The 144,179-nt window shown below is 41.0% G+C and overlaps 1 protein-coding gene and 1 long non-coding RNA gene across 3 annotated transcripts; both read left to right on the plus strand.

Moving 5' to 3' along the window:
- Positions 1 to 21,624: 21,624 nt before the first annotated feature.
- HAS2 (hyaluronan synthase 2) lies at positions 21,625 to 55,783 on the plus strand. Of its 2 annotated transcripts, none has more exons than XM_082719426.1 (4): positions 21,625 to 22,712; positions 36,299 to 36,925; positions 50,645 to 50,746; positions 52,892 to 55,783. In XM_082719426.1, exons 2-4 carry the CDS (start codon positions 36,299 to 36,301, stop codon positions 53,819 to 53,821), a joined length of 1,659 nt encoding a protein of 552 aa, XP_082575552.1. In that variant the 5' UTR covers positions 21,625 to 22,712; the 3' UTR covers positions 53,822 to 55,783. The 2 variants fall into 2 exon arrangements, with proteins under 2 accessions (XP_082575552.1, XP_082575553.1); XM_082719427.1 differs by lacking the exon at positions 21,625 to 22,712 and adding an exon at positions 35,199 to 35,231.
- A 46,482-nt stretch (positions 55,784 to 102,265) lies between these two features.
- On the plus strand, positions 102,266 to 106,213 carry LOC309858153. Its single transcript, XR_014308066.1, has 3 exons — positions 102,266 to 102,344; positions 102,831 to 102,936; positions 106,118 to 106,213. It is a non-coding gene; the product is annotated as an uncharacterized lncRNA (long non-coding RNA).
- The last annotated feature ends 37,966 nt before the right edge of the window (positions 106,214 to 144,179 follow it).

Below are 144,179 nucleotides of genomic sequence, written 5' to 3' on the forward strand. Positions count from 1 at the left end.
CAGTACCACGTGCTCTCTAACAGAGTGCTTGAATGAACTACCCACACACGCACAGAGACTGAGCTCACTGTGTATTCTGTGCTGTGCTAAGCACCTTACTACATTTTCTCTTCATTTCTCACAGCGATCCTATAAGATGAGCGTTTTCAGTCAGCAGTACCTTTCCTGCAATTCCAAAATGAACTGAAAGTGTTTCATTAATCACTGGGTGACTCGACGTGAACTGCTTTAGAGGCAAAAATCTGACTTGAATTGACATAAAGCTATGAATAGGCTTTATTCTATTTAGTGTGAGCATGAGTATGATTCACTATAGAAATTTAATATTTTTTATAATGGAGTGCTGTCTCAACTCCCCTGAGGCTGTTAATATACATTATTAGGTTGTTAGATAATATATAGTGTTTGCACTGCATTACATTTTATTATTCAAAACTTCTAAATTGTATCTTTCTAGGATGATGGAAATGTGTTATAGCTGGATTGTGAGGACAGTTATACAATTCTGTCAACTTCCTTAAAAAATCATTGACTTGGGTACGCCTGGCTGGCTCAGTCAGTAGAGCATGCAACTACTGGTCTCGGGGTTTTAAATTTGAGCACAATGTTGGGTGTAGAGATTACTTAAAAATAAAAGCTGAAAAAAAATCATTGCATTGTGCACATAAAACAGACCAATGTATATAATATATAAATCATACCTTCATAAAGCTATGTTCACAAGGCCATTATGAAAAGAAAAACATGTATCGTTACTAGGAATAAGAAAGTTAATTAAGGAACACCTGTAACAGCTGACCTGGTGTTTGGGGTTTTAGACTGAAGCAGGATCTAGCTGCTAAAAAGTACTTGAGTGCTATTTACACAGGATTTAAATCTGTAATGACATGTGAGTGAATAGTGTAGCAGTTTTTGCTAAAGAGAAGGAAACCACACGCACATACAGAAAATGAACTTGAGTAGTACAACTAATTAATGAAAAGTTAATGAAATTGAAGAATAAGTCCAAATACAACCTCTTTTTATAAATTCTCTTGAATCACCACATTCCATCAGAATTCATTTTCTCCCTCTGAGCTTCCGGAGACTTTATGACTTTATAAGGAAACTTAATCATGCATTCTAGTCCATCTGCATTTGTTATACAGAATCCTAAACCCCTAGACAGCGAGGATAGTTTCATCCATTTTTGTATTACTCATGGTGCATAAAAAATGCTTAACTAGGAGTCTAATGAATATCTGAATTATATCGAACCACTTCCTCAATAAAAGTTTATACATAAAGGGGTGCCTGAGTGGCTCAGGCCGTCACGATCTCGGGGTCCTGGGATCTAGTCCCTGTAGGGGTTTCCTGCTCAGCAGGGAGAATGCTTCTCTCTCTCCCTCTCCTCCCCTTGCTTGTGCTCTCCCTCTCTCTCTGTCGAATAAATAAAATATTTTTAAAATAAGTTTATACATAAAAACTATATATTTTACTCCTAAATTCACAACTGATCCTGAGTTTTGGTTAAAAGATTATAATCCATTATCACCATATCAGTTTCACAAAAACAAAAGGTTGTTAATGTTAAGTTACTTGCCCAAGATGACACAGCTACATGGTGGAGCTGGTATTCCAATTTGTTTCTAGTAAACTTAGAACCCAAACCTTCATCTGCTTCTCTTGAAGAAATTTGTAACTGTGTGCACAAAGCTAACAAATAAGTAATCTCTTGATTTAAAAAAAAAAATCTCCTGTAATAAATCAGTCAATGTTATGGAGATCTAAAATTTTTCTAAGAGTTGAAGATTTTCTTAATTTTTTTGGTTAGAACAGTTTTCAACCTACTTTCTCCTTTTCAGAACCTACAGACTCTATTAGAATACTCAAAACTACTGAGTCTGTATTCTTTTCTTTGTCTACTGTCTTCAAACTGTGCTAACCTCAACAGCCAGAATTAAAGAAGGTAGTACAGAAAAAAAAAAAATTAGAAACATTTATCACCAATTGGGTTTTCTTTTTTTTATCCAACTCTTACACAAATTATCTCCCCAAGCCCATCTTCGCCTCATACAACTGGGTCCCTTACCATGATGTGAGGCCATAGGATGAACTGTCAGATTTGAAAAGCAATAAATACAGGACAGTCCAGTTTCCTGGGAAAGATCAAATGTTTTGAGTTTGACTTCCTTTCTATCCCTAAAAAACATTTCAGAAGGAAAATACTGATGGATTCCTCATTGGTCTTTTTCCTTTGTATGTTTTGTTAGATTTTTTTTTTTTTTAAGCCAAGCTGTGAAAAGTTGTTGTTCATTAATGAAACTCAGAAAGTAGTCAAGGCCCTTTGAAGTTTAAGACCGCATCTGTTCCACTGTCCAAAGAGTAGAAAAGTTAACATCTCCATCACATGGGTTTCAATGTAATTCAAGTTATTACCACCCAGAAGTTGCAGGTGCAAAAGGATATAGCTAGCTTTGTTTTATGAAGCATAGCCGTGTGTGTGCATGTGTGTGTGCATACGTGCATGTGTATGTGCACCCCTGTGCAACATAAGGACCACGTCTCATAAAAGGACTATTTTAAAAAGTAAATTACAGATACATTCATATTAAGTTAAAATTGCTCTTTGGGTGGATTTTTCTCAGTTACCTGTCAAAGCCATTTACCTTTCAGTCAAGAATGATCTAGGTCTCGTAGGACAAATCTAAATTTTCTAAGGGACAACTTCACTTTTTCAGTCCGGCTAACTGAAAGGGATATATTTGTGATAGCAACCTGTGGGACTATCATGTGAAGAGGAAATGTTTATGACAATTATAAAATGTGGAAGTTAAAGGGACACAAAATGGAGGTAAAGCTTTTACATTTTACTGATAAAATTTCAACACCAGTATTCTGTGATAAAATTACATATCACATATGTAATTATATATATATATAAATATAAATAAATTCCAGTATCTACAACAACCATATGAAGATATGAACCAGGGCACCTCAGTGGCTCAGTCGATTAAGTGTCTGCTTTCAGCTCAGGTCGTGATCCCCGGGTCCTGGGATCCAAGCCCCACATGGGGCTCCTTGCTCAGTGGAGTGTTGGCTTCTCCCTCTCCCTCTGACTGCGACACCTCCTGCTTGTGCTCTCTCTCTCTCAAATAAATAAATAAAATCCTTTTAAAAAAGATATAAACTAAAAGACTATAAATGAATCAAAACGGAATTTTAAAAAAATGTTTAAGCAACCCCATAGGAAGGAAAGGAAGATAGAAGTGAAAAATAGAACAGGAAGATAAAAAAATTTCAAATGGTGGACTTTTAGCTCCAACATATCAGTAATAACATTAAATGAAAATGGTTTAAATACATCAATTATAATATGCAAACAAGCAGAGTAGGTTAAAAAAACATGGTGCAAGTGTATGCACTGTATAAGAAACTTACTTCTAATATAATGATATGGGTAGGCTAAAATTAAATGGATGGAAAAAGATAAATCTTAAAAACAGTAAAAGAAAGCATGGGCACCTGGCTGGCTCAGATTGGTGGAGCATGCAACTCTGGATCTTGGCATTGTCTATGAGCCCCACACTGGGTAGAGATTACTTAAAAAAAAAAAATAAATCTTAAAAAAAATGGAAAGAAAGCAGAAATAGCTGTATAGATATCAACTGAAGTAGATTTCAAAGAAACAAAAATTACCATGTAGTAAGAGGTATATTATATAATGATAGGATCATAAAAGAAGAGAGGAAAAAATAAAACCAGATGAAATCAGAGAGGGAGACGAACCATAAGAGCCATGGGAAACAAATTCGGGTTGTTGGAGGGGAGATGCATGGGGGGATGGGGTATCCTGGTGACGGACATGAAGGAGGGCGTGTGATGCAATGAGCACTAGGTATTCTATAAGACTGATGAGTCACTGACATCTACCTCTGAAACCAATAGTACATTACATGTTAATTGCATGCAAATAAAAATAAATTTTTAATGATAATGATAAATAGATCAACCTACACAAAAAATTTAATTCTAAATGTGCATGCATCAAACAACAGAGCTTTCAAATCTGTGAAGGAAGAAATAATAGCATTGAAAGGAGAAACAGACAAGTTCACACAGAAACTTCCAATATTGCTCTCTCAACAACTGGGAGAACCAGACAGAAAGTCAGAGAAACAGTATAACGCAACATCACCATCAGCCGGCTCCATTCACACTCCATTCAGCAAGAGTGGAACGTATTTGAGCGTCTACAAGAAGTATTGCTAGGTGGATCATATCACGGGCCATTTAAAAGAAATGAAATCATACAGACTGTGTTTTTCTGCCACAGTAGAATCAAACTAGAAATTGATAACAGAAAGGGAAGAAAATCACCAAACATATGGAAACTAAACCACATACTTTTAAATAATCCATGGGTCAAAGAGGAACTTTCAAAGTAAATAAGAAAATATACCAAATGGAATGAAAATAAAAATACAGCACATCAAAGCATGTGGGGAGTAGTTAAAACAGTGTTGAGAGGGAAATTTATAGTTCTACATGCCTGCTTTAGAAAAGAAGAAATATCTAAATAAGTATGAGAGAAAATCTTGAAAAAAATTCTTACATATTAACTTAGATTCATTTGTATGTTCTTAAAATCCCACCAGTTGCTAATTTATTTTACTATTGCTACTGATTTACAAATTTGTATGACTAAGAGACAAAAAGGATATTGCTAATTGCCACAATAAATAACAAATGAAAAATATAGGAAATATAGAAGTAGCTACGATTTTACCACTAAATAGAATAAAGTAGCAACTGATATTGAATTGCTATTGTGGTGTGTATTATGTGGTGTGTATCATTTGGTGCATATTATCCATCATTTCCAAATTTCTATTAGTTTTCTTTCTGTCTTTTTTGGGTTGGCTTTTTTTGGTGTCACTGAAAATATGTCTGTTTCAGGAAAAAAGTGGTAGAGTTCTGTGTGTGTGTGTGTGTGTGTGTGTGTGTGATAGGCAAAATGGAAATCTGGCTTTTTATCCAAGTAAACCTAAAACATTTATGTGTATTATATTGCTATTATAATTGGACATTTAAAAATATAATTGGACTTATTTTTACCTCTGGTTTCATATGTTCTATTTGTCATACAATTTTATCTGTGAAAATAAAAGACCCATTTTTATAACACTGACTTTTTTTTTTAAGATTTTATTTATTTATTTGACAGATATTACAAGTAGGCAGAGAGGCAAGCAGAGAGAGAGGAGGAGGAAGCAGGCTCCCTGCGGAGCAGAAAGCCCAATGCGGGGCTCGATCCCAGGACCCTGGGATCATGACCTGAGCCAAAGGCAGAGGCTTTAACCCACTGAGCCACCCAGGTGGCTGACTTTTTAAAGAAGTTTTTACTGAATCCAGTTGATTTTTTTTTTAACCAAACTCTATGTCCACTATGAGGCTTGAACTCATGACTCCACGATCAAGAGCTGCAAGCTCTAGTGAGCCAGCCAGGTGCCCCAGAAAAATGACATTTTAGATCTGTGCGCTTTGCATGCTTCACACTGGTGGCTCTACATGGAATTCATCTATGATCGGAAGACCTGAACAAAGATCGGAGAACCTGAACAAAGGCCTGGTAGGTGAGTTATAGAGGGGAGATTAGATCTGAGAAATGTCTAGAAGGGAAATGTATGAAATGAAAATAACTTGAGTGTTCACTGAATGAGGGAAGTAGCAGAGAAAAAGATGACTTTGTAAACTCTAGCTAGGAGGACGTACCAGACAGGATCACTGGAGTATACTTGCACCAAACGTGCCATTCCTCTCCCTAGAGGTCCTGTCCTTTGGGAAGCCCCCTCCCTGTGGGAGAATTATACTTTCCATCCACCTGATGTCAGTTTTGTCCATGTGACTTGTCTAGACCAGTGAATTATGAGCAGAAGCTTCCAGAATCCAGCCTCCTCTGCCACCTTCTCTTTTTCCTTTGAATGACCCAGGCAGGAGTATTTCTCTCAGCCTAGACACCAAACTAAAAAGCCGAGCAGCAGAGCCTCAGTCAATCACACAAATACAGAGAGAAATAAACCTTGGTTTTCACAAGTTTCTTGTGATTTGGGGTCCTGTTTTGTACTGTACTATAACTTAGTCTCAGGGGACTGATATGTGCAAATGAGTTTCCTTATTGTCCTGTCAGAGCCCGTCATTTCTTTTTTTTTTTTTTTTAAATATTTTATTTATTTATTTGACAGAGAGAAATCACAAGTAAGCAGAGAGGCAGGCAGAGAGAGGAGGAAGCAGGCTCCCCACGGAGCAGAGAACCTGATGCGGGGCTCGATCCCAGGACCCTGGGATCATGACCTGAGCTGAAGGCAGAGGCTTTAACCCACTGAGCCACCCAGGGGTCCCGAGCCCGTCATTTCTATCAGCTGTAGGTACTGACACCACTTTTCTCCTAGACTCAAGACTTGCATGGACTATAGGTAAGTGAATCAAGGTTTAGAGTATTTGAAATGGGGACTGCCTAGTCAATTCTCCCTCTATGGTCAATTTAGTTAAAGAACATGGATATGTGTGTGGTTGGGTGTCGGAGGCAGGCCCCTGGCCAGGGCAGCCTCTGCCATTAAAAGATGGCGCCTGGCTAGTTGCCAGGTTAGGATTGCCTCGTGAGACTAAGCAGAACGCCCAAAGAGGAAGTAAACAGCATTGGTTGCTAGCGAAGTTGTTCGTTTAGGTGCACAGCCTGATTCGCTCCCTCCTGTAGCCTGCTCGCTGATTGGTCATGTAAGCGTATGTAAGTGTGTAGACTTGCGGAAATAGAGAGAGAGAGAAGAGAGAGAAGATGCATCCGAACCAGGGCGTCTTGTCGTCCTTGCGGGGCGAGGGCGATAAATGGCGCCGGCACCAGGGAACTAAATAAAGGAATCTTGCAAGGTAATCCGTAGGAAAGCGGGGAGTAAAGGTCCGCAGGTAAGCGGGGACATTAGCCACGTTCAAAAGTGGGAATTCCGTGGTAAAGCGGGGAGTAAAAATAGAAAAACCTTGCAAGGGAGAAGTCCGCAGGTAAGCAGGGTAAAACCACGACAAAGGTGGTGGGAAACTTGTACAAGACCACAACAAGAAGCAGGGCGGCCATAGAGCCGGGATTTTCTTATCGAAACCGCAGGTAAGCGGGGAAGGGACCATGATCAAAGTGGTGGGAATCTTGTACAAGTCTGCAATAAGAAGCGGGGTGGCCTTAGAGCCGGGATTTAGCGAGTCCGCAATAAGAAGCGGGGCGGCCTTAGAGCCGGAATTAAGCAGCGAGCCTTTAACGTCCGTGTCTGTTGTTTGTGTGTTCATAATGGGATCTGAAGTATCTAAAGTGCGGTTGGAAGGGTCTTTAAAAGACCTGCTGAAAGCCAATGGAACTCCACTAAAAGCAAAAACTGCTCGGGCCTTTTTGAATACAATGGAAAAGGCGGCTCCATGGTTCCTACATGAAGGCTTGCTAAACATACCTCAATGGGACCACTTAGGGGAGGATTTGAAGAAACAGGATGCTTTAACTCTTCGCCTCAAATTTAACATAACAAAAGCACAGGCACAGGACATAGTAGTCTCCTGCAGAAATTGTGTGATCTTACTACCTGCATCGTCCTTGGGGGTTAATCCTAAGGGTTTGTTACCTAATCATATATGGCATATGGATGTCACACATGTTTCAGAATTTGGAAAGTTAAGATATTGCTGCCTTTCCCAGTGCTGGAATGTCACGGCCTTCAAGCTGGCTGTGATTATGCGTATCCCTACCCATGTTCCTATCCCAGTTTCCATTCCAGAGGACAAGTTACCGGTGGTGCTATCCAGAAAGAAGAAAGATTTTGGTATCACAGCCACCGTTGTGACAGCATTGGCTATATCTACAGCAGCTGCCACGGCAGCAGCAGTCTCGCTTGCTGCAACTATACCCACTGCGGAAGCTGTGAATACCTTGCAGAAGGAACGGCGGCTGCCTTCAAACACAGACTCAGATCAATGCACATCTGCAAGCAGGAATCCTGATAGTCAACCAGAGAGTGGATTTGGTTCAAGAAGAAGTGGACATATGGGGGGCCCTACTGGGACTGGGATGTATAGTACCCTTCCCGGCAATTTGTGTAACTCCCATAGCCTATACTAATATGAGTGACTTACAGAATGTCTCCTGACAGCTCTCCCAATACTTGCAGGGGAATTAGTCCGCAGAATTCCAAAACTATACTCAGCACCTGGTACTAGGCATAACAAGGATAAATAACACCAGAGTTGAGCTTGCAACGCTCCCAGAGATAATCAAAACATTGCAAGATATGTTAACCTTAACGAAACAATGGGCTAGCATAATTGGTCTGATGATAATCCTCGTAGTGGGCCTGATTCTGCTAGTATTTGGAGGCGACAGCAACATAGGCAACAGCAAGCCATGGTGCAGGCCTTGTTAGCCATCGAGGCTGGAACATCCCCCCAAGTGTGGCTAAGTATGCTGGATCAGTAGTCAATGACGGGTAAGATTGGTGGGGGAAATATACCAACCTAAGACAGGACGCAGATCATTGATATCTGCCGTCTGATGATGGGTAAGGATATTCCCCGCCACTGACAACCTAAGACAGGCATGATCCCTGCCATAAAAGAAAAAAGGGGGAGATGTCGGAGGCAGGCCCCTGGCCAGGGCGACCTCCGCCATTAAAAGATGGCGCCTGGCTAGTTGCCAGGTTAGGATTGCCTCGTGAGACTAAGCGGAACGCCTAAAGAGGAAGTAAACAGTATTGGTTGCTAGCGAAGTTGTTCGTTTAGGTGCACAGCCTGATTCGCTCCCTCCTGTACCCTGTTCGCTGATTGGTCATGTAAGCGTATATAAGTGTGTAGACTTGCGGAAATAGAGAGAGAGAAGATGCATCCGAACCAGGGCGTCTTGTCGTCCTTGCGGGGCGAGGGCGATAGTTGGGGAGAAAAAAATCTATATATATCTGTACATATTTTTTTATATATTATGTTTATATTGTTATACAAATTTATACTATATATTATTATATAATTATATTTATTTCAACTTGATATTATTTTTATAGCAATTGAAAACATTTTTGTGTTAGTCTCTACAAAGAATAGAAATATTTGTGAAAGTCAGAAGCAGCACAATTTTTTTTTAAAGATTTTATTTATTTATTTGACAGAGAGAGATCACAAGTAGGCAGAGAGGCAGGCAGAGAGAGAGGAGGAAGCAGGCTCCCTGCTGAGCAGAGAGCCTGATGCGGGACTCGATCCCAGGACCCTGAGATCATGACCTGAGCCGAAGGCAGCGGCTTAATCCACTGAGCCACCCAGGCACCCAGAAGCAGCACAATTTATGCCAATTTGCTTAAACAATCATTTTTAAACCACAATCATTTCCTCCCACTGAACCTAATGTCACCATTTCCCCCAAAATAAAAACTCTTAGTCTTTTAGATTAGAGCCCCATATTTCAAAATATAAATAGGAGTATTTGAAGAGAGATAAAAGAACAAAGAACCTTTGAAGACCGATCTAATCTTACTTGGGTCAGTTACTGTGGATATTTGGGGATGATGAAAATTTCATCTATAAAAATAAAAATAAGCCAATGACAGTTATTGTAAAGAATATTTTGTAGAAGATATCAGCATTAGACTTCCTTTCTTCTTTGCTCCTTCCCTCCTTTTATATAAATATGTATATTTTTAGGATCTAACACATACCAGGCAGTATGCTAGATGCTAGGGATTAGTCAAAGAATAGGGCAGACTCTGTCCCCATCTAAAATGAATTACATGTTTTTACTTAATAACTAGTTTGGGGTGGGGGTGCACCTGGGTGGCTCAGCCGTTAAGCGTCTGCCTTCAGCTGAGGTCATGATCCAGAGTCCTGGGATGGAGTCTCTCATCCAGCTCCCTGCTTGGCAGGAAGCCTGCTTCTCCCTCTCCCACTCCCCCCCTCCTCTTGGGTTTCCTCTCTCTCGCTGTCAAATAAGTAAATAAAATCTTAAAGAAGAAAAAAAAAATCCAAAAAACACAAAACTCCTCGTTAGGCAGCACACCTTGCTTCCTCATCTGAATAAGTGACAAGATTTTCGACAATCTTGCAACCTTCACCCACTGAAAAAAGGAGTAGCCCTCAGGTGTGGCTGGTTATGTCCGAGGCCATCGAAGATACAGAAGGTTGTTCTCCAATTTGTGTTTCCCCACTGGCAAAAAGAGAGACCGCCTATACAGAAACAGTGATTCTAAGAAGCCAGTGGCTGTTCTTCATTAAGATGCAATGGTGGAAAGCCAAAACAGTGTTAGGCAAGTCAGGTCACCTTGGGCAAATCCTTTCTTCTATCTGAATTCAAGTTCCTCATCTGCAAAATAGAGGCAATGAGATCAGCTTAATCTTTTCATAGCATTGGTAGGAAAAGCAAATAAACACAAGTAATGGGGACACCTGGGTGGCTCAGGCAGCTGCCTGTCACAGACTCTTGGTTTCAGCTCAGGTCGTGATCTCAGGTTCGGGAGACCGAACCCTGAGCCGGAGTCTGCTTCTCTCGCTTTCCTTAACCCTGACCCTACCCTCCACCCTTCCCCCTGGCTTGCGTGCTCTCCCCCCCCACCTCAAATAAGTAAATAAATCTTAAAAAAACAAAAAACAAAAACCAGCCTACAGGTAATGAAGTGTATCACTGCAAAGTTACCTTGCTTTTTCGGTTTTAAGACTTATTATTTCCTTTCTTTTCTTTCATTCAATTTCTGTCTATGTAAACAAGTAGCATAAATCCAGATGGTTCTTCCCAGAACACCCAATTATAGTACTGTATTAGGTCAGTTACATAAATAGATATATTAAGTAACCAATCACAATTTACTAATGAATTTATTCATGTAGCCAATATTTATTTAATATTCATTATTTTTTAGGCTTCACATTGGGTGCTCCAAGAGATAAAAAAATGAATGGCACAATTGCTATGACAGGATAGAAACTCTAGTTTTAAGAATTTCTCCCAAGGGGATAATTGTACATGACTGGACCTGTTCAAAATGAAGAACACGTCTTATAATTTATTTTATAATAGATAACAGAGCCTAAATAAACAGTGAAGCAAGAGAGATTGTTAAATCAATTCTAAAGTAATGCTAGCATAGAATAATAATTAGTCATTTAAATAGACTATGTAGATCTCTATCAATAGAAAAGAAAAGGTACAAAAGATCCCTGTTCCTCTCTGTATAACTTCTATACCTCAATCCATGATTCGACATGAAAAAAACTGGCAACATTTCCAGGTTTTTATTCTCTTTATGCCCTCTATTGTGGTGTAATTTATTTACAACAAATAAACATAATTTGTACAAAAACAAAAGAAGCTCTTTTCAAAGAACTGAAGGAAAGTGAACAGTACTGGACTAGTCTGTAAGACTTCACAGCCAAAACTAGTTGAAGCACACAACTAGAGCCTTAGTAAGGGATGTCTGAAGGAGAGAATAGCTTAGAGCCCCCTAAGGGATAAGGAAGGATGAGTATGCGTATCAAGCCAGGCAGAGATGGTAAAAGCAGGCAGAAAGGACAAAGACAGTTAAGTTACCGCCGTGGAAACATGCTCTAACTTGTTTACCATGAGTCCACTGGTGTTAAAGATCAAAAAGTCAATGAGTCCATTTAAAGATCTAATCGGTTTTATTAAGTGATTTGTGAAATGGGGCAGCATCCCACCAGCAAAGGGAGGGGAGACCTGGGGAGGTGTACAGTATAGGAAAGAGGCTGGGGAGAGAAGTTTGTAGGGAAAGAAAGGATTGTTCCTGGCAAGCTCACATTCCCTTAGGGAGAAGGACAGGGGTCAAAAGAATAATGCAGGGATGCCTGATACTGGGAACTGTGGATGCACTTGGGTGTGTAAGCTGGTGTCCAATGCATGTGTTCAAGGCCACTGTCACCATCTAGTCTCCAGGACCTGACACTTACTGTCCACCTGCTTGTAGCCACTAACATTTGTCCTACCTTTTTCCTTCAGATCTCCTTGACAACCTACCTCTGAACTCAGGCAAATGAAACCACAACCATCCCCCCTCAGGTGATGCTGACCGTCCTGACAAGATCTCCATTGGACCCCCCACCCCTTCTTAGCTATACCCCACTAGCACCAGAGCAGAAGGACCATGGAGTGACCTCTGGAATGACCCACCCTTACCTTTACTTCATTATAATACTAAAATCTCCACCCAAGGAGAATCCTCAGTCTCATTTACATAATAAAGAACGTAGGCATAGGCACGTTTTCCTAAGGTGCACGGGGGAACTTTTGCCACCTCTATCTGCAAGGACAAGGCTTCCCTATCTAAATATTCATCCTCCTCCTAAACAAAAGGAACCCATTCCTCCTCTCTTAGGAACCCTTGGCTTTGGAAGTCATTCTGCGATCTTCTTATTTACTGCAAATAGAAGTTTTCTTTGTACAATTCAACCCAGGGCAGTTTCTGACTCATTAAAGAATGAACTCACATGGGTTCGGTTCCACATCACATTACAGAATGCAGCCTAGAGTGGGAAAAAAGAAGTCACTTTGACTTACAAATATTAGGCAGTCAGACGTATGGCATATAAACCTGCCTTAGTACCCTCGCGCTGAGTCTTGCAAATGTTAGAGGCAAGACTTTACAATAGCCCATAGCAGATAATCGAGACACTTTCGGGTAATGAATACTCAGCAACAATGATCACAGTAACTCAAACTGAGGACGTAGACCAAATTAGACCAAATTGGCCAGAATTTCCAAGACAAACGCTTCTGCTATACTTTCAACTCAGTGTAGTCCAACAGCATAAATTTAGTTATTTGGAAGACGGCTGCTAAGCCATGTTTGAATTATTATATTTAGAAATATATTTTTTAAATTTTATTTAGAAATTTAAATTTAATAAAGATGCAAAAAATAGCAAATGTATTCCTTTTCTTTGCTCTAAAAACAGAAGCGTAAATATTTGTCTCAGTTAACCATTTATTTGTGGACACTCCTACCAAAGAAATTTACCAGAAACTGGGGGATAAAAATCCTTGATTCAATCAGGCCTGAATCACTGACTTATTGTGTGTGCGACCTGGGGCAAGTCACTTGACCTCTCAGCACCACAGAACATTCCGCTGGAAACATAGATGTAAAGCAAGGGTGTGCTGAAAACCAGATGCTCCCTCTAAACCGGCTTCTTTTGGTAAATATGTCATGGGAGAAAAAGCATTCAATTCTTTCACAGAAGTATTTTATTTATTTATTTATTTTTTTTTAAATTTTATTTATTTATTTGACAGAGAGAAATCACAAGTAGATGGAGAGGCAGGCAGAGAGAGAGAGAGAGAGAGGGAAGCAGGCTCCCTGCCGAGCAGAGAGCCCGATGCGGGACTCGATCCCAGGACCCTGAGATCACGACCTGAGCCGAAGGCAGCGGCTTAACCCACTGAGCCACCCAGGCGCCCCTCACAGAAGTATTTTAAATTTGGCTTTCAATTCTTAAATGTGGGGCTTCAGATAATGTAGGTGGATTTGGTTAATACTTGCCTAGCAAATGCCTTATGAACTGCGTTACTTCCTTCTGGCTCTCAGTTCCTTAAAAGGATCTTCTTCAGCAATTAAAAACCAAATCTGCAGCTTTGAAATCTTCAAGATTTTACCAGTTTTTAAATGTTTTGAATTCTGAGCAAATCTAGAAATAATACAGGAGCAGGAAGCCTACCCGGAGGGGTATTTCCATACCAATGAAGAAACAGATTCTTGGCTACTTGTCTTTCAGCTTAAAACTGTTTTCTGTGATAACCAATAATCATGGTTAAAATTGTCTGCACACTGGGGCGCCCGGGTGGCTCAGTGGGTTAAGCCTCTGCCTTGGGCTCAGGTCATGATCTCAGGGTCCTGGGATGGAGCCCCACATTGGGCTCTCTGCTCAGCAGGGAGCCTACTTCCTCCTTTCTCTCTGCCTGCCTCTCTGCCTACTTGTGATCTTTCTCCCTGTTAAATAAAGAAATAAAAAATCTTAAAAAAAAAAATTGCCGGGGCACCTGGGTGGCTCAGTGGGTTAAAGCCTCTGCCGTGGGCTCAGGTCATGATCTCAGGGTCCTGGGATTGAGTCCCGAATCGGGCTCTCTGCTCAGTGGGGAGTCGGCTTCTTCCTTTCTCTCTCTCTGCCTGCCTTTCTGCCTACTTGTGGTCTGTCAAATAAATAAATAAAATCTTAAAAAGAAAAAAAGGCTTAACACATATTAGAGCTTAAGATGTTTAATTTTAGGGGCGCCTGGGTGGCTCAGTGGTTTGGGCTGCTGCCTTTGGCTCGGGTCATGATCTCAGGGTCCTGGGATCGAGCCCCGCATCGGGCTCCCTGCTCCGCAGGAAGCCTGCTTCCCTCTCTCTCTCTCTCTCTGCCTGATTCTCTGCCTACTTGTGATCTCCGTCTTTCAAATAAATAAATAAAATCTTTAAAAAAAAAAAAAAAAGATGGTTAATTTTATTTACGTCCCACATGAACTTCTAAAGTCAAAGTTTTACTACTATGCCTGTTTGACATAGAGAGAAACTGAGGCCTAGAGCCATTAAGCATTTGGCTCTAGACTAGAGAGTTTTGCCCTAGACAGGTAGTTTGAGGTTAGAACCCTCCCTTTTATACTCCATAACTGCCTTGATTGTGGTAGAACTCACTGGATTCAGACGTGAGTGGACGATGTACGGATGATACAAACCTCTTGAAAGCCAAGATGCTGCCATTCAAAAAGAAATTCTTTGGCGTTCACAATTCAGTTGTATTCTGCAAGAGGCATTTTCACTCTTTAGTTATCCAAGGAGAGTTGGAGACAAAAATCCGAATCTTAAAGAGCTACGTGTACAAAGCCCAGGAAATGATCTCCACACCCACCTCATCTCTAAAGCAGAAGCTTCCAAGCGTCAGATGGTGCCAAGACTTTTTGCGATCACCTTTGCCGTTTTTCAAATAAGGCACGTTCCCAGCACTCGCTGCTATAGATTCGGATGAAGGAGGCCTGGGATTTGGACATGGAATCTACAGATACTTTAAAAGCAGCCAGCTAACTGCCATGGAAGCCACCCTCTAACCACACGTGCAGAGAGTTTTAAAAAATTCTTTGTCACCTCAGACTCTTGGAGACACCTGCCTTTTCAAAACAAACAATAAGGCTACTTCCCAAATTGCTTAATTAGAAGCTTGACAAATTCGGTGCGAACAAACACCAGGTGCTCTCTGCAAGAAGTGAGTCAGGACCCGAATCAAAGTGTGTGCCCTGATTCTTGGACTCAGGGGAATACGCAGATGGAACCATGGCCTACTAAGTTCTCAAAACCTTAAGAACTAGGCTGAATGCCATAACAGAGAGAAAATTCTATGGGTGAAAACATTTGCATCTTTCAGAAAAACGTAATTCTTTTAGAGTAGCAGCTCCTTGGCTTGGTTTTATCCCCCAATTGTCGGATACCTACTGTAGGCAGGAAGTGACTAAGGCCAGGCGCAAAGTCACACCTCTTAATGGTATGTTTAGGCCTGATAGTGGCAGGACCAGCCCTCTGGTGCCATTGGGATGGTAATTCGGCTAATTGGGTCTTGGAGCTAACACCTCTCTTGGAGAAAGGTAGGAAGTCTCACTTCACTAAGTAAGTGGGTTTAGGGGTTTTCCTCCCACAGATTCCAGCACCTCAACTGGAAGGCAGGCTTCTTACCAGGAAAGTCTGCAATCACTTTTGGGATGTTGTTGTTTTCCTAAAAATGCAAAATCAGGTCTCAGTGCCTGAGGAAGGCTAGATGTGATGGATTCTTGAAACCCTTTGTATGTCCAGGTTCCAATTCCCTTTGAAGGGCTTTCTCCCGAATGCCCCCAAATTCCTTTAACTTGAGACTTCCTCTTCCCGCAATTTATGATTTAAAAAGAAAATCAGCGTGAATCATTAGAGAAAAGAAAGTTTGCTTAGTTTTCTTCCACCTTTGTCTTCTTTTTCAACCTTTAAGTATAGGGTGTGGTTTACAATGAACTAGGAAAATTTATTTCCAAAGACTGAATAATACTTCGCTGGAAGAAGGGGATTTTCAGTTCCTCCGTGAACAGGTTTTGGGGAAAGTAATCTAGGAATCCCCTGAACTAGTATGAAAATTTTTAAGTGAATATTCACTTTTCTGGGAACAGAATCCCTTTTTAACTTTAACAACTAGTAAGAAATAAATTAGTTTATAATAAATAAAGAATAAGAAATAAATTAGTTTCTAGAAATTGAGCATATCCTTTTTAAGATTTTTTTTAAAAGGCTGGAAGTTTTTTAATCTTTTCAGGAATAAGTTGAAATCTCCAAGGCAGATAATTTAAATATTGTGACGACTTACTCTAATTCCACAATTTAGACTATTAGCAACTGCTTGTGGATATAGACAAGGTAACATCTTCTCGTTAGTCATTCTGATTAAGACTACTAAAATATTGGGGCGCCTGGGTGGCTCAGAGGGTTAAGCCTCTGCCTTCAGTCCAGGTCATGATTTCGGGGTCCTGGGATGGAGCCCCGCATCGGGCTCTCTGTTCAGAGGGGAGCCTGTTTCCCCCTCCCGCCTCTGTCTGCCTTTCTCTACCTACTTGTGATCTCTCTCTGTGTGTCAAATAAGTAAAATCTGAAAAAAAAAAAACAAAAACCCTACATCCTCTACAAAAAAAAGGCTACTAAAATATCAAAGGACAATTAGACCACAGGTTTCACCTTGTGTGGCACTTTCTGCTTTTATTGATTTGTCATGTAAATTATAAACCCCTGTTGACAGAAATCATTGGCATTTACATCCAGGAGGTTAAATAGTGTTGTCCTTTTCTTTAACCTGAGTCAGAAAAATGCAAGTGATAAAAGTGTCCTTTAGGCTGTGGAAAAGAATTTGCTCCCCCTCTAATCTGAAATACATAGAAGTCTGGCTGTAATTTTAAAAATTGAAATAGTCTAATAATATGAAAGTAAAGCTCCCCCATATCCAGAGATTTAAGGTGAAGTTCCAAAATATAAAGCTTTCTTTTTAATTAAAAAAAATGTATATGTAAACATATATTAAGTTAGAAGTTGTGTGCTCTACTGACAGAAAGTGCCTGGCACCCCTCTTTCTTTTCTTTTCTTTTTCCTTCCTCTCCCTCCTTTTTTATTTTCTCTTCATTTCTTCCTTCCTCCCTGCCTGCCTTCCTCTCTCCCTTCCTACCTCTCTTCCTTCCTTCCTTCCTTAATAAATCATCCAGATGGTTGTATTTGGGGGATTTTGTTGTCAATCAAATTGACAATCACTAATCTCAAGTACTTTCAAGTAGCCACCTTTCAAAGTGTAGAGTAAGTCATATAATATTTTATTTTTTAAAAGATGTTATTTATTTATTTGACAGAGAGAGATCACAAGTAGGAGAGGCAGGCAGAGAGGGGGGAGGAAGCAGGCTCCCTGCTGAGCAGAGAGCCTGATGTGGGGCTCCATCCCAGGACCCTGAGATCATGACCTGAGTCAAAGGCAGAGGCTTAACCCACTGAACCACCCAGGCGCCCCAGTCATATAGTATTTTAAAGCCAGTTTCCTCACCCGTGGAAAGAAATGCTAGACGACAATTATAGTGTCTGATGAGATACATTTGTCCCTTTTCTTTCATTTGAGTAATCCCTAAGGCATACTTCTAATAATAATTCAGTATTTAATCTGAAATCACCAACAATTGATAATTTACTACTCTGATTGGTGAGATAGTCAAAAGCTATAATCATAATAAGAAATAAAGTATCCTCTTCTATATCAATAATCAATAAGCATTTTGATCTCTTCCAACGTGTTCACTCTAAAACCTTGACTCCGTATCTCTTTCTATCCACATTTTCCAAATTTAGTCATTAGCGTAGAGAGCCATACCTTCTTCAAAATGTGGTCTGAATTAATACTAGAGTCTCAAGAGTTTAGCCTGGAATTAACACTAAAAGTAAGAAGTCTAATTTCTACGCGATTACTGGAAACTCCTTCACATATTCCAAACAGGGATCTAGAAAACAAAATTTCAGGTCAATCTCCTTCCATCTTTGCACAACTCAGACTCACAGAGTTCTATTTCTTGTAAAGCTGAAAAAATGTTGTGTTTTAATCCCCACAGGAGTACAGTCTTAGGGTTTAGAGAAATGCTACATCTCACATGTACATGGAATAATGAAATATATCAACATTCGGAAAATCTGCATAACTCAGTGAAATGGTATTTTCCAAGGAATCAATTCAGGATATAAACTCATGAGTGGTTGTAAAGATGCGTTTAAGGTTTAAGATAAACCGAGATATTTTAAGGTAACAGAGTACACACAGTTCATTCCTGTTGTTTTAGATACAACACTGCAACTCGCCTTTATAAAATTACTGTGTTGGGGCAACTGGCTGGCTCAGCGACTCTCAGAATCATGAGTTTGAGCCCCATATTGAAGGTAGAGTTTACTTTAAAAAAAATTAGTTTGTCAGGTTTGACATAGTAGCAAACTTGTCCTATCTAAAAAGACTAGGAAGAAAAATAAATAAATAAAAGACTAGGAAGATACTTCTCCATTTTCCCATTACATATCTGTTTGAAGTCAGAATTTTTTTTTTTTTATACTTCAGTCAAAACAACTGGATGATAAAGAAAATGTGAGAATCCTGCTGTCTTCTATTAAGCCAGCTAGTAGAGATTTGCAAAAATGGAAAACAATGTTACATTTCACATGACAGGCTATTGTGTTTGTTATTGTTTTAAATGAACTAATAAATGTTTTTAAACTTTTCAGTCAGCTTTTATTTCTAATGTAAATATTGATGGCTATCACCCACACAAAGTTTTGTGAAGTCCTCAATAATTTTTAGGAATGTAGAGGCCCTTGACACCAATAAGTTTGAGAACCACTTAGAATATATAGAATTGTGAAGGTACTAAATCCTTTTTCTGGAAACTGCCTCTCAGATGATGAGCACTTCCTTTGTGATGCGGAAGGGAGGAGATTGGCAACATTTACTGCGACCTTAAGTTAACTGAAGTAAAACTCTTACCTCCCTAGCTCTTTGCCACATTCATTGTCTTGAAAAGCTGAAAACGTTGGATGAGGTAGGAGTTAGGATGTCAAACATCCTGAAACATCTGTCATCTTCTGATCCATCCAAATGGCTCATGTTTAAAATAGAAATTAAAATTTAGATTATCAAATGTTATTCAATTGGTTGGTGTCGTAGCTTATTTGTGAAACTCGATCTCATGTTCCCTAACCTTTTGCTTGGGAATCAGTATTGGATGGCTGGTGGCCGTTAATTCAGGCCTGGGACTCAGAAAGGAATTCTGGTTAAATGTGAAGGTTTGGGTATATCCACAGGCACACAGAATAATTTAGTCCAAGAGAGTCACAGAGGGGACAGCGGAAAGCTGAAGTTGGTCAAATAAATGAACCTGGGACAAAACCTCAGCGAATGTTTATCAAAAAAATATAATGAATAGAAAGCCAAGAGAAGGGTGCTAATGTTTTTTGAATACACCCAATGGTTGTATGAGAAACCACGGGGTTACATGAGGAACCAGCGGCTCACATTACCTCAGAGAAGCTGTTGGACTCTATGCTAATCTCCTACGAGTATTGAACAAACTATATCATCATAACTGTGGAAAGCAGGTATTTTCTTCTTCGTCTATCAACTAGGAAATACAGGTCTTGAGGGTGAGTACAATTCCAGGATCACACAAATGGATTCCACATCATCACATAATGCCATGTCAAAGACAGGGTTTGAATTTCAGGTGTCTCTTATCCTGGATCCTCTCTAAGAAAATCATATATAAATGTAAGTAACTACATATATATTTAAAATATATGTAAATAAAATATATAAACACATGTTTGTATGTTTATATATTTATATATAATATTTGTATATATAATAATCATACATATATATGTATGTATGTATATATAATATCTACCTTCAGGAACTTTCATGTCTGGCTTTAAATTACACTAGCCTCTTCCCTGTTCTCCTGAGGTGAGGGAGCTGATAGAAATCCATGGATGTGTAATGAGCTTTTATAGTCGTCCATAGGCAACATTCTACTTTTTTTTTTTTTTTTTAACATTTTACTTTTTTCTTTATGGGCCATGAATTACAAGCACAAGGGGACAAACAGCAAATGTGTTTCTGTTTAATAAAGAAACCCCGTTTCACTAAATGTTCTCATTGCTGGAACTATTAGCACAGGGACAGCTAAATGCTACTAAGCAAGAATCCACCATCCTGCATCACATAATACCATGGAAATTCAGAGCCAAGGTTAAGTGTTCCTGTGGGGTCCCACAGCTAGACACCTGACACCCACGATTTTCACCTTACCCCTAAATAAGGTTAATCTATAGTATATGTAAGAGTGCATAAGTTAGATAATATATTTTAAATTACAACTTAGCATTTAAAAGCTATCATCCAACTAAAATTCAAGAAAAAGGAGTCTAAGTGGGATGAAATTGAGCTCTTGAAACTTAAGCCAGTTCCTCAAGGGCTGAATCACACCTAAGGCAGTGTTCAAACAAAGGCTGAAGCCTTGAGGGTGTGTAGGGGAAAATTAGTAAGTGGGTTTCCCCAGAGCGGTGTGAAGTCATCAGGCCAGGGTAATGCTTCCCAGAGGTGTAACCTCGTGGGGGGTGGGGGGTGGGGAGGTGTTAGCGGAAATGCGTGGTACTTTGCAGGTCTGACCCTGGGGACTGGGTTGGCTGCCTACCTGGTATTGCCATAAAATTCTTGACCTCCAAGCACATCCCCTACCACCACACCTTGCGCGACTCCTTGAAAAGCAACGTTTCAAATTTCACTCGACTTTTGTTTTGACTTGTTCATTACTATCCAAAATATGTGATAAGGAGCAAAACCTCACTTTTCAAGGCCTAGCCGAGTTCCAAAGAAGTCCACACTTCAGAGAAACCTTGGAAGAGAAGGGGGAAAAAAAAAGAAAAAAGAAAGAAAGAAAAAAGAAATCTCTTGTTCCCCTGTAATAATTCCAGCGGAGCCTTCAATGGCCAAAGCGGTGCATCTGTAAACTCACTCCCATTTTTTCCTAAACAGTGCCACCTACTGTCCATTTTAAGTCATCAGGAGCCGTGTTGGCGAGGACCAAACAAATAAAGGGGAGATTAACCGGGAAAAGTAACTCTTCCCAGTTTTAGGGCATTGGAAAAAAAAAAAAAAAAAAAAAAAAAAAGATTGAGAAAAGAGCGCCTGGGAGCAAATGGAAGCATTCTGACTCGTCAGCTTCTTAGAAGACTCGCAAGAAGCAAAAGCCATTCATTCAAGCCATTCTCTTGGAAATGGCTTTTTTTTTTTTTCTCATGGCGCTGCCTCCGAGTTCTCCAGAGCACGGTTTTTATTTTATGCGTTGTTTATAATGCGTGCTGCTTGCGTATTTTTACATGAGGGGTTCAAGTTAGGGGAAAAAAATATATATGATCATGTTTTCACTTTTTCCGTTACCCAATACGGAAACGTCTGTGTAAGGAAGCTCTGACACTTGACATCTGCTCAGAAACTTTTGAGCTCCTGGGAAGAAAGGGTTAACATGCAGTAGACTTGTAGCTGATTTTACTTCATTTAGCGTCGCAGGCGGCTTTCGAATTTCCAGGTGTGTGTATACACACGCACTCACACGCACACACACACCTCCCAGATATCCCTCCCCTTGGCTGTTCCTTAGCCTAAGGGCACCATTTGGCCTTAAAGTGAATTAGCGGAACAGAGTGGGGAGTTATTTCGCGAAGAGGGAATCCTTGTAACTCACGCTGGAGTTCACGGATGTCTGCAAAGCGCGACCTCCCCGCTCCGCCGCTGGAGGGAAGGAAGGAATCAGGTGGTGACCAGCATCTGTGCAGTGAATTTCTCTGCACACGTTAGCAATCAAGTTAATTGAATTCATTGGAGTTTAGAACCGGCCTCTAGCTCAGAGAGGGCTTTGAATGGTCCATTTCTCGTTCTTCCTCTCCCCCTCCCCGCCTCCCGCCCGCCCGCCCGCCCGCGCTCCCAGTTCCCTCCCCTCCGGGTTCCCCAGTCCGCACCTCCCTTCTCCACTCCCCTCACCCCCCACTCCCTCCTCCGCCCTATTAAAACACCCACCAGCTCGCTTGTTAAGACCCCCTTAAGTTGGAGGAGGCAGAAAGGCAACAACAGCGAGGAAGGAGAAGTCAAGACGTCTGGAAAGAATTACCCAGTCCTGGCTTCCAGCAGCCCATTGAACCAGGGACTTGAACCAGCCCCAGCCAAAGACTTTCTCCTGATTCTGCGCTTCCTGGGTTCTTCGGAGTCTTCACCGGGCTTTTCTTGACCCGAATAAGAAAAGAGACTATCCGATATCAGGGGAGGGGGAACTGGAGCAAAAAATAAAATAAAATAAAATAAAAAAGTTAATTTATTTTTAAAGCACAAATTTTTCTTTTTAAGAATTAGACTGAAGTGCAACGGAGATAGTAAACAGAATAGTAGTGATATTTCCTTTTTAAAAGTGGGGGAGAAGCAAACATTTAAGACTCCCCAATCCTTTTTAAATGTTGTTTTTAAATTTTTTATTTTTTTTGGCTGGTCGTCTCAAATTCATCTGATCTCTTATTACCTCAATTTTGGAAACTGCCCGCCACCAACCCTCCGGGACCACACAGACAGGCTGAGGACAACTTTATGACCAAGAGCTGAACAAGGTACGTTACCCTGGCGCGATATGGTGAACCAGGAGGGCGCCCCCGACTAGGCCAGGGAGAGGGAAGAAATTATCCACGAAGTGTTAAAAAATTGTAAAGCTGGTTTTCGACAGATAAGTTTGAGGTCGGCCAATTTCCAACAGACTGAAAATCAGGGGCTACTTCAGATCAGTGTCAGGCCTGGCAATAGATCCCTGCCCTTTCTCATCCCTGCGGCGCTCGCCAGAAATCCGCTGCCTTTCTGGGAACACAGGTAATCTCTCTGCCTGGGAAAAGACTGCGTGTCCCGGGATGTACTTTTCCACTCCTCATCTTGCGGAGCCGCAGAGGGGCTCCCAAGTTGGGAAACAGGGATTTCCACTGTGCAAGGAAAATGCATTCCGCACAGCACCCCCACTCCCCCCCACCCTTTGCCCCTATCCTTTCTACCCCCCCCCCCGCACTGTACCTGGGGAGGAAAACCCTGCAACAGCCCAGAGCCTTTTACTTTCAAGTGGGAAACCCGCTTCTTACTTGGAAAGCAAAGGGTTAAAGCGATCCGGGCTCCCAGCTCCGGAGAGCCGGGACCCCCGAGAAGGAGGGTCCTTTGCCACCTCCTCGCTGCTACCGGCCTCGCTCGGCCACTCCCACTTTCCCGGGCTTCCCTTCCTTTGCTCTCCTCCGACCCCAGAAAAGTGTCAGGCTGGGTCTGCCCCGGCTCTGCTCGGCTCCGGAAGCCTGACTCGGGCCGGGGGTCCCCGACGCGGGCGGTGGCACTCAGGGTCCCGAGAGGGAGGAGGGCGCGCGTCCCTCTCCCCGCCGCCCGGGGGCAGGGCGAGCGTGGGGACCGGGCGCTGCAGCGCAGGCAGCTGCAACGTCCCGGGAGCCAACTCCGACGTGGCACCGAGCACGCTGGCGCTTCTTTCCGCAGCTGCAGCGCGGGGCCGGGAGGGTGGGGGGCCTGGGGGTGCCGTCCCTAGCGCCCGGCCGGGAAGTGGGAGCCGGGGGCCCGCGGGAGCCGGGGCGAAGTGGGAGGCGAGCCAGAGGTTGGGTCGGGATGGATAATCAACACCTTGGGCGGAATTCGTCACGCCGGTTCCCGCCCAGCGTGAGCCAGGGCTCCGAAGTGGGTCCCTGCGAGCGGGAGGGCGGGTCTGAAAGGAGGGTCTGTGTGCGGGCGGGATGGGCTGGCGACAGAGCCTCTTCCCTCCGGCCAGGGAGACTCAGCGGAGGGGAAGCGGCGCTGAAAGAATAATTAAGGCTGGAAAGAGGGGCTGGGAGCGGAGAGGCGGTGCCTGGGGAGGAGGGTTTACGAAACCCGGGTCCTGTTACACCGGCTTAGGTGCCCGCGCCTCTCCCTGCATCCCCCCCAACCCCCCACCCGCCCTCGCGGTGTACTTGGATTCAGCGGCCCTGCGCGCCTCCGGGCGCGCGAGCAGCTACAACCGTGCGCCCCGAAGGTGCGTGTCGGAGTCCTGGCGGCTCCTCCCTGGCCGCGTCCCCCCGCCTGGGGACCGTTGCAGCCGGGTGTCTCCCGAGCAGCTGCCCAGAACGCCTGCACTCCAACCCACGTGGCTGGCCTGGGATTGCCTTTGACGTCACACCCTGGGGGGAGGTGTGACGCAATAGATCGGGGAGCTCTGATTGGCTACAAAGGGCTTCCCCGACCTGGCAGCCTGAGTATATATAGACTCTCAGCTCAGGGTTAGGAGTGGAGAGAAGGGTATTGGTAGTTGGATTTTGCTGGGGAAGTGAGGGTGATGATTAAGAGGGGGGTAGATTTCACTGCCTTTTGTAGATTTCAAGCATTTCTCCTCGCAGATTTTTTCATTGCAGTGAAGGACTAGGATCATGTATTTTGGGAAAGCGTTAAACGGGATTATGATTTTTTAGAAAGGCAATTTTTTAAAAGGTCAGCACGTATTCAGACACATTCAGTGATGAAAGGCTTAAAAATTAAAAGGTGTATTTATATAGATTTGGTTAGGACAAATATTTATGCCTGTTAAACTGTTGTAGATACGGTTTTAAGTTTTGAGACTAGGATTGAAAGTAATACTTAAGTTCTAAACATTTTCTTTTCATTCCAGTGTGTGCAAATTGACTCATTCATTATATTTTCGCTGCGTTTTTCTAGATGATAGATAAGATTACTCAAACTACTGAGGTACTGCCTTTTTATGTTTACTTTTATTTTATTATTTACTATTGATTGATTGGTACTGCATTTGTAATACCCATCATGTTCATTGCAGGTTTTTTCACTCCTTGGCTATTTTACATTTTCAATAAAAGGTTAACTCTTTAAAGTTGCCTGTTATAGTATTTATATTATGTCATGTGTAAGTTTGCAGTTTTGGAACTAATATTCAGAATTCTAGGTCAACACATTTTTCAATGATAGCATTGGAATTAGAATATCAACACTCCTACTCACTTTTTCTTACGTATTTCCTGAGGTGGGAGAGTGGGAAAATGTAGATATATGGCCAATGTATTACCTGGTATTATACCTAGAGCTAAATCTTTACCAGAGAAAGATCTGCATCTTTGATAAATTAAGGTCTTAAGTTGGTGATTAGTCGCAAATTTGAATGTCACTCTCCAAAGCAAAGGAAGTAGCTGCCATCCTAGAACACAGGAATTGAGCAACAAATGAATAAGAAACTTCCTAGAAAGTAAGTCAGATTGAAACTAACTGTTCTTGTTAGGTTTATAGAAGAGCCTCATAGTTTTGAATTTCGTAAACACTTTTATACATGGTTTCTGTACCAGCTTTCTTTTAAAACTTTAAAAAAAAATTTTTTTTTTTTTAAAGCTCTCACGTGGGCGCCTGGGTGGCTCAGTGGGTTAAGCCTCGGCTCAGGTCACGATCTCAGGGTCCTGGAATCGAGTCCCGCATCGGGCTCTCTGCTCAGCAGGGAGCCTGCTTCCTCCTCTTTCTCTCTCTACCTGCTTCTCTGCCTACTTGTGATCTCTCTCTGTCAAATAAATAAATAAAATCTTTAAAAAAAATAAAAATAAAAAAATAAAGATCTCACGTAAAGTGAGTTCGGGAGCATGAGCTGGGGTGGGGGAGGGGTAGAGGGACAGAGAAACACACTCCCCTCTGAGCCGAGAGCCTCAAGTGGGAATCAGTCCCAGGACCCTAAGATCATGACCTGAGCCGAAGGCAGACATTTAACCAACTGAGCTACGAAGGTGCCCCTAAGACAATTTTTTTTCTTGAAATTTTAGGCACAGACTGCTCATGGATTTATTTATTATCTATTATTAGAACTGTGGGGAAAGCCCTTATGGGTCACTTGGCCCCTTTGGCCAAGTTATATTACAGTGTTACATTTTTTTTAATTGAAGTGTGGTTCATACACAACGTTACATTAGTCTCAGGTGTGTAACACAGTGATGGAACAAGTTTGTTCTTCTCGCTATGCTCTCCACCGGTGTGACTACCCAACCCCCCATCATCGGACAGTATTACAGTACCATGGACCGTTTTCCCTATGCTGTGCCTTTTACCGCTTGACTTCTTTACACAGTTACATTTTTTTCAATCTAAGAACAAGTGGTTTGTTGAATTATTAGCTTCTCAGCTTTTGCGTAATGTGGGATTGCTGAGTTAATGTAATTGGAGAACAGAACATAAACTCCACTGTCCCTTTCTGGCTTCTGTTTTTTTTTTTTTTTTTTTTTTAATTCAAATTCACTCTGGTTGTGTCCCACTAAGAGGGTGCAAGGACCAAGCCAGTGGCAGGTGTGACAGCTGAATGGGGAGACAGCTCCCTGCAGAAAAGTCATTTCCTCCCTAACTTGGTTTTAATCCTTTCCTCTCTAGCAGTGATCTGCATAGAATAAGTATCATCCCGGTGCATAGACATTAAATTATTCAAGTATATTTTGAATGTCATCAGTGTATACAGATGTATAGAGTTTCTGTGTGTGTGTGTGTGTGTATAGCCTTGTCTACAATCTGTCTTTCCAAGTTACTCCCAAGGTGGGACTTGAACTCATGACCCGAAGATCAAGAGTTGCACGCTCTGTTGGCAGAGCCAGCCAGGTGCCCCTCACAATCTAGGAAGATGTTACTGATACAGGACTCAACATTAAATATAATGTGGTTACTTTTTTTTTTTTTAAGATTTATTTATTCAGGGGAGAGAGTGAGCACGAGTGAGCAGGGGAGGGGCAGAGGGTGCGGAGAAGCAGGCTTCCCACCGAGTAAGGAGCCAGATGTCGGCTCAATCCTAGCTGAGAAGCTAATAATTCAACAATATATATATATATATATATATATTAAAGATATTATTTATTCATTTGACAGACAGAGATCACAAGTAGTCAGAGAAGCAAGTAGAGAGAGAGGAAGGGAAGCAGGCTCCCTGCTGAGCAGAGAGCCCGATTTGGGGCTCGATCCCAGGACCCTGGGACCATGACCTGAGCTGAAGGCAGAGGCTTTAAACCACTGAGCCACCCGGGTGCCCCTTAAGTATATTTTTTTAACTTAAATAACAAAATAGAAAAGACTGCCTCTTAACTGCATAATTTTTACTGGAAAGTTCTAAAAAACAAATAAGATGCAGTTTGCATTTTAATGGAATTTGTCAGACAAAAAATATACTCAGAGAAGTCTTCATAAATAACCGTAGTGTAAGGCAAAATATAATGGGGCCCATAAAAAAGTAAAATAATAACTGCTATTGGGCGCCTGGGTGGCTCAGTGGGTTGAGCCGCTGCCTTCGGCTCAGGTCATGATCTCAGGGTCTTGGGATCGAGTCCCGCATCGGGCTCTCTGCTCAGCAGGGAGCCTGCTTCCCTTCCTCTCTCTCTACCTGCCTCTCCGTCTGCTTGTGATTTCTCTCTGTCAAATAAATAAATAAAATCTTTAAAAAAAAATAATAACTGCTATTTATCACATCTAATATGTATCAGGCACTGAATTAGATACTTTATATACATTATGTCTAATCCCAACCCCCCATAAAGAAGATTCTGTAATTAAAGGAACCTTGCCTAAGAATGATGAAGCAACTCAGTCAAAGTCACAGTGTTTAGAGAGGAGTGTGAATGTCATTGAACCCACTAATTCTTGGGTTCCTGGGTGGCTCAGTTGGCTAAGCGGCTGCCTTCGGCTCAGGTCATGAACCCAGAGTTCGGGTATCAAGTCCTGCATTGGGCTCCCAGCTCCATGGGGAATCTGCTTCTCCCTCTGACCTTCTTCCCTCTCATGCACTTTCTCACACTCTTCTCAAGTAAATAAAATCTTTAAACAAAAAAAATCCAATAATTCTTGAATATAAGGCCCCCTGAACTGGTCTATGCTGCAGCTGGACTAGTCGAATTTTATGGGGGCCAGCGTTGAGGAGAAGCCACATCTGAGAGAGATGAGAAAAGATTTCTCTAGGATTCTTGGCATTTGTGGTGCCTGTGGCTGCTTGGGGCTCTGACCCGTGAAGATTGTGCCCAAGAGCCAATGGAGGAGGAACACAGAAGGAAGATTTCATGCCAAGTCTTTCTGCAAACTTTCCCCTTTGCCATGTTGAATTTCAGGATGAAGTTTATGATGGTGAAATTCAGGAACCAATAGGGCAGTTGGGAGAACGAGCATCCTGGGAGTGATCTATCAGTACTGATGGTACCAACAGCGAGAAATCTGAAACCCGGAGCTCTGGATCCAGACACAGATGGAGTGTCAAGGCCTTGGAGAGGCCCATTGCCTAACCTTACAAGTGTGGCTCCAGGGTCTCTGCTAGGATCAGTGCAGTGGGACTGGAGAGACAAAGGCCAACTTCAAAGCCAGAGAGGGAGAGGAGGTCAGAAGGGGACAAGATGAGGGTCATGTGCTCTAATATGTCCCAGAGGGGAATGTGCTGTAATATGAAGTCTGTTGAGAGGCTCTATTGGGGCACTTTTTCCTCAGATTTCTGGTTGAGGACAGTGGCCGAGGCAGTACAGGAGGGATGCGGATGGATGCAAACAAATCATTGAAGATTTCTTAGACTTTAACCCAGTGATTGCCAAACTTTGTTGCAATAAGAATCACTTAAGGAGATTTGAAAATTACTGATGCCCTTTCAGCACTCCATACCAATGAACACAGGTTGTTGTGGAAGGCGCACATGGGTAGATTTTACAGACCCCCCAAGTAATGTGGATGTACAGGGAAAATTTGGGAACCCCTGCTTTTTCTCTGCTCACCATGCCTTCCTAACCCACCCTTAGCAGGCAAATGGCTAAAAGCAGAGTATGTCTTACATGACAAAGAAGCAGGTTTCCACGCTCCTTGCTAGGATCTCCCACCCAAGTTAATATTCTTTTTTTTTAATTAAATTTATTTATTTTTAGCATAACAGTATTCATTATTTTTTCACCACAATTCTAATTGTTCTACCTATGACTGCAGGCCTGGCCGCCCCCACCCCCTGCAATACAACAAGTTAAGGGTTAAGAAAACCTGTGTTCCAGAGCCAGTTCAGCTGTTTATGAGATGTGATTTTGAGCAGTGCATTTGCTAAAGAAATATTATTTTTTTTAAGATTTTATTTATTTATTCAACAGACAGAGATCACAGGTAGGCAGAGAGCGAAAGACGGGAGGGAGCATAGAGCCTGATGCAGGGCTCGATCCCAGGAGTCTGGGATCATGACCTGAGCCGAAGGCAGAGGCTTTAACCCTCTGAGCCACCCAGGCGCCCCCGCTAAAGAAATATTCCTTACGGATCTCCTTTTGGGCTCTATAGGTATAGATACTGGCTACAAATTAAAAAGACAGCAATCTAGTCTTCCGTGGGTTATGGAATATGATGAGAAAGAGGGGCAGGTGTACTTTATGATTTAAGTTACTCTTTCTTTACATTAGGACATTAAAGCTATTAGTATCTCACAGAAGCTGGGATGGATGGATATATATATATATATATCTCCATATACATGTATATCCATATATATATATATATCCATATACATGTATATATAGATATAGATATATATTCCTTGCCTGCTTACAGCAAGCCCACAAAAAGTTCCATTAGGCACAGGGAGTAGACCGATACCAAAAGGAATTTACTCTCTGTACTCCTCCCAGGTGAAGAGCACGTCCCCTTTGCAACATACGTTCATCCACCTAGACACTCTGCTGTGGGCAGTTGTGATAGGAAAATAAAGTTTCAACCCTGTCCCCAGAATTTGAAGTTCAGGGGTATTGATTGTCTAAGGACACATGGCTCATTCACAGGAACCCTCAGGTGATCAGAGAGCTAATACGAGGCAGAACTTGGGCTTCAGTCCATTTCTTCCCAGTCCAGCTGTGCTCACTATGCCATGCTTATCCTTTATTAACTAACAGTGGATCAGAGGGAAGGAGAGTCAGGCTGATGGGGTAGTTAGCGGAAGGACAACAAGTGGCAGAGGGCTAACCTCGCTCAGCTCTGTTGGTCATTTTTTTTTTTATGTGCTTAAATGTGTTCTCTTATTAATTTAAAAATCTGTGAAGTCAGCATGATTATTTCCTTTTTATCTTACATGGAGGAACTTACGATGTCAGGTATTACGTAACTGGTTCAGTGTGTACCCTGCCATTAAAAGGAAGAGCCCTGAATCTGGCCTAGTTCAGTCTGGTTCCAGAGATGTGTAGGCATGTGTGCAACACACAAGTACACACACACACACACACACACATCATTAGAACCAAACTCAAAACAGTATATGGATCAACAGATAGTAAGTAGTGTAAGAGTACCAGTATGCCCCGTGCCCCAGACTTGACCCCTGAATTCGTAAGTTCTTCAGACTGTAACTCGCAATTTCTGGAAATGCTTTCAGAAGGCCATTTGCCCTTTTCTAACTTTATTATCATAAGGGCTTCTACAGCTGGTCTGGTACTCCTTAAAACCATTACATTTAGATAGCTGGGCAAAAAATCATTCAAAAGTAAAGAAAAAAAATCCTGCCGGATGAGGGGTACCCTTAAGGGTTCAGCATATACCCATCGCCCCTGCCGCAAAGATAGGAAAGGAACCTGTTCTTATTCTGCATTGACCGTCTGACTCCAAAAGGACTTACTCATTTACTCAGCATACCTACTACGTGGCGGACCCTGTTTTGAGTACAAGAACACACAGTTGACAGATCATCAAGGCCCTGTGGCCAGAGTGTACACAGGGCTCGTTAGAAAATCAGGTAGAATCTGGGGAGTGGAACAGGGAGTGAAGAGAGAGAGGAATCATTTTAGAAGGAAGTGGTAAGCTCAGACCTCTGGGAAGAGGAATCCCTTGGCGCTTATCTCTGTAGCCTTTCCCAGATGCTGACGAATCATTGAACTCACTTCCTCTTCTCCCACATCCCCCACATAAGGACCCCTTTGTGAAGCTATGGGAACACAGTTCTTGCCATGGCGCTAGTGCTGTGGGAGCAGCTGTCATTCTAGCTCATCCCATGTTACTTTCTGGTTAATAACAGGTTAAGGGGGAGAAAGGTTCTGATACCCAATGACGTGTGGAGTCCAGCTCGGGGTATGTGAGCTAACAGCAAAGCTGCTCTCTGCTCTACAGATGGAACAGTGAATGGAGGAGTGCCTTTCTCATGGGAAAGCAGGATTTGGGCTGCTTGCTTTGGGATAACGAATTTCTATGTCACTTTTGGCTGCGTCCACATAGAAGAGTATAGGAGCCCTGAAATCCTCCTGGAGTATTGGTTGATCGTGTATCTGCACCTGTCAGTTCCCCATTTTCCATAACAGCAGGAAAAGAGTTTTTGAGGTTCATCGCTAAAATTTCTTTTCACAGCATGTTATATTAGCCAGAGACAAAGGGATGGTGCCTGTTGCATCATGAGGAGTCAAATCTATGCAGCAAATATTGATGGAGAACTCTTGAATCTGGCATTACGCTACCCTGCGGATCCTATCCCTGGTTTTTGGACTGTGAACAAGTTACTTCTGTACTGGAGAGTCCTGGGTTTCCTCGTCCTTTGTAGAAGTTATTTGTAACATGAGATTGAGAATACATTTACCATTTAAAGCTGTTAAGATGAAATAGGATCGGGACGCCTGGGTGGCTCAGTTGGTTGAGTGACTGCCTTCGGCTCAGGTCATGGTCCCGGCGTCCTGGAATCGAGTCCCACATCGGGCTCCTTGCTCGGCGGGGAGCCTGCTTCTCCCTCTGCCTCTGCTGCCACTCTGCCTGCCTGTGCTCGCTAGCTCTCTCTGGCAAATAAATAAATAAAATCTTAAAAAAAAAAAAAGAAAGAGTAAATAGGATTATGCTACTCAACAAAACAGATAAGACTTGCCCTGGTGCCTGGAAAGAGTGAATGGGGAATGTTAGCTGGTAGAAAAATGATGCCAGTGACAATATTGATGGGTCAAGTTACAACCATTCACTCAGCAAATATTTACTAAATACCACCTATAAGCCAGACAGTGTTTTATGGCCTTGGGGCACATTAGTGAAAATAGATTAAAAAAAATCTGTCGACTTTGCGGAACTTACCTTATGGTACATCAAGATAATTCGTTAACACTTGGCTTAGCTTAGAATTTACTGTGAAGACTAGTACTCAGTGAATTAACTGGTATCAGGTCTAATAGCAGTCTAAAAATCAATTAAAGTTTGATTTGAGCAAAAAAAAAAATAATAATAATGATTTAAGTTTTATGCTTTAAATGCTTACAGAAGGTGATTTCTAAGTCCTTTTTCCATGTAGCAATAAACTCTTACGATCCAGGATGGAACTAACCATATTTTCCGATTTAACAATAAAGCCATATGTCTGACAAGGAGACTTTGCTTATGAAACAGAGTATATGAATTGAGGATTGTCTCAGACTCAGAAAGTCTCACACATATGGTGCCCATATCTATGAAATTGCCCTGGGGGGCGGCGGGGTGGGGGGGTTATAAAGCAACACACACTGTGTGTCCCTCCTGGGAGATCAATGCATCTCAGTAAAGCTGGCTCTGAAATGTGCCTTGTGCCCTCTGGCCCGGACCGACATGCTGCATGTGTCCTAACGGGCAGCAGTACAATATGTTGCAGAAATAGAAAGGTTCGATTTTTAACTGTGTTGCTGCAGTTTACTAGCAACTTTTCCCAGGCTTCAAAGGGACCTTCTGGAGACTCCTCTGATGTAAGAGGGTGTTCCCACTTCAGCTGTGGCCAGCAGATGCTCTGCAAACGCTCTTTGTCCGCGTGTGCTGATAAAAGCAAGGAAACTGTGAATAATGGAAAAGAATGGCAGGCAGTTCTTTTGCTGGCTCTGGCGATGTTAAACACAAGCGAAACACACACTTCAGCTTCTCCCTGGCAGAGTGTTGTAGTCCCCTTAAAATTTTTCACTCTTGTGAGAATGACTCACATCTTGGAGATGACAAGTTCCAAGTCTGGGGCTCCGTGCACCTTTAGCATTAGTTAAGGTGCCCGGTGGGAGTTTTCAGCATCCTGTCAGCTGTTTTAATTAACAAGGGATGCTGTGCTCTCTTGCCTTCCACTGGGAACTCACCATTTCACCGCTCCCCAGCTCCGAGAATTTTCCGTTGTGTTCAGATTACCTTTATCAGCCTCTGATGTCCTGAGTTAAGTGCCGGAAGGGGAACAAGCATCTGTGTATGTTGTTTTAGCTTCCTAATTGTTAGCCAATACTTGAAACTGTCATGGTTTGGGTTTTTTAAAACCCTTTCATAAGGGTTGGTTTTGATTTGGCTTCTTACTGCAGCTCTGTGAAGGGGCCTTGACAAATACTATTATCTCCTCTTGACGAAAGAATATAATGTCCACAAGCTAGCATCCTGGCCCTCCAGGCTGCTTTGCATTACCTGGGTTTTATTAGTTAGAGTGAAGTGAACTCAAAATTCGTAGTGGGTAAGCAAAAAAACAAAACTCAGCAATTCATTCTTGCTAACAGAGCGTCCAAGGCAGGTCTTCCTAATTGGTGTCTCGCTCCCTTTCATGTGGCTGTTCAAAAACCAAGATTCCTTGATCTTTGGGCTCTGCAAACCCCGGGGACCTTGTCAGTATGCGCATCGAGCCTGTGGAAGGAAAAGAGAGACGGCAGGAGATCCGCCCTCAAGTCCCTATGGGAAGTGGCCCATGTCAGGGTTCCAAAAGCTGGAACACCAGAGCCAGCCACCCCAAGCCATCTTGTGCTTAGGAGGGGGAACACGGTTGATGGAGAAGCCATACAGTTTCCTCAAAGCACAATGTGTTTCCACTCAGGACCACCTCAGTGTGTAATGACAGGCACTGGACTATAAATGATGCCTCTTGGATCTGGGAGACGTGTTGGCCACACAACGGGTAGCAACCAACATCATACCAGGTGCTGGGTGGGCATTCAATTTTAAGTCAACGTGGAGTGGGAAAACAGAGACTTTGAAGAGATCATTGCTTACCTTAAGTTTCCACTTAAAATAGATTTATTTTGCTTTCAAAAGCTGGTTGAATTCAAGAAAAAGGTCAAGTATTAATTATATATAGATATGACAAAAACCCCGAAGTCAGAGTGAATGATTGAAGATGGGGATGCCGTGTTTACAAACACCAGTGACATCTTTCATTATAGTTCATTATTGGAAGAGGAAGACATGAACTTCGGGGTGAGGGATTGTTATCATGGCTTATAGTAAGATAATATATATTTGGTTTTCATCTTATTCCTGGCACAGAGCTTCTAAAACCCTTGTGTTTTTTTTTGTTTTTGTTTTGTTTTAAGATTTTATTTATTTATTTATTTGACAGAGAGAGAAGAGATCATAAGTAGGCAGGGAGAAGCAGGCTCCCTGCTGAGCAGATGCAGGGCTCGATCCCAGGACCCTGAGATCATGAACTGAGGCGAAGGCAGAGGCTTTAACCCACTGAGTCACCCAGGTGCCCCAAACCCTTGGTATTTTGAAGTGAGAAGATAGAGGTGTCTTATTATGTTAATGGGGTGACTTTTAGACAGTCTAAGGGTGGGGACTCGCTGCCAGTGGAGCCAACCATTTGATTAGAGGATTGGAGCATCTAGTCCCACCCTCCAGGCCTCTGGGGAGTCTAGAAGGGCTGGAGATTGAGTTCAGTTGCCAATGGCCGGTGATTTAATCAGATACGCCTGTATAATGAAGCCTCCATAGACACGCAGAAGAGGAGAGTTAAGAGGGCTTCTGGGCTGGTGAACACGATGAGATTTGGGGGGAGTGGTGCTCTTGGAGAGGCATGGAAGCTCCGTGCCCTTCCTTCAGACCTTTTTTGCTGGCTGCTGCTCCTCGTAAAATAAACCAGGAATCTAGTGAATAAACTGGTTTCCTGAGTTCTCTGTGAGCCGCTCTGGCAAACTAAACAAACCCAAGGTGGGTGGGTCTTGGGAACCTCTTATTTAGAACTGGTAGATCAGAAGTACAGGTCACCCCCTGGATTTGGGACTGGTTTCTGAAGTTGTGGAGATGCAGGCAGTCCTGTGGGGTCTGATGCTATTGGGGGAGATGGTGTCAGAATTGAATTAAATCATGGGACAAGCACTGTTGACCGGAGAATTGTTGGGTACGTGGGAAACCTTGCCATCACATGCCAGGTAACTCTTGTATGTTTAGCTTTGTAGATATAAAAGGAAATTAAAAAAAAAAATTTCCTCCTATACTTTGGTTGTTCAAAGTCTTATTAGGAGATAACACAAACTATAGAGAGGAATACACAACCGGCTACCATTAAAAGCTGAAATGTGTTTCAAGTCTAATATATTACAGCATGTTGCTGTTTGTTCCTTAATTTATGAATGGTTTCTATAAACACTTACTGTGTGCTGACTGTGTTACAGTAAGATTTCTGATCCTCAGGATTTTTTGTGCTGGTGGTTGGAGGAAACAGACTTCTGATTAGAGGATTGGAGCATCTAGTCCCACCCCCCAGGCCTCTGGGGAGTGCAAATCAGAATTACAGGGGCTTGAGAGATGTATCTGCCGGGTGCCCAGGCTTAAAGAACTTTCAATGTCAGCAGAGATTTGGAGTCTAAATTCCCTCATGTAACGGATTAAAAAACCTGAGGCTCAGAGAGGTAAAGCGACTCAAGGTCACACACAGCTAATTGTTGGAAGAGTTAGTACTAGAATCCAGATCTCCAAACTTGGATGGCTGCATGGAGAGGGTGTGAGCTGAGGGATTTGCATTGGAGAGGAGATGAAATTTAGCAAAATCTCCAATGCATTTTTCACTGGTCAGTGTTGGGGGGTAGGGGGGACCTGTGGTATAGGAAGAAAGAATGCCTTGCTCTCTAGAACAATTAGGTTCTACACCTAGCTGTGGCCTCCTATGTAGAGTGTATCCTTAGGTAAGTGATCTAACATGCTAAAAAGAATACTTTGACATATTTTTTTTGACACGTTATGGTTTCCAGTAGCACCTTGCCACCATCACCTCCATTGATTCTTGAAACAGCCCTCTGGGGTCTACCAGAAGGGCATCTTTATCCCTATTTTGTAGATGAGAAAACTGAGGCGGTAGAAAGTCACAGAGCTGGTTAAGTGAGGAAAGTGAGCTTGGAGCTCTCGGGTGCTTCTAGCCCAATACTCCCCATGATGCCATGTTTACAGCAAGTAGGGGACAAGAGTGGTTAACCAGCAGTATCATTTGATTTTCTTCCAGATGCATTGTGAGAGGTTTCTGTGTATCCTGAGAATAATTGGAACCACGCTGTTCGGAGTGTCTCTCCTCCTCGGAATCACCGCTGCTTATATCGTCGGCTACCAATTTATCCAAACAGATAATTACTATTTCTCTTTTGGACTGTACGGTGCCTTTTTAGCATCCCACCTCATCATCCAAAGCCTGTTTGCCTTTTTGGAGCACCGAAAAATGAAAAAATCCCTAGAAACACCCATTAAATTGAACAAAAGTGTTGCTCTTTGCATCGCTGCGTATCAAGAAGATCCAGACTATTTACGAAAATGCTTGCAGTCGGTGAAGAGGCTGACCTACCCGGGGATTAAAGTAGTCATGGTCATAGACGGGAACTCGGAAGACGACCTCTATATGATGGACATCTTTAGTGAAGTCATGGGCAGGGACAAATCAGCCACCTACATCTGGAAGAACAACTTCCACGAGAAAGGTCCTGGTGAGACGGAGGAGTCGCATAAAGAAAGCTCGCAACATGTCACCCAGTTGGTCCTGTCCAACAAAAGTATTTGCATCATGCAAAAATGGGGTGGAAAAAGAGAAGTCATGTACACGGCCTTCAGAGCGCTGGGACGCAGTGTGGATTATGTACAGGTGGGTTTCCGAATTCCTGCCAGGGCAAACATACATTTAAATAAAGCAGCTTTTGTATCTCTCCAGGCATGTGCTATATAGCCCATCCTTGTCTCTCTGAACACAGTACTTCTTTCAGTTCATTTGAAAACAGCCTGACTGTTGAAAGCACATTTTGAAAGAGAGGGGGAAAAAAAAAATCTTGTGTAACTGTTAAGACTATCTACGAAAATGCTTAACTTATGCAGTGTTATGGGTTGGAAATCAAGATTATTTTGAACAGGAGACCCTTCCTTCCTACTCCCTCCCTCTCTCACCTTCTCTGCCCCCTCGGTTCTGCCAAGACAAATCCAACGTCATTTTCCACAGTCTTAAAATCTCCAGCCTGGTAAGAAAATAGTGTCTGCCGAGCAGAAGGGTCTTGAGAAAATCTGCAGGCTTGAGAGATGGCTATAAAAACGTTTTTCACAGAGACCGGGCAAAATGGGGGTGGTGAGAATGATTTTGATTTAAAAGGGTAAAGAATTCAAAACTGAGAGACAGAAAGAAAAGGAAAAAAGAGAAAAACAAACAGACAAAGAAAAAAAAAAGCCTTCCCAGAGCAAAACCAAAGTAATGTTTATTTCATTCCCCAAACAGCATTACCTCACTCACTGCACTTGACCTTTGAAAGCATTTGTGATGGTGTTTGCTCTCATGAAAATGAGACAGGCTGTGTCTGTCATTAATTCCCTGACTGCTCGCCCTTGGGTTTCTCCCCTCTTGGTTCTCACTGTAGCTTTCTTTAGAATGTTGGTACGGTCCCTGTGAATTTGCTCGTTGCAACTGTCTTGCAGATACTTTGTCAGGTTTTTGGCCATGATGATATGGAAAAGGGAGACCTATCTCTGACTTAAGAAAATCCGTTGGGATGCCCTTCTCATCCTCTAATAGGTGAAATTCTACTTTTCAGAAGAACTGTCATATACTTCAGGGGCCTTGATTCCACAAAGTCATGGGCAGTGGGATGACAGGTTCTGTGTCATGGGTTGGGAATGGACACTGCCTTCAGAATCTGTTGATGCTAGCTGGACGACCTCGACTGGGACCGACCACCTCCCCAAGCCTCAGTTTCCTGCATAGAATAAACCAATCTCATAAGGGGTTTGGGATTACCATGGGGGTAAATTTTGGTTAATAGCTGAAGAGTTTTGAGGTACCTTTTTTTTTTTTCCCTTCAGTTCATACCAGTCTGCGTATTACCATCTTCTGGGGAGTTGATATAGTTTCATTCTCTAGTTTCTCCTAGTCTCCTAATTTCTGGAATGGTCACAGTTGAGGTACTTTTTAGTTAACTCGGGACATTTTTATGTATTTTCATAATGCAACGTCAGGCCCAGAGACGGGAGGCAATTATCCTTTTATTTAACTTATCTTAATAAATATTTTTTAAGGTTTTATTTATTTATTTGATGCAGAGAGAGAGAGAGAGAGAGAGAGAGAGAGAGCGCACACCCACAAGTAGGGGGAGCAGCAGGCAGAGAGAGAGAGGGAGAAGGAGGGGGAGCCAGACATGGGACTCGATCCCAGGACCCTGGGAGCATGACCCGAGCTGAAGGCAGAAGCTTAACTGCCTTGAGCCAGCCAGGGTCCCTAAAATGACCCTTTTAAAGGAAGTGATGGGATGGCTGGGGAATTTATAGAGGGTTTGAAGACTGAAGCTCTGGGCCTAAAATGAAGAAGCATGTTTTGATATTTTGCCTTTAATTCTAGTTAAAACCATTGCTATGTTTGTCATTTCTAATCAAGATGTCATTGTGAGTTCTTTCTTTCTTTCTTTCTTTTTTTAAGCCTGTTCTTCCCAAATCCCTTCTCCCTTCACTCTTGTTTTGAATTTTGTTTGTATCCTTGACAACTTGACACTATGCCTGACCAGGACAAACTGTGAAATGTTAGAGTAGGCTTCTTGCTAGAGCCCTAATCAGGTTCGAGAACTTTCCTTCCATCAGGCTGAGGCCTCCAGAGAGACTGACCCAAGCAGCAGCTGTTCCCTTGGACCCTGAATCCTGCTGGAATTCTCAGCCCGTTCTATGCTCTCAAACAAGGGTATTTGAAAACCTTCTGGCATTCGGAATCCAGGTGATTCCATGCTGTCATCCCTCATTCCATCCCTGGATATTTAATCGTGTGTGTCCTATAAAAATGGAAATGTCCTATGGTTCAAACCAGCACATTCTCACCATCCATTCTGAGTGACCCAGGGTCCCAGCATTGCAAAGCCGAAGCAGAAAGACAAAGGAGAGGGGGTTAAAGGAGGTTGGCTACTAAGCATTTAAGTGAATGAATGGGAAGAGCAGGTGCTCACACATAAGAGAACACAGGGTTGGGGCAGCACACACAGGCTTGCTAACGTGGCTGAAGACACTGCTTAGCTGTGCAGATGCAGCCAAGGTGATTGGTCTCCTCTGGTTGCAGCTGGGTCTTGGGCACTGGTTAGCTCTCTTTCCACTTGACCTTGAGTAGTTGTCCTGCCTATTGCTCTCATGACCTATTATTTCATTCCTTCACCGCCCTCCCAGCACCTACCCAAACTTCCTCCTTAGCTATTAACACATAGCCCTGCCTCCTACAAGAGAAAATCAAAGGTACTGCTTCTCAATGCTGTCAAGGCCATCTTCTCTCTTCCTTGTTCACAGTCGCAAGGGTTCCCAGCTTCACCTCCTGTCTCAAGGTGAACCTTTCTGCATATGCGCCTGGGTACTCTGGAGCAGTTCCCTCTGATCTCCACCACTGCAAGGCTCTACTGCCTGTCCCTCCACCTGTCTCAGCTCTCCTGTCTGGTCGTCTCCGCCTAAAGCCTTTCAAATAATTAACACCAACCTAGAATACAGAGAGAGAAGCTTTAGCTGGGAGAAAGCCAGTGTAGTAGCAAATTCACCTAGGATGCTAGTGGCTGCTTTCAGAGATAAAGAATACAGGAAAACATAAATAATGAAGTGAGAAAAGAAGGAAATGAGAAATAAAAGAGGAGAATGGGGAAGATTTTCTGAATTTCGAATCAAAGTGTTTTCTGGAAAGAACTTTTTTTTCTTCCAAAGAGAGACAGATCTGTCTCATATGGCTTAAGTAAGGTAGGGCAAAGTCTGTCTTACTTTTGCAAAATAGTACTTCTATTAGCTTTTTAATTTAGTATAGTAACACATGGCGGTGTATTTAAAAATATGGAAAAGCACAATGAGCAAAGTTAAAATCCTCCGCAGCAAATACTTGACCTATAGATTCTCAAATTTGATACTTGACAGCATAGACCTTTCTTTTTTTTTTTTTTTTAAGAGAGAGATCACAAGTAGGCAGAGAGGCAGGCAGAGAGAGAGAGAGGAGGAAGCAGGCTCCTTGCTGAGCAGAGACCCCAATGCAGGACTCGATCCCAGGACCCTGAGATCATGACCTGAGCCGAAGGCAGCGGCTTAACCCACTGAGCCACCCAGGCGCCCCCAGCATAGACCTTTCTAATTTCCCCTATTTTGAAATAGTTTTCAGATTATATTGTAGTTCCTTTTTATGTTGTTTGTTTATTACTTATTAACAATTTCAGAAGACTTTTTAGTTGTACTTTGATATCTAGATTATGTAATTTCTTTATTCTTATGTCTTTTTACCGAACATGGATTTTCCAACCTAAGTGGCCACTGGTAACCATGTGACCGAGGTGTAACTATCATCATCCCCTGATGTGTGTATTAGGGATTGTCCAGGCACAAAATAACATATTAAGCATAAACATTTTCTACTGGGGAAGATTAGAGGAGACAATTTTATGATTAATTAATTTTTTTTTTAAGATTTTATCTATTTATTTGACAGATCACAAGTAGGGAGAGAGGCAGGCGGGGGTGGGGTGGAGGGAAGCAGGCTCCCTACTGAGCACAGAGCCCGATGTAGGGCTTGATCCCAGGACCCTGAGATCATGACCTGAGCCACCCAGGCGCCCTGATTAATTGCTCTTGACAGTATCCTAGGTATCCATGTTTCCTTTAGCAGGAAAAAAGTAAGACTGAATTATTCAAAATTGTAGAGCTGACCTTCATTATTCATGGAGTCTGTATTTGTAAATGACCCCACTCACTAAGATGTACTTGTAAGCCCCAAATCAGTACTTGCAGTGCCGTGGGGATCATTTGCAGACGTGGAGAACAGCATACAATTTGAGTCACCTGACGTGCATGTTCCCAACTGAGGTCAGAGAAGACTGTGCTCTCAACTGTCCTGTACATGGTACAGCACAGCGTAAACAAGGAGCTTCATAATCTGTTTCGTATCATGTTTCTCACATTGTTGTGCCTTCTGTGGGTGATACGGCTGTTTAAAGTGCCCCCCAAGTGTAGTGCTGAGTGCTGGCTAGTGGGACTGCCTCACGGAGAAGCTGGATTTGTTGGGGGGCTTCATTCAGAGGTCAGTAAAGTGCTGTTGGCCTTGAATTCTATGTTAATGACTCAAATTCACATTTTAAGATGTATTTAAACAGAAATGCAAATAAAACAGGATTCGGTATTGATCCATAGACAAAAATTTGCAGTCAGAGGCTCAGAGGAACTGAACCCCATATTTGTGCCAGAGGCAATTGTTTCAGTGTTCTCTAAGTGGTGTTCGTGGAAACTTTGTAGGACATAACTGTCAAGGACTGTGAGAATCACCCGATGTCATATTGCCTTGGTTCTTGTTCTCTATGGGAAACCTAAGGAATTCAAATACTCCGAGGGCCAATGTTGAGAATGTTGTGTCTTCTTGTATTGTTCATACTAGGGGGTGAGATTAGAATATGTTGAAATAGGAATGGGAATGGGGCAATCTGAATTCTAGACCTGACTCTTGTTTTCTTGCTATGGTAGAACAAATGATCTTTGAGATACATCCTGAGCTCAGAGCTTTAACTCTGTATAGTTGGTTCTTCTTCTTTCTCTTCCTCATCTTCTTCTTTGAAGACTTTTTTTTATTTGACAGAGACAGAAAGATCACAAGTGGGCAGGCAGGGGTTGGGGAGGGGGGAAGCAGACTCCCTGCTGTGCAGAGAGCCTGATGGGGGACTCAATCCAGGACCCTGAGATCATGACCTGAACTGAAGGCAGAGGCTTTAACCTACTGAGCCACCCAGGTGCCCCCTTCTTCTTCTTTTTTAAAAAATTTTCCAGGATAATTTTAATTCCTCTGACATTTTAATTTCTTTCTGGCAATACACCTAGACTTTGCATGAGTATAATCAAAAAACAAAGCCAAAAAATGGGGGGAGGGGGTTACCAGAATTTGCTTTTCATTTAGCAGTTACTGTCCCGTTTTTCCACTTTCATTTTTATTTTGTCATTTTTATTGTATTCTCTTTTTTAAGATTTTATTTTTGAGTAATCCCTGTACCCAATATGGGGCTCAAATTCACAACCCTGAGATCAAGATTCGCACACTCGACTGGCTGAGCCAGTCAGCTTCCCCTCACTTTCATTTTAAATCTGCCCTTTGCCCCAAATTTGGATTCTTGAATGTAAGCCCTGTGTTAAGTGGCACCATAATGGGATTTCCTGACTTCCTTCTTTAGAATGAGAATTCCAACCATTTGGAATAAGGGTGTTTCAATGGCTTAAGCCTTAAAGGTGATAACATTTGGTTTCCCATGTTCTCAGCTGGCTTGTCACTTTTTTTTTTTGCACCTTCTGTGACTTTTTTCACTCATGTGTAAGCCTTCCTAAAAAGAGAATGACCAATGACTCCTTTTTTAACCTTCATGTTTTGAAGAGATTCTAGGTTGACCAAAGTCAGTAATTATTTTACAATAGTTTGGATAATTCATTCTACCAAGAAAGGCATATATCTTCCTATTTTTTTTTTTTTAAAGCAACAGAGAAGGGCCAAATTGCTTAGATATCTATGATTGTCTTAGGTGTTCATGATGGTCTTAGATGTTCATTGACTAGATTTGAACCCCTTTCCGTAATCTCAATTGATGTAAGAAAAGGTGGTCTTCCTTATCTTCCTTCCTCTCACAAAAGATTATCTTTATTTTATTTTTTATTTTACTTATTTATTTATTTAACAGATAGAGAGATCACAAGTAGGCAGAGAGGCAGGCCGAGAGAAAGGGGGAAGCAGGCTCCCTGCTGAGCAGAGAGCCCGATGTGGGGCTCAATCCCAGGACCCTGAGATCATGACCTGAGCCGAAGGCAGAGGCTTTAACCCACTGACCCACCCAGGTACCCCTTATCTTTTTTTTCTTTGAGGGTATTTATTTTTTTTCTGGAATGGTTTTACTAATGAATTTCAAAGTGTCTTTTTAAGCTCTAAAATTTTTAGATTTTATGATTTTGTATTTGCCACTTTAATCTGAGGCTAGTAAATTTAGCTATAGCTTACCTGTAAGTTCCATTTATCCAGAATCCAAATAAATAGAAAATCAAGATTTTTGAAAAGTTGAAAGTATCATGCAATATTGATAAGGTCCTAGAAGTTTGTTATAATAAAATTAATTACCATATACTATGAACTTTTGAATAACCTTTTTGGTTATATGAGAAATTTTAAATTGTGTGCAATATTCTGTTTTTTTGTAAAGGTTATTTTCCATTCTTATTGTTTAGTTCCCCCATCTCCTGCATGTCTGTGTTCCCAACCAAATTATGTGCTCTTTCTTGGCAGATAATTGAATTCTTAAGTCCATGTTTAAAAAATAATTTTTTTAAAGATTTTATTTATTTATTTGACAGAGAGATCACAAGTAGGCAGAGAGGCAGGGAGAGAGGGAGAAGCAGGCTCCCTGCTGAGCAGAGAGCCCAATGCGGGACTTGATCGCAGTACCCTGAGATCATGACCTGAGCCGAAGGCAGAGGCTTAACCCACTGAGCCACCCAGGCGCCCCTTAAAAAATAAAATTCTGTCCCATACTTTTAGATACTTACAAAACCAAAGAGTATTTTCCTCTTTTAAATTGTATCACATTCAGCAGGTTCAACGTCAATGAGGCATGAAGTCAAGATGCAGCAAACACTTTTATAAGTTTTAATGGTCCCAGGGTCTATCCTTTGGGAAAGGATGAACTTTCACACGTTACACCCCAAGGGTACATTCAAGGTTATGAATGAATACCAATCAGCTGCAAACTGCTCTTTATTTATTTATTTATTTATTTTTAAAAATTTCTTTTCTCTAGTGAGTGACCTAATCTTTTACATTGCCTGCCCAGGATTCAGTTTTCTTTCTTTCTTTTTTTTTTTTTTTTTTTAAGATTTTTTAAATTTACTTGACAGAGGGAGAGAGATCACAAGTAGGCAGAGAGGCAGGCAGAGAGAGAGGAGGAAGCAGGCTTCCTGCTGAGCAGAGAGCCAGATGCATGATCCTGGGATCATGACCTGAGCCGAAGGCAGAGGCTTTAACCCACTGAGCCACCCAGGCGCACCAGGATTCAGTTTTCTTAACTTCAGCTTATTGGGTATTGGAGTAGGCATCAGTTTCCTCTTTCCCTTAGCCTTCACGTACTCACAGTAAGGATATGAAAGACCCCTTCTCTTTAGATGAGTGTCCTTAGCTTAGGGTCCTCTGTTTTTGGTTTGTCACTTCTGGTTTAGGTTTATCTCTTTATGTCTTCCTTTTATTGAGTATTTACTATGACCTGGCCATTATTCAGTGTTTTACATGCATTATCGAATTAACTTACCAACACAACAAACTTCAGTGGATGTGAGGGTCCATATTTTCCATCTGAGTGGTGAAGGCTTAGAAAGGTGAGGTGAAGGCACCACGGTCAAGAAACTAGTCCAAGGGGCGCCTGGGTGGCTCAGTGGATTAAGCCGCTGCCTTCGGCTCAGGTCATGATCTCAGGGTCCTGGGATCGGGTCCCGCATCGAGCTCTCTGCTCAGCAGGGAGCTTGCTTCCCTCTCTCTCTCTCTCTGGCTGCCTCTCTGTCTACTTGTGATTTCTCTCTGTCAAATAAATAAATCTTTAAAAAAAAAAAAAAAAAAAAAAAAAAGAAACTAGTCCAAGTTTATACAAACTTCGTGAATGGTGGATTGAGACCGATCTGTTTGGTTCCAGTATTTGCATGGTACTTTCTCTTCTACGATAGTGTGTTTCTTCTGGTACTAAACTGGTAAGAATTCAAGGAGGGCACCATCTTGTGTTTGCTAGTAAATAACTAGTAAATAAATAAAATCACTAAAAAGTAGTGATTTTTGGTGGTGGTTCTGACCTATCCCTTTTCCGCTAGAGAAATGCCCTGAGGGAAAGGAGGGGGAAGGAGGGAGACTCCATTTACTTCACGGTAAAGCTGGGTCAGGAAAGCTGGTAGCAGGGTCATGACCAAGAGTAAATTCCACACACTACAGAAAAAAATAGTTTCCCTGGGTCAAGGTTAAGATGAAGGGTCAAGCCTTGCAAGTAGGTAAAGGATAAAGGCAGCAGCAACAGAAGGGGTCCTGATTTACTTTCAACCTGTTAACTCATTGAATGAAGGCAGCCCGAGTAATTAAGATTTTCTCTTAATCTGTGTAGCTCTCAATGCCCTTTGAAAAGTGGTATGGGGGTGGAGGTGGGGGTGGGGAGATCCACCAGGCGGTCTGAAAGGAAACCCGTTAAAAAAAAGTGAAACATTTAAAAAAGTGAAACACAGAGACTTAACATTTTATTTTAGTCTTGGGTCTTAGAATTTGAACAACATTTGGTAGAATAGGTAATATTTCTAAAGGAGGGTTTTGTTAGGTTAAATTTAAGATCAATGAGATAAGTTGGAATGAATTTATAGTCTAATAATGGATGTAATAGACTACAAACTAATAGTTTGTAACTGAATTACAGATAGTTGCAGACACATTGAATTTGTTCATTGAGATAAGAGATCATCGATATGTAATCAATTCCTACAGTCATTCTAGAGATTCTCTGCTGAGCCATCCATTTGTGGTAAGGATTGTCATGATTCCATAGGTTATGGGTTTACTTAGCACAAAAATGTAAAGATTATTACCTTGTGCTAATGGTGTACTTTTCTATGGTCCTTTTCAGTTTACAAGGGACTTTGATATGGAGAAGCTCACTCCAGTACCATTCAGATGGTAAATGACTTGTTAAAGTTCTCAGAAATTATGAGATACAGGCCCCAAGACTTCTTGACTCTGAAGGCATTTGTCCTTATAATGGGCAAATCTTGGCCAAAGGAAAAAAATCTACCTTACCTAATGTTTTGCACCCTTTATGCCTTTCCTGTTCATACAACACATAAAGATGGAGGCAATGTTTAAAAAAAAAATCCACTAGAATTAAAATTGGGTTTAGAACGTACTTAATCTAAACTTTTTTCTTTTCTTTTTTTTTTTTTATTTTATGAAAGAGAGCCCTCCCCCTGCAACCAATTATTTTAGTCCCAGGGTTGGCAAACTTTGCTTGTAAAAGGCCTGATAGGAACTATTAGACTTGGCGGGCCATATGGTCTCTATTACAACTATTCCATTTTGCTGTTTTGGTGTGAAAGTAGCCATAGATGCTATGACAATGAATAGGTATGCTTGAGTTCCAGTACAACTGTATTTACGGATACTGAAATTTGAATTTCACATAATTTCCATGTCCCACAAAATAGTACTTAAAAAATTTTTTTTCAGTTAATTTAAAAGGTAGAAACCACTATGACCCCATGGACCATACCATAACAGGTGTCAGGCTGGACTTGGCCTGAAGATCCTGGTTTAGACCGGGAGGGGTGTTGGGGAGGGGTGGGGAGTGTGGAGTGGAAATGGGGGGACCTGGGGGGTGGGGGGAAGGGAGGCTGCCACCTCTTGACTGTGAAAGGGCAGAAGGAAGGAGGAAGAGAGCAGTGTTGGGCACTTCAGTTGATGATTCTGTGGCTGAGACTGAGGTGGCTGGTTCCTCCCGGAAGTGTCTTTGTCTTGACATTTTCCACTCATTTTAGTGAGATTTTGCTGACTTCATTTCCATGTCTCCTAGTGAGAAATCCTATGACTCATGATCATGTGGTTTTAAACCAATGACAGGGAGACACTCAAGTGTGAACAGAGAGACGTTTCGATTTGTTCTCTAATTGTTTCCTGTGGGCAAATCACGGCCTGTAGTTTGTCCCCAGGTGAGGTCAAGCTCTAGGTCAGCTGGTGTATGTCCCTCACAGTCTAGCCTAGAGCTAAATGGCCGACATTTAGGAAATTACATGCTTGTTAGAATTGGTGGGGTGGCAACTAGAAATCCTCTTCCCACTATACAGATACTCAGAAGGGCTCAAGTTGCACTCGGTAGAGAGTAATGAATACATACTAGTAGGTCCGTGAACATACATGCTGACTGTCCCAGATGATGGCTTTCCAACCGGCATTCTGTCACCAAAGAGCATCCAGAAACCCAGATTTTGAGCTTCTTATTTCTCTTTTTCTTCTTCTTCTTTTTTTTTTTTTTTTAAATACGGAATGCGTCACAGCTTTGGATGTCGCCCATACCCAGGGGCCACGTGTGTCTTCTCTGTATGGTTCCAAGTGGGAAGCCAGTCACAGAAACTGAGTTTCTCTAAAGCACTTTCATCCTTCTGATGCATATCCCTGCCCAGGAGACTTGTGGGAACTTTCCCTTCTGACACCGCTCAACCCACCATGAGAACAGTCTCTCTCAGAGAGCTGCTGGCGCTTTGCTGTTGGAAACTGGCAAGGACAGGACCCATTTAAATATTCAGAACCTCAGAAGTTTGGTTCACGGTTAGTCATTTCAAAGGGGCAGTTCCCTTGGCTTGCCTCTGCTCACAAGGCGGAGTTACTTAAACATTAATTCTAGATTGCCCCCTTCCTGTTGTTTTTAGGCTTATTTTAGCTTTCCGGTTTTACCTTTCCCAGCCTGAGTCAATAGAGGTGGGTGTGGCCATAGACTCAGGATGCTGGATGCTGAAGGTGGTTTGAACTCTTGCCTTCACAGCTTCTACCCTCATGATGGCTGGACAAGCTTGCCACCATCCATTTACAAACCGGTGAATAGACAAGGCACGCGAGAGGCAAAAAGTCACTTCTGGAGAAATTTGTTAAGGCTTGAGGCTAGCATACCAACCCAAGCATTAGTAAAATCCTATTTTCTATGGTGAAAAACTAATGCCTTGCTGTTGCCTAAGTGAGATCATGCCGGACCAAAATAGAATGCTGAAAAATGAAGCAACATAAACGGTTTTTATTTAGAAAATAAATGCTTCTAAACCAGTAAAATAAAATAAAAAATTCAGATGTTAACCCTAAAATTACTATGATAGTTAAATCCAGAGAGTTTATAAGGCTATAACCAAATACCCTGTATACTTTTAATTTACAAGTTTCAATAATGCGTTTAAATTGCTGTCTTCACCAACATTATATTCATTAATATATGTTAATATTTTTTGCAGAAAAATGTAGCTGTTAGTAAAATGGAGACAGACACAGTTTTAAAAATGTTGAACTTCGGGGCGCCTGGGTGGCTCAGTGAGTTAAAGCCTCTGCTTTCGTCTCAGGTCATGACCCCAGGGTCCTGGGATCCAGCCCCACCCCAGCTCCGCATAGGGCTGTCTGCTCAGCAGGGATCCTGTGTCCTCCAATCTGCCTCTCTGCCTACTTGTGATCTCCGTCTGTCCAAAAAAAAGTTGAATTTCTAGGGCACCTGGGTGGCTCAGTTGTTAGGCACTTGCCTTCGGGCTGGGGTCGTGATCAAGCCCCCCATCAGCCCCGCATTGGGCTCCCTGCTCAGCAGGATGCCTGGGTCTCCCTTTTTCACTCCCCCTGCTTGTGTTCCCTCTTTCACTGTCTCTTTCTCTGTCAGATGAATAAATAAAATCTTTAAAAATAAAATAAAATGTTGAAATTCCATAGTTATTTATGTGAGAGACTCCTACTGTATATGGGGGGGGGGGGAGAGAGGCCCCTTAAACTCAGTTTATGCTTCTTAGTTTTGTTTTTTAAACTAGTATATCAAGTCTGTATTATTTTAATGTAGTAGTATGGAGAACTGTAAAAATAATTACTTTTGATACAAGTAAATAGATTAAATTTTTTTTTCTTAAGATTTTATTTATTTATTTGACACAAAGAGATCACAAGTAAGCAGAGAGGCAGGTGGAGGGAGAGGGGGAAGCAGGCTCCCTGCCAAGCAGAGAGCCTGATGTGGGCCTCCATCCCAGGACCCTGAGATCATGACCTGAGCTGAACGCAGAGGCTTAACCCACTGAGCACCCAAGCGCCTCATAAACTAAATTTTGATTAAGTCCATACAGTGTAGTCAGAGTTGATGGCAAAATAATGGGAATTGCTGATATCTCTCCAGTCCCTATCAGTTATGTTGTTATTTGGATGGGGATGTGAGTGAAACTGGTTCATTACCGGTCAACTCTGATCAATTTTTTTCTACTAGGCTTTGCTGCCATGTCCAGAAAAGGATACTATCTTATTGGTATTAATCAGGGATAGAGAGCTGGGAGCATTTCCCTACTTCTGCTTTTCTTTGATCATGTGTTAGAAGGTCTGTTCACAGGTGTAACCTACCTGGCAGTAGTAGCCTTTCTCAGTGGCCTCACTCCTTCCTCCCCAAATGATTTCATCTGATTAGTGAGTATAGCAGAGCAGTTTGCTGGCTCCTCCTTTCCCCTTTCTTTTGGGAGTGGGCTACCACCAAGAAGCTGGCATCTTCCATCCTTTTAGAAGGGAATGCAGGTTATCTGAAGGAGGAGGCTGACCCCACTTAGATGTTACTTGGACTTGATAGGTCTGTCTAATACAGGAAAGTGTAATTATGAAACCTGCTATTCCACAGGTAATTAGATCTGTTCTCTGTATTCTTTTTAGGATTATATAGGTAATATTTTGGTCTCATCTCTCTTATTTTTCTGTCTCATTTTCCAGTAGGCTCAGAAATCAGGCTGGAAAGAAAAGTATTTATAACCCTGAGCCCTTAGAGCTCCAACAGAAGGGGCTCTCAGAGGTTCATTGGTAAACACTAACCCCAATAATTTTCTTGAAGCTATAGTTTGGTTTCGTTTCAGAATTACTTTTTTGGACCCATAGAAAGATTGTTTTTAAGAACAACTATTAGCATTTGTAGAATGGCTTAACGATAATTTACATTACACACAAAGGGCTAGATGAATACTTAATGTTTTAGAATAAGCAGGTGGTCTGCAGATCATGCTAGTTCCCTTCCTGATGCTGTATCAGTGGCTAAGTCCAGCTCTTAACGGACCAGACGTAAGAGAATTGCTTTCCAGTCTTTTAGTCATCATATTAAAATAGGGGGGAAATTATTGTTAAACATGCTCTCTTTCAATAGTCTTCATAGGATCTTCTGACCATCATTCAGACCTGAGGGATAAGTTGCATAAAGGGCTTGTCTAAGACAATAGCAACAACAATAAAAAAAAGACCTCAGTGACCAATCTAAGATGTTTACCAAGTCCTGGAAAACTGGGATGTTACCTGGGACTTAAGACTTTCATTGCCAAGATGAGGAATAGTGGTGGTAAACCAAGACAACCTGCTTAGCCTGCAGGGCACACTTAGCACTGCGCCTGTTTCTTCCGGCTATGCCATTTCCTTTAGTACTGAGCATGCTGTTTGTAATGGTCATGGCAAAACAAGCTGTCATCCCTGCAGTACTTGCTTATTGAGGCCCTGTGACAGTCAAGCTGAAGGCCTAATCTGTGTGCCCAGTTTTGACAGTAGTGATCACACTCCTACTTCTTCCTCTTCTTTAACTCATTTCTGCTTTCTTCTTTGCAGGTCTGTGATTCTGACACCATGCTTGACCCTGCCTCCTCTGTGGAGATGGTGAAAGTTTTAGAAGAAGACCCCATGGTTGGAGGTGTCGGGGGAGATGTCCAGGTGCATATGGCTTCACTTCCCATACGCCTCCCTTTTAGATAACGCTCACACACTGATTCTTTGAATGTATATTCACTACACACCAAACTCTCTGCCAAATGTTGCTTTGGTGATAGAGACACATGAGTATGTGCCTTGGACCCACTTTATTGCCTCTTTTCTTTCCTTTTCTTTTAAAAAGATTTTATTTATTTGACAGAGATCACAGGTAGGCAGAGAGGCAGGCGGTGGGGGGGGGGGGGAGGACAGGCCCCTGCTGAGCAGAGAGCCCGAAGTAGGGCTCGATCCCACGACCCTGAGGTCATGACCTGAGCTGAAGGCAGAGTCTTAACCCACTGAGCCACCTAGGCACCCTGTCTCTTTTCTTTTCTACATTGAAAAAAAAAAAAAAGATTTTTTTGGTGTTGTTGTTTAACCCTGGAATGTAACTCTTGTTAGGTATGGCTAATAAGTTATATGTTATATATAATTAATTTAAATGTGTAATGATCTCCATATCTTCTTGAACCATAACTTAGTGTTCTGGTAAAATCTGATGTTGGGGACACCTGGGTGGCTCAGTAGGTTAAAGCCTCTGCCTTCGGCTCATGTCATGATCCTGGGATCCTGGGATCAAGCCCCACATCAGGCTCTCTACTCAGCAGAGAGCTTGTTTCCCACCTCTCTCTCTGCCTGCCTCTCTGCCTAGTTGTGATCTCTGACTGCCAAATAAATAAATAAAATCTTAAAAAAAAAAAAATCTGATGTCAAAGTTCATTTAGTTGTGAAGGTAAAAAAAAAAATGGAAGTGCTGAGGATGGATTCTATATACCTATGTATTTAAAAGATAATTAATATATGGTTGATTAAAAATTCAAATTGGAACACGAAAGAAGAAAAAATTGCAACTTAGATTTATACTGGTAAGAAAGGCAAAGGAACAAATAATTAAATGGGTTTTCTGATTATGACTTATTTCCCACTTATAATTATTTATTTCCCATTATTTGCTAAAAATGGAGAAACCATGAAGTTGATATTAATGAAGGCAACTTGGAGTCTGTGGGATGGGAAATGCACATATATGTGAATATGTGATAACATGCGAAGATTACAATGAGTGCTTTGCAAATGCGTGATCAAATTTTAGCAAAAGGTGAGAAGCCCATGGAAACTTAACTTTAAAAATTAGGTATTGTGGGGCACCTGGGTGGCTCAGTGGGTTAAGCCGCTGCCTTCGGCTCAGGTCATGATCTCAGGGTCCTGGGATCGAGTCCCGTATCAGGCTCTCTGCTTGGCGGGGAGCCTGCTTCCCCCTCTCTCTCTCTGCCTGCCTCTCCATCTACTTGTGATTTCTCTCGGTCAAATAAATAAATAAAATCTTTTTAAAAAAAATAAATAAATAAAAATAAAAATTAGGTATTGTGTTGCTATATAACCCATTTTATACGTGCATGGAGATAATGAAGGCAAAGACAATGCCTGGAATAGACAAACAGCCTGGTGATAAAAGAGGAAGCATGCAAAATCCAGATGAGAACCGTGCAAAATTGAGATGGAGGAAAGAATTTAGAAATACTGCCAAGAAAAAGCTGATAACTTTCAATAGCCTTTACATAGAGCATTATTTCAGGACTTAAGTTTTGGGGAGAGGCCAGAACAAACAGTTTAATCACTGGCATTGCATAAAGGAGGACAAGAAGGAGAAAGAAAATTAAAGGAATTGAATGAGTTGGAAATTAACCAGAACAGGAGAGAATAGGGCTTAAAAACCTTCAAATCTTAGATGGTAGGAAAGAGTGGGAAAATTTAGGAACTGAGAACTAGAGCCTAAAAACACACTCAATATCACAGCATAACAAGAACAACAACAACAAAAGCCCTGGGCAAAAAAGAGGACAGCGTCATGTAGGAGAAAAACGGTTTCTCATCCAGGAGTCCCAACACAGGCACACAATTTATCAGATTAATCCAGTAACACAGAATCAGAGAAAATGAAAAACAATCATGTCAAAAATAAGAAGGATGCTGATACAGGAGGATCAAACAACAAACCTCACTTTAGGTAGTAATCTCGTGATGATGTGGATTTTGTTGGTATTTTAGTGGGGGCCTATGTTTTATTTATTTGGTTTTTTTTGTTTGTTTGTTTGTTTCTTCTTGCAGATTTTAAACAAGTACGATTCCTGGATCTCCTTCCTCAGCAGTGTGAGATACTGGATGGCTTTTAATATAGAAAGGGCCTGCCAGTCTTATTTTGGGTGTGTCCAGTGCATTAGTGGACCTCTGGGGATGTACAGAAACTCCTTGCTGCATGAATTTGTGGAAGACTGGTACAATCAGGAATTTATGGGCAGCCAGTGTAGTTTTGGTGATGACCGGCATTTAACGAACCGAGTGCTGAGCCTGGGCTATGCAACAAAATACACAGCTCGATCCAAGTGCCTTACGGAGACACCGATAGAATATCTCAGATGGTTAAACCAGCAGACCCGTTGGAGCAAGTCATACTTCCGAGAGTGGCTGTACAATGCTATGTGGTTTCATAAACATCACTTGTGGATGACCTACGAGGCCGTGATCACTGGATTCTTCCCTTTCTTTCTCATTGCGACAGTCATCCAACTCTTCTACCGGGGTAAAATTTGGAACATCCTCCTCTTCTTGTTAACTGTCCAGTTAGTAGGTCTCATAAAATCGTCCTTTGCCAGCTGCCTTAGAGGAAATATTGTCATGGTCTTCATGTCCCTCTACTCAGTGTTATACATGTCAAGTTTACTTCCTGCCAAGATGTTTGCAATCGCAACAATAAACAAAGCTGGGTGGGGCACGTCTGGAAGGAAGACCATTGTTGTCAATTTCATAGGACTCATTCCAGTATCGGTGTGGTTTACAATCCTCCTGGGGGGTGTGATTTTCACCATTTATAAGGAATCTAAAAAGCCATTCTCAGAATCCAAGCAGACAGTTCTCATTGTTGGAACGTTGCTCTATGCGTGCTATTGGGTCATGCTTTTGACGCTTTATGTGGTTCTCATCAATAAATGTGGCAGGAGGAAGAAGGGACAACAGTATGACATGGTGCTCGATGTATGATCTTACGTTGTTTGACGTTTGCTGTCACATACGCAGACACACACAAAACCTTAGTTCCTCTTGGGACTGTACAGTATTGTGGCATCCAATAATGCCACCAAAGGAGACACATCACTGCTGCTGGGACTTGAACCAAGACATGTCTCTATGGGTTTATTTTGATTCAGCCAAAGGAAAACAAGACATCAATGAGAAGAAACTCAGATTTAACCTGTTATTTCTATGAAAATGGGAAGCATTCTTTGTTTATGCACTTTTTCCTTATGTACATCTGCCTAACAGTGTTTGCCCTATATACCTCACTAGCCATGCTTTATGTGGGTTATCATGGAAGAAAAGGATTTTGGAAACTCAAGGAAAAGTTCTTACAACGTATACAACCTAACTTATGGACTGTGTCGATAGCTAATTTTTTTTTTTTTTTTAGAAAGGATTTTCTGTTTAATTCTACCAAATGAGATGCCAAAGGAAATTTCAAAGGCCGTTGGCTGTGCTGTATTTTTATATAATTGTACTGTGTTTTAAAATTTTGTATGCTGATTTTTAAAACAAATTTTGCATATTCTATATTTTACTTCTCTGCCAAAATACACCTGTTCTTTTTTATTATTATTAAAATAGGTTCTGAAAAAATTCATACTTAAAAAAAAAAAAAAAAAAAACTACCCAAAATGTGAAGCGTGGTTGACTGATGTTGTTCATGATAGAAAGAATAAAATGTTTCTCTCTCTCTCTACCTTTTAACATGGAATAGTTTATTTCTGTGAAAAATATTTAAACTTTCAATATTTTAACTTTTTTTTTTTTTTTTTCATTTCTTTTAGAAAAGGCCTTCACACTTTGGGAGTAGAAATACATACTTAGGTGCACACACACAAAAGGAAATCATTGAAAATCAAGGCCAAAGGGGGTAGAAAAGTGCAATTTTTCACAAGATTCTTAAAAAAGTGGGGGGTAATGCTAGTCCTTGAAAGAAAACACTGGGCAAATATGGAGCTTCTGGCAGTGTTTTCTCAGGCTGAGTAAAAGGGAAAGTGGAAGAAATTACCTGTGTCATTTGGACAAGTACAATGCAGTTCATCGTTTGTTCTGTGGCCTGAATTCACCAGATCCTGTCAACAAACTGAACATAATCGACCTGTCTCTTTCAGCTTGCCAGTTCAGTTTCCATGTTACTAGGACTTTTACACGGGTGAGTTGGCTACAATTGATAAGTGTAAAAGCTTATAGATTACAAAATTGGCGCATTAAACTCATCATCCTCCTTCCCAGGGAGGATATTTTTTTCTGAATTCATACAGATAGTCACTCCATTTGTCCTGCTACTGGCCTCCATAGATAGGTTTACGTAATCAAAATAATACCCAGGTTTAAGAAGTATATCAAGAATTGGCACATGAACAAATGAAGGAACTTGGTTCCCTTAACCCGGCTAATTTCACTACTCTTAAGGGCCTCAGTTACCTGCTTTGACTTTTGATGTGACCCATCTTGCCTTGTAGCTGGTGCTGTGTAGACTTGTGTTAGAAACAATCAAACACATGAGTCGTTGCATAAAACATGTTGTGATGAAGTGGAGTGTGAATGTGGAGACATGTTCAACCACGTGCTTCCTCTCCATGCAGACGCCCTGTTTCATCTATTCTGCCTAAGAAAAAGCTGCACATTCTACCTTTGGACTTCAAAAAGGTACATAACCATTCTGCAACTCAGACTCACGGATGGGAGAGTTTGTGGGAAACAGAGCACAGCATGCCAATAAATGAAACTAAAACTTGAGTTTGCCTTTTTAACTATTTATGTTCTAAGTTAAGCTTTGATAACTTTCAAATGTCAAATTCTCTCATTCTTTTAAGAGATTGAATTAATTGCCTGTATTTATTTTAGCAATTATTCAGTGTATTTCCAGTATAGGATGTATAGTATAATTGATTTTTTGTAAATAAAATATTTTTGATAAGAGCATTGCCTTTTTTTCTAAGGGAAGGGGGCATTTCAAACAAAAGCTTTGTTTCCTGATTTGTAGCGGAATAGATTTTCAAGATTGGGGTATGCAGAAAACAAACAAACATGCCTGGTCAGAGATAATAAAAGTCACTTATATTACTAATCATGAAGCAGAAATCCCCTAAATTGGTGTGGTTTGGAAAGCTGGAAAACAGATACAGAGAAAGATTCAATTCATATAAACTTTGCCTTTAATCTTAACCTTCTACTTCCCTTGGAAACAGCTCAACAACTTTTATTATAGTAATTTATCAGAGTGGGAGGGATACATTTTCAGAAAAGTCATAATCAAGTTTGTTTAATTGTATTTATAAATAATAGCAATATCTTAAAGTAACTTCAAAACCAATAGAGAGCAATAATTAAATGAATTTGGGCATTTCCAAACAATGGAACATTATTACCCATTAAAATATCCTCAAGATACGAGAAGTTGGGCAAATGTTACACTGAAAATGTATAACCATTTTGTACAGTAACATCCCGATTTTGTAAAAATACAGATGTTTAAATGTTGGTTATGTCTATTTTTAGGAATATCATGGTAATCCAATTTGCCACTCATCCCTCAAACATCTTATTTTCCAATTTTCTTTTATTTGGTTCCTAAGGCTCCCTTGTTACTTGGGTACAGTTAAATTATCTGCCTATAGACATATAAATTATATACATACATACAAGAGTATATAACATATATATAAACTATATGTATAAGTTTATGAATACACATACAGTAGTCACTGAATATTATTGCCATCTAGTGATGGTTCTAATCCCAATTGACTGATAAAGTCACTTGGTGCTTTTTAAAAGGTTGGCTAACTTCATGGAAAGGGCCAGTGTGTGTGTGCTCTAGGCTTTCCTGGCCATGTGGTCAGTCATGGGTCTACTCACTCTGCTCCTGTAGCACAAAAAGTGTCCACAGGCATTATACAAACGAATGTGTGTGCCCATGTTCCAATAACCCTTTACGGACATCAAAATTTGAATTTGTAATTTTCATGCATTATGAAATCTTTAATATTTTTTAGTCATTTAAGTATTTTATTTTATTTTATTTTATTTTTTTAAAGATTTATTTATTTGACAGAGAGAAATCACAAGTAGACAGAGAGGCAGCCAGAGAGAGAGAGAGAGGGAAGCAAGCTCCCCGCCGAGCAGAGAGCTCGATGCGGGACCCGATCCCAGGACCCTGAGATCATGACCTGAGCCGAAGGCAGCGGCTTAATCCACTGAGCCACCCAGGCGCCCCAGTCATTTAAGTATTTTAAAACCATACCAAGTTCATCTGCGTTACTCAGAAAGGCAATGAGCCAGGTTTGGCCATGGCTTAATGGCCCTTGTTCTTTAGGAATCTGCTGATTTATTTGTACCATTAAATACTCAAACCAACACCTAGTTTTTGTGCACCTACCAGGGACCGCCAGGAGCACCGTGTAGAGACTGGCCGTTTTAGTTCTATCAGTCTGAAGAAGGGGTTCTACTATGATTGCTGTTTACGGGTGAGGAATCACAGGCTTAAAGATTAAGTTGGTACCTTGAGCTCAAACAGCTAGTAAATCGTGATGGTGGAATTAGGGGAAGGCATTCTGATGTCAGACTTAACCCTTTGAATAGGTCATTACTCAGTGTACCATTCGTGGTCCAGCAACACCAGCATCTCCTGGGCATTTGTTAGAAATGCAAAGGCAAGACCCCACTCCAGACCCACCAAATCAAAATCCCAGGCTGGCCCCCAGGACTTGTTTAATGAAATCCACCGGATGACTTCCTCACCCTGAATCTGAGAAGCGTTGCTCTAATCTAGTATCTTCTGTTTTCCTCAGACAAAGCATCGTCTCTGTGACAACTGTCATTCAAATATTAGCATTTTCCTTTTGAGCTATTCAAATATGGATGTTGACAGACACCTGGTTTTAAGGAAGCATACTAAACACCTGTCTTGAGCAAGAAATCAAAAGGTAGATTCAAAGAACTTATAACTGAGTAAGAGGAATATGATAATTATACAAACATTCAGTGCAAAATGGAATAATAAAGGTGTGAAGAATGGCGGGGGATATAAGGAAGGTATGGAGTGGACGATTAGCTCTGTTAAGATGGCCATCAAGGTGGTGTGGTTTGGGGGTGATTTCTTTAAGGAGGTACAGATTTTATGGGGACTTTCCAGATGAAAAGAATATGGGTGAAGTAATAAAGGTATGATTTTGGTATATGTTCTTTTCACAGAATTAACAAGTTTAATTAAGGTGGGGTTGGTATTTAACCAAGAGGGCAGACTAAGCTATAGAAAGTACATTTGAGGGACACATGGATGGCTCAGTTGGTAGAGCACGTGACTCTTGATCTCGACATTGTGAGTTCGAGCCCCACATTGGGCATAGAGATTGCTTAAAAATAAAATCTTAAAAAAAAAAAAAAACAATTGAAGGGTATCTTCCATAATCCAACTGGGAGAAGTACTAGAATGAGATGTTTCAATTTGATAGGGCACAGGGCATGTAGATAATTTTGAACGGGGTGCTAAAAATACCACAAACCAAACTACACGATGGAGGTTTGGATTTGAGTGTCCCACATAAACGAATATGATTTCGTTCAAGTTTGCTCTTCCAGGCACTTGACTGCTTTCATCCCATTCCCTCCAGCTCTCCCTCCAGTTGCCCAAACATGATCTTCAGCTTCTTTTATATACCCTGTAACCAGCTGGTCGCAACAACTGTTTGATTTCCTGCTTGCCATGACACTCAAATTCCTCTCTCACCCAAGTTAAGACAATCTCCATCTCTTACCTGAATGGTGAAGATACCTCCTACCTCTTTTCCTCATTTCTGTTCCATCCAACGGATTCTCTACATTTCTGTTACAATTCTCCTTCTAAGACCTTACTTTGAATACAAAGGTTTAATTTCATCCCACTGTCAACAAGAGAAAACGATTCAATCTCTTCGAGAACCTTCAAGCCTAATGATTGTTCTGTTTTTACCCTTTCTTGGCAGGCCTTAATCCTACTCTTTTTTTGCAGTCCTACTAAAGTAGATTGCTTTGCTCCCCCTTGCACACATTTTGCCCTTTACCTTAGTCAGCTTTCTTTCCTGCAGAAATTCTCAGAAACCTCAACATGCTGATGATGTTTTATGAGTCTGCAAGGAAGGCCCATCACATACAGAAATTTCTACACTTAGATGACTAGGGTGTCTGTTCCACAAGGAAGTGAGGTCACATCTGGATTAACATTTTTATCCTGCAGAATTTGTGTAGGTAACACTAGTATATAATTCCTGACACCGCAAGCTGGAATTGTTTTCACTCAAATCTAGGAAAAACATGCAACGCTTAAGCTCCTTATTTCTTGAGTAATCAGCTCCAGGTGCAGAGACCATAGGAGTGAAGGGAGGAGGAGCCTTCAGGTTCCTTCCGCTGGGCCTTTGAGCCACAGATACAGGCTCCTCTCAAGGAGCTCAGTTTGCCCATTTGCTGTCACAAAACTCTCCCCACTATGGCTTCAGCAAACCTAGGTGACTTGTTTCAGCTCTGCGGTTCAGGGCAATCGGGAGTTAAAACCTGGTATGTTGGGGAAATGTGCAAAGACTAGGTGAACCTAACCTTTGAAACAATTTGGCATCATATAGGGCACTGACTGAGAAGAAGCACAACTGTTTCACAAACTGAAGCAAAAGTTGCCTTTATCTTGGGTTGAGTTGGGTTGTCAAGTCGAAAAATCGAATACAATCATTTTTTAACTAGATCAGGAGAGGATCGCAATTGTACACATTCACTCAGAAAGAAGGGAGGCGGGAGCGTGTCATGTAAGGACACATCCCACTTTTCTAGACAACACGTGATATGTCTCTTCCAGTAAAACCCAAAGAACACTGACGAAAGTTTAAAGGAAATAAAAATCTGGGAAGAAGGATTTCTGGGATCAAAGTTGAAGGGCTGTTTAAATGAAACTATCAGTATCATCAGTGCACAAAGGAACTTTGAAGTTCACAGGAGTCCAACTCAGCTGCCTCAAATCCTTGCTGGAAGGAGTCAAGACCTAAAGAAAGAAGGGGAGAGCGAAGGCTCCTTATCTCAAAGGAATCAACTGCAAACCAGTTGATTTTAGCACCGAGCTCAAGGTTGCACTGCTGGCTACAAACCCTGAGGCTAGCATCTGAGTCCCTTTTATCCAGATGTTTTGGCCTGCTTTATAATGCAGAAAACCTCAAATTAGCAATTTCTGGGAAGCTACTCTCTTAAATCTGACAGATTGAGGCTATGCTTAAATCCATTCCCCTCAAAAAAAGTTGTAAATTATAAGCTTTTCAGGTTTATGGGTCTTTGATATTTAGACTTTAAATAAAAAACCACCCCGGGCTGTCTACAACAATACCTGAAATTTTCAGTACCATGAAGAAATCTCATAACCTATCAAAAATGGATCTTCTAAGTTCTTGCCCTCAAACAAATCATTGCCATACTACCCACTTTGGAAGTGCACAAGGCCAGAACAAGTTTGGAGGTCTCATTTATTTTATATCTGGGCTTTGGTTGGAGATTGACTTAAACTGGAAATTACCCCACTTCTTTGATCCTTCTTTTCCTCGTCTGAATAATAATGGAGATGCCACATCTCAAAGTCACTGTGTAATCAGGGTAGCCTATGCAATGTCCCTATGAAAGATATTTGCCACATAATAGAAGTTTAATAAAATTTTATTTTCTTTTCCCCCTCCTTCCTAAGCAACTAACCTCATTTATGTTCCTTTCTCCTTCTCCTTCTCCTTTTCCTTCATCTTCATCTTCGTTTTCGTTTTCGTCTTCATCTTTGTCTTCTTGCATTTGTTCCTTCTTTCTTAAAATTTCTTTCCGTAGCAATTTCTGGACCAAGGGCTGAGACATTTAACTCAAATACTGAGGAATTTTACTTCTTAGAAATGCATTTTATCCTAACTCCTCCCTCCTGCCCCAGGTTCATAAATTACTATCACATGATGAGCTACCATTAGCTTCTCCAGGCCTGGGGAACTCAACAGCTGTAGTAAGGTATAAAACCCATTTATGCTGCTTTCACAGGTAATGTGTTTTTAGACCTTAACTTAACGTGAAGTCTAAGACCATCACAGCAATACCCCCATATGTGTCCAGTCCACAATTCATTCTACTTACGAAAGTATAAGAGTTAAATTTTTTCAGATACCAGTGAAATGGAAGGGGACAGCAGTTTCTGGACCTGCCATGATTTCAGTCTTGCAAAAGGCACCAATTCCACCAGTTGTGTTCTTCAATCTACCTCAAAAATGCATTTTATTATTTTTTAAATTTTTTTAAAAGATTTTATTTATTTATTTGATAGAGAAAGATCACAAGTAGGCAGAGAGGCAGGCAGAGAGAGAGGAGGAAGCAGGTTCCCTGCTGAGTAGAGAGCCCAATGCAGAACTCGATCCCAGGACCCTGAGATCATGACTGGAGCCGAAGGCAGAGGCTTTAACCCACTGAGCCACCCAGGTGCCCTAAAAAATGCATTTTAAATCACCATTTTGGTGCCTTCTAATACATCCTGAAGATTTTTTTTTTTTCTAGGAACAGGGGATCTTCTTTTCCTTTAGATACAAAGCAGGTAAACTGTTATAATTTTTCTAGTAAGTTCTGTCTTCGAGAAGAGCACTTAACTCAATACAATTTTGTGTCTGATAAATTAAATGTTCTGTAATGCCTAAAACATGGTTGGGGGGGCAGTGGGAGCATGGAGTTGGCATCTGATGGGTTTGAGTCCAGGCTCTACCGTGTTCTGGTTGACTCTTAGCGAAAACCCCAATTTCTTCTTTTGTCAAAGTCTAAGAACTCCCCTGCTACAAAGCTCATAGGGCTGCTGACAGGCTCAATAAAAATAAAAGAAGGGAAAGGCCATTGGAAATTCAAAAAAATCCTTCAGATTTGAGTTCCTGTTATGAGTTCTGAGCATTAGGAGACATTCATATATGTACTGTGGCAGAAGTCAGATTGGGACCCCAACTCTTCATGGGTACTTATTGCAACCTCCCAGCCACATTGCCTACCATCTTGTCCCTAGTTTCACAGACATCTGTCTTTCCCTCCACTCTTGCTCCTCTTCATTTTTCCATGGAATGGTCAGTGTGAGATCATGTCATTCACCTGCATAGAAGCCTTCAAGTGTCTTCTTCTCTTGGGGATACCATGCTCCACAAGGTTCCACATGATTTGCCTTCTGTTTTCATGACCTCTGTGAAACTCCTATCTTTCTTCCTTATTACACAGTACACACTGGCACTCTTTCTGCTCCTCAGCCAAGACAAGCTTGTTTCTACTTCAGGATCACTACCTGTTGCTATTTATTTGCTATGTAGTTCACTTCCTCAGAGAGACCTTATCTCTAATAACCATGTTCCCTAAAGAGACACCCCCATTCCCTGGCACTTTCCAACATAGTATCCTGTGATTTTTCTCAACACAACTATCATTAATGGAAACAACAATACTTATTTATGTTTGCTTGGTTGTTGTCTCTCTCAGCACCTGGAGTATCAATAAAATCCAGAGAGCAGGGGGAATAGTCTAGATTTCAGAGTCTAGAACAGTGCTTGATAGATAGAATGTGCCCAACGAACATTACTGAATGCATGCAGGTCCAAAATAATGGGGCTAACGGTTCAACTTTTGTAAATTTTTTACCTGCCTACCCAAAATCAAATTTTGAAAAAGGATTTTCCTCTTCTCTGCTATTCATTTCCACAAATCAAGAACTTACTCAAGTGAGACCCAAGGAAATACTTAAAACTGTGTGACTTGGTTATATATAGACTGTTGATCCAAAATTGTTTTTATCCATGTTTTAATCAATATTGCATGAAAGTGTATTTAAGCACTCAAATCAGGGTTTTACATTTTTTTACTGTCTTTGATGGCTGGCAATTTTTTTTTTTTTTTTTTTAATGTCTGGGTATCTGGAGAAGATAATTTTAGAAAGGGAAATACACTGATTCTGTGTGCATTGATGACCACAGCTATCTCTTGCCTAATTTTCAGCTCCACCCAGGGAAAGTCCCACCCAGCATTGCCAAGAATCTAGGCATTGGATGGCAATTTGGAACCAGTAATAATTTTCCACAAGTATATTTTTAGCAGAAGAAACAGCTAGAGATTAGAGAGTGTAAAGAGGGCTAAAAGCTTCCATTGACCTTTTGGGACCTTGACTGAGGCTGCTTATGTTACTGTGACCCCCTTAGATGGCCACTTTCCAAACCGTTCAGAACATTACTTCTGGGCATATAGAGCTGATATCTCACTGCATGGACAGACGCCCAGGCTGGACAAAGTCCAGTTAAGAAAGCATCTCTGTTGGAATTATACTATCTGGCAAGGGACAAATCCAATGATGCCATAGGTATTATCTGTCTTTCCTTTCTATGCCTGAGTCATTTCCTTCATAGACCAGATAACGGGCAGTCTACAGAAATACAACTGGGTGAGAATTCATATATAAACACTGGAATATTTTTTCAGAGTTGATCTAGTCCAGCTGAACTTCTGGAGTCAGATGGATATGAGCCCCAGCTATAACCTCATTCTCTTTCTACTATCATGAATGAGAACATATGGACCAGTTGTTTTGTTTGTTTTGTTTTTACTCTAAACCCACTGATAAAATATTTTCATTTTTTTCCTGTTTAAACTAAGTTGACAGGTGTGAATGGTACAGTTGGATGAAGACTTAGATTTGTAGTAAAAACAGTGGATAATCACTTTAATCATAGATAATCACTTTAATTCAACTGATCCCTATCCAAGACTAGTTCACCAGTCCTGATTAGTTCCCTCAACCTATTACGTCATCCTGTAAGGTCTATGTGAAGTAACAACCTCCTCTGTGAAGACTTTGGGTAGTGACAAAACAAGTCAGTGACTCCATTTTTTGTTTCCATATGGCACTTGTATTTTCCGTAATAATGTCCTTAATATACTACATTTAGTTATGTAAAAATTTCTCTCTTCTTCTAACAGACTGTGATATGCATGAGGAGGGCTATGTCTTACTCATCTTTGCAAACATATCTTGCCAACATGAAATGCTTATCAACTGAATACTTTGTATTTGCTGATGAAGTGAGTAATAATTGATCAAGTGAGTGAATAAAAGTAATTTATCTTTAGTTTAGCAAAAAATACAGAACCCTTAAGCCAATGACAAGTAAATTTTGGTTGAGTGCTTACCAAATGACAGTTTTGAATATATGATTTCATTAACACTAAACAAGCCTATAAATTAAATATTAATACCCTTCCATTCTTTAGTAAGGAAGATGTCAAGAAACAGGTTTGAGGGAGCGAGTGCCGACTTCAAGATCTAAGAAGGAGAAAAGTGTCTCACTTAAAAAGAATTTGTTCACTACGTGACCAAACTTGTATTTTATTGAACTTAATTAATAGATATCAAGCTAAGTGGCATCAACAGAGATATCCCTCAGAATAATGACATTTGCTGTTCAACTTTTTCATCTTCCATAAAAACCCTTTTGTATAGATGAAAAATGTCAGACTCAACAGTGTAAAAAACTTTTAAAAAGTCTATAATGAGGCATAATTAATTTTAAAAAGATTTGCTTCCTTCAAGTTTGATGCTCTCTCCAATTTCTCATAGCCTCCTTACATTGTTCCCCCCCATAAATTCTAATAGCATTACATCAAGTCATATCTCAATAAACACATTTTTGGAAGGTGTTAAAATAACAGAGTCCATTTATGTTGCACCAATTACCAAAAGAAGAAAGGATATCTGTTTATCTAACAATACGGAGCTTAGAGAATCTAAAAGAATTTAAGATTGGAATGGTTAAAAACACTGGATTGGGCTAAAGGCATGAATTAGAATCCTGCTCTGCCATTCATAAGATGGGTAACCCTGGATAGGTTACACAGATTCAATGAGGCTATGTTTTCTCAGTTTTAACTAATCCTTCTCTTGAATGCAATAGAACATGACTGGCTAATCAGAGGAGAGAAAGAATGTACTGGAGTTTCTAATGAGGAAAGACCCAGAGAGTCAGGTAAAGAAGAGGGTAGGCACATAGTAGTTCTAGATAATTAAGGGAGAATTCTCTTCCTGATTCCTACTCTTTCCCATGCCCACCTCCCACATGGAGTGAGCTTCAGCCCAGGTTCTGTCTTTGTTTAAATTCTCACAAGGGAGATTCTGACTGGTCCACAAGTCTATTCTGATAGGTCCTATGACTACCCTTTGGCTAAGGTTGGACAGAACTCTTCAACAGCCATTGCCATTAATTCTATACACAGTAAAAAGGAGGTCATTCTCCAAAAGGTAACAGAAATCCTCTTACCCAAAAAACTCATGAGTCTGGCAAACAACAGACATCTATGTAACTCCTTCATGGGGTTATTCTGAAGATGGCAATGGAAGGACCGGAACTCAAAGGAGGGGAAGAAAAAGGCAGAGACCTTTGGTCTTCGAGTCACAGACTACTCAACACCAGTATTAATGATTGGGGTTTCACAATTTTATTTTTTATTTTTATTTTTTTTTAAAGATTTTATTTATTTATTTGACAGAGAGAGATCACAAGTAGGCAGAGAGGCAGGCAGAGAGAGAGAGGAGGAAGCAGGCTCCCTGCCGAGCAGAGAGCCCGATGCGGGACTCGATCCCGGACCGCGAGATCATGACCTGAGCCGAAGGCCGCGGCCCAACCCACTGAGCCACCCAGGTTCCCAGGGTTTCACAATTTTAGAATTAATTTTCAATACTTAAAATTTTAAAAAGTCCTATGTAATTGATCATTAGTTGGGGAATCAGGAATTGTAAGAACTTGGCCTTGCCTGCTATGTTTCTATATTTATAATACTTCCTCTGTGAGGTTAAGGAAGCTGCTTTGTAGAAGGGGGATACTAAAAAATGAATCAGAAATTTAATTACAGATCAAAAGAAACATCGGACATAGTCAAGCCCATCTTCCTCAGAGAGAAAAGCTGAAACTCACAAGAGAAAAGGGGCTTGTGGAGTGGGTTTTGAAGTCAGAGGTCTTTATCAGTTATATGGAGAACTGGGAACAAAAGGCCAAATGAATGAATGAGGTAATCTATAAAATCCCTCTTTCATACTGAGATTCTAGAAGTCAATGTGTGCCTGGCTGTTCTATGGGTCTGAGTCATGATTTGTACATTTTGAAGATGAGCTCTATGTCAGGGGTCAGAACTCCAGAAGCAGTGTTCAAACATTACCACCACATCAGTTCCCAGAATAAAAAGCCAAACGGTCTGGTCTACGAGCTGGGGAAAGGAAGTCCAGGAGAGAGATGGGGATCTGGTCTGAGGAAAGGACTAATGCTTTCTGACTTACCTTCTGCAGACGGGGGATTCATTTATTCAGAGCTCACTGCTTCGACAAAGAGGTTTCTTAAAGATGCCTCGCTCTCTGCCTTCATTTTTGGAAAGAAAAAAATTTAAAATAAATGAATAAATAAAGGATCCATATGCCGTGCATACAGCTTTTTGGAAGTTTAGCAGAGAACATGGCATTCTGGAACACATAAGTACCCCGAGCTCCCTGTAACAAAGAGGAAGGTCCCTGGCAACCAGCCGCCATGACAAAGCTTGTGCTCAAACTTTAGGGTCCCCTAGGGTTGGCGATGGTGGTTTTCATTTAGGTCTGGTTGGGCCCCCCAAGTAGAAGATTTCAAGACTGATTCTGATTCAACTCTGTCATGTAGTACTTGTGGTGCCAGATTGGAGAAGGAGGGAAAAAAAAAAAAGCAAAACAAAAAACACTCTCCAAGTCCAGAAAAGTTTGGCTCAAGACGGCCTATAATCAAAAAATAGCAAAGAGGAAAAGACTGTGTGTTTGTTCTTATAAAATATGGAGTCAGTGCTTTTAGTATCATCAGACTTCAGTGTCAGACCTCTGTCACAGCTGCGGCTAAATGCATCTGAGAAAGAACTGGAAGGTGAGTGCCTGCGATGGGATCCTTGTGCCTAGGGCATTTCCTTGCCTGACAAATCTGTGGATTTCAACAGCCCTGCTAATTACAGGGCCGGGCAGCCCAAGCCTTGGCTCCGATCGAGAGACCGGGTTCCACATTCAGTGTAGTAACTTAAGCCACCCTGGGTGTCCCAACTTCTGCTCTCAATCTACCCTCAGAACAGGCTGTCCTCGGGCTTCGTCTACGGAACCCAAGAGGAAAGGGAAGGCAAAGAGGAATTTTTGTGTGCATGCCTCTTGAAACTGCAGCCGAGTTCAGGCTTCAAAAGGCCAACGAGAGTTTCCCATATCCCTGCTCCTGACCTTTCCCGCAATTTAATCTCTAGGATTTGAAGGGTTTTAAACCAGTGTGTCTCCACCCTGTTTGGAGGGTGTCATGGGAATCTCCAAACAGAGCCATATTTCACTTTTACTCCAGCCTGTGGGAATGTGGTATGAGCCTTGATCAGCTGTGCCAGTCCTCAGCCCTTAGGTTTGCATGGCACCGTGCCAGTTCTCTGATGGCCAACGGCTTTTCATGATTAAACTCAATTTAGCTGCCCGTGGTCAGATTTCAGTGCCACTATTTAAAAATGGCATCAGCTCTGTCTAGTCGAGTCTGTTCCTCCATCTAAAAGAGAGAGATGAGAATAGCAAGCATTGGCTGAATTCTTACCCTGTGAACTATGTTCAAAGCACGATATGCTTCCAACTTATGTCATCTTCATAATATTCCTACAATGCAGGTGCTCTTATCATCATTGTCACCCTGGTTTATTGAGAATAACAGGGCACTGTGTGATTAAATAGGGCTCCTTGGGAGGCAGGTTTACATACAGGGGACAGGGCTTTAAACCTAGCAAGTTCAGCTCTGGTGACCCAGTGCCTACTTGCTATGCTGCATTGTTTCTCCAACTTTGCTGGAAAGGACCAGGACCTAAGTCAAAGGGTTCTGGTGATACGAAATGAGCCCTGTATAAACAGGTTATAGTGCAGCGTCTGGACCATAGTAGACACTTTATAAATGTTAATGATTATTGATAATGATGACGGAAGCATGACGGTTATGGGAATGTGACGATGCTAACAATGGCGAAGTTTGAGGAAATGTATATCGGTCCTCCTCAACCACGTGTCACCTTCTTGAGGACAGGAATCCAGGACAGTAGAGTTCCTTATTCCCTTGAATGGGAGGAAAGGGAATGAAGCTTCCACCTCTTTAGAAAGAAAGCCCTACTGTCTTAAAATAAAATCCACCCCCCCCCCAAAAAAGGGCTCCCACTGTCTCTGGGTTACTTCAAAAGGATGGGAAAGATGAAAGAAAGGAAAAGAGTCAAAGCAAGAATTTCTCTGCCCTCCTTCCCCAAATCAGGCTCTCTCCTAGGTGACTGCGACCACAGATTTGTTGGGTGGATCTTATTTTCCAATTTCACCAATTAAGACATTCGGGCATGAAAGAGGTTATGAATCCTGCTGCGAAACCTCACCCACACCCATGAACTCTGGGCCACAGTTCATCCTTGACCATGGTGCCATGCTGCTGTAGTGCACATCAGTCACTGTAGGTAGAAACTAACTGAAATAAACCTTACAGCATTCCCAAGGCAAGCAACATCCCTGACTTCACAACGTTCTCTCACATGACAAATGTTTATTGAGCATCTTGTTGATGTAAAGTCTATGCTGCCTGATGGCTTCCGCCAGCCCTGCCACGGGCCATTCAGAAAGTGTCTTGTCAGTGGAAAGCAGAGCTCCAGAGCCATTAGAGCAGGAGGCAGCTGTCCAGAAAGATATTAAACAAGGACACAGACTCATAATTCCCGACAGTTGGGAATCTGTTGTTTTAAATACCCTTCAGCTCCTCTTTAGTTCTCTGTAGGCAAAAATAGCTCAGTTGCCAAGAAACCTATGTGTGGTGGTAACTTCGCACTAAACAGATGTATAAATCCATTGTTAAATGAAATTCTGAAAGATTGCTCTTTTTTTTTTTTAAAGATTTTATTTATTTGACAGAAAGAGATCACAAGTAGGTAGGCAGAGAGAGAGGGAGAAGAAGACTCCCCGCCGAGCAGGGAACCCGATGTGGGGCTCGATCCCAGGACCCTGAGATCATGACCTGAGCCGAAGGCAGCGGCTTAACCACTGAGCCACCCAGGCGCCCCTGAAAGATTGCTCTTTAAAGCTTTAACTTAATGTTTGTGCAATATAAGATGGATTCATCATTAACACCCTAAAAATATGTTTTCATGATTAAATAATGTGAATTAGGACAAGAACTTACTGATCACAGAAAGATAGGGACTAAATACTATCGGCCTTATCTCAGAGACTGGGTAGTCCAATGTAGGTTGAGAAAATTGTTTCTTGGGGCACCTGGGTGGCTCAGTCAGGTAAATGTCTGCCTTGGGCTCAGGTCATGATCCCGGGATCCTGGGATTGAGCCCCGCATGGAACTCCCTGCTCAGGGGGCACCCTGCTTCTCCCTATCCCTTTGAATTCCCCCAACTTGTGCTCTCTCTCTAAGAAATAAATAAAATCTTAAAAAAAAAAAAAAGGAAAAAGGAAATTGTTCCTGAGGCAAAGCTGTCATCTTTCTAAGTTAGCTAAACCCAAGGCACACATTTTATGGAAGTAATTGATTTTTAGAATCAGTTTTCTTATGGGTTGAATTGTGTCCCCACCCCAAGCTATAGTGAAATCTTAACCCTCAGTATTCCAGAATATGAGGTTATTTGGAAATAGGACCATTGTAGATGTAATGAAATTAAGATAACGTCATTCTGGAGTAGACTGAGTCTTTGGTTCAGTAGAACTGGTAGACTTATAAGAAGAGAAGAGGGACACAGGAAGAAGATGGCCATGTGACACCAGAGGCAGAGATTACAGGCAGGCTACAAACCAAAAAGCTAGTAAGTAGGATCAGCAACCATGAGAAGCTAGAAGGAGGCAAGAAGCATTCTTTACCCCTGCCATTAGAGAGAGCATGGTCTTGTCATCACCTTGATTTCAGACTTCCAACCTTCAGAACTGAGAGAATACATTTCTCTTGTTCTAAGGGGCCAGCTTGTGCTACTTTGTTAGAGAAGCCTTAGGAAAAGAATACATAGGTCATTCTAAGAATAAAGATGAACTTGATTTAAGATAGAAGAAAAGTCTTCCCTGGGCTAGATAGTATGCAGGATTTTATTATTCATATTGATTTTGCCTGATTTATTTACCTTGCATCCTCAGTGTTTAACAAGAATTCAGTGAATGAATGAAGGAATGCATGCATTTTTAAAAGATTTATTTATTTTTTTTGAGAGAGAGTGAAGAATAGAATCTCAAGCAGACTGCCTCCTGATTGGGGAGGCCAATGTAGGACTCAATCTCATGACTCTGAGATCATGACTTGAGCAGAAACTAAGAGTCAGATGTACAACAGACTGAGCCACCCAGGCACCCCATGAATGTATTTACTTAAGGTGATGTCTTTGTCTGGATGTCTTCGCTCCTTGATTTCTCCACTTCCTATACCTGGAAGACTTTTCCTCATCCTTCCTATAACACTTGCTGTAACTTTTTGAAGAACTTTTTGTTTTCTAGATAGGAGAGACTGTGTTATCAACCTTCAAATCATCCAAAATGCTGAACAGTACTTTGTAGAAAACAAATGCTCAATTCCTTAGTAAATATCCATTAGATTGAATTTAGTTAGTTAAATTTTCTTTTTTTTTTAATTTTATTTATTTATTTGACAGACAGAGATCACAAGTAGGCTGAGAGGCAGGCAGAGAGAGAGAGAGGCGGAAGCAGGCTCCCTGCTGAGCAGAGAGCCCGATAGGGGTCTTGATCCCAGGACCCCGGGATCATGACTTGAGCCAAAGGCAGAGGCTTTAACCCACTGAGCCACCTAGGTGCCCCTAAATTGGTTAAATTTTCACTATTACCCCAATGTTCTCTTTTTCAATCAAGTCTGTCCCAAGTTCTGCTTCATAATTTACCTTTGTCCCATACTTCAAAGACTAAGATGTTAGAACAGCTGTTCCAGTTCCTTTAGGGAACCAATGAACAGCTGTTAATATTTTTCCATACTTACTTCATGATTTTCTTGCTGAAATTGTAAAAAGAAATATCAGACATCTTGATAGTTTACCACTACATATCCTAGTATCTATTTCTAAACCCTAGTATATATTTCTGAAAGGTAAGAACATTTTCTTGTTTAATGACAAGATTATTATTATACCCAATACAGCTTACTATAATTGTATCAATATTATCTAATACCATCCTACATGAACATGAATACATGTTCGGCTTTCCCGAATTATCTCAAAATGTATTTCATTGTTGCTCTATTCAAACTATGATCTATTCAGTTTCCATTTATTGCATGTGACTGTTTGGTCTTTTAAGTAAATTTCAGTTAAGACAATTGCTCTATTGCCTGCCTTCCTTTATATAACATGATGTCAGATCTAGATGATAGGTTTACAGAGTTTATATTCTGTTCATCTGTATGTTCAAAGTTCATACATAGTAAAAAGTTTAAAAAAATAATCAAGTTCAAATGTATCATAGATTGAAATGTAAAATATAAAACCCTAAGGCTTTTATAAAATGACATAGGATAAAAAGTCTTTGGGACCTATGGCTTGATAAAGTGTTTTTTAGGTATGACACTAAAAATCACCATTCTTAAAAAGAAAATTGGTAAATTGGGTTTCATCAAAAGTAAAAGTTTTGCTTTGAGAAATGCCCTATTAAGAGAATGACAAGACAAACTACAGAGAGGGAGAAATTATTTGTGAATTTTATATCTATCAAAGGACTAGTATTTAGCATATATAAAGAATGTGCAATACTCAACAGTAAGAAAGCAAACAATCCATGTAGGAAATGGGTGAAAGACATGAATAGAAAAGGATATATTTCATCAAAAATGATATTCATATGACAAGCACATAAAAATTTGTTCAGTATCACTTGCCATTAAGGATATTAAAACCATTATGAGATACCACTACACACTCTTAAGAACAATCAAATAGTGACAATACTGAATGTTCATGAGGCTGCACAGAAACTGGATATCTCACACACAGTTGTTGAGAGCATAAAATTGCAGTTACTTTGGAAAATCATTTGGAAGTTTCCTAAAAATCAACAACTAAAACTAAATATATACTTGTTATACAATCAAACAATCATACTCTTGGACATTTATTTCAAAGAAATAAAAAAATTATGTCTATGTGAAAACTGGTACATCTTTATTCATTTATTTATACATTCACGCTAAGTCATATTATTCATCATTGAAAGAATAATCAATTGATATACATATCAACCTGGAATGATCTAAGGAATTATGTTGAGAAAAAAGAAAAAGCACATATGAAAGGTCATATGCTATGTTATTACATTTATATAACATTCTTTAAATGGTAAAATTATAGCAACAGAGACAAAAGTGGTGATTGACAAGTGTATGGGATGGCAAGAGGGTATAACTTGAGAAGATCTTTGCGGTAAGTGATGCTTACATGTTTCTACACATGTGATAAGTATGAGATAGAACTAAACACACACATTGTACCAAAATCAACTTCCTGGTAATCATATTTCTCTATAGTTATCTAAAATATAAATATTGGGAAAACTGGACCAAGGGCTAATGGGACTTGCCTGTACTATTCTTGCAACTTCCTGAGAATTTATACTTATTTCCAAACAAAAAGTTCAAATTAATCCCAAACTAATGGGTTGCATTCCAGGCAATAACTGGACTCCATGCATCATCATCCCATCTTCTCACTCTTTTTTTTTTTTTTTTTTAATTTGACAGACAGAGATCACAAGTAGACAGAGAGGCAGGCAGAGAGAGAGAGAGAAGGAAGCAGGCTCCCTGCTGAGCAGAGAGCCTGATGCTGGACTCGATCCCAGGACCCTGAGTTCATGACCTGAGCTGAAGGCAGTGGCTTAACCCACTGAGCCACCCAGGCGCCCCCATCTTCTCACTCTTGATTCAGTGCCTCTTTTTCCTGAACTTTACCTTTCCATCTGGCTTATATCTTGGGTTCCCTTCTCTATATCATTTAACATGTGATAATGTCCATGCCAAATCACAGTGATGCCATGCTTCTCAAATAAGAACTACATAGGAGGCTTGCTAAAACACAGATTCCAGGGCCCAGCCCCAAATATTCTGATTCAGGAAGTCTGGGAGATGCTGATAAGTGGCATTTCTAATATAGTCTCAGGTGATGCTGATGGCAACTGTACTTGGTACTCCGGGCACAATGTTTTATTTAAAACTGATAGTCAAGACCCCTGGAACCTAATCTCTAACCTATAGATGTTCATCAACACAATGTCTCTGAACCTTGGTTTTTGAAAATGTTAGGTACTCATCTTATGGGATTATTGTGAAAGAGATGAAGTATATCCAGCTACTGAAATAGAGGATGTGAGAGCTAGGGTCACAGAGGTAGCCAGGGTCACTCAGGTTTGAAGAGTCAGATCTTTTAACTATCCGCTTGGGTTCTTTTCCACTATATCAGGTGATCACTTCTGTAACTCAATTAGGAATCCTGATCTTATACAACTGACCATTCCTTTTACTCAGTGCCCATTTCACCTCACTCAGTAAAACATAGTTCAGGTACTACTTACTGATTCAGTTCTACTTTGGGGTATAATTCTGCCATAAAAACCCACAGTGGGAAGCATAAATTTAGGGAAATTTCTAGATGTATATTGCCAAGGAGAGTATGACTTTATAGCACTACATGCTGTTTTAAAAAGCAGTTCCCTAGTTGAAACTTTTGTAGTGGGACCATAAATTGGGGGATCTGAGTTTTCTAGGTCTGGCTCTGCCATTAAAGTTCTCTGACCCTGGGCAAGACACAGTTCTTCCTTTCTCTCTAACTTTCTCCTCTGTAGCATAAGACATTTTTTAAAAAAGATTTTATTTTGAGAGGGAGAGCACAAGCTGGGGGAGTGGTAGAGGGAGATGGAGAAGCCAGCTCCCCACTGAGCATGGAACCTGATGCCGGACTCCATCACAGGACCCTGAGATCACGACCTAAGACAAAGGCAGACACTTAAATGACTGAGCCACCCAGGCGCCCCACGACTTTTTTAAAAAATAATGATGAATTCTCCAGTCTTTTCCTTACCTTGTTAATTAATAGCTGTAGTGAGGATCGGGGGCAAAGCATGGATTTGGAATCTGATTCAGATTCAGTCTAGTTCTGTCAATGATCGACAGTGCTAACTTGTCCAACTGACATAAATTTATAGACTTTTGTTCCCTTTTCTACAAAATGAATATAATAATACATCCCTCCTAATTTAGTTATCATTATGAAACATTATAATGTGTATACAAAACTCACAGTCATAAAGTAACAATCGCTGATCCTTCTATATTTTGTCTTCTTTTTTTTTTTTCCTCTCCCTCTCTCTCATCCTCTGTTCTGTCTTACATCTTCACTCACAGAATTCTCTTTTCCAAATATGACCTTGATATACATTTTCTGGGTACTAAGAAAATAAGACCCTATTCATCAACCCAACAAATATTTAACTAGTACCTAACATATAGCTGGCAAATTCTTGGAATCATGGGGAGTAGTCCTAAAAGGATTATTCCTATTTTCCCCAGTCCAAACTGCTTTGGACTACATTGATTCTTGAAGGTATTGCTGTATTCTCCATCTTCTTTATGTACGGTAGCAGCATAACAATTTCTTGGCATCTAAGAGGTGAAGTCAAACCCAAATCAGGAAATCCATTGAGTTTTCAGTGCAATTTTATATTCCTTATTCATTTTGCCCCCTTAAAAGCCAACCTTATGAGTATTTCATCAACGGTTTTAGCTCCATTGTACAATTGCACAGAGATCAGGTCTCTATCTTGAGCTCTATGTGATTTTTTTTTTTGCCAAATTAGTTCATTTCTATTGCAGAGAGTGGCTAGTTATTCACCAAAACCACTTCATTCTCTTCCTGTATACACAGAAAGACAACACTCTCCACTCTGCCTTGCAGTTTGGTGTGATTGAATATTTGAGTTCCTGTCAATGGAATGTGAGTGTTAATATGTTGAGTATCACTTCTGGATCTGGTCTAAAAAGCTCCCAGTAAGCTTTCTCATGCATGATACATTTCTGTTTGTTACAGCTACTAACATTGCCTTAACTTACAATCATTTTCTGTCACTCCAATGCCTCTGTTTCTCCTTTTCCCCATTCTGTACCTCTGCCTCCCTTCCTAATAATGTGTTTCTTTCCTAAAAAGCACTAATTTTTCTATCTGTCCTTTTAGGCTCACATCATGTGAGCACTATGTCATGTGAGCTGTATATATGTTCCCCCAAATCCTTTCAAGCAACTCTATCTCTAAATACTTGTAGCATGAACAATCAGTATTATGCTGATTTTTGCTACTTGATTAAATTGGAGAATATTTGTCATGTATATTGGGTTTCACTCAAATCAGATTGTCTTAGATCATCATATACTCATGATACCCCAGGAGGTATTGAATATACAGTAAGAACTTAAGAAATTTCTGCTGATTAATTAAAAGTTACTGGTTTGATAAGAAAATTGAAAATACCTGACCATTTCCTGGCTATTTATTAATTTTCAAGGATTTCTTGAATGTCTATTATGACTTTGGCATTGCTGTAGAAACCAAGACCAAAGTAAGCATACTACCTCATTTATCTACCCTTCTGAGTGAGTGTCTTCATTTTTTCCACCCTAGACCCTCCCTCTTGGAGTTGGCTGCTATCTATGCACTGGCAAGGGATATCTATATGGTTTGTTGAATAGACTAAGCCTTAATTCCAGACACTTTGATGGTCATACCCTGGCTCCTTTTTTTTTTTTCAGTTAAAACAAGGATAATATCCTTATTCTCTGTGAACCTCTAGCTCTGTCGCCATAAAACAAGGAGAGTCATGTGTAACTTACAAGGTTGTCATGACAATGAAATAAATAGCATGTTTAAAGAAAGGGTTTAAACCTGAATAAATGTAGCAGATGCTCAGATAAGGTGAGTTCCCCCTTAGCATGGCCTATTCATTTTGAAAGAAGACATCTTTCCCGGGGGGACATGCAGACATTTAGAATCATCTTTGATTTGGAGTAGGTGACCAGCTTAGAGGGCCTAGAGTACCTCTCTGCCTTGTGTTTAAGAATTCCCCAAAGGCAGGGGGAGGTGCCTGGGTGGCTCAGTGGGTTAAGACTCTGCCTTCAGCTCAGGTCACTATCTCAGGGTCCTGGGATCAAGCCCCGCATAGGGCTCTCGGCTCTGCTTCTCTCTCTCTCTCTGCCTACTTGTGATCTCTCTCTCTCTGTCAAATAAATAAATTAAAAAAAAAAATTCCCCAAGGATTCTTAGCTGGGACCTTTACAGGGAAAATACAGGGACAGAGAATTTGTATCATCTTTATATTCGGGGGACGACAGATGAAAATGTTGATTTATTAGACTTGCGAGGTTGGGGGACTCTGCTTCTCTCTCTCTCTCTGCCTACTTGTGATCTCTCTCTCTCTGTCAAATAAATTAAAAAAAAAAATTCCCCAAGGATTCTTAGCTGGGACCTTTACAGGAAAAATACAGGGACAGAGAATTTGTATCATCTTTATATTCGGGGGACGACAGATGAAAATGTTGATTTATTAGACTTGCGAGGTTGGGGGACTCTGCTTCTCTCTCTCTCTCTGCCTACTTGTGATCTCTCTCTCTCTGTCAAATAAATAAATTAAAAAAAAAAATTCCCCAAGGATTCTTAGCTGGGACCTTTACAGGGAAAATACAGGGACAGAGAATTTGTATCATCTTTATATTCGGGGGACGACAGATGAAAATGTTGATTTATTAGACTTGCGAGGTTGGGGGACACTGACATTCTTCCTAATTTCTTGCTTCTTTTTCTGACTCAGACTTTCAAGCTTACAGGGCAAACGAATAGCAGTTTAAGCTTGTTTCATCCCTATGTCATGATGATTATGCCGTGTGTGAAATGTGCATCCTTGCAAATGAGATGGTTTAGGGGAATATGAGAACGTAGCACTCAGGCTCTGAGAAGCAACCCACCAGGCCAGGATGGGAGAGATATGGCTAAACAGCTGCACGTGTGAGAGGGATTAGCGATTTCAGCTGACTGCCAGCCCAACATGAGTCACCAGTGTGTTGAGGCTGCCAAGAGGATAATTTGATCTGGGGCTGAATTAACAGGGCTGTAGTGTCCAGACCAAAGGGAGTGATCCTCCTGCTGTCTCGGCATGAAGCAGACCACACCTAATGTGCTGCAGCTCTTATTTACCCCAAATACCCACTCTTTTTTTTTTTTTTTTTTTTACGATTTTATTTATTTATTTGACAGACAGAGATCACAAGTAAGCAGAGAGGTAGGCAGAGAGAGAGAGAGAGAGAGGAGGAAAGAGACTCTCCGCTGAGCAGAGAGCCCGATGCGGGGCTCGATCCCAGGACCCTGAGATCATGACCTGAGCCGAAGGCAGAGGCTTTAACCCACTGAGCCCCCAGGCACCCTCCAAATACCCACTCTTTATAGTGGACTGTACCAAGAGGAGTTTATTGTATCATGACAACGGATCGTCTAATAATCATGTTAAGAAATGTATTCCTTTACCTTATCTCTACTCTAGAACTTACCATGGGAATGGGGTCAAAATAAAAACTATCAAACTACTCCCCCCCCCCTTACCCTCCCTCTTCACCTCACCTATTAATCAGGACGTAAGATTGAACTAACAGCAAATGAGCAGTGAGAGAAGCCAAGGGTAATTCACGCAGAGATTCGCTGGCATGTCTGGGTACATCTTTCCTTCTTTCAAAATTAATTAAAATGAAGCAAAGCAAAACAAAAAACAAAAAAAAATTTTGAACATGAGAAATATATAGAAAGGGGAGATGCATATTATTCTGAAGACTCAAAAGAAGGACCCATGTCTAAAATATATATTATGTAGGAAGCCAAGAAAATTTAAAACAAAATCTTGGAAAAGAATGTAACAGATTCTTTATGAAATAGAGAATAATAAAATTTAGCATTTTGAAGTAGAGTGCTTTGTAACAAATACAAATAAAAAGGAATGAATTACCGATAATATTGATATTATGGATGAAACTTAAAAGCAATAAACTGAGCCAAAGAAGAAAGAAAGAAAGGGTCACACATTCTATAGGATTCCATTTATATGAAATTCTGGAAAAGGTGAAATCAATCTAGAGCAACAGGAAGCAAACCAGTGGTTTCTAGGGCTGCGGTAGAGAAGAACTGCCTGCAAAAGGGTGCTGAGAAAACTTTTGTGAAGATGGAATGAATCTCTGCCTTAATTAGGGTGGTGATTACATAAATTTATGCATTGGTCAAAGCTCACCAATCTGGACATTTCTGATGGGTGCATTTTGTGTGTATGTGTGTAAATTATATATTTTCTATGTTGCAACATATTCTAAACAACTGAAATGTAGATGCAAATGAAAAGTAATGGTGGGAAATATTTATTCAGACTAACATAGGGAAAGAATATCTTTGCTATATTGGAAAAAATACCTACATTATTATAAAAAATAGCTAAAATACCTGAAGAAGTAATTCATAGATGTGCATATGGCTAGTACCCTTTTGAATATATTTGCCACCATTGTCAATCAAACAATGCAAATAAAAACAATAATTTTCTCATTTTCTTTTTTAATCCTTTCATCTGTTTCACTCATCTTCCCATCCATGTTGCAAATGACAAGATCTCATTCTTTTTTATGGCCGAGTAATATTCCATTATATATATGTGTGTGTGATATTCTATATATATGAGTAATATTTGAATAATATTCCATTATATATGTATGTATACACAAATACCACTTCTTTATCCATTCACCTATTGATGGATACTTGGGCTGCTTTCATACCTTGGCTACTGCAAATGATGCTGCAATAAGCATATTGCATGTGCTTTCTATGCATATAGAAATATGCATATAGGGGTACATATAATTTTCTAATTTTCAACTATCAGCTTTGAAAAAATTAAAAAATACTTAGTAATCTGAAAAGTGTGACCAGCATATCGTGCTAGGAGAATCTTTGGGCTTTTTCTGAAGGCAGTCTGGAAAAAACCAATATTCATCAAGTGTCTGAAGAGAAACACTCGACCTTGACCCTGGTCATTGTATTTCTCAGAATGTGTGTTGAGGAAATGTTGAAATTTTGATGAGTGCATGCATCACGGTATTCTGTATAATAGGAAAGACTGAAAGAATCTGCATATAGACTAAGAGGGAAATGATGAAAGTATAATAATCTATTGGACATAACTTACACCATTTATAAGCACATGATAACCCACAGGGCAATGTAAAGTTGTGATAGCTTCTATGATTGTTTTATAAGGACAGTGAGGATATACATAAGCAGAATAAAAACACATAGGATGATTGACATTTTCTTTATCTAGTTTTTTATTTTCCAAAATGCCCTCAATTAGGTCTCTTGAGCAGCATTCCCAGATAGGACATGATGTTTAGGGCTCGGGAGGCAGTGTGACATCAGGGATGTGAGAACATACCAGCTGCTGGTGGCACAGACGTAGCATGGCAGCAAGAGAAATAGGGCCCTTAGGTGATTCAGTTGGTTAGGCATCTGCCTTTGGCTCAGGTCCTGATCTCAGGATCCTGGGATTGAGCCCCGCATCAGGCTCCTTGCTCAGCAGTGAGTCTGTTTCTCCCTCTCCCTCTGTGATCCCTCTCACTTTTGATCACTCTCAAAGAAATAAATAGAATTTTTTTTTTAATAAAGCTCTGGTAGATTTACTCTGTAGGTCAATTTATGATACTTACGTTTTTTGGGTTTCCTTCCATTTTTTACCCTTTACTATAATTTTTTTGGAAATGTCTTCCATCACTTATGTCCCAAACTTACCAGTATATACATCCTCATATATTTTGTCAAAGATAAATTTGGTATGAAAAAAACCCCAACAAAAATAAAATTTGCAAAAAAGCCAGTCCTTCTGTGTTAGGTGCTTTAGAAGAAATAAATATTATCTCTAATGATGTTTCGGCCCACCTGGGGGAAAAAAAAGACATATAAGAAGAAAAGGGGGGCACTTGGGTGGCTCAGTGGGTTAAGCCTCTGCCTTCAGCTTGGGTCATGATCTCAGGGTCCTGGGATCGAGCCCCACATCGGGTTCTCTGCTCGGCGGGAAGCCTGCTTCCTCCTCTCCCTCTTCCTGCCTCTCTGCCTACTTGTGATCACTCTCTGTGTCAAATAAATAAATAAAATATTAAAACAAGAAAAAGAAAAAGAGGGAACATCTATTAAAAAATAGCACGTGTCGGTCTGATTCTGGGCCTTTAATTCTGTTGTTTCTTTGGTCTACCAATCATTGCACAAATAGTACTCTGCTTATTTATTTTTTTGTATCTCTAAATTTTCTATTGGTATATATTCATGCAACTGAACTCATACTCAGCAATATCTCTCAACTCTCAGGAGTTATTATTTTATAGTTTACTTTGGGTTTTCAGTAATGATATTATATGTGAAAATTGGAACTTTATATCTTTCTAATTCATATAATTTTATTTATTTTTACTCTTTTGTTGAGCTGGCTAACACCTGCAGCATGAGGTTACATAAAAAGTGATAGCATACTTCTAGTAGTTCATCATTAAATGAAACATTTGCTGTAAAATTTGCTATTTTAAAAATAAAAAGAAACATCCAGAAATCAGTGATGCAGCCAGACAGCACTTTGAGAGCTCTATCAGGGGAAGCTGAAGATGGGTTCGTGATGAGGGCACATTTGGTTTACTGGAAGCAAAGTCAGGCTGAGCAGGCAGCGATGGGATTGATTAGTCAGGCAGGCCAGCAAGGCCTAATGGATAAAGTTACGAAGATAAAGTAGGACCCAGGCCTGTGTGGGTCCCTACCACCCCGGGTCAGGGTGTCCCTCTTTCCAGGGAAAAATCTGGAGACAAATGCTAAGATCAAGCCCCTACATTTCACAAAGAAATCTCAAAATAGCATCTCATTTTACATTATGACTAAAAAATAGCAAGGAGATGAGGACAATGGTTAAAAGAAGAAATCTACTTGGAAGGTCAAGGACAACCCTGTCTGAGAGCTAACATTTATTCGGGATTTACGATGTGCCAGGCACCCTCCTGAGAATATTGCATGTACTGACTCATTTTACCTTTGCAACAATTTCATCTGTCTACTCTCATTATTCCTAGTGTAGGGATGAGAAGGCTGAAGCCCAGATTTCCCAGCTTTTACATATCAGATCTGAGATTGTGCCTCCCCTCTGCTTGGGGTTGGCACATCTGCAGAGGTGAGAGGAGAAACCACTGAATCTCCAGAATGTTCCCTAAGAGCCCCCATCCAGGTCCAGGTCACATTTAACCACTACTTATATTATATTATATTATATTATATTATATTATATTATATTTTATTTTATTTTCTCTATCTATCTATCTGTTTATATTTATCCATCCATCCATCTATCCATCCAGGTCTAGGTTGGATTTAACTACTATTTATTTATTTATTTGAGACAGAGAGACAGTGGGGGAGGGCAATGAGGGAGGGAGAGAGAAAGGGAGTCTTAAAATACTCTATGCCTAGTGCAGAGTCCAATGCCAGGTTCCATTTCATCACTCTGATGTCCTGGCCTGAGCCAAAATCAAGAGTCAAACACTTTACCCACTGAGCCACCCTTAAACTACTATTTTATTTATTTATTTATTTATTTATTTATTTATATTTTTAAAGATTTTTATTTATTTGGTAGACAGAGAGAGATCACAAGTAGGCAGAGAGTAGGCAGAGAGAGGAGGAAGTAGGCTCCCCGCTGAGCAGAGAGCCCGATGCGGGGCTCAATCCCAGGACTCTGAGATCATGACCCGAGCTGAAGGCAGAGGCTTAAACCACTGAGCCACCCAGGCGCCCCTACTAAGTTATTTTTTAAAAGATTTTATTTATATATTTGACACACAGAGAGAGAGAGGGATCACAAGCAGGCAGAGAGGTAGGCAGAGAGAGAGAAGGAAGCAGGCTCTCCACTGAGCAGAGAGCCCGACGTGGGGCTCGATCCCAGGACCCTGAGATCATGACCCGAAGCCGAAGGCAGAGGCTTAACCCAAAGGCAGAGGCTTGAGCCACCCAAGCGCCCCCTAAACTGCTATTTTAAAGGGAGGTGATATTCAGCCCAAAGGAGGATTGCTCCAGGCAATAGGGAGGAAATGATGTCTTCCCTGTGGTTGGAAAAACCCTGAGATGTGGGACCATGGACAAAGCAAGGAGGAAAAACATGTATTTCTCGGGAAGGAGTACCTGACTCTAGGTTGGCTGGATCCAAAAAAACCTGAAGTTGGGAAAATTCTCAATTATTTTTCAGGTGTGATTTGCATGATTTAATTTTTATACCTTTGTTCAGCTTTTCATAAAAAATTTACAAATGGTTGCATGGGAGTCATGGAGACAGAGTGTTTTTGTGTCCTTGGTGTTTTTTGTGTACTCTAAATAGTACAATGACAACATATTGTTCTTGTAATGAGAAATAAATAAATACTAAAAATAAGCAAGTTTAACTATGTGACGCAAATAATAAAAATTATGCATAGAAAAAAGTGTAAAAAATGTATTTAAATTTTTTTTTCTGTTTTCCCATATCATCTGTTTTCTTCTATAGCTAGTATTTGTTGCATTTATAATAGGAAAAAAAGTAAACTTTTTTGGCACATCAAATATTTTTATTTAAGCTTCTGCTGAGTTATTATTTTCAAAATGTGCCCTCCCCCATGTAGATAGGGACTTCCTTCACCAGGCATACAGAAGGCAGGGGATAGGTGAGATGAACACATTTTAGTCTGATCTATCAAGATAGCTTTTGAACCTAGTCAATATTAGCTGGCTTTACTAACACATGGAATTTTTCAGACTCTTAGTGCATGTATGTGCACACACACACGTGCATGGGCTTTATTGAAAGATTACACTTTGCTTCTAAAGTGTTTGCTTCTAAAAGTAAAATAGGAGTATGCCTAAAATAGAAGTAAAATAGGAGAATGCCTATGTTTATTGCCTTTTTACATCGTAATTAGATTTTTTTCTCAACATTGGTTATAAATATTTTCAAAAAGATTGAAAGGTGAGTTTTTACGGGGAACATCTATTAACCTACCTCTCAGGGTCAATAATCAGCATTGTGCTCTTCTTGCACACCTGTCACAGACCCATCTGTGTCTATTCATCCATCTTGGTGTACTTCAAGATTAGTTGCATGCAGATAGAAGTGGATACCCACCCCCATACTTCAGCAGGCATATCAACATAACTAATGTTTATGTTTTGTGTGTCTTTCCTTAAAGATGAGACTTTATTATTATTATTGTTATTATTGTTATTATTATTATTATTGGAGAAGTTTGAGGCTCACAGCAAAACTGAAGGAAAGGTAAAGATGTTCCATATACCTCCTGCCCCTGACACATGCGCAGCCTTCCTCCTATCTCCCTTGTCAGAGTGATACATTGTTGCCATCCATGAACCTACACTGACATATCATTATCAGCCCAAGTCTGTAGTTCATCATACAATTTCCTCTTCCTGTTGCACCTTCTAGGGGTTTGAATACATGTGTGAGAACATGTATTCATCATTATGGAATCAAGCAGAGTAGTTTCACTGACCCCCAAATCCTCTGTTCTCTGCCCATTTATTCCTCTCCTTCCTAACCCTGGCAACCACTAATCTTTTTACCATCTCCTTAGTTTTGTCTTTCCATGTATGTGTGCACATACATGCACTAATTGAAATCACCCAATGTGTAAAGATTTTCAATGGCTTCTTTTACCTAGTAACTTGCAGTTAAGTTTCCTTTGAGTCTTTCCCTGTCCTGGTAGCTCATTTTTAGGGCTGCATAATATTCCATTGTCCAGATGTACCACAGTTTATTTATCCATCACCTACTAAAGGATACATTGCTTGCATCCAGGTTTTGGCAGATATGAATAAAGTTGCTATAAACATCGATGTGCAGGCTTTTCTACAGACCTAAGTTTTGAACTTCTTTGGGTGAATACCAAGGAGTCTGATTGCTGGATTATATGATAAGAGTATATTTGGATTTGTAAGAACACTCCAAAATGTCTTTCAAAGTGACTGTACCATTCCATATTTCCATCAACAATGAATAAGAGTTCATGTTGTTCCATGTCATTGCCAGCATTTGACACCTCATTATTACCCCAAGTCTGTAGTTCAAAATATCATTTGCTTTGCATGTTGTACATTCTATGGGTTGGTTAAATGTAGGAGAACATCTGTCGTTACAGCATCAGGCGGAGTACTTTCACTGCCTTAAAAATTCTTTGTGTTTTGCCTTTTTATTATTCTCTTCCAACCTTGACAACCACTAATCTTTTTACTGTCAATTTACTTTGGTGTTGTCAGTGCTCCAGATGCTGGTCATTCTAAAAGCTGAATTTTTTTTTAAGGTCATGCATTCCTGCCAAAACATAGATTTTTTTTCTTTTTTTTTTTAATTTTTAATTTTTTAAAAGCATATATTTTTATCCCCAGGGGTACAGGTCTGTGAATCGCCAGGTTTACACACTTCACAGCACTCACCAAAGCACATACTCTCCCCAATGTCCATCCCTAGCAACCCTCAGTTTGTTTTGTGAGATTAAGAGTCACTTATGCTTTGTCTCCCTCCCAATCACAACTTGTTTCATTGATTCTTCTCCTACCCACTTAAGCCCCCATGTTGCAAAAACATAGATTTTTTAAAAAAGGATTTTGTTTATTCATTTGAGAGAGAGAATGAAAGAGAGAGCATGAGAGGGGAGAGGTCAGAGGGAGAAGCAGACTCCCCACTGAGCAGTGAGCCCAATGCGGGACTCGATTCTGAGACTCCAGGACCATGACCTGAGCCAAAGGCAGTCACTTAACAAACTGAGCCACCCAGACACCCTCACTGAAACATATATTTAAAAATTAGGGGGGTAAAAAACATTCTCTGGTCCTATATTCCAATTTCAGACTCATTAAATATTATAATTGTAAATAATTTTTGCTCTATAGTTTTAATGGAGCATCTGTATACCTGAATGTATAGTAAGTCTTTGCCCTTAGGGTAGAATAAGTTCCTGGTTTATTCAAGAATTTCAGGCAGAGCTCTCATGGCCATGGATGACTTTCTACATGGAGGAGTGAGGAATGCAAGGAGGGACCGACTACAAATGCAGGTCCCACACCTCTGAGACATCCAGAATGTTCCCTACCTCTTACTGTAACTGCCACGTAACTTTCCTCCTTGACCCCTGAGTCAGGTCATTATCAGAAATGTATTGGAGTGCCTGGATGGCTCAGTTGGTTAAGTGTCTGCCTCTAGGTTTCCACTCCGGGCTTGATCTTGCATTTGTGGGATCCAGCTCCCTGTTGGGCTCTATCCTCAGCACGAAGTATGCTTCTGATTCTATCTCCCTCTGCCTCCCACTTACTCTCTCTTTCAAATACACTCTTAAAAAAAATGTGTTGTTGTATTAAGCTGTTTGGGGAAAACCCCAAGTGATTAGAAGAAGGCATAGGGGTTTCCAGCCAACTGGGGAAAATAATACACAGAATATTTTTTGGGAAAAAGAAAGGGTTTTTAAGCAAGGTCAAAGCACAGACTAAGGTTTCAGGAGTAAGGTGGAAAACTGTGGGCCAAGACTCGGAATTTTTTATGGGGCAAAATATAATCTTGAGGGAAAGGTAGAGCTTGGACAATGGAAAGGGACAGGTACTTTGGACAATGGCTACAATGTAAGCAAGGATGCTATTTATGGGAAAGCAGGTGTACCTTGTGGTTGTAGTGGATTTTTTTCTTTTTTTTTTTAGATATCGTAGATGCTAAGCTCTCATTAAGCTCTTTCCCATCAGGAATTCTTGGGTCACCACCATTCTCGTATCTCCCTGGCCCTCTGATCAATCTCACAATTGCTTTACAGTTTGCCTGAGGTTGCATCATTTCTGTCGTTACCCTCTGATCGCATCTGGGCACAGCTGCTCATGCTATTTGATTTGGCACCAGTTTATTTCATTGAGTAACATGGTAGACATTTATAACTCTAGAGAAATCATTGTACAATGTGATTATTGTTGTTCGTATTGCCTTTTTTTTTGTTTTGTTTTTTGCCTCTCCCTCTGAGAATGTTCGGTCTCCTGGACCAAAGACCTTCAGTTTGAGGTAGTAAAAAATTGAATGGACCTGGAAGTCAGAAGACCTGGGTGCTCACCTTATTTCTGGTACTGCTGTATTGGAGACCTTGGCCGAAACAGTTAATTTCTCCCTGAGGTTGTACCATGAAAGTAATCTCAAAGGGCCTTCTAAGAAATAGAGCCAAGCACAGCACTGAAATGTCATCAGGAAAGACATGTTGGGAGTGAAGATGGGGAGACATGAGATTTTTTGCAGCTTTTAAGAATTGCCTTCAAAAGAGTAAATTTTCCTCCTTGGGGGATGTGGTAGGTAATAGATTCCTGAGGATGACCGAAGTCCAGAGGGCAGTCCCTCGCTAGAGTCCTGAATGTGTGTGTGTGTGTGTGTGTGAATGAGTGTGTGAGTCCTGGCAGTGGCGGAGCTTGACGTCAGGATGCCGCAGTTAAGACATCGACTATGTTTTTCCCGGGCTAGTCTTTGGGAGAAAGAAACAGATAACACAAAAACATAAACAAACAGAACCACCACCATAACAAGTGTGACATAAGACAACCAGCAGGGATTTGGCAAAGAAAAAAAATGTAAAAAGCAGATACCCAATACCTGCACAATACCCTTCCATGGCCACGGCAAGAATCTTGAATAATGAGAACCAGTATTGGAAATGAAAGCTACAGGGATCTGAAAAAAAGGCCATTGGTATTAATTAGTTAACATCAATGGAGTGTTTAAATACCAGGCAATTTGCTCCATCTTGAGGCTATCCCCATTAAAAAGGATACTGGCTTTGAAGCCCGCTCCCCCCTCAAAATGGCTTTTGGCTCTAAAATTCTATGAGAACAGAGACCTTTCCTTAGAATTGTGTTTTTGGATCAAGGTTCCTCAACTAGTAAAGGAAATACAAAGTGGCACTACCTGAAGCCCTTCCTCCAGAGAATCCAAGCTGGCTATTTCCCTAGCGGTGGGGAGACTCCAAGGCTGGCCCTGGTGCTGGAAGTGTTAGTCATGGAAAAGTCCGTGTGCTCAAGCCTTCGGGCCTTGGGAGGCTTTTGTGAGGCGGTTACCAACTGCTCGTGGAAAAAAGTGGAGGCCACTCAGTCATTCTCCATCTCACATGAAAACTGAGGACAGCGCTTTCTTGACAGGGCAGTTCTTTTTTTTCTTTCTTTTTTTTTTTTTTTCTTAAAGACTTTATTTATTTATTGGAGAGAGAGAGACAGTGAGAGAGAGCCTGAGAGGGGAGAAGGTCAGAGGGAGAAGAAGACTCCCCATGGAGCAGGGAGCCTGATGCGGAATTCGATCCCAGGACTCCGGGATCATAACCTGAGCCGAAGGCAGATGCTTAGTGACTGAGCCACCCAGATGCCCTATCAGGCCACTTCTTAAAATCAAAACAAACAAACAAAAAAACAACAAAAAACAGGGCAGTTCTTGTGACGATTAAGGGAGAATGTAGCACAATATGACTAGGGTTTTGTTTTGTTTTGTTTTCAAATTCCTTTTTCTTTTTCATTGCTCTTTTAAAAGCAACTTGAGTTCTAACTTTGAATACAGTCTTTTTTTCTTTCTTATCACACAGATGTATTTTATGGTTTAAAGGCAGAGAGTGCTGACCAAAAAAAAAAAAAAAAAAAAAAAAATCTCACCCATGAAAAGCAGTTAAAGCTTCTTTGTGTATGTGTATATACATCGACAAAGAAGCTTCCAGAGGGCGAGGGCTCTGTAAAAGACCTGGGACAATAATGTATCTTGGGTTTAAAATAATCCCCTATGGCATGGTGTATCTTGTTGCTTCCCATAGAAATAGCTCACACCAGCTGTTTCTTTCCACTCCCATCAGCCCTAAATGAGTAAATATGAGACAAATGGCTGTTTAGTCATCTTGTTGGCATCTAAATTCTACATTGGTTTCCCTCAGTTAGAAAAATATTTGGTGTATCCTGGTTCAACCTGCTGCACTCATATTTACAGTCAGAAAACACAGTTCTCTTTCTTAAAATATCCTGAAGTGAGTAATGCAAAAAGGCCAGGAATATCACGGGCCAAGGGTTAACACAAACTCCAGCTTTTGTCCGCTGTGCCCTGAGTTTTCTGCCTTGGCAGCTCTTAAGCCTCTCAAGCAGCAGCGTTCTTCTTAACAACTCCTACCTGCCAACAAAATCACAGCCTATGTTTGTGTGTATGTTTCATTTCCCAGACACACTACAGAAGCTGGGCTTAACCTGTGGGGGTGGGAGGCTTTGCTTCGTGGAGGAGGGGGAGACCATTCCAGACTCTTCTCCTCAGACCTCCTCTTTGAAGTTGACAGGCTGTCCAGAATTAAGTGCATGGCATTTACAGTCTTCCCCCGACAGTTGCTGCCTCTGATAAAATAAATAAACCTCATATGGACACACTTTCCTCCTTATCTTCTGCCAGCAGCGGCTGGTTGGTGTGGGGCTCCCATCTGTGGCCGCACGAGGCTGTGGAAGGTGGTGTCCCCTGGCCGGCCACAGGGGATGGCTGTTTATGGTGTGATGGAAGACAGGATAGGATCGTTAAAATAAACTCTCTGATTTCCTGCCACTTCCTGTCTTTATCTAATGAGGCCAACGCGCTTCCATACAAAGGTCTCTGCCTGCTGGCCGCTCTGTCTGGTTGACAATTCCATTCTTTCCTCTAACACAAATAATTAGAGTGCAGTGAGGCCTCTCTTCCTTTAAACCCTCTTTGCTGGACTCTACCAATTCACAGGAAGCATGGAAATGGCCCCTCCTTTCCCGAGGCTGTGAAATTGATTTAGGGACCTGGGTCTTACCTGAGCTTGGAAATGACTTTTTGAATTTTTAAAAAATAAATGTATAAATTCCAGGGATAACTTTAAACCTAATGAGTCTGAAATATTTTATGACAAATATAATGACAAAATAAAACCTGATTTTTCAAGCAGAGAAGTACGACGCCTCCTTCCCCGAACTCCAACCTGTGAGCCACACTTAGTCTATGACAGGTTAAGTGTGTGTGTTCTCGAGACTATGTGTGTGTGTTTAAGTGTGCACCTGCTTGTGTGTGTGTGTGTGTGTGTGTGTGTGTGTGTGTGTGTGTGATGACCGCTGGCTTGCTTAGAGGCAGCTGGATAAGAGGAGAGGGATACTTCTAAGATTTTTTTGAAAGGAATTTTAAGGAACCTGCTAGCTGCTAGAAGTCTTCACTTATTAGGACCATGACCAGGCCCAGGAATGTTAAAAGTTTTGCTAATTTCTTCTACTGTTTCATTTTTATTTTTTAAAAAAGATTTTATTTATTTATTTGTCAGAGAGAGCGCGAGAGGGCAAGCATGGGAAGCAGAAGGTGGAGTGAGAACCAGGTTCCCCACTGAGCAAGGACCCTGGGATCACAGCCTGAGCTGAAAGCAAGCAGGCACTTGGCCAACAGAGCCACCCAGGTGTCCCTGTTCTATTGTGTTTTTATTTTGTTGTTGTTGTTGTTTTGTTTTTTGTTCTATTGTTTTAAAGAAGTCTTTTTTCTTCTGTCCCTGACATTTGCAATTTTTCCAATTTATTTGTTTGTTTGCTTGCTTATTGAGGTGTATTTAACAAATAAAATGATATATATTTAAGGTGATGTATAAGGTGATGATTTGATATACACATAACGTTGTGAAATGTGTGTTTCAATCTGACATCTGGTCTAATGCTTTCCAATTACCAGGATCCATGGCAAGCCTTGTCCTTGGGCACAGCCTCTGCTGTGACTGCTTTCTTGCCCCATGGAACTGAGACTAATTCTAGAAAACAGTTGTTCTTTCCCCTGGTCTCAGGACTAGATATCCTGATCTGACGTTAGACGCTTAGCCAACTGAGGCACTCAGGCAGCCCAGGATTATGTAGAGATGGGGTTTCAGTGAACAGTTACTTGTAGAAAATTAATCCATTTGAATATGGAAAAATCAAAGAATAGTTGATGATTTGTGGACTTCATAGGCCAATGTTCAACAGATATTTATCGAGCACTTTCTATGTACCTACCACTGTATTAATATATGCATAATCTACCTTACATATGTGATATATGAGTATTAAATATAATGTATTTATTACATATAGTTATATATTCTATATTCTGTATATACGCATATGTAAACACTTCATTATGTTCTTGCTAAACCACATGAAACAAATGGAAAATAAAAGGGTTGAAACAGAGAATCAGCTCCTGCCTTCCTTGCTCTGTTGACTAATCATCAGTAACACTTTGTACAGCAGTGAGTGTAAATCAAAATGAGTTTTGCTGGTTTCCTCAGTTTCTAAATTGCCTGGTTCCTGAGAGCCCATCAAGGAATTGCCGACCGGCATCCATGAAGGTGAGTGTCTACCCCAAGCCCCTCTCCTAGACACATGCACACACACACATGCTCTTTCCCTTTTTCTTATTTCCACAGGGGACTTCAGCTGTCCCTGAGACCAGTCCAATCAGCCGTCTCAGTCCAGCTGCCTGGCTCTTACCAGTGCCATTCCCTATTGAGCTCAATGCTGTTCCAGGCTACCCTCACTCTCCCATGATCTTGCTATGAGTAGGATGACAACTGGAACCCCGAGTAGAATAGCACGAGTAGAAAAACCTCTCTCTTCTGGATGTATTCTGCCCTTTCCATATACCTCCCTTGATAGTGACAACCTATTTAAAGAAGGCTAAGATCACCATCCTCACCAGGAAAACTTACTTTGGACAGCTGGCCATACCTTTTGTTGATTTTTGTAGTTTTCCATTATGACTTAGTCTAGCATCTTGTTTATTCTCAACAGCCTTTCTCCTGAGAACCTTGTTTGCTCTGACCTAAGCCTCGGAGAGTTCAGAGCGTAATTGTTAGAGGAGCTTAGAGAAAGCAGTGATGGTGAGGAAAATGTGCTGGGGAGATGTGAGAATTGAGTTGAGCCCTGAAAAATGAGTGGGATTTGTTCTATTCTAATTCCTCAAGTTTTCTAAAAACTGTAACAATTATAGAATTACCTAGCCCTATAGAAAGTTGGAGCTAGGGATGCCTGGGTGGCTCAGCTGGTTAGGCGGCTGCCTTCGGCTCAGGTCATGATCCCAGTGTCCTGGGATGGAGTCCGGCATCAGGCTCTTTGCCCAGCAGGGAGCCTGCTTCTCCCTCTGCCTCTGCCTGCCACTCTGTCTGCTTGTGCTCACTCTTGCTCCTCTCTCTCTCTCTGACAAATAAATAAATAAAATCTTAAAAAAAAAAAAGAAAGTTGGAGCTAAAGGAATCTCTATGGTCCAGATGTAAATTATCCCCCATGTCATTGGACAAGATTTTAAAAATTATCTAGGTGAGAATAAATCTGTGAAAGTAGAATCTCCCAGTGCTGGGCGTGGTTAGCTCTTGGAATATGTCCCAGAGCAGAGCTGCCATGTGGCACAACGTAGGTACCATTGTCAAATACCGAGGCACATAGAGCCACCTGGAGTTGGGCCATGTCCTGCCTGCCTGACCAGATGTGGAGGTTTTCCTTTGGGAACACCTGGTCTGTCTCAAGTTTCTGACAAGGAAGTCAGCCTGTGTATCAGAGAATCCCAGCTTCTGCTGGGCAATGAACAGCTCCAAAACTGTGACGTATGTACACTGATTCATTTCGCTTCAGTTGCCCTCCACCCTTGATGTGTCTTCCTTCCTAACCCTTTAGCTTCAACCTTGTCCCCCACATCCTAGCTGGTACCTCTCCAGCGACCACCTAAGACATATATATTATTTTTTTTAAAGATTTTATTTATTTATTTGAGAGAGAGCTAGAGTATGAGCAGAGGAAGGGGCATAGGGAGAAGCAGACTCCCCACTGAGCAGAAACCAAGCCCCCCACCATGCCTGGCAACATGGAGATGTTCAATTCTAGGACCTGAGGATCATGACCTGAGCCAAAGGCAGAGGTTTAACTGACTAAGCCACCCAGGTGCCCCTGGACACATAATATTCTTATTTCCATATGTTTTTAATCTCCAAATTCATCTTTAGTATTCTCTCTAAATATTCTTGGTCATGCAGAGATTTTTGGTTTTTGTTCAACACGGTTGTCCCAGCACCTAGAAGCCAGTGCGAGAGACTACATGTTAAATACATATCTAGTGAATAAATAAAGGATGTTAAATTCCTTTCTCTTTGGTTCTCTAGCTTCCCAACTAGAGATACACATGACAATGGTGGACTTGGTTGTATTTTTTATAAACTCCTAGAATGAAGATTATTTTATTATCTCCACTTTAACAAGAATGCCTACGTTTGGAGCTTCTGTTAACTGGCTCCACTTTCTGAAGCAGAGCCTCTGGGCGTGGAGATCCTGAAAGCTGAATATTTGAATACATTTAGCAACTATCTTAGGTGAATTGTATGTAACAATTTATTAAAATTTTGTAATAACTGACTAGAAAGATGGAAGACAACAAAAACTGGATTCAAAGCATAGTAATTAACATAGAATCCACGGTAAACCTTGTATTTAAATCATAAAATACATTGAAAAAATATGCAGTGGGATGTGTCTTTATAGTTTAGTAGAATTTACTTTAACTTATCCATAGTGTTACATGGAAGATAAATACATTAAAACATGAACACTTGAAAAAGATTAAAAGGGTCATAGCTCTTCGAGATGCAAATAGTGTGTTATCAAAATTCAGGACCAAAGCATTTCCTCTCTGAGGGAGAATGATTGTAGTGTTCAGGAGAGGGTGGGAAATGCCTTAGAGAACCTAAGTTTTCCTCTTTTAATTCTCAGAGCTTATGATCCTTCAAGTTAAAAAAAAAAATTCCATTAAAGGAAGATCAGATTTGGGGGCACCTGGGTGGCTCAGTCAGGTAAGCATCTGACCTGATTTTGGCTCAGGTCATGATCTTGGAGTTGTAAGATTGAGTCCCGCATCAGGTTCTGTGTTCAGCAAGCAGGGAGTCTGCTTGAGATTCTCTTTCTCCCTCTCCCCCTCTCCCCCTGTCCCTCCAAACTGGCTTTGCAACGTGCTTGTTCTCTAAAATAATATAAATGGATCTTTAAAAAGAGAAAGAAAACAAGAAAGATTGGATTTGAGACCAAAGTGAATATAACTTCCTAATTTTTGAAAAAGCCCGTATCATTTTAGGAACATGTTCACTTGTGTTATTTGTGTGTTGTTTTTTAACCTCCTCTTCCAATTAGGATAATTCCCAATATCAGTCAAGACTGATCCATTTTGAATGTGAAATCAGGACATCATGGCCCCGTGTAATACAGCTGCTTCCAAGTGATTCATTTGAACTGGAATGGGCGGCATGCTTATAGATGTCATCACAACTCATTTGTAATATTGGCTCATTTTTGTTGTGTAAATACACCCACTGTGGCTTCTTCCAAGTTACCAAAGTGACTTCACTGGGAAGAGGTGCCCCGCGATACGTCATTATGGGCTGTATTTACCATACACACCTGATAATGTGAATAACCTCAGAGCACAGATGACAGTAAAATGTAGTAAACTGACTAGAAAGTGAGGCATTTTGAGCATATCAACTTTTTATTTATTTATTTATTTATTTATTTATTTATTATTTTTAAAGATTTTATTTATTTATTTGACAGAGATCACAAGTAGGCAGAGAGGCAGGCAGAGAGAGAGGAGGAAGCAGGCTCCCTGCTGAGCAGAGAGCCCAATGCGGGGCTCGATCCCAGGACCCCTGGATCATGACGTGAGCTGAAGGCAGAACCTTTAACCCACTGAGCCACCCAGGCGCCCTGAGCATATTAAATTTTTAATATGATTTTTAAAATTGTAAGTTTATAGAATTCAAATTTCAGTAACTGTCATGTTAAACAACAGTTTTGCAGAAGTCCTGAAAATTGATCAGTTGGCTCTTGTGACTTGGGACAAGACAGCTAAACACACCAGTAAGAAACTCTCCAAAGGTTTCTTCTTAAGAGGTTGTCGAGGACAGGGTCCAAGTGACTCACACAGACCGATTGTTCTATATTCCACAGCAAGTCATTTTTTGTTTAACAGCTGTAGATTACTATTAATGCTATGACAATAATGAACAAAAATTTAAAGATTGTCAGTCAGAAGTGTTGGCAGAGGTTCTACGTGGCCACAGATGATGTTTTTAATAAACATAAAAAGAAACAAAATTGCTTATTTTTCCAAATTTTAGCTAACTGGTAGCATTCACATGAATGTTCTGCCTTCATGCTGATTTAGACAGGCTTAAGTACAAACAGAATATGTGGAGAAAATGAGAACTCTTTCTTGGGAAACTGTTAAAACTTGATGCATTCTTTGTCTGTGGTAAAGTCATGATAAAAAATTTCCTTCTGTGACTGCTTGGAGGCCTCTGGGACATATGTCCTTAGTTCTTTTCCTTATTCCCAAGTTCTCCCTGGGCTACTTTCCAAAATAACTCAGCGAGGAGATTCCTTCTGCTCAGAAGGGAAAGGGGAAAAACAGCGACACTACACTTGTCTGGGAAATCATTTCAACCCAACAGGTAGAAGAGTTCAGACTTCATCTACCCGGGAACGGCTTACCCCAGTTCGCCCATACTGGCCAACAGTAGGTCGAATCTCTGATTTCTCAAATACACCCTATCTCAGTCAGTCTGGGCTGCAGGAACAGAATACCGTGGACCCAGTGGCTTAGGAACACCAGGAATGTATTTCTCACAGTTCTAAAGGTGAGGGAGTCCACGCAGAAGGCGTCAGCCGACTCAGGCAGGATCTGGTGTGAGAGCCTGCTTCCCGGCTCACAGTTGGCTGTGTTCTTCCCGGGTCCTCCCGTGGCAGGAGGGGTTGGTTGTGAGTCAGGGGAACTCTCTGGGGCCTCCCCTATAAAAGCCCTAATCCCATTCTTAAGGACTCCACCTTTAGGATTTCATCACCTCCCATGAGCTCCACCTCCTAATGCAATCCTGTCTAAGGTGAGGATTTCTTTTCTCTCTCTCTCTCTCTCTTTTTAAGATTATTTATTTATTCATTTGACAGACAGAGATCACAAGTAGGTAGAGAAGCAGGCAGAGAGAGAGGGGGAAGCAGGCTCCCTGCAAAGCAGAGAGCCTGATGTGGGGCTCGATCCCAGGACCCTGAGATCATGAGCTGAGCCGAAGGCAGAGGCTTAACCCACTGAGCCACCCAGGCACCCCGAGGTGGGGGGGAGTGGTTAGGATTTCAGCATATGAATGGAGTGTGGGGGTGGAGGGCAGAGGTCACAAACGTTCAATCTAAAGTATACCGATGCTTGTTGTTTCCATAGAGCTGTAGACACTAGAAATAATTAAGTGCTTATTTTAAAAGACATAAATGCTGTACGTATTAGTAAAATAAGTTAGAAATAACACACATGAATAACCACAGAAGGGTCTGATGATAACTACCAACCAAGTCCGGTTCTGGTATTGGAGCACGGTCTTTTATCTAATGGTTCTAGCAGGCATTCGCGATCAGTGCTCTATTAACTTTCTTCCACGGCTGTTGACAAATGACCACAAACACAATGGCTTGAACAGGAAAAAAATTATTGGACAGTTGTTAGGTTAAAAGTCCAACAAATCTCGCTGGATTAAAACCCAGGTGTCACCAGGGCTTCATTCTTTTCTGGAGGCTCTAGGGGAGCATTTGTTGCTTTGCCTTTTCCAGCTGCTAGCGGCCACCCACATTCCTTGGCTCATAACCCTCTTCCTCCATCTTCAAAGCCACGATGTTGCATCTCTCACCACCCTCTTTCCACGTCCTGTCGTCCTCTGAATGACTCTCTTAAAGTTGCTCCTAATTACATTGGTCCCACCTGGATAATACCAGACACGCTCCCTAACGTTAGATTATTAGTAACCAAAATTTCCTCTGCAATCTTGATTCCCCTTTTCCATTTAAGCTCAGATGTTCAAAGGTTCTGGAGATTAAGACGGACATCTTTGGAGGAAGATTATTCTGCCTACCACAACTTGGCAGATCCGAATCACCTGGAAAGTTCATTAAAACACATTCTGCGGGATGCTTGGGTGGTTCAGTGGGTTAAGCTTCTTCCTCCCGCTCAGGTCATGATCCCAGGGTCCTGGGATTGAGCCCTCCATCGGGCTCCTCGCTGGGTGAGGAGGCTGCTTCTCCCTCTGCCTGCAGCTCCAACTGTTTGTGTTCTCTCTCTGGCAAATAAATAAAATCTTTTTTTTTTTTTAAGATTTTTATTTATTTATTTGATGGACAAAGATCACAAGTAGACAGAGAGGCAGGCAGAGAGAGAGAGGGGGAAGCAGGCTCCCCGCTTAGCAGAAAGCCCAACGCAGGGCTCGATCCCCGGACCCCAGGACGGTGACCCGAGCTGAAGTCAGCGGCTCAACCCACTGAACCACCCAGGAGCCCATAAGGAGTAATTTTTAAGTATATGTATGCCTTATGCAATATTTAGTACATACTTATACCAAAAAGTTATTCCTTGGGTTTATCTGAAATTGAAATTGAACTGAACCACCTGAATTTTTATTGGCTAAATCGGGCAACATTAGTTTTCATCTAGAAATGTCAGTGAATATTTGATTGAAAGACAAGAATTTAGAGATACCTTTCCCTGATCTCTTTTGCCCCCAGGTGAGCTTGCAATGAAATTATAAATCCATTTTTATAATGGAAATTATAAATCCTTTTATGCCTCCTGAAGAGGGACTGAGTACCCAAAAGGAGATACTTTTGATGTAGTTGTCCAGAGAACTTAGCAAGAAACGGCATGAAAGGTTTCTTTTCATATACTTTCTCCGTATTCTTTATTAGGATTTTTCAGTTACTTTTTTAGCAAGCATCTATGTGATTATCCCAAAGGTGGTGGCGATGTAATTTACGGATGTTCGCTAACAAATATGGGCCAAGGAGATGTGTTCCTTTCAAGGAGATAAACAAGAAAATACACCACACAAGCCAGCCCCCATTGCATGCTTCCCTGACTCCTCCTTATTAATTAAGACAAGATGAGTTGGATCATTTATTTCTTGCAGCAAAAAGCTTTCCAGCTCTCACAGAGGAGAGACAGACCAGAAGGAAAAGACTGCTTCTGCTGTCTACTTTCCGCAATCTGATTTTACCCTACATTTAAGAAAATCACCCTCTTTAGGTGAGACAGCTGTATCAGCCAGAAATTTCCCAACTTTCTCCATTCATGGTGTCTTTGGTATCTCAGCAATTTTTTTTTCACAGCACCTCTGGACCAAAAGAAACACCTGAAATTTCCTTTAATTAACGAACTAGGTCCAAGCAACATATAAGTATTTGTGTCTTAATTTATAAGCCTTTTGGGAAAACACACACACAGAAAGAAAAAACAATATTTTTATTTCATTCTTAAATAGCCACAATTCTTCACTGATGAGATGTGGACACTTGTCAGGCACAACTTTTCAAACCTGGAAATCAGGTTGGACCCCATCTCCCTCATTTCCTGTTCCACGCTGACTTTTTTTTTCCTCAGTGTTCATCACAGCAACCATAAGAAAGCCAGCATTGTAAATTCATGAGGCATTGAAAAAAATGCAGTGTCACCTAACAGAATTGTGAATTACCTGAAGCTAGACGTTCCTGCAGTGTCTGATAGAGAGTACAGCTCCGTATTTCCCTTAAAAATCTAAAATATCCAGCAATGGTCCCCTACGTTTGTGGAGGTATCTCAGGACACCCCACTGCGCACGTTAGAAACTGTGCATCTGGGGCGCCTGGGTGGCTCCGTGGGTTAAGCCTCTGCCTTCGGCTCAGGTCATGATCTCAGGGTCCTGGGATAGAGCCCCAAGTTAGGCTCTCTGCGCAGCAGGGAGCCTGCTTCCCCATCTCTCTCTCTCTCTCTCTGCCTGCCTCTCTGCCTGCTTGTGATCCCTCTCTGTCAAATGAATGAATAAAATCTTTAAAAGAAAGAAAGAAAGAAAGAAAGAAAGAAAGAAAGAAAGAAAGAAAGAAAGAAAGAAAGAAACTGCGCATCTAAATAGGGGTTACCATTCAAACAGCACAAAGCTAGATGAGATTCACATTGTTTTTTGCAACTCAGTACATCCAGGCTCCCTATAAGCTACTTACCAGCTCTCCAGTCTGACGTTTCATATTTGTAATAGGAGAAAAATAACACAATATGCCACATGTTCTTCTAGTATACAATAAATGCTCCTTGCATAACAGAGACACTTGTCTAATCATTACGCTGTATACCTGAAACCAATGTAGCCTGGTGGGTCAATTATACTTTATTAAAGAAAAAACTAAAAAGAATTAAAAACAAGTTTGAAAATCCTCAAATGTTAGCGAGTTTGGTTAATTAGTTGTAATGGCAGAACTACAAAAAAAGGTGTAGGGAGTGTGTAAGAGAAACTGATTGTCTCTGAGGTAATATGGAGAAAATATCAAAGTTGTGATGCCTGACTAGAAATTTAAAGGATAAAAAAATCATTAAGGTGGATACATTTTGGAAATGATGAATGAGCTGCGGAGAGAGAGGGGGAGGCACCATCTTGGTTAAAATGTTTCTGGTAGCAATAAGGCTATGGCCCCTGAGATTGTGTTTTTCCCTCTCCGAAGGGTTTTATCTCTTTGATGGAAATCAAAAAAGACCAAAATGGCCTTTTACCATCAAAGATCTTTAGCAGAATACCTGGATGGGGACTTTACCTTAATTATTAAAATGACAAAAAAGGGGGCACCTGGGTGGCTCAGTGGGTTAAGCCGCTGCCTTCAGCTCGGGTCATGATCCCAGGATCCTGGGATCGAGCCCCACATTGGGCTCTCTGCTCGGTGAGGAGCCTGCTTCCCTCTCTCTCTCTCTGCCTGCCTCTCTGCCTACTTGTGATCTCTGTCTGTCAAATAAATAAATAAAATCTTTAAAAAAATAAAAAAATAAAATGACAAAAAAGGTGGACATAAGTAAATATTCATGGTCCTCTAAAATTAAAATAATACAATTTCTTTATTTCTTTTCTTTTCTTTTTTTTTAAGATTTTATTTATTGGAGAGGGAGAGAGGAAGATAGAGAGTGAGGAAGAGCGCAAGGTCAGGAAGAGGGAGAAGCAAATTCTCTGCTGAGCAGAGAACCTGACAGGGGACTCAATCCCAAGATGCTGGGTAAGGGCAGAATCTTAACAGACTGAGCCACCCAGGTGTCCCCAAATAATTCAATTTCTAACATTATGATGTCACAGGGCTACTAAAATAATGATTGGATTTTAATTCTTTTTCTCCTAGATTTCATTTGTACAGCACGCCACTCTAATGGCTGCATGATGGCATTTCTACCAGGTAGCAAAGTCACATTTCCACTGGGCATGTGGAAAGTCACTTGATTCTATGAAATAGAATTAGTGTATTTTTAAAAGATTTTATTTATTTATTTGTCTGAGAGAGAGAGCACAAGCAGGGGGAGCGGCAGGCAGAGGGACAAGCAGACTCCCCGCTGAGCAGGGAGAACGAGGCTGAACTCAATCCCAGGACCCTGGGATCATGACCTGAGCTGAAGGCAGATGCTTAACCCACTGAGCCACCCAGGCACCCCAAAATAGAATTGATATTAGTATTACAAACGCCAGCATTCTGTGAGCATGCGGTCTTCATAGTAACTCTTTGCAGCTAAAGTCACAGGGTGGGGGCACCTGGGTGGCTCAGTGGGTTAAGCCGCTGCCTTTGGCTCAGGTCATGATCTCAGGGTCCTGGGATTGAGTCCCGCATCAGGCTCTCTGCTCAGCGGGGAGCCTGCTTCCTCCTCTCTCTCTCTCTCTGCCTGCCTCTATGCCTACTTGTGATCTCTCTCTGTCAAATAAATAAATAAAATCTTAAAAATAAAATAAAATAAAGTCACAGGGTGGTCATTGTCACGTCAAGTCACCTCCCGAATGGAAAGCAGCAATTGCTTCTCATCAGTCTTAAAATAAAATCCAAAGTGTTTTTCATAGCCTAAGGGGTCCTTCATCTCACACTCATGTTTACATCTGCAGTTTCATTTCTTACTTCTGTCTGTCATTCCCACTCCCTTCCGGCCATAGTGGCCTTCTCGCTGGTTCACACACAACAAAAGGCTCATTTTCTTGAGGACGCCTGCATGGGCTGCTGTTCCTACCTTGAGGTTCTTTGCTCTGATGCAGGGAGCATGCACAGAAAGGATCCCTATTCAAAGGACTTTCTTGACCACACTATCTAAAATAGCTTGCCCTCGTCCCATCACATGGTCCCTGTCTGCTCTATTATTTTTCTTTCTAGCACTTCACAATATATGAATTATTACATATCTCTTTATTTATTATATCCCTCACTGGAATGTAAACTTCACAATGGCTGAGAATCTGTCTTGTTCATTCTGTATTCCAGACTCCTAGAACACTACCTGACGTGTACTCGGCACAACATAAATATTCGTAGCTCTGAACTCTGACTCATTTTAGAGTCTCTATCATGGTAAGTCAAAGCGGCGCTTAACTTTGCATTATTTATTTATTATTGTCCTTCATAAGGAAATCCTTCACACAAGGCTGGAGGTTCATGGAGAGAAGAGGACCCCAATAGATAATGAAATGTATTTAGGGCTCAAAGTGTTTACTTGTTGGCTTGATTTGGGAGATTTTTAAGATACGAAAATATTGTGGTGTGACTGGGTGGCTCAGTCAGGAAAGGTCTGCCTTGGGCTCAGGTCATGATCTCAGGGTCCTGGGATCTAGCGGGAAATTTACTTTTCCCTTTCCCTCTGCCGCTCCTTCTCAACATACACCCACATACACAAAACATACACACTGTGCGTATATATAAAATATACAAGCAGACTCCCCACTGAGCAATGAGCCTGATGCGGGACTCTATCCTGAGACTCTTGGATCATGACCTGCGCTGAAGACAGTCGCTTAAACAACTGAGTCACCCAGGTGCCCCTATGTTCTGTTATAATTATGAGGTCCCCCTAGACCAGGAGGTCCTTGAGTGGAAACCCTGTTACATTTCTTTGTATTTCTAGCTCTTAGCACAGTGTATGGCATGTAACAGTGTGTCTTCAGCTATGTCCTGACTCAATGAATATGCATATATGATCTCAATCAGGGCAGGCTATACAAGAGCCAGATGTTCGAGATATGATATGTCTATGTTCTAGGACACTGACGTGACAAACTACTGTGATCAACGTGTTCCCATCTTGGCCAAAGCGATGAAATTAATGTGCTAATAAGAGATAACTTTGGACTGTTAACATGCTTGATTAAAAGACACAAACTATTTTCTGTACAGCAGATACTCGCCTGGTTTTGAATGGAGAAACTGAGGTTCAGAAGGTTAGCTTATGAAAACACTATGGAGGGACATAAAGAAAGAATCCGTGCTATATGTTACAATCTTGCATACCTGAATATTCTTTGTTAAAAGAGTAGATCTTAAGCATTCTCACTGTAAAAAAAAAAAAAAAAGCAATCAACCAAACAAACAAACAAAACAATGGGGCTGGGGGCGTAATATGTGAGGTGATGAGTATGTTAATTGACTTAATTTCATAATTGACCATTGTAGTTAATTAACATTCACAGTCTCTTGTAGTGTTACACAATCAAATGTATAACACAACCAGATGTATGATTTGCTTTAGGACTTATTCATAAATGTGTAAGAAACTCATAGCCCACAAGCATATATCTGCCAAAGACTTTTTAACTTTTTTTTTTTTTTGAAAGAGAGAGAGAGTGCACAGGTTGGGTGTGAAGGGGCAGGGATGGACAAGCAAGGGGAGGGGGAGAGAGAGAATCTGAAGCAGGCTCCGTGCTCAGCATGGACCCCTACGTGGGACTCATCTTATGACCCTGAGGTCATGACCTGAGCTGAAGTCAAGAGCCAAACGTTTAACAGACTGAGCCACCCAGGCACCCCAACTTTCTTTTTTTTATTCATAAAATAAAGGAAGTCTTATGTGATGGATTTACATAGTAAGTACAGAACAACACACTCAAGTCTGAGTTCAAATTCTGACTCTGTTCTTTAAAATATGTAACCTTGGGCAACATACTTAGCCTCTTAGGACCTTAGTTTTTTTTCCTTTATAAAATGGAGATGGACCATTGATCTCTGTGTCCATCTGTCTGCCTTTACCACAATGGTCTTAATTACTGATTAACATCAAGTAGCTGTGACCCCTTCCTACTTCATTCTTTTTTTTCCAAAACTGTTTAAGCTTTTTTGTTTTTGTGCTTTTCCATATGAATTTTAGATTAATCTTTCTGTGTCTACCAATAACCTTGCCAGGTTTTAATAAAAATTGGCATGAAACCTATAGATTGAGTTCAGAAGTGACATCTTTACTGTGATGGAACTTCAGTCAACGCACCTGGTATGGCTCTTCATGCATTTAATCTTTTAAAAATATTTCTTTCATTAACATTTTGTATTTTTCAGATATTGCAAATGTTTTGTTAGATTTATACCTCAATATCTTAACTTCCTTAGAGAAATTGCAAATGGTATTGTGTTTTTAATATGTATGTCCATGGGTTTGCTGTTATGATTAATTTTTGCATTGATCTTATATCCTATAATCTTACTGAACTCAGTTATAGGAACGTTTGGGGGGTTTTAGGAGGATAGGATTTTCTACATACATAAATATGTCCTCTGCAAATAGCACAGTTTTATTTCTTGCTTTCTAATTTGTATGCTCTTATTTCTCTTTATTGTTTTATTGTGATGGCTACTTTTCCATTACTATGTTGATTAAGGGTAATGAGAATAGATATTCTTGTCTATCACAACAGTGTAACATCTTTTTTTTTTTAAAGATTTAAACATTTTTTTTATTCATTTGTATTTCTCTCAACAGAAATAATCAACATTCTAGAAGCTTCCATTAGAGTTACTCTTCCAAGGGAAACCACTCCCCTAACCTCCAACACTATAGATCATTTCACTTTGTATTTGAACTTTATGTAAGTGAAATCATGGTGTATATACGTTCTTGTGTTAGGCCTCTTTCTTTCTATATTGATTTTTAAAAATATTTTATTTTAAAGAAATCTCTACACCCAATGTGGAGCTCGAACTCACACCCCCAAAATGAAGAGTCACAGACTTTCCTGACAGCGCCAGCAAGGTGCCCTTTTTCTACATTATTTTGTGAGCTTTTCTATATTGTTACACTTAGTTGTAATTTGTTTGTTTTCACACTGTCTTCTATTATCCAATTGTGTAATTATACCCAATCTTATTTATTCTGCTGGTGAAGACATTTGAATAGTTCCAATTTGGGACTATTATAAATAGTGCTATTATTACCATTATTGTATGAATCTCTTAGTGAACATACACTTGCATTTCAGTTGGGTCTATATACCCAGGGATGGAGTATTTTCATAGATGAATTCTAGTAAACAAATATATATTTGCCTTTTGGTGAGGATGGTGCAGGGGTGGCGGTGGTCTATATACCTTTCAGTGGAATTACTTGTATGTTTATTGTCAACTTGAGTAAATGCAACCAAACAGCTTTCTCATGTGGTTTCACTAATTTGCACGCCTGCCAGCAGTGTATGAGCGTTTCCTTCTCCACATTTGCTATGTGCTGATTTTTCAATTTTTTAGCTGATGTGGAGTGCAGTATTTTTGCTATATGTCCTGAAGGACACACCTTCCTTTGCCTGAGCTTTCTTGGATATTAAAGGTGGGCTTTAGAGCCTTTTATCTTTGAGAAATCAAAGAAACAACCTTTGCAAATTTGAATGGGCACCACAGACTACGCTTTCACAAATCTTGTATTCCAATCATCGTCAACACTAGCACACCACTGCCATCATTGCTATCTGGAAGGATTCTTAAGCATTAGTTAAAGAGAGATAAAGCAGTTTTAGAGCAAAAGGACCATCTTATGCAAAGGCAGAAAGGCAGAAAGCCTTCTATGTTGGAAGAACTCTGAAAAGTTTCCTCTTTCACTCCGTGGATGTTTGTTCAGGGTGAGAGACAGAAATGTGTGACTAGCCCCTAACTCAATTGTTCTGTTTCAAAAAGAGGGTTATTAAGTGCCCATTTCATTGAGTAGATTATGCATCCCAAATGAGAAACAAATAGTCAGTTATTTAAAACAGTATGTCTCATGGGCATCTCTTCCATAAGAATGAAGTCAGAACAGAGCCTGCACTGTGCAGGGGACAGAACTTGCTTTCTGTCTGACAGGCTGGGGCTTTTTCTTACTTTCCTGTTCAGATAAATGCACATTATTGGGAAATCCACGGAAAGCCCCTTTCTTTGTAGGTTAGAATGTTTCCATGTCCCCTAGCAGAGAGTGTATCCCGGGCTGCTTCCGATGGAATGCAGAGTCATATTCTTGTCTCGCTGGATTTCTCCTCTCAGCAGTGTGCCAGGAGGCCAGCAGCAACCAGAGGCTTCCCAGACCCAAGCCCAATTAGGTCCAGCTGTGCCGAGCCGCCGAGCAGCCACCCTCACCGGCCCCTGGAGCACTTTCCCCGAGTCGAGGTTGGGGGATCTTTCCATTTTGAAATGTGCTCTTTTGCTTTATGCCTTGGCACTGCTGCTTTGAAGGCCAACGGACTCTCGAGCTCACTTCCTCTGCTTCCCTTTTTGGGATTGGAAACTAGAGTCGCCGGTCTGTGAGCATTAAGAATGAATGGTGACTTTGGCTGGGAGGGCATCATGTGGGAAGTTTGGGGGCCAATGTTAGAGCAAAACATCTGCACAGATTCTGGCTTTCAGGATGTTGTGACCAATCATATGGCCTCATACCAACTGGCTGACCCCTTATTTCTGAGCGCAGTGTGACACAGCTGTTTAAGGGCATTTCCACAGTGGCCAGAAAGAGAGCCCCATCTGCAGGTAGGTAGGAAAATAAGGATGACATTGGGGAAGGGACTTCTCTTTTCACTAGGCTGGGACCCTGGTGTCCCCAGTGTGGCCATGAAGAGAGACAGAAAGAGTACAGTACAGTGAACTGGCTGAGTCCAAGGGATGGGGTCCAAGCACAGCTCTCCATGCCAGCCACCTGCATGGCCTCAGGCAAATCACCCTCGGTCTGCTTTTCATCTGCAAAAAGAGACAGCCCTGGCTTCACAGGGTTGATGTCAGTGCTTTTGGTGGGATAATACAAGAAAGGCTCACAGCCGTGGCTGACACGGAGTTCAAGTTCAATAACCAGTACCTGTTAATTTTGTGTTTTATCCCCACCCTTTCCCCTCTGTCTGGCCAACTCTTTTTCTCTTTGGCCATTGCTGTTTCTTTCCTAGCCTTCTCATCTGCAGCCGTTTGCTCACCTCTTGACTTGCCAAGCTGACAGTTCTGCTCTTGCCCTCTGAGTGAACAACTACCGAACCATCAATTCTCCAGTCGAGTGTGACCTTCTTCTTCAAGTTTTCCTCTTCTTTCTTCTTCTTCTTCTTCTTCTTCTTTTTTTTTTTTTATATATTTTATGTATTTATTTGAGAGAGAGACAGTGAGAGAGAGCATGAGCGAGGAGAAGGTCAGAGGGAGAAGCAGACTTCCCGTGGAGCAGGGAGCCCGATGCGGGACTCAATCCCAGGACTCCAGGATCATGACCAGAACTGAAGGCAGTTGCTTAACCAGCTGAGCCACCCAGGCACTCTTCTTTCTTCTTTCACTGTAATACTTCCTTCCCTGTCACTAGATATGATTTGCGAAGTTCTGTTGGATTGTTAAGTGGATGTGGCCCACGGTACGGATGGATACAGCAGGCTTCTACTGACTTGTTTCCTAAGTCTTTCCCAGCAGAAATACAGAGCTTGCAACAGCATGGAAAATGATAATAAAGTAACTTTTCATAGCTTGGTTGCCGTATGCTACTGGTCTTCCATAGCTAATACCCCTGGGAGGTTTTCCAAGGCCCATTTACCCCCCCCAGGCTCACCTGAAAAAGCAGTTCATGTTCAATGAAGCTGCCAGGGTCCGACTAAATCAATTAAGAGGCATTTGCATATATGTAAAAAAGAAACTATCTCATAAATATTGATTTCCCCACAAGAATGGCTTTTCTGTTAAAGGCTGGGATTTCCTATTAAAAGTCAGGTCCCCCTAGAAACAGCTAAGAACTTCGGCTCACCCTTAGCAACGTAGCCTTCATTGTATTGACCTTGTCATATTTTTCAGGCGGAGGGTTCGGAATCCCAGGAACTTCAACCATACCACATGGCTGCCAAGTGGGATCCGTATCACCATGTTGCAAAGACAGAGAAACAAATATGAGTTTGGACTTCCAGTGCTCTTTTCATTATTCTGCCTGGGGTTATAGTTGATTATAAGTTTGCCTTATTGCCATCTCCTGGATGTTGTGGTTGCTGAAGACAGAGGTTCTCTGTCCTGCTCTCATAACTTGTGCTTAGCAGTTGTGTGGCATAGAGAAGAAAAAAAATGTTCTTTAAAATGAATGAATGAATGAATGAATGATGCCTGGAATGTGTTTATCAAGCTAGACTTCAATGTCCCTCCGCTATACTATGTGATAAGGTTACTAACTTACCCTGGTTTTCCCTACCCTTTCATGGTTTTAGCACTAAAAACTCCGTGTCCTGAGAACTCCCTTCCTCTCAAGGAAACAAGATAGCCTGTCACCCTAGTTTCTAAGTATTCTGCTGGGATAAACTTACACTCTAACTGCTTTCAGGGACTGTTGGATTATGGCAACAAGAGGTAACCAGGCTCAGGAAAACTGGAAACCAGCCAGGAGGCAGTCAGATGTGAACACAACCCACCGGGAAGCTGAATTAGCTTGATAGCCAGCACTGTAGCCTATGTATGCTTGGCCGAAGTTAACAGAAAAGGCAGAGATAATTCCATTTTATTGTCAACTATGATTGTTTTAACAGAAGTCAAAACCATTAATTTTGAGATTACTAAGAATTTGCTTAACAAATTCTAGGCTTCCATTTTCTCATCTATGAAATTAATATTTAAAAAGTTATCAGGGCGCCTGGGTGGCTCGGCCGGTTAAGCATCGGCCTTTGCTTCAGGTCATGAGATGAGTCCCACGTCTGGCTCCTTGTTCAGCGGGGGGCCTGTTTCTCCCTGTCCCTCTACCCCTTCCGCTGCTCATGCACTCAAATAAATAAATAAAATCTTTCATATATATATATATATAAAGTTATCTACTGGAAACACAGAATTGTGGGAATTAAATTAGACCTAAAACATAGAATGTGAGCAGTTTTTCTATTAGATAATAATATATGTCACAGAAGTTGCTGGGAATGTGAAACCGGTTTTACCTCTAATTGTATAACCCAGGGAAATTCATTTAATATCTCTGGGTCTCAGGTGTGTCAACTCTATTATAAGCAGGCTTGACAGCGAATTGCTAAGGTGCATTATATTATTAGGATTTGATTACCTGGGGAATGCTTTTTGGAAAGAAATTTGGTGCTAGGGATTAAGAGCTCTGATTTAGGAATTGTGGACACCTAGACTCCAATCCTAGCTCTGTCATCTGATAGATGTGTAACCTCGAGCAAGTTCTTTAACCTCTGCATGGCCAAATTTCCTTATCTATAAAATGGGTACTTTAATTGTGCCCATCTCATGCGGTTGTTGACATCAAGAGGGCCAAATAAAATAATCTATTTAAAGAAAAATGCAAATATTAGTAATGAAATTAATATAGGAAATGCAAGTAAATACTACTTTATTGCTATTATTAAAAGTGCCGGGCCCCCTGGGTGGCTCAGTTGGTTAAGCAGCAGCCTTTTGCTCAGGTCATTATCCCAGAGTATTGGAATCGAGTCCCAAATCCTGCTCCTTGCTCAGCAAGGAGCCTGCTTCTCCCTCTGTCCCTAACACCTGCTTGTGTTTTCTCTCTTTTTCACAAATAAATCTTTAAAAATAGAAGTGTATATTTAATATACACACATGGTCAAACTTTATGGAAATGACATTTTCTATTTTGAAAACAGAAGCCTTATCAATTTGAATTCTTTTCCTCTCAACTTCCTACAGGTTAATCCTTCCAACCTCAGTACTCTTGGAAGGTATACACAGCCCCCTGGTTCCAGGAGTACAATTACCCCACAGCCTGTTCCGTTCTGGAGCCTCAGTGCTCCTATGGTTCCAGAAGGTCATGCTCAGAGGATAACTTTAGCTCCATTTCTCCTGGTCAGTCTGCTCTCTTCCATGTACCATGGCAAAAAGAAAAAAAAAATGACTTCCATGACTGACCTCTACCTGATACCCTTCCAGGTCCCTTTCTCTCTTGACTTAGAAGCCAGGACATGCCACTCCATTTTGAATCAAAATCTTACACATTAATAGCATACTGGTGGGACGCCTGGGTGGCTCAGTGGGTTAAAGCCTCTGCCTTTGGCTCAGGTCATGATCCCAGGGTCCTGGGATCGAGCCCCGCATCGGGCTCTCTGCTCAGCAAGGAGCCTGCTTTCTCCTCTCTCTGCCTGCCTCTCTGCCTACTTGTGATCTCTGTCTGTCAAATAAATAAATAAAATCTTAAAAAAAAAAATAGCATGCTGGTAATGGAACTAACAGGCATTCCGTTTCCTTACTTATGGAACCGATTCAAAACTTTTAAAAAAAGACTTTATTTATTTGATAGAGAGAGACACAGCAAGAGAGGGAACACAAATAGGGGGAGTGGAGAGGGAGAAACAGGCTTCCTGCTGAGCAGGGAGCCCGATTCGGGTCTCGATCCCAGGAAGCTGGGATCATGACTTGAACTGAAGGCAGACGCTTAACAACTGAGCCACCCAGGTGCCCCCTGATTCTAGTTTTAAAATGTATTTCCCTTTGTCCAGAGCTGATATTTGAACATTACACTGAAACTTGAATTTAACTTAGCATTTAATACACCATAAAGAGCAGTGCGTATGTGTGTGTGTACACTCATACAATAATAGTGTATATTAGGTATTTTCTACAGGTCCACTTTGAGATAGTATTTTACTTTTTTTTTTCCTTTTTTTCTCTTGTTTTTAAAAAGTACTTAAGTGCTTCCAGCAGGGAGAGATTTCCATTGTAGATGACCAAATGCAGTTCACTAATGGATCAAATTTGTCTTTGCCCTCTGAGGGAGTTTGTGCCTTGTGTCACAGACAGAGCAACAACAAATTAAGCTATTTTCATTACTGGGGCCTAATGATGCACCAACAGAGATGAACTTCCTATGCAAATGTCTTTGTGCGTGTGAAAACCAAACGACACTGAACGGACCAAAGTTCCTCAGGACCTGAAGAAAGACAGCAAGCGGGAGACAGCATCATCACAAGATAGACGCTGGCTGGGAGCTGCAAGCTCCAAGTGGGTGTTTCATAGCAATCGTTGCACATTGCAAGTGTCATTTCAGGTCACACTTACCCACCAAAACCTTGCACTGGAATGACGGTGGTATTCGTATTAATTGGACTTATATTGATTTTTTTGGTTTTATTCTCATTTGATTTGTAAACTAATTTTGGGTTTGTAATCATAAAGGAACTGAAGCATAGAAATTATGTATCTAATTTTATATTTGTATACACATACATATATTTTAAAGACTTTATTTATTTGACAGACAGAGATCACAAGTAGGCAGAGAGGCAGGCAGAGAGAGGAAGGGAAGCAGTACCCCTGCCAAGCAGAGAGCCCAATGTGGGGCTCCATCCCAGGACCCTGAGATCATGACCTGAGCCGAAGGCAGAGGTTTTAACCCACTGAGCCACCCAGGCACCCCTATATTTGTATATATTTATAAAACAGAGTAATTTAAGTCAATGTTGGGGTTCAGAATACTTTTTTTCCTATGTCTCGTGAAACCAGCCATCACTTAAGTTTGAGTGACACTGGGTTAAGTGTCACTGTCAGGGCTAATGAGGAAGATGTTTGCGGATGAACATAAAACAGAGCAGCGATTAAGGGCAGGGGCTCAGGTATCAGTCCTACGTGAATTTCGGTTCCACTTCCATACTGAATAAATTGCAGGACTTTACTTTTCTGCACCTTTGTTTTCCCAAATTAAAATGAGAATGACAACAGTAATTAACTCATAGAGTTGCTAAGATGATTCATTGAGCTAAGCCTTAGAAAGCCCATCATCCTTTCTGGAACAGTCCTGGGACTGAGGGAAGGAAGAATGTGGACTCTAGAGGGAGACTGTATAGATCACTGCAGTGCCACTTGCTGGCTGTATGTACCTCAGTTTTCTCATCTGCAAAATGGGGATAATAATAGTGCCAGCCTCATAGGATTGCTATGAGGAAAATCAAGTTAAGTAATACAAAGCACACGGGGTGTGGCGACAGTAAACTATCAATGTTTCTTTCCTGTTACTATTAGTGCTTTGATACAGAGATCTCAATGATGTTCAGCCGATTTTAAGGCAGGCTTTATCTTTGTTTTGGGACCAGACCCAAATCCATTCCACTTGGAGGGAATATGACTATGGTCTTATGAAATGACCATCCAGGCTATGAAATTAGCTCTTAAAAGGAATCAAGGCTGAATTAGCAGGAAATAGAAATACTGATAAAGTTGGCAAGTTTTGGAGGGGAGGGGACAGTCCACAGATGCTGAAAAGACAAAAGCTGGGACTCAAGGCTGAGATAGCAAATATAATTTGGAACGGAAAAGGGTGTTTCAAGCATGAGTTTTGGAGTTGACCATAGTGGAGTGTCCTAGAAGATAAGTCACCTCAAGAGAAGAGAATCAAGAAAGCCAGGTTTTAAGAAGACTGGCTCCCTGTGTCTGTCCTTCTGATGGTACCACTTAGTTCAAACAGAGGTGTGTTTTTCCAGAGAAGAGTCTTAGAAGGAACAGATGCAAAATATTATTTTACAGAGAACTTGGAAGGCCCCAGGCTGGGCTTTGGTCTCCACGTAGAAAAGAACCAGTTGCTAAAAGCAAGAGCAACATGCACTTTGGAACCTTGGGGACTACGGGGAAGACGAGGATGCCTGCGTCTGAAGGCAAAGGCAACAGACCTGTTAGAGAGGGACCAGAGTAAAAGGGAAAAGGATAAATTCTGCATCCTACCTGATTGAATTTACTCATGAGTATAGACTTTCCTGGGGCTTGCCCTTCGGCACCGTGAAGGATTCTGAAGATCAAGTCACGGGACTTCTAATCCTAGTAACTGGTCAAGGGGAGGTGAGTGAGTGAATGAAGGAATGGGTGGGTTTGGTTTGAGAGAGAAGGTTACAGCTCTTCGTGGTCCTTCTAAGTGAACAAAGAAGTTCAGGCTTTCCAGGTAAGTCCTGTGAGGAGAACAGGTTTGGTTTTTTGTTTTTGTTTTTGTTTTTTTAGCCATTTAAAGGCTTTTTTAGTGATTTCTGACCCTTCATACCCTACAGAGACAGTGGTGGGTGAAGAATTATTCCTCTATGTTTTCTAAGCAGACCGTGGACTCAATGACCACGTTTGGTTTCTCAGGGGCTTATAAGAAGGTTATCAAAGCTCTGGGTTAATCTTTGTTCTAATCCTTCCCCTGGACCCTGTCTCCTCGGAAAAAAAAGACCAAAAAAGAAAAAAAAAGGCCCCCCCCCAAATAGCAAGATTCTAAAAACCACACAATTAACATAAAATTAACAGAATTATATTAAATGGAAAGGTACAGTTGACTTGAGAATGAATGTTTCTTTTCATCACACTAGGGAGTTAGTTGTGCCTTGAGCTTAGAGTCAAAACAGTATTGTACTTGAGTTCATTCTTTTCCTTCTAGGATTATTTTTTTAAAGGATTTTATTTATTTATTTGCGAGAGAGAGAGAATGAGAGAGAGAGAGAGAGAGAGAGAGAGCATGTGTAAAGAAAGGTCAGAGGGAGAAGCAGACTCCCCACCGAGCAGGGAGCCCGATGTGGGACTCGATCCCGGGACTCCAGGATCATGACCTGGGCTGAAGGCAGTCGCTTAACCAACTGAGCTACCCAGGCACCCCTTCTTCTAGGTTTATTAAAAGTTAATCAAGACATGAGTCCCCAAAGGATTTCAACTGAGTTAATGCCTATAAGTTCAAAGAATGGACATTAAGAACAAAAAATACGGTTTATCGGTATATCCACTTCCATGAACTGCAGCCTCCTCTTACTGAGGGCCTGCTGTGCTCTGGGCATTGCTCACCAGCTCACCGGCTATTTATAGGAACCCTGAGACCTGTGCCTTCTTAGTCCTCTTTGACATCGAGGGGACTGAGGCTAGGAGAGTTTTACTGAATGAATATTTATCGAGCAGCCATGTTTGTCACTGATGTGTCACTGCAGATAGAGTTCTGAAAAACAGTGGTGGTCTTTGCCTCCCTGGAGCTCTTAGACTGTAAGAGTCGAGAAGCAATGTCTCCAGTGACACACGATCCAACCAGGGTCTGAACCAGGAACCTGAACGTCAAGATCTGGGTTCTTTTCTGCTACCAAAGAAAAAATTTACCCAGAAATCCTAAGGGGGATTTACAAATTTACAGAGATCCTAAGGGGGACCTTGACTTCATTTCAGCACTATTTTCACTTTTCTCTCTCTTTCCCAGAATGTTTGCTTCAGTTTTATGGAGGGAGGGAGTTTTCCAGATGATTTCCTCCCCCTCCTCTGGCAAGTTGCTGCCATGAGTCACCAGCAAGTCTCTGAGGAGTGACTGCCAATGGCGGACAGTTCCACCCCTTCATCACTGATTGACAGATTTCCTTTAGTCCCTGGAGACCAGCAAAGGGGAACAATGCGGTGGGCCAAATGTCCAGAACATTCCAAAACCATTTCCTTCATGGAGACTCTGGTTAAGCCTGAGAAAGAGGCGGGAATATTGTGTAGAGAGACACTTCATACAGCTCCTTGGAGAGGAGAGAAAACTGGTCAGCTATCCAGAAGAGGTGGGTCCATAAATTGGTGGTTAAAAGTCCAAGCTAGGGGCGCCTCGGTGGCTCAGAGGGTTAAAGCATCTGCCTTCGGCTCAGGTCATGATCCCAGGGTCCTGGGATCGGACCCCACGCCAGGCTCTCTGCCCAGCGGGGAGCCTGATTCCCTCTTTTCTCTCTCTGCCGCCTCTCTGCCTGTCAAATAAATAAAATCTTTAGAAGTCCAGGCTAAAAAGGCACCTTCCCCAAATAACAACAAGAGCACTAACAAGCATTTATTCATCTAGAGCTTTCTCTATGTGGAAGACTCTTCCACATCCTCTGTGTAATTTAATCTTTCAAACAGCTCTTTGAGGTGAGCAGATCAGTTTTCATTAGCCCCTTTACAAAGCACTAGCCTCGAGCCAGAAAGGCCTACCATTTCCCCCAAGATGACAGAAATTAGAGAAAACCAGAAGGATTTCTCAAACCGAAATCTACTTGCTCTAAGACGGTTGTCTTTTCTCTCTCTAGGGCAGTGGTTTTCAAAATGTGGTCCCTGGACCAGAAGTATGGAGGATTACTGGGGAGTGTGTTAAACATGCAAGTTCTCCAATGGGTCTCAGGCCCATTGCATCAGAAATTCTGAAGGTGTGTCCAGCAATCTGCATTTTAACAAGCTGTGCAGGTACCTAGATGCCCTCCAGAGTCTGAGAACTAGTGTTCTGATCCCTGATTCCCAAAGGAGGCTAGAGATTGGACTCACCACAGGCTCACACTTGGAAGGTCTGAGATGAACATTGGATTTGTAGATTATACCTGACTTTCTTGCCACCGTACCTGAATAAACACCCATAAATTAATATTTCACGTAAAATAATAATGTATAAAGTAGCTGATCCCAGAAGGATTTGGAATGAAGCGGCAGCATTGCTGAATATAGAAATAACCAATAGATCCAGTTACAAGTTCAAAATCTGACCTTTAGTTTAGAGTTGCTTGGAGTGTGTTGCTGAGCTCCGGGGTCACAGTAGGAAGCGGATCTGTGATTAATTAGCAGTATCTGCCCAGGCAGTCCTTCGACCATTTGGGTTTCCAAGTCCTTATTTGCAACATGGGATTTCAAATACTTTGCCTATGTATTTGAGAGTAAGGTACTCATTTAAATACTCTGAAAATTAGACCTGTTTATGAAATGTGCCTGAAATAAATATGATTTCAAATACTCTCAGAGTTTAGCATTTTCTTTACCAGGCACATGAGGCTTGGAGGCAGAGATAAAGCAAAGTGAGTATTTTGAGTAGATTCAAGCAGTGGTTCTCAAAGAAGTGATTGTTGCCTCTGGCGAGACATTTGGAACTGTCTGGGGACATTTTTGGCTGTCACAGCGCTGGTGGAGGTATTCCTACATCCAAGGATGCTGTAAACATTTTACTATACACAGGACAGTCCCCACAACAAAGAATTATCTGGCTCAAGATGTCTATAGTGTAGAGGTTGAGAAGCCTGGATTCTGAGAAACACTCTGTTCAACCAGAGTTTTATTGTCATCAAAGAGAGAAAGTCCATGCTTTCTCCATGAGCAGGGCAAGATTTTTATGTTCAGTTGCCCCTCCCCCAACACAGTTTTCCCTATTCCCCATCAATAAAATGGGGACTTTGCATGCTAAGACTCCAACTCTGTCCCTTGCCACCTGTGTAACTTGTGTCTTTGCTTGTTGGTCAAATAGGGGTGTTCAAATCTACCTCAGATATCTCAAGTGAAGATTAAATGAGGTGCGTATAAAACACTTAAATGAGTCTCTGGATTACACTTAAGAAGTTAGTAAATATTAATAAACTGGTTTTGTTTTTGTTTTTGTTGTTTGTTTTTTGTTTGTTTTGTTTTATTTTTGTTCTTGTTTTTGTTTGAGGCAGAGAGTGCTTGAAAGCAAGCCTGAGTAGGGGGAGCAGAGGGAGAGAGATAATCTCAAGAAAATTTTAAGCCCTGAGGCATGGGTCTCCATTTCAGGACCCCGAGCCAAAATCAAGAGTTGGATCCTTAACTAGCTGAGCCACCCAGGAACCCCCAATAAACTTTTTTTTTTTTTAAAGAAGTTTTGGCACACAATGCTATCCCCACAACAACCTCCCCCCCTCATCCCCACCCTGCCTTGCTCATCAGGTCTTCTCTCCATGAACAGGAGAGTTGATTATTTAAATTTAACTTACTAAAAACTCAATATTAATTAAAAAAATCTAGTGTCTATTAGCACATAACAACTCATTACACTCAGTAACTATAATGAGTGCTCTATTTAACAAAACAGTTATATCTTAAGATTCCATTTACTTAAAAAGAAGGTCTACAGACAGGGCATACTTTCATGATTATCCACATCCTTAGTTCTCCTTCCTGTAAGAAAAGAACTGATAGATCTGCATGTGGCATTAATAAGAAAAAGAGTGCCCTTTCATCATCAGGAACAAATAAGACTCTTTCCTTTTACAATTGCCTCCCACTTCCAAAACTTGGAAGCACTGGAGGGACAAGGTATAATTGCCCTATTTAACTAGACTATGAAATCCGAAATCTGCTGTTCTCCCCTCTTCTTTCCTCTCTCCTGGTATGTCTCCAGTGGTTGGCTGTGAGGTCAATGAGCTGTTCTCCTTGCAGACTCAAGGCTTGCGTGGAGCTCTGGGGGTGGAGTTCTATTCCGACTTTGGGTAAGAGCTGATGAAAATATGACTTTTTAAAATAGGGATTTGTGTAAATACACATTTACCATTATCTGACTTGAACATGAAATTTTTCTTGGTTTTGATAGCATTTCATTATTCTAGCTACTGACATCTGCTAAAAACATGTTTTCAGAGTATATTCGTGTTGATTGGTTGATGCCAAGAATTTCCTAAACTGTGTTTTGGCACATTCTCTTTGGACCGAAATCTTCTATCTACCCTCTCTACCCACAAAAGAAGAAAGTTTGCCTCATATCTGTTTACTGACACAGAATGTTTTGAATATATATTAGGAAACATTAAACTCTGGATAGGGATTAAACGGAACGATGTGAAGAGAGAGGAGCCAGTCACCTGGGAAGAGCTTGATGAGAGTGTTCATTGCGAACCCTATGTTACAGATGAGCAAACTGAGGCCACAATAAGATCAGAAAACGGGCAACATCACACAGTGGCAAAGTCACACACAAGACGAGGTCTTTTCTAATAAAAGAATTGGTCTCATTCCCAGGCACTGCTGGTATCATGGTGATGGGTGACTTTTGTGCGTAAGTTCATCGTCAATCTGATGCAGACATCCACATCTTTACAGTTGACTCCCCAAGGCAGAGAAATGTGTCATCAAAATTACAAATGTGGGTGTCTATTAGTCTAGGAGCCAGGGAACACGGCTATTTGCGTGAACTGCAGAAACCGTGCAGGAAAGTCACCGACTCTGTCACTATGGACACTGGAATTAGAGATGGAACATACAGAAAGCATTAGGACAGTCTCCCAGTTTTGTATGTACAAACTCATGTGCACACACGTATGTCACAAACGTCTGTGTCAGGGTTCACTCAGGATTGCTTTATGAGGCTTTCTCTTGCTGAAGGGATGAGCGGGAATGGACTTAGTCATTTCCTCGCCGACAAAGAGAGATTTATGGTCTTTGGTTCTTTCTCAGATTTTGGTGTCTGAATGTTCCTCAGAATTTTGTGTGTGGGAGACAGCAGTAAGGGTAGGAAAGATCACATTTAATTGATTTTTAAAAAGGGAGAAAAAATTCTCTCTCTCTTCCTCTCCCTTTTTAAAGCTCCTTCACGTTTTGCTGAGTTCCTTTTCCCATAACTTTGGGTGGAGATCAAACTGCCAAATTCCAGTGACCGGGATCCGAGAACTGTCCCTGTCTCTGAGCTGCCCAAACATCTGGCTAAGTGCATAAAACATGCTCACACTTAACCATAAGGCCTCCTCAGAAAGCCTCATGATGAGAAAACTTCCATCTAACATGAGAACGCTTACTTTCCAGGAAGCCTATGGGTTAGGTAATAGGACCATGTTGCGTCGTCACATCTACCATGGAAAAGAGAGAGCAGCTCTGGCTCTCTGCTCTTTACTGAACTTTGTCTGAAGACAGTGATTCTTGATTATTCAAAATCTTGCTTCCCCACTCACAGCAACAGCTGAAATGGAATAGGTAGCGAATTCATCCAGACTATTTACATGATTGGTCTGGTAGAGGACTCTACATAGGTCAGAAGGCAGCATGAAGAAACACTTTGAACCCATACCCATTCTCACCTCTGTTTAAATTTATTGAGCATTATAACCTCCAAGCACTTGGCAAATATTACCTCAATATAACCACCCTATAAATAGATAGTATCATTACCCCCCATCGTATGCACCAGGAAACTGAGACTCAAAGCAGGTAAATGACTATGATCATTTAAAATGGGGACTTTGCATGCTAAGTCTACTGATCCTATAACACAGCATGTCCCCCTGATATCTTAATCTGAAATGTTCAAAACATGGGATCAAATGAATCAACACTAAGGTATATTAAAAAAAAAAAAGATGTTGGGTTTTATAATGAAGATACTTCTTACTCTAAATTGTTATTTGATTCATGTGCTTTTGAACTTTATGAATTTCTCTTTAATTACATCGCCCCTCGATGACAGTGTTCGTTCAAACTAATCACCATCCCATCACTTAGACTCGGACACTTAGCTTCTACCTTCCTCTGTGCTACCAAACTCTGCATTGCTGGTACTACCATTCTGACGGATTCCCACTCTGGAAATCCTTGATTCCTCCTTTTCTTGGATCACCTTTATGCAACCATTTACCAGCTCCCAATTCCCGCATTTCCACCAGCTCCATTTAGTCTTCCCTGCTTCCACCACCCAGGCACGACTCCTGATATCTTGTAGCTGAGGTGCTGTACCTCTACTTCTGGCACCTTTGATGTTGATCTCCCTTACGATTTATCTGACTTCTTTTGGCGCCGCATGCTTCTAAACGTAAAATGTCAAGTGATTCCTGAAAGTGCTTCGTTGACTGTAAAAGACGAAGTAAGTGCTATCTATATTCTTGTGCACTGTGTGCTTGCTTGCTTTTGGGCTTCCTTTGCTCAAATACCTCTAAAGGTTTTCTGAACCTTCCAGACCTACACTGATTTATTCTATTTTTTTTAATAGCACTTATTAGACTTTTGTTAACATACAGAAAATACTCAGAAGACCCAAACATATCCCATAATTTTACTCTCTAGCTAGCATTTATTGCTTTCATGTAAATAAAAGCAACACGTAATCATAGATAAATGTCTTAGGAAGCTGCAATGTGGTAGGCACTGTATTAAGTGCTTTAGAGTATTAGTGCATTTGCTCGTAATCCTTTTAACAAGCCTGGGGATGAAGTACTATTAGCCCCATTTTACAGTTGGGGAAACTGTGACACAGGCAGGTGATGAACTGGCCTATTCATGTCACAATCCAAACTCTGGTAGCGGACGCTGCACTTTCAGAATCGTACTACATAGGCATGTAGCTAGAAACTTCTAAGTAAATAGAAAAAGTATAAGGCAGAAAGGAAACATAGTCTTCTTCCCCAGAGTCCCTCTGCTCAAGGGAGATTTCTATTAATAGCTTCATATATATATGATTCTGGGGGAAATAGTCATGCCCATTCTAATTTGTAAATAACCTCTACTTGTTACACAAAATGGATCAGGATATATACTTCCCTGTGCATCTTACCTTTTCTATGCAACAATGTATCTTATGAATATTTTTATATTATTTGTTTTAATAGCCAAAGAGTATTCTTTTGTGTGTTCACACCAAAATTGATTAAAGCAGCCCTCCAGCAATGTGTTTATTGGACTCTCCAAATTTTCCCATTATAAGCAACTTTATAGTGAACGTCTTTCAATAGAAAGGCAATCATTCTGGCAGATGGGTAGCATAAATTAAAGACACTGGGATGGCTGGTTCAAATACTGTATATTTTAAGTAGATATTGACAAATTGCCCTTCAAAAAGATTGTAGCTATTTACACTCCCCAAAATAACATAAAAGAAATTCTTCCATATTCCTGTATACTTGTTAGCACTAGATTTTCCCAGAGGTCCATTTTCTCCCAGTTGGGCAGGTTAAAATTCCATTGACTTTAAAAATCTTTCATAATCTGATGCCAATAAACCCTTATGCCTTCTCTCTCTGCACTGGCTCCAATAAGACTTCATTTATTGGATTCTTGGGATGGTTCTAGTGATAGGCCGAATAGCAGCCCCCAAAGATATGTAAGTCCCCATCCCTGGATCCTAGGAATATTACCTTATATGGAAAAAGAGATTGCACTGGTGTGATTGAGTGAAGCCTTTTGAGGTGGAGGGATTATCCTGGAGTATCCTGGGGTGTCCTAAATGCAGTCACAAGGGTCCTTATGTGAGAGAAGCAGACAGAGATTGGAGTATAGGAGTGCAAGAGATGATACTGGAGGCAAGAAGCTGAGTGATGTGTCAGGAATTCATGAGGAATTCAGGGAGCTTCTAGAAGCTGGACTGAGCAAGGAAGTTGATTCTCCCCTAGAACCTTCAAAAAAAGCCTGCCCTGCCGTTGTCTTAACATTGGTCTGTTGAAATGGATTTTGGAATTCTCGCCTCTAGAACTAAAATAGATGAAATTTGCATTGGTTTAAGCCACCACATTTGTGGTAATTTGTTACAGCCACCATAAAACTCTAAGAAAGTTCCTCTTTCTCTCTGAGCCACTTAAACCCCAGTGAGTTTAAGTGTTACACCTTTCTCAGAGTCTTTACTAAATCAAGTAATGGAATCCGAGAAAGTGAGAATATAAATCGATTTATGGAAGTTCAAACCGTTATATTTTATAGACATGAAATGAAGCCCACCCTGAGGTGTGTGGCTCGCTCCTGCCCAGTCCAGACTGGGACTTGGTCTCCTGACTTCCAGCACCAAGGCATTTCTACTACACTTTTCTGGTTCCAGAATCATCGCTCCCCTCATTTCTATTTCCTAAAATTTAGTGCCAAAATAGGATAGATTCTCCACGAACATAGGAGTTGGGGAAGTAAAATCCTCCAAAAGAGGATTATTTAGACATTTTATCTCTCTCTTTTTTTTTTAAAGATTTTATTTATTTATTTGAAAGAGACAGAGAGCACTAGGAGAGGAGAGAAGAAGAAGAAGGGCTCCCTGCCTGTTGAGCAGAGAGCTTGACTTGGGGTTTGATTCCAGGACCCCGGGATCGTTACCTGAGCCGAAGGCAGACCCTTAACCTAGGGAGCCACCCAGGTCCCCCAGAATGTCACCTTTTTTTTTTTTTTTTTAAGATTTTATTTACTTATTTTACAGAAAGAGATCACAAGTAGACAGAGAGGCAGGCAGAGAGAGAGGAGGAAGCAGGCTCTCTGCTGAGCAGAGAGCCCGATGTGGAGCTCGATCCCAGGACCCTGAGATCATGACCTGAGCCGAAGGCAGCGGCTTAACCCACTGAGCACCCACCAGGCATCCACAGAATGTCACCTTTTATGAGAATAATAGTATAAAGTCTCATGTCAGCATAAACTTGTGATATAATTATGGATATTTATAGGTTCATTAAAATAAGGCAAATAAATACAATTGTCTATGTTCTCTTGACGTCTCTCTTGACTTTAGACAGGTATTGATAGATGAATCTCCATAACTATTTTTTATTTTAATTCCGCTGTAGAGAATGTATATCCACTAACTATTTTTATTCTCTCAAATTGTTCGGGACCATCTTCCCTCACCCTTCTCAGTTCCCTAAGCTATCACACTTTTTTGTTATTAAAACCAATTTTACAAGATACATATGTGTAATTAAAATACTCATTTTTTACAATCTCTTCTCAAGGGCAGATTTACTGGGGAAGACCGATGAAAATTTAACCTTTATGGAGCTTGCTGTTTGATGGGTCTGAGGCCACATATGAAAACACATAAACACATAGACACATTAGAACGCATGAAAACATTATAGGGTGGTCTTGACCCTCATTTCAAGGTTGCCTCATGAGATGGTAGTAAGTGGAATCATGCAACAATATGCCAGTACAGTAAATTCATAGCCTAAACCGTCAAAAATAAAATTCACAGTTAACATCTACTAAGAAATTACTTTTTGTTAAGCATTTGCCGTGTTGCTTAACTGTAACAGCAGTTATATGTGGTATTTTCAGCAATTATATTCTTCATATATAAAAACTGCCTGTTAAGTGGGTTGGAACTCTGATGCAACACCACTCTGCTTAGATAGGTAGTGCCTGGATCCGTATCATGCCCAGGATACGTTGACTTTGTAGCTGACACTACCAGTTAGCACGCACATTATTTCTCAACACAAAATTAGGTTGTGCTGGTCCTACAGTTTGGCGATGTCAAGTCTGAAGGCCAAGACTCCCTTCCGAGTCACACTACAGAACAAACACTTCCAAAGATTTTGTTTGGAAGTTTCTTTCTCCAACATCTTACGCTGATACTCCCCCTCTGATTGACACATTGTGTTTTTGTTCTGCGAAGATCACTGATCTAATTTGAATCATTAATAATCAACAACTCTTGTAACTTCTAAATAAGTTTTTTCCTTGTTTGCTGCTGAAACATCTGATCTCAGCAATTAGATGTCCATTTCATGATTTCATGCTGTCTTGGCAATATCTTCCTTTTACCCCGCAACGTCGTTACATTGATCATCTTCTATTTTATAGTGATTATACCATGATAGAAGAAGTGATCCATTCTGAGAGTTCCACAAAACAGCATATGTAGAAATTGTTACTGTTCCCCAATGCAGAAGGGAATGCTACTCTTTTCATATGTTTACTTTCTTTTTTTTTTAAAGATTTTATTTATTTATTTGACAGAGAGAGATCACAAGTAGGCAGAGAGGAAGGAAGAGAAGCATGCTTCCTGCTGAGCAGAGAGCCTGACGTGGGACTCGATCCCAGAACCCTGAGATCATGACCTGAGCTGAAGACAGCGGCTTAACCCACTGAGCCACCCAGGCGCCCTCATATGTTTACTTTCTATCTCTAGATCTTCTTTGGTGAAGTGTTTGCCTGTTCAGGTATTTTGCCCATTAAAAAAAAAAAAAAAAAAAGAAACTTTTAATTGAAATATAGCTGACATACAGCATTGTATTAGTTTCATCTTTACAACATAATAATGTGACAATTACTATTGATTTTATTGATCTTTTCAAAGAACTGACTTTTCCTTCAGTTGTTTTCTTTATTGATTTCCTGTTTACAATTTTCACTGATTGTGTCCTAATTTTTATCATGTCTTTTCTTTTGTCTCTGTTATTTTGGATTTAACCTGCTCTTCTTTTTCTAGTTACACAAGCTGGAAGTTTACATTATTGAATTTAGATCTTCTTTTTAAATATATGTATTCAATGTTAAAAATTTCCCTCCAAGCTCTGCTCTCTCTGCATCACACAGATTCGGTTAAGTTGTATTTTCATTTGCCTTTGGTTCAATATAAATTTAAATTTCTCTTGAGAGTTCTTCTTTGACTCTAGTATTCTCTAGAAGCATGTTGTGTAATACCCATGTATTTTATATTGATTTCCTTTGTATTCATTATTTATATTTTATTTAATATTTAATATTTTATTAATTCATTTCAGAGACAGAGAGAACATGAGACAGAGCGGGGTAGGGGGGCGGAGGGAGAGAGAGAGAGAAGCAGACTCCCTGCTGAGGTGGGAGTAAGGAATGGGGGAATGAGAAGCATGCTAGAGTTCTGTGATTAGGTTTCAGGTTTTTGGTGAGCCCATGTCCCTGAGCTGTAAATGTCACAAATGCCTAATAATCTTTCCTTTCTTAGGTGACACAGAATGGCTAGAGGGGTTCACGTTTGCCCTGTCCTTTCTCTTTGGTTAGTTAGGCTCTGATAACCCTATAGATTAGTCTCTGGTAAAATATTTATAGGTAGCAAATTTTAAGTAGGGCGGTTATAGTAGAGCTCACACAGATCAGCCAGGATTTGAAGGGCATAAAGAATTCGCATGAAGGTATATGAAGGAAGAGTGTTTAAGCCCGAGGAAATAGGCCCTACACGATAGCCCTTTGGAAGGGGGCACTCTTGACATGTTCAACCTAGCAAGTAAGTTGGTGCAGCTGAATGAGGAGAGTGAACAAGGGAGATTGCTGGAAGACATGAAGGAGGAAAGTCGCATGGCCAAATGATGTCGGGTCCTGTAGGCTATATAGGAGTTTCAGCTTTTACTGTGGGTCAGATGGGGCATGATTAAATAAAGTACTGAACAGCTGGGTTATGGAAGAATATTGACCCAGTGGGATTCTGGGTAGAGGACAAACCTTAGGACAGCAAGGATTGAGGCTGAGAGAGGGGTTGTGAGGTCACTGCCACCATCCAGAAGCCAACCAGCCAACCAGCATGTTGGCAGTGGGAATAGTGAGAAGTGGGCAGATTTCAGGGTTTCATTTGGAACAACAACCAATGGGTGAGTCAAGAAAATGAGTCAGGTGAGTCCAAGTTTTTCAGGAAAAGCGACTGAGCAGATAGGCTTACCATGGACAGATGTGGGCATCATTCAGGAGAAGTCAATGTGAGGATGGGGGAAAGAAAGAGATTCCAGAATGAGGCATGGGATGAGCTATTGAATGTAATACTGAGTTCTCAGTCATCAAGGACTTGGACTATTTTATATCAAAGGGTAGAGAAAGTAGGGACACAAAGGCAGAGAAGCAGGGGCACCTGGGGGCTCAGTGTGTTAAAACCTCAGTCTTTGCCTCGGGTCCTGATTGCAGAGTCCTGGGATCAAACCCCACACCGGGCTCTCTGCTTACCAGGGTGCCTGCCTCCCTTCCTCTCTCTTTCTCTCTGCCTGCCTTCTCTGCCTACTTGTGGTCTCTGCCTGTCAAATAAATAAATAAAATCTTTTAAAAAAATGCAGAGAACCAAATAAGAAGGGAGACAGCCAGACAAATGAGGCAACAAGAAATTAGTAGCTAGCCAATTACTTGTTTAGGTTTTTGTTAGACAAATTGTTAGACAGTTTGTAAGTATAGCAGATAAATGAACCAGAAACTGGGAAACTATGTGGCTCTAGCCCTTCGTTTGGAATTCTTTGATAGTTGATTTTTTTTAGTCTGAGAATCACGTTATAATACCAACATACATAACAGATCTTGTTCCATGACATTAACACGATAGTTTTATTATTTTAGGGTCAGTTGATTGCCAAAAAATATGCTAATGGGGAGCTGCTATGCAGTCAATCCTTTTCAAATGAATTTGTATTCATTTAACTGTGTCTATCTGTACAAAAAAATACATTTTACATGTCAGATCCTTCTACCAGCTTAATCATATAATGTTTGATGCACAGGTAGATTCATCAACCCCTGTACTATATCTATTAGCACTTCATTGTTTTTAATATACAATCCACCAACTGGTATTTATAAGTGAATATTTGTCCAAAAAGAGGTCTCAAAATGAAAGGTGTTCCAGAGGAAGTTAATTAAGAATTAGCCAAAGCAAACAGTCATTCTATACAGCTAACAAAAATCAACAGCTATAAGGAAAATGTGTTCAGCTAGATAAGTTTTAGCAGTCTCATTCTATCTTCAAAAGACAAGTTGCCACCTACTTTGGCTGAAAGATTTATTTGCCATTGTGAAATACAATGTCTGAGCAGAAGCCCTGCAGGCCAAGCCTTGGCTGGGATTCTAGGATCCCTCACTATGCACTGGAAAAGCAAGGGAAAATTATAAAGAGCATGGTGACATGGCCAGATAGGTTATTTGACCATATCCTGATTCCATTGCTCCTAAAGAAGACTAGTCTCTTCTAAACAAATCCACTGGGTTTTTATCCTCCACATGTAATATAGTAAGTCCTACCTCCATGCTCCTTCTTTCATATCCTTTGAGCTTTGTGTTTACCTCCTTCAGAAAGCCCTGTCAATTTACCTCCTCCTATTCTTAATATTCGATGCTTTCTCATTACATTTTTCTAAAGCCCTTGCTATTGGTTCAAACTGTAATAGACAAGAGATTTATTAAAAAATGAATAGAACATTTAATGTTCAAAAAATATCGCTCTGCAACATAGTGACTTAAGACTGGAGAGAGTTAAGACTGTAGGCAAAGAGAGCAGTTTTGGGACAATGGCCATGTTTCAGAAGATGATTAATGTCTGAGCTGAAGCCATCATTAGGGAAAGAGGTAAGGAAATGTTAAGAAGCATTTACCCTCTGGGCACCTGGGTGGCTCAGTGGGTTAAGCCTTTGCCTTTGGCTCAGATCATGACCTTGGGGCCTTGGGATCAAGCCCCGCGTAGGGCTCTCTGCTCAGCAGGGAGCCTGTCCCCTCCTCCCCCCTGCCTACTTGTGATCTCTGTCAAATAAATAAATAAAATCATAAAAAAGAAGCATTTATCCTCCAACGGGCGTTAAGAATAAGACAGAGAGTTATTTAAAATGACCCCTGTTTTGAGTGAATGAATAAATGGTTATATCACTGAGCAAAGTAGGGAGCTCAGGAGATGATACACACTTTAAAAAAAGATACTAAGTTCACATTGGGGTAAATACTTTAAAAATATGTGTTGAGTGGGTCCCTGGGTGGCTCAGTCAGTTAAGCATCTGCCTCCGGCTCAGGTCATGATCCTGGAGTCCTGGGATAGAGCCCCATGCTGGTCTCCCTGCTCAGGAGAAGAATCAGCACCTCCCTCTCCTTCTTCCCCTCCCCAAACTCATGTTCTCTCTCTCTCTCTTTCTTGTTCACTCTCTCTCCATATAAATAAATAAAATCTTAAAAAAATAAAAATATGACTTGAGTGCCTAACTATGTGTCAAACTCTCACTTAAACAACAAATATGTGTCCCATAAGAGTAGGAGTCTGGAGACACATAAAATAAACTCCTAATACATACAGAAACAGGATCATGTTCTACAGTGAAAGGCCAATGGTGATCCTATCCATGTGGAAATGTTCAGTGAGCATGCATCTGCCTAGGGCCACCAGGGAATCAGGAGTGAGGCTTTGGCCAGAGTTCCATGTCTATGAGTCAGCGTCAGTTCGTAAGTGGTCATGATTGGAGTGAATGAAAATTCCCAGGAAAAAGGCAAGCACAGAGTTTTGGGGAGTAGCAACATGGAAACAGGCAATCATGATCAACTATTGAAATGCCAGCATTGATGGTCAGGCACAAGGTGCTCTGGGGACAATGAGAAAAAAAGTTATTGACTTGAAACTTCATAGGTGAGTGAAGGCTTCATCACAGAAGAGATGTTTGCATAGTTGAGTGGACATTTGCTGGGCACTTAAGAAGGTAAAGAATATTTAAGGCAGCAGCATCCAGAGGAGGGAGAGGACATCATGGGGAGAGAGGAGTGGCGTGGAAAGACTAAAAGGGACTTGCGGACCGTGAGAAGATGTGGGAGTGAAAGTGTGGCTGGAAATGGAGCAGAAATCACAGGAGACCCAACTAGAGCCAAGACAGACCCAAATCTACAAGACTTTCTGTGTTTGAATATCCATTAAGGGCTGTGGTTCGTCCTTTGTGCTCATGAGACTTTGTGTTTGTTATGTGACGTTTTGTGTCTCTTTCTTTCTTTTTAATCCTGCCTTTCTGGTGATCTTCATGGCTCCTTGAGCGCAGAGATCTTTGCTTCCTTTTCTAGACTTCATTCTCTTTTCCCTCGTGCTTTACATCATCTTCTTCCTTAGTTTGATTTCAGAGGCTGCTTTCAAAAAATTATTTAAAGAAATATTATTTCTCAGATTTGAAGAGACTCAGAGGCTCGGCGTTCTTGGAACAAATGACCAAAGATGAGTAGATGATTTTTTTTTTTTGTGGGATTTTGGGTGCAATTCTTTTAGACAAAGAACACTTTTGTGTGGCTGAACAGTCCAACAGGAAAACTGAGGGTGAGAAAGAAGCTTGAACATTCTTCTTAGGATGAGGGAATGAGTAAATGTAGAGATATGATGAAGGCCATGACATTTAAGGGTTGAATCTGGCTAACGATCTGATCCAGGATTGTGTGTGAGTGTGCGTTGTCATGTGTGGACCCAAGGGAACTGTACGCATGTGTGTTTCTGTATGAGACTGACATGTCCAGGGGGTGATACAGAGGGAAACACCACCTCCAAAGAACCAGAGTTCACAGTTTTCACATTGAAACCTCTAATCGCTAATAAAAAACAAGTCTGGGAGAGGCTGATAAGTTTTACCTCATAAAGCAATTACCATAACTTTGGCTCAGATGGTTTAGAAATAATTTAAAACACAGCCGTGACCCTGGAACTGTTAGTCTTACAAAGAGATCCTCAGGCTTTACCAGCGTCAATAGAAGCTGCAATTTCTTAATAATGTTCTACTTTGGATCTTTATCAGGCCCTTCCCCCTGCCCCCACCCCCTCATGCCTTGCCATTTCCTCATACACGGAAAAGGAGACATTGGTAAATTTTCACAATCTGGGGAGTTCTGTGCCAATGACATTTCAACCTCCCCACCACCCTGCTAAACAAACAGAATATGTCACCACTGCCGAGTGGCTGAATGTCCCCTCCCAGTTGTCCACTCTTTTCTTTCTTTTTTTTTCTCCCCTCATACATACTTGTCTTAAATTTGCATTATTCAAGAAACTCTCTAGCTCAACACTTTACAGAGAAAAAACACGGAGATCCAGACAGATGAAAGGAATTACTCAAGGTCACAAGAGCCACTTTGGGGCAGAACTGGCAGCTTCGTTCCTTCTTCAGCACAAGCCGGAGTTGAGGGCTATGTACGACACTACTCGCAAATAAGACTCGTTTGCAGGCCTTTCTGATGATACTGTCTTCTCATTCAGAGCCCCCTGTGTTTTCATGCTTCCCCTTTTTTTCTTCCCATTTAAGATCATAGTGCCAATACTTCTTTTTATTAGGGGAACCCAGATAAGGAAGATTCAGGGTGGGTGGGCGAATGGGTAGGTAGCTATGTTAGAGGATTGAGAAGAGGAAACCGACTTGAACATGTCAACTTTCCCACCTGGAAGTTATTATTACAGAGGAGAAAAATCTCCTCCAAGGCAGAGAATGGCCGGGGAATGGGGGAGGGAAGAGAAGGGGAAGAGGTGTCAGATTATCAGAGAATTCAATTTCCTTCTCCCGGAAAAGTGTGCCCTTGGAAAATGTGAGCAGTGTTATGCATAACTAATGAATCATTGAACAGAAAGGAATGAACACTACATCAAAAACGAACGATGCGCTATACAGTGGCTAACTGAGCAGACTAAAAAAAGAAGAAGGAGAAGGAAATGTGAGTACTTAGTAGGGCACTCACAGAATCGTTTCTCCCTTTCCTCTGGCATAGGACAAGCCAAAGACAGATCCATGCAGGCTTGTCTTCTGTTGGCCCAGCCAACTCCCTCTGGATTTCCCCCCTTGTGCAACTTGAGAAAAGATGACAAATGCGTTTCCCTAAATGCCAATGAGAAGCAATGTGCACAGTGTCTCTCCTATGTTAAAATTATCCCCTCTCTGCCATAGAGAGGGAGGTGAAAATATCCTAGGAATTGGTGGTAGCCTGGAGGAGAATGACAGATCTTCTGGGACATCTTCCTTACTATGGAGAAGAGGCAAAAATCTCTGTCCCATGCTACTATAATTCTACCCTTGCAACTTACAACATGATTGCGGAGGCCGTTGCCTTAGGATGGAGTTCTCCACAGAATGAGAAGATCTTCTGTTCCCATCTTCCTTCTGAGACCTCCCCAGGCCATCACTCTCCTGCAATGTTATCCTGCTGAATGTAGCATATTTCAAATACCTCCAGTGACAGGAAATTCACTCCATACTGAAGCAGTTCACAACACTTAGTGACATTTTTGACTGTTAAATGTTCTTCTTTAGGGTCAGCCAAAATCCTCTCTGTGGATTCTACTCTGTTCCTTGTTCTTCGTGGAAAGATTTCCTTTCTGGAATTTGGAGCCCCGGTGTTTAGGAATGAGGAAAAGAGAAGATCTGCTAGAAGGTCCATGTTCCTTATTGTAAATACACCCTCAAACAACAGTAAAAATGAGAATAGCCTTTAAGTTCCTCTGAGAACAGTAATTAACTTTCTCAGTATTTTAATAATGCCATTTGAAGGCTATATATGATAAAGTTCATTCATGAATGAATTTTTTAAAAAAATTCTAATCTTCCAGAATTTTCTTGAATGTTGAACATCCAGTGTACAGATTCTCACCTAAATTTCCAAAAGGAGAATGAAGATCCTTCCTCCTCGATGACATATTCTTTTCTTCTCCCCCTGTGCCTACCATCCACCCCAGTAAAGATGAATAGTCCTAGAAATTTGGGGGTTATGAAGATGTTGTCAAAAAGGCTGTATTTTGTCTTTGCATAGCTCCACAGGCCGTTTGCACCAAATATGTAATACAGCTATTTTAATTTCTTTTAAAACAGATTTATTGATGTATAAATGACATACAGTAATTTGTGCAAAGGCAATGTGTGTAATCTGATACATGTTGACATGTGTGCGTCCATTGTGAAGACGGTTTCTCCTGTCACTTTGCAGTCCCCTCTTCCTGATCACCGCTAACCCAGCAATACCTGTCTTACATCACTATAGATTAGTTTTCATTTTCTAGAATTCTATATGAATGGAATCATTATAGGCACTGTTTTTGGGGTGGGGGATGTGACTTCATTATCTCAGCATGAATATTTGATTCATCTACGTTGTTCCTTCTACCCACAATTTATTCCTTTTTATTGCTAATTACTATCTTATTGCATGGGTATACCATTGACCTATTCTTGGACATTTGGGTTGTTTCTACCTTGGGATTATCATAAATAAAGTCACTATGAATATTTGAGTACAATCTTTGTATGGACATGTATCTTCATTTCTTTTTGGCAAATATCAAAGAGTGCAGTGGCTAAGTAATACAGCCTCACTCAGTAATATAGTCTCATTCCGTTTCTGAGTACTCAGAAAGACTAAATCACACAAACAAGCTTAGTGGTAGCTTCACATTGCATCAGTGCTTAAAAGTGAAGAGGCATCGAATTGAAAAATGTTGAATAAAGGGGCACCGGGTTGGCTCACTCTGTTAAACATTTGCCTTCCACTCAGGTCATGACCTTGAGTTCATGGAGCCCCTGTGTCCCCCGGGCTCCCTTCTCAACAAGGAGTGTCCTTCTCCCTCTCCCTCTGCCGCTCCTCCCATCACGTGTGCTCTCTCCGTCTCCCTCTCAAATAAAATCTTTTTAAAAAATGTTGAATAGGAGCGCCTGGGTGGCTCAGTGGGTTAAAGCCTCTGCTTTCGGCTCAGGTCATGATCCCGGGGTCCTGGGATCGAGCCCCACATCGGGCTCTCTGCTCAGCAGGGAGCCTGCTTCCTCCTCTCTCTCTGCCTGCCTCTCTGCCTACTTGTGATCTCTCTCTGTCAAATAAATAAATAAAATCTTTTAAAATAAATGTTGAATAAATAAATTGATTTCCCCTTTTTGGGAATTTTTTGCATCTGATCTTCTTATTCAGAACAAAAACTCACTAAAATATGCATGACTGTCTACAAAGGAGATTTGAAGAAGATATTTACTTTCATCACTCATAAATTGCAAAAGTTAGATTCAAGAGCATTTTTAAAATTATTTTTATTAATATATAGTGTATTATTTGCCCCAGGGGTACAGGTCTATGAATCATCAAGCTTACACATTTCAAAGCACTCACCATAGCACATACCCTCCCCAATGTCCATCCCCAGCAACCCTCAGTTTGTTTTGTGAGATTAAGAGTCTCTTATGGTTTGTCTCCCTCCAGATTCAAGAGCATTTTAATGTGTCTCTAGAACCTGTACCTCTTTCTCTGTCTGGCTCAGTCTCTCTCTGTCTCTCCCTCCCCCCTTTTTCCCTCTCAGCAGGGCCTTTATGCTTCAGTGAGGTTTATGGAGAAGGTGTGATTTTAGTCAGCCTTTGATAAGTGGGTGATATTTGAATAAGAGCAAAGAAGAAATGCCAAACACGTGGAAAGAGGAAATCATGAGTTGTGTTTGAGAGACTATAAAGACACTAGCCTGAAAAGGGGGAAGATTTATGCAAGGAAGTAGTCCACATTAAGGATGGGAGTAAGGTCCCAGCTCTAGGAGCCTCCATTTTTTTCCTCTGAAAAGGAGAGAAGGCTACGGATTTCTGAGGAAGGGCGGGAAGATGAGGAACTGAAGGAATCACGTTGTGGTCTGGATCCACAGAGGCACGGTGACTAGCTAAGTATCCATGGACACATCCCAGTGCCATGGGAGTGAGAGTTTGAAAGTGAAGTTGGCGAAGAAAATGGAAAGGAAGGTGCTGGGGTGAAAACACTCAGAAAAGAAATGGCCCACATGTTGTAACTAATTGGGTATAATTAGTTCTAGAATTTTCCTCTTGTCACTTGCTCCTGTCTTGTGGGGGATAAGCTCTGCTCAGTCTAAGAGTTGACCAGAGAAGCCAATCAGTATCATTTTCTCAGTGAAGTCACTAGAAAGGATTGGTTTCCTTGTCTTCACGGGCAGGTCATTACCGTTAGCATAAATGGCAGCTGTGCGGTTTTCTTTGGGTCATCCAGAGATAGAAGTAAAGGGTGGTTGAGCCATGAAACTGAGGGTCACTTACCTCAGACCATTCCCCGTAAGAGTCTGCTTAAAAAAAAAAAAAAAATCTCCTCATAGAGTGATATACTGACATTTTCTTCTTTGCTCTCAAAAGCACTGCTCACCAAATTTCAGTTATTTGAAGGCCCAGCTTGTTCAGTAGCAGTTATTTCAGGTTTAGCAATGGGAGGTTCCCGTCCAAAATGAATGGTTCCCATTTAACTTTTTTAGATTTGGGATGAAAGGGGGACTTCAGAAAACATTGGTGCATAAACAATGGAAACTCGACCTTCAAGGAAAAGAATATGAAACTGGAAGGGCTGTCAAGCTGTGAAAGTCTTAAGAAGAGTCTCTGGATAATGGTTTATAATATTATCTTTCCCCAAGGACCCAAGAAATGGAAAAGATATTAGTTTTTCTATGAGGAGCTTTTAGCAAAGCACCATAAATGCACTTCGTTAAAAACATCTTGTTGCCTCAGACCCGCAGGCTGGATTATGTAATACATATGTTGAGGGGCTAATGGGGCCTTACGTGGGGGTGATCCCTGGGAGGCCTCATGAGAAAGGTAATTATGGAAACAGACTTTCCTGCTTCTTCACATGAGCCTTAGAAATTCAGTGTAAGAGCCATTCAGCTGCCATGATGTCCATTTCCATCTGCTACTCTGTTTCCTCCTCTACCCTGATTCCCCTTTGAATGAAGGGAGACATCCCCTCTATCAGCATGGAATTCTGCAGCCATAGCTGGATGCTATGTTTCCACGTCCCAGTACGATCTCTGAGGCTGTACCTCCGGGTCTGTGCCACAGAAAGTGGGTATGGTCTGAGGGGAGAGGTGCGGGCAGAATAATTCTTGGGTTCCTTCCAGGTCAGAGACCATGAGTTAAATGCTGTTACGCAATCCATCTCTTTATTTTCACAACGGCCCAAGGAAAAGGGGACCGTGTAACTTGTCAAAGCTCCGCCAGTTAGGAAGCAGAAAAATTGAAATTTGAATTGAGCTGATTGGTTTCCCTGTAGCAGAAGTTTCTGGTGCCCGTCTACAACCCCTCCTTCTTGGGGGGCAAGCCAGCTATCCCTGCTCGAGAGCTTTCAGTGGCAGCCCCAAGGTAGTCTAGGAGTCCCAGGGAACATCCCCTACTACACACACACACACACACACACACACCCGGCAGGCAGCCAGTGATGGATCACGGCAGGCAGTATATAAATCAAATACTCCGACGCCAATATCTTCTGGGTGGGAAAACTCTGAGATTCATACCTTATCGACACTTGGAGGTCTCCAGCGGGACAAAGCTCCAGCTCTGTGCCCTGGAAACTGCCTTCCTAATGCTCATTCTGTCCTGTCTACTTTCCCACCCCGCTCTGAGTGTATCTTGCAATCCCCTCTCATGTAAAATTGCTTGATAGGGAATCAAGCAATTTCCAGGGAAATACCTTTCCTTCTTGGGGAAACCCAAACTAGGGAACACTTCAAAGCCGAACTTACTCTCAGAGGCTTGTGGAAGGTAACTCATTAGACATGTTTGTAAGTGCTGTCTCACTGTCTCACTGTCTCACTGTCCTTTCTCCCTGATCCTGTGTCCTTCCAGACCCTCTGTCTCCATCCTTCAGGTGACCATGGGCTTCCGGCTTGCCTGCCGCCTCCTCCTTCCTCACCTCTGTACTACACGAACAAAACCCCGATTTTTCACAGTGAGGTAGTGGGGGAGAGTCTAATCCCATCAAAGCAAGTCAACTTAGGTCATGAGCAGTTGAGAGCTTTTCACTGTCAAATAAATTTGCATTTTTTAAAGGACTACATGTTCATATTATTTATTTATTTTGAGAGAGAGAGAGAGGGAGAGTACATGTGGGAGAAGCAGGAGGAGGGAGAGGAAGAAGGAAAGAATCCTAAGCCAACTCTGCACTGAGCACTGAACTGTGAGCCCAGCATGGGGCTGGATCTCACCATCCATGACCCGAGCAGAAACCAAGAGTTAGAGGCTTAACCGATGGAGCCACACAGGTGCCCCTAAACTTGCATTTTAAAATAACTTGCCTTTATCCAAAAGAATTTCTAATGAAATGAAAATTCTGAATTAGAATTAGAAATTTAGAATTAGAATTAGAATAATTAGAAAATTAGAAATTTCTAATGAAATGAAATTCTGGATCAGGGGTTTAAGGGAAATGACAACTTTCAGGCTTTGTGATACATTACAGTAAAGAAAACTGAGGAAGAAAGCAGGAATTCTTGAAGAAGCTAGGTAAGACATTACCTGTGACAGGACAGGAGCTCGGTTTTGCAAGACAAATGGGACTGTATCAGGTTGCAAAGAGAAGACAGGAATTCGATTCTTTTTAACTTTTACTTTTGAAATAATTTTCGATTCACCTAAGAGTTTCAAAGATAGCACAGAGAGTTTTCTTATACCTCTTGCTCAGGTTCTCCTTTTCTTCTCCTGAAGAAAAATCTTCTTTTTTACAGTTCATTTATCAACATGGATCTTACCACTTGCAAATACCTTGATAGAACTAGAGGGGATTATGCTGAGCAAAATAAGTCCATCAGAGAAAGACAATTATCGCACGATTTCACTCGTATGTGGAATTTAAGAAACAGAACAGATGAACATAAGGGAAGGGAAGGAAAAATAAAATAAGATGAAATCAGAGAGGGAGACAAATCATAAAAGACTCTTAACCATTGGCAACAAACTGGGGGCTGCTGGAGGGGGCTGATTGGGGGAGTGGGGTCACTGGTTGGTGGGCATTAAGGCAGGCAGAGGATAGCGTGAGCACTGGGTGTGATATGGGAGTGATGAATCGTTAAACTCTATCTCTGAAACTAATAATACACAGTATGTTAACTAGTTACTTTTAAATTTAAAAAATTCCCTGAAACTGCATATAAAATGTTTTTTAAAAAAATGGGCAGGCTAGGCAGAAGATGAAATAATGTCATCCAGTTTGCTACCTCTATGACTTGGCATAAGGCCAGTCTTGTCTAGAGTCAAATAGACCTGACTAGCGCAAACACTGAAGAAAGACTGTTGAATGTGGGGAAGAGCTCTGCTCTTGGTTGCAACTAAAAGGAGGACGTTTTTCCCAGGCCAGTGGAGCCCTCAGGCCAGATGACTTTCAATCATGAAGAGATTTCTTTCACCATTGGTCACGTATCTCCTTTTCCCCTCATGCTCTTTTGCCTTTATTAATTTTGGCCCAGAACTTTCCTTCTCGAGGTGAATAAAAACCAAGGAATTGCTGCTCCCCACCTGGAATCCTGGACCGTAACTATGTCCTGGAGGAGAATGGCACATTTCCAAGATGACCATCGGCAGCCAAGGCATTGTAAGGCTTTGTACCATGGGAGAATGTAAATCATACTTCACACCTGGCCCTGCGTGTTTATTAGCAGTTATTTGCAAAGGACTCTGCTTACCCTTGCCTTCTGTAGTTAATAGCATTTTCCTTCCTGGAACAAATTTCCTCTATCGCTGAGACAGCTTTGTTTATGAATGCAGCTCAGGGACAAAGCCTCATCCAAGGAACTAATGCTGAGAAGTCTTATTAGCACACAATGCTAAATGAACTTAGAGACCCTTCACCCTTACCCCCAAAGAGCACTCTTGAGAGGCTACAGGGAGTCTATGGAACTGGAAAGCAGGCAGGCACTATCTTAGCAGGGGTAAATGGATGGCATCAGTTTTTGTGCCTGAGGCTACTTCTTCCTCTTTTCCATTTTTTTTCCCTCTCCAGTCCATGATAGACATGTAACCTGATGCTGACAGAGCAAAAGGAGAGGTAGATTCTTGCAGAAGATTATAAAGTTTGTGTGTGTGAGAGGAGGTATGTATGTGCTGGAGAACAGTGGTGGTGAGCAGGAGTGGACCTTCTTGAGAATTAGCCCTTAGAACTAATCCAGGCAAATCTCTTGGTTGAGAAAAGAGGAAACTGAGGTCCCAAGTGTGCCCTGACTTACACAAGGGCAACCACTCATCAGGAGCAGAGTCAGAACTAAAATCAGGGTCTTTCATCCACAGAACCGATTACTCCTTCTGGAAATTGTGCTATGATAGTATTTAAGAGGTCAAGTCTACCTCAAGCTCAGCCCAGGGAGATTTTTTTTTTTTTAAAAAAAGGGTGTGTGTGTGTACCTGGGTGGCTCAGTTGGTTAAGCTTCTGCTTTAGGTTCAGGTCATGATCCCAAGGTCCTGGGATGAAGCCCCGTGTCTAGCTCCCTGCTCAGCAGCGAGTCTGCTTCTCCTTCTCCCTCTGCAGCTCCCCCGGTGTGTGCTTTATCTCTCTCTCTCCCTCTCTTTCTCCCTCTCAAGTAAATAAATAAAATCTTTTTAAAAAGTCGGGCACTTACCAGAATCTGGTAGATGAGCATGGCAAGATGGTGGACATTCTCAGTGGTATCCGTATCTCACACCGAGGCATGTGTTAGTATCCCTACACAGCAGAGCGTTTTCCCCAGGTTATATTAAGTGACTATGACCAGGGCTTATAAATCAAAGCACAGTGCTTATATCAGCAAAATATTGCCCCTGTAACAGACCTATAAGCTCTACTGTTGGGTCACTGTTGTTTCTATAATATCAAAAATTATTATTGTGGCCGTAGCATTATCTTTTGCAGATCACACCACAGTGCCACTTCTACATGGTTTGTATACTTATGTAACCAATGTCTAACTCCCTCGGTGCATAGTAAATATCTGGTCCATGGATTAAATTTGTTTCTCTTCATTGTATTTCCTAGTGTACTTGATCCATTGTTTTTTTGTTTTGTTTTGTTTTATATTTTATTTATTTATTTGTCAGAAAGAGAGAGAGCACAGACAAAGAGGGGCAGAGGGAGAAGCAGGCTCCCAGCCGAGCAAGGAGCTGGTTGCGGGACTCGATGCCAGGACGCTGGGATCATGACCAGAGCCGAAAGCAGCTGCTCAACCGACTGAGCCACTCAGGTATCCCATGTATTTGATCCCTTGTATGCACACAATGTAATTTGGTGAGGTGAATATGGAATAGGGTGTTACAAAGAACATCAAATTTCAAGGCGGAAAGTCTGTATTTTAAATCTAGAACAGTACTTTTAGGTCCTTGTGTCAATCAATTAGCACGTCAACATTCAGCTTTTTCATCTCTAAAATCTCAGTAGCAGCAGCCAGTCAACAAATAGTTTCCAGCTCCAACTTCTATGGACCAGGTCCTATGCTAGGAGCTGGAGACAGTGGTACAGAAGGACAGAACTTGCTCTTGGCCTCAAGGAATTTGGCTTTCCTGGTTATTTTGCATGATGACTGTGAAAATCAAATGATACCACTCATTCATTTGAGAAATATTTCTTGAGTACCCACCATGTTCTTGGTATTGTTCTAAGTGCTGTGTAGACAGTAAAGAACACAACCAAGTCCTTGGTCTCATAGGACTTATATTTTAATGGGAGAGGCAAGCATGTATTTCAAAGTAAAAATAAATTAGGAAGTGGCCAAGGGTATTCTTGAGTCATCGTGGCCGAAACTGTCTGGGAGCTGGAATTTGTCTGAAACCTTGGAAAACCAAGAGCTTTTATGTTTCTATAAATCCAGACATAGGTGAGCTTTATCAATCTGTATGGTGAGTAAAAGAGAGAAGAATACGTGTGCACGTGTTTGGGTCTCATCTGGATAGTGTCTTTTGGCCTTGTCTGGATAACGAGAGCAGATCGTCAGCAGTGGGTGATTTTTGCCTGTGCATTATCAAGTTTTCTGGAAATTCAGTCTTTTGTTACTGGGGCTCTGACTTTTATCAGACTTCTATGTATATCTTAAGTATAAGGAAAAATCACATGAGATAAGAAAGGCCCAGTGCCAGAATTACCAAACAATTCCCTATCTTTCATATCATTCTGCAATAGTTTCTGTGTATCCTGTCTATTCAAAGGTTTCTTGGCATCCCTAATTACCAAATATTTTTGTTCTCACTAGCTCCATTGTGGATTCGTCTTAATATTCTCACTTTTGACTTGAGAAGTACATCGATATATAACACTGTCAATTATACTTCAAAAATAAATAAAAATAAAGTAAATCAATAAATAAAACCTTGTAATTGAAAGGCATTTGGTTGATGAGCAAGTTTTTTGTTTGTACTGAGATAATTCAAACAGAACTTCTTAATAACCAGTTATAGACTAAGAGGGTTGATTTCTTCTATACCTTTTTAGAGTAAGAAGTGGTGTCTCTTCTTCAAGTAAAACAATTTTTTTTCTTAAACTTGTTCATGAGACTTTTGTGTGGGCTCTCTATTTGGCAAGACAAATAGTCCAGTCCAGAAAGGGCAATGTGAAATTAAACTAACCATATAAATATGTGAAACACCCTTCAGGAAACCCAATAATATAATTCTATCCCTAAGGAATTAGAGGCAGACTAATGGAGTCATATAAATGTCCTTGGAAGATGAGTAAAGGAGAGATTTTCATTCCCACCCTTGGTGACAATGCTCAACTTAAATAAAAATTGTGTCAAAATATTCTAGAAAAGCTATATTCTAAGACACTTTACTTATTTATTTATTTAGGGAAAGAGAGAGCGCAAATCGGGCAGAGAGAGAGGGAGAGAGAATCCTCAAGCAGACCTGAGTATAGAGCCTGACATGGGGCTTGACCCCAGGACTCCGAAATCATGATCTGAACCAAATCAAGAGTAGGTCACTCAGCCAACTGAGCTCTCTCAATGCCCCCAAAAGGCATATTATTTCCTGACTTGTGTTATGTACATTAGCTCTTTAGTGAGAATATTTATTTAACCAAATTTTGACTGTTAAGCCAAATGAAGGAAGATCTCAATGAATTCATGGAAGATGCTTCCCACGAACAAGCAGGCAAACCATTTTCCAATTCTAGTTTAGAGGAGTTAATGGTCATCATTTAAGATAGCGCTAAAACAATTCTAGCAATAAAATTAGTTTGTTCTTCTTTTGCTAAGTGACCGGACAATGTCTGTGAATAGAATCACCAGAGTCTAAGGGGAACTACAAGTCTTTAAAATTGAAACACAACTGTGGGATCATGAAGCCTGTTGAAGCATATCCCCCAGTCCCTATTCATCATCAATAGAGAGCTCTTCCTATGGATTTCTAAATCCACATTAACATGACCATTTTAAGCTCAAGACTAACTTGGTATCTAATATGCTACTTTTCTTTTTTTTGAAGAATAAGTTATTTCCAAAAAGATATTTGAAATTCATAAGGCTCTATGTGCTTGAGTTGGGTTCTATTTGACTTGTCTTGATAATTTTTCTGAAAGATTTTTAGCTTGATCATCTTTACAGCACTAAAAGATAGCTGATTCTCCATTTGTGCAGAAATGGGGGAGAAGAGATCAAGTATAATTTCTGCAGGTCTTTAATATGTTTTTCCCAGAAGGCATTTGTGAGAAAAAGACTATAAACTCTTTAGACTCTAGTATATCACTCAAAGAGGAGACCTTTCCTCTTACTACCAGGGTTTCTCTGCTCTAGTCATTTATATGGACAGACAGAGTGGTAGAAAAATTGAAGGTCAAAATAATTTCAGTAAGATCTTACTACATTTCACCAAAAACATCGCATTTAAAAGTAGGTTTTGGGGGCACCTGGGTGGTTCAGAGGGTCAAGCCTCTGCTTCAGCTCAGGTCACGGTCTCAGGGTCCTGGGATCAAGCCCCCCATTGGGCTCTCTGCTCAGTGGGGAGCCTGCTTCCCTCTCTTTCTGCCTACTTGTGATCTCTCTCTCTGTGTCAAATAAGTAAATAAAATCTTAAAATATACAAAAAATATAAATAAATAAATAAATAAAATTTTAAAAGTAGGTTTTGTGGGGGCCCTGGCTGGCTCAGCCAGAGGAATATGTGACTCTTGATCCTGGGTTTGTGAGTTCCAGCCCCATGGAGGGTATAAAGATTACTTAAATAAATAAAACTTCAAAAAAGAAACAAAACTAGGATTTTACTAATTATTTATATAAAGTAGTGTAACTAATATCAGTTAACATGTCAATTAATTATTATTATTATTATTATTCTTTTCTTTTCTTTTCCCAGGACCCTGGGATCATGACCCAAGCCGAAGGCAGAGGCTTTAACCCACTGAGCCACCAAGGCGCCCTTCAATTAATTTATTATATCAGTCAACATAAGCTAGGTACTGAAAATATATGGAGAGAAATGACATTATCCTTGGCTTTGTGTTAAGTACACACAGTTATGTTATGACATTGGTAAGAACAAAGTGAAATTTGGGGAATAGCATGAGAAGTGAGAAGGAAAACAACAGAATTCTGTATATGTGTTGCCAAAGCCAGCAGGGAAAACAATAGAATTCTAAAAAGTGTTATTTGAAGAAACTAATCATAGGGTCATCCTTAGTTGGAGATTTTAAGGAAGTTCCTCTAGGTTTATCCCACTTGTGGCCACTTACATACACATACAATGGTGAAGAGTTTGAGCTAGATCTCAGAAATCCTGGGCAATGGCCCTGGCTCCACCGGCAACTGGCTCTTTGCCCTTGGGAAAAATTCTTTACTCTGCTTTACCACCTTTGTGAGTTGCTGTGGAGGTCAAGTGAGAAAACCTGAAGGCACAGTCCTTCCCATTCTTTTCTTCACTCCAGTCCTGACTTCCTTCTTCACCATGGATGTGATTCTTATGCGGATTCCTTCACTGTGTGTCAGAGGAAGAGTGGGCTGTACTGTGCTTCTCCTCCTTCTCCCGGATTCCCAGGAGCACAATGAACACCCTGAACATTCACCTCAGATCTGCTGCTTGTTTCATGATGCATTTCACTGCCAGACAGTAAGCTCAGTCAGGGAACCAAGCATGCCCGTCTTTATACCCAGTGCCTGATCCTCATAGGGATGTGTTCACCGCTTAACTGAATGGACACATGGGATGAACAGCAGGAGACGTTATAGGGACAATCACCCTTGGACACTGTTCTCCCAGAGAAGTGGAACACTGTAGCAGGAGAGTGACTCTCATTCTTGCGTGAGTCACTTTATGTTCAAATGGCTGATTGAGGCGGGGGAAAGTGTGAAGGTCTGGGAGAGAAAGAATCGACGATCTTCTGTACCTGGCAGAGCATTCATAACTGCGTGCAACCTTTACAGTAACCCAAGAGCTAGGCATTGGCTCACTTTTATGGCTGAGAAGTTTCAGGCTCTGAGAAGCTAAGTAATTTGCACAAACACATGACAGTGATCTGTGAGATTTGAGAGCAGGGTTGTGCCTGGTGTCTTTCTCGAATGACGTTAACTGGGAGATTAAAAAAGATAAACTGATATTTAATGCAGTATTATTTATCACTTTTTTCTTGGCCAAAGGGGAACCGTAATGCATGCTGATTACATTTCAGCAGATATGGTTGGTTGCCTCCCTAAAGTAATTTATTATGTTTTTTTTTTCTCTCCCCTGTCTCTTCTTTTTCTCTGTCTGATAATACTGTTAGCTGGGATAATTAATTAGCTCTGATAGCAAATCAAGACTGTATTAAACATTGTGAGAATTTCTACAGAAAAAAAGTCCACTTAACTTTGTTTCTTGTGACTTCCAAACTAATTAGACCACAGAATTTTCTTTAATGAAGAATTTACTAATATTTCAGAAGACACTCGTCCTTCCTAGACAGTTTTTTTTTTCAGACATTGATCAACACCATGCTTGATTAATGACAATGAAATTGTCTTTTTAGTTTAAATATCAAAACCTGAATTGTTTTCACATAGCATTACATACCAAAAACCCTTTGCTCGTAGTGAATAATTTTGACCCTGGCCAACAAATAGAGCAAAGGTAGATAGGCATGATGTGTCAAGTGTTTATTTTTATTCCTCTTCCAACCTCTATTTCATCTGGAGAACAAAAGTGGAGAAACTGGTCAGAAGAGGGACCAAAAACTCTCCTGGACCCTATGTCATGTTACTGAACAAATATGGAGCCACTGACTTCTCTCAGTTCACCCACCATCCCTCTTCTTTGTCAAGAAGGACTCATCATGTCCAAGGGGCTTTCTAGACAATTCTTCAGGCAGGTGAGCAAATATCAGGGGGATGCCAATAGCTGGTGGGGGAAAATGGTCTGTAAGGCTTCTCCCTGCGGGTGGCTTACTAAAAGTTTTATCCACCCAACTGGGGGAGTTGCTTCATGTGAACCAATAGTCAGAAACCCAGATTATTATTCCGAGGGTAGGACGTCTCCCTCACTGTTTCTATCTTCTGGACTCCTTACTTTGAAGGTGTGGTGGCTCATATTATTACAGATTGTTTTCTTTGGGGCACCAGCTTAGCCTAATCTCTACTTAACAAGTTTAACTAGGGCACTTTTACTTATAGTCACCAGTTAAGCAAATAACTTTCCATATTATCATTTTCACACATACCAGTTCATACTCCTAAGCAATATTTCTAGGGCATCCATTCCTGAACTGGAAGTAGAATCATTGCAAGGCCTTATGTGTAAGAAAAATGGAGTGGGGGTTGGGAGGGGTCTCTGTGAGTTAAGGTTAGTCCCAGAGTTGAAGGTCCACACCACAAGAATCTCTAAGATGTAAACAAAAGATGGTTATCATTTTATTTAGCTAAAGTGCAGCCCAAAGGGGACATTGTAGACTGCAAACAGATTTTATTCAATAAATGATGCTTAGAAAATTGGACAGCTATGTGTAGAAGAATGAAACTCGACCATTCTCTTACACCATACACAAAGATAAACTCGAAATGGATAAAATACCTCAACGTGAGACAGGAATCTGTAAACAGATTTTTTTTTTGTAAACAGATTTTAATAGTTAAAAAAAAAAAAAATGTTCCCAGTACTCCATCCAAACACTTGTTTTCCAGCACGTTCTCTCCTCACATCCATAACAAAAAAAATTCTAGACCTTGTGATCTATGAATTAATCAGGGTTTAAAGCTACCCATTGGAATTGCAATCTTAAACTTATTGTAAGTCAGCTGCTTAAATGGGTGAACAATTTGAAACTCAGATGAATGACTGTTTTCAATCAGGCAGACTTTTCTATATTCATTTGTATCATGTAACCAAAGCCATTTAATTATGAAAAAGAATATTTTATTGTCCAGTTTTATCATTGTAGATACTCCATTTATTATCACTCTTCTACCTTAGTGAGGTGGAGCCCAAGAGAGAAATAGTCACTAAGCAAAATGGCAGGTTTCTTTATGAACAAGAAACTAGCAAATATTTTTTCAGTATCGATCTTTCTTTTCTACAGAGCAATAGTGGGAAAGTTATAGTTCCTTTTTTTATTTTTTGGAATGGAATTTATATGTGATGAATCAGCCTATTACTAAGGTTTCGTAGAAGTTTTGGATGGAATGCAGGGAAATTCTGATAGGATATGATTTTTTTTAACTTACCAGTAGTGTCACTTTACTTTTCTGGCAAACTTAACCTCATTTATATAGAGACATGCCAAATGCTACTCTTTTATGGGACTTAAGACAGTTAAATCAATGCCTCAATGACAATAATACCCTTTGCACCTGCTTCATTGTATTTTTTTTTTAAACTTCTTGCAGTTATAGTCAAACCACTCTTACAGATAGCTTGCTTCGTGGGCACTCTTCTACAAAGAGCCCCAAACACAATCTTTGAAAATCTCCTTTTTAAAAAATCTTTTGAAAATTTTAAGGACATTTTTTTCAATAATGGGAATAGCTGGGATGTTTTACAGTATTTTTATGATTGATAACACCTCAAGTTCAGAAGTTTATCATACCTTATTTGTGATGACTTCTTTATGGAAAATATTTTGCTGAGCTGAGAATATCCCAAGCGAAGCAGAAAAATAAACCCATCAAATACCCTGTCACTGAAAAGATGATAACAGATGTTTCTCAACCCTGGATAGCTCTGGGGAGGCAAACTGAAGGGTTTCCCATGTTTCCCAGATGCTGCGTGATATGTCTGGGTTCCCAGGATTCATCCAAATGAGGACACATTGATATTAGCAAATAGGAATTCCCCAGTGTAGGAGAATAAGGCTAATCAGGGAAAAGGGGATTCTAGGATATCCACAGAATGTTTTGTGTTTGAATTTAGGTCACTCTTTCTACATTTTCAGAGTGGCCAGTAAAGGAGCCAACAGAATTCCATCAGCTGCTCTTAATTTTCCCTTTTCCTTTAAAGCTTTCCTTATAATTTTAGAAATGATAAAAATGGGCTAAAAATATCTCAGAGAACAAAGGGTGATATACCAAATTAAGGGGCTGAATTACTCAGAATTCTTAGTCTTTCTTACCAGTGTTACATCTCTGCTCAATCCCTATAAATATTATATCTGTATACAAGCAAATTGAAAACATAAACACAAAAAATGTTGGCCTTTCAACCCTTCACCATGCTTATGTTGGTGTGTGAGTCCTTGGGTGAATGTCCCCATATGTATGAAGAGATGACATTATTGAGTCTTACTTTGTAGGATTGTGTCCTAAATGCGATATATGCATTAAACCATTCAACCCTCACAAAAGTTCTATTAGATAGACATTATTAATTTTTTCATCACACAAATGAAGAATTTAGGCTATAGAAGTTAAGCTACTTATCTACTCACACAGCTAATACATGGTGACATCAAGTTTGAAACCAAGCAGTCTAATCTCAGGGGACAAGCTCTGGACCTCTATGTTCTCCTGCCTGATTCTGGATTGAAAACACATCTTCACAGATTATGTTTTCTGTGACATTGAATCAAAATAGAAATACATTACTTACAAGTACAAGAAGCCAAG

This window comes from Mustela nivalis (assembly GCF_964662115.1).
Source record: "Mustela nivalis genome assembly, chromosome: 2".
Classification (NCBI taxonomy): domain Eukaryota; kingdom Metazoa; phylum Chordata; class Mammalia; order Carnivora; family Mustelidae; genus Mustela; species Mustela nivalis.

Excerpts from the sequence above, each read along its gene's own strand:
- HAS2 (XM_082719426.1), top strand. The coding sequence starts at position 36,299 with ATGCATTGTGAGAGGTTTCTGTGTATCCTGAGAATAATTGGAACCACG. Across the intron at positions 36,926-50,644 it reads GCAGTGTGGATTATGTACAG|GTCTGTGATTCTGACACCAT; the intron begins GTGGGTTTCCGA and ends TCTTCTTTGCAG. Across the intron at positions 50,747-52,891 it reads GTGTCGGGGGAGATGTCCAG|ATTTTAAACAAGTACGATTC; the intron begins GTGCATATGGCT and ends TTCTTCTTGCAG.